We start from the raw sequence: 112161 nt of genomic DNA, 5'->3' as shown, positions 1-112161 counted from the left end.
TTATTATTATAACGATGATTTTTGGTAGAAGCACTAGGAATGTTTTAGTATAAGGTAAATTCAACGGGGTCGATTAAAAGATCAATCAATGAACAGTTCTGCGATTGGACTCATAAACTTGCTCATAGTAAGAAAACGTGAATGTTTGAAGGTATTGATAACCAAAAACAAATTTTGAGCGGGAAGAAGTTTGCCGGGTCAGCTAGTCATAGAAATAAAAATCCTGTAATTTGAGTCTTCAAATGCTAAAGCACGTCTTCATTTATTGAATAATTCAATCATTGGTTGCGGATATAAGCCTTACATACATGCTAAGCAAACATATCCTGAAACCTGTGAACGATAATACCGTTCTGAATCATATTTCGGACTCTTAAGGCATATGATGCAGAAAACAGATCTAAACTTTATGCACAGGTATTATTTGGTTGATATTTTTGATAAATTAGTTCAATATGCTTTAAAGCCTTCTACTTTGGTACCATTTCAGTTGAAAACATAAAAAAAACATCGAATAAAATGCTTTTCAAATGAAGCGAATTAGAATCAAACTTCGGACACTAAATCAAATTTCGGACAGATTGAATTTAAATTTCGGAAACTTTATTTTGTAATTTTTTTGGACGAAAATTACATTACTTTTGATTATATTTTATAGTCAACTGCGAAACACTTACCAAGCAATCACAGTAAACTGTTAACGATGATGAGAACTGATGAAACACGGGAGAAATTTAAATATTTATGAAGGGCTATTCTACGTGCTCACGCTAAGGAAACGTCAAACATAAACGATAATGAGTAGTGTTGTGAGAGTTCTGCCGATTATGTTATAATTCAAATGTAGTTCTCATGTGAAATGATAGTGAAACCAAGAGATTACTCTAAAGAAGCAATTGTGATATTAATTTTATAGTTATATCATCAGTGCATCTAGCATTTCAAGATATTAGAACGAAGTGTCCGAAATATGATTCAGAACGGCACATCAAACCAATTCTCTGCGTGCAATTGTTGAATTGGAACTGTAACAAAAAGCACTCAACTGCCATCCTTAAAACTCATCCGTTCTACCTTGGCCTTATGCTAGTGCAGTACCTTGTAGAGTAAACGTTAGCTGTTTAACAGGTTCACTTTCAAGTTCTGCGTTTTTTTTATTTGGGATTTTTTTTTCTGTCCATCCCTTGTGAAGTATCATAAATCTGGAAAGAAAAAGATCAGCCTTTACGCCCTTGTTACGCTTCAGGAAGAATGAGCAGTGTGGCAAGCTGGCGTAATCGGGTGTGGTGCCCTGAAGTGGATCGTCTGGTTGAATGGCTTTCAATATTTGCCTGCTTTCGGCCGTCGATTCTTTTTCGGTGTCTCTTTCAGGAGAAGATGCTCAAAAACTTGACTGGTCCTTATAATGAAACTCAATGGAGTGAGTAGCGCCTTTTTGTTCTTGTGTGTGATTTTTTTTGTGCACATAGTTTAATTAGCTTCTGCTTTTTATGAGATAGAATGTTGTAATATAAATTGTTTGTTCTTAGCAAAAATTATAAAATAAAATAACCTAAAATGTTTGTCTTGAAAATCAAGTTCAGCAGTTCTTATCCAAATACTGATGAAGAGTAACGTGATTTTTTGAGATATGAGTTTGATTTTCGTTTAACTTCTGCAACATTTTATTTTACCCCCTATCTAACATATAGAACATAAAGATTTTGGATTGATTAATCCAACTACAGCACATACGCATCTGCATCTGCATGAGCGTCTACTTTTAGTCTAGGGGAAATGAGGGGAAAGTGGTCACCCTAAGGAACATGCCCATTTTCTGTGTCCACATACCACTACAATTTCCCGTTTTCGAAGAATATTGTAGCTCAACTTATTGTTGTTCAAGATAGCAAGCGGTTTTTAATTCAACAATTGAAAATAGGATATTTTTCATTGTTAGCAAAAAAGTTGAAAAAATCGAACTATTTTTTTATTGAGGAGGTGAAGTGGTCACCTGTGGGGGGCAAAAAAGTCACTCGCACATATCATGCTAGAAAGGTTTAGGTTTATGCGTGTTCTCTTGTCTAAATTTGTTTATATCATTATTGAAATAGTAGGTACATGTATGAAATGAGCCAGAACTTTTCACCTAGAGTCGTAATTGAAATTTTCTCATACGTACAAAAACGTAGTAGGAAAGAAATGAAATTTTTCATAATGAGGCTTGGTTTTGGTTAGGGTGGCATATTTTTCCTGGGTCAAAACCATAAAAGGGAGCAGAGAGCAGAAGGTAATTATGTATATCAGCTTTTGAAAACAGAACATTGTCAGTAGTAAACTCCCACTGACCACTTTGCCCCCAAACAACAAAGTAATTTCTATGCGAAAAAATCGCTGAAATTGAGCAAAATACTTGTTCACCTCTCCTAGAATATATGAACAGTCGTCCAAACTGCTGATTTGTCGAAGATATCAGGTCAAATAAACTCAATTTCACTTGAAATTCCTTAAATTCGAAACGCACAAAACTACGGCCGAATGACTACCGAGTGAGCGATTTTTGATATTTTGACACGCGACAGATCCGCTGAAGTACAGGGTGACTCAAAAGTCATGAAATTCTTCAACGATAAGGTGACTATCAATACGATGTCAATAGTCAATAGTTATACTACCAAACAAGCAGGTGCCCACTTTACCCCACGTGACCACTACTCCTATATTATGACTAGGATTCGACTGTTGGGAATCGATGTTGCTATGCCAAAGGATAGAGAAAGTTAAATTTATTGCGCTTTCCCAGAGAATCGAATGTCTACAAACTTATTCATTGGATCGAACATGAAATAAATTACATACAATTTAAACTTTTGCACGTCTGCGCTGAATGATAAATTCAATATATCCCCCTTTGCGAGAGATGTTGTGGAGTTGTTTGATTTCCCTTCCGCTGAACTATTTACCTTTTGCGTTCATAATAAATATAATCAATGGGAATGCATAAAGCACATCTGGATAAGAATAATTCATTTTCGTTGAATTGTTTTTGGATACTTCAAAACAATTTATGGCAGTTTAGGGTGGATGACTTGGGGAACACATCTGAGCTCGCGGTTTCCTTCTAAAATGACAGAAAAATTGAAAAAAAAACAATACTTTTGCGAAGAAAAATAGATTTTTGTTTCGGTTTCTGATGTTTTTTTTAATGAAAGGCTAGTTCATTGCCTTCAATTTGATATGTCGATTATCTAAATCGGTTCAGTAGTTAAAAAGTTATGATTTTTTGAAAAAAGTCATTTTTTGGAAGAAGTGGAAAAAAAATATTTTTCGGACCACCCAAAAATGGAAATGGTCACCTTAACCCTCCTGTACTCGCGTGCAAAATCAATACACGTATACTCGCGCACGGTGTCACAGACCGAAAATTGAACTTCTCTGTAATGTTGACATTGTGTATTTTTCAGGCTTTATTGGCATTTATTTAAAGAAGAGGGTATGATTGAATGAAAAAACTCAAAAAAACATGTTTTCTTCGTCTTTATTAGGTATTAATAGTCATCTAATTCAGCCTCCTTAAAATAGAGTAATTTTTGATACTCCAACACAAATAACGAAACTCGAATTTTTCACTGATATTAATTAAAAGTAAGCAACTGAATTTAATTCATGAAAGTATAAAGGGCTATAATAAAATAACATAAAAACGTAATAATCGATTGTGGTTTCATTGGAGTAAGAATCAGAACATAGCATAACTGCATGCTCGAAAAAAACATATTTTTTACATTTCATGCAGTTGTTGCGTGTTTTCGGGTCTTTTATCGAAGAGAAGAATGTATAACGACCTTCTAGATAATTACCAGATGATAAAGGTTCTGGAATATAATGTTTGCATATTTCTAATATTCATTATCTCTGTTTTCTTGGTTAACTAAGAATTAATGCCTTTTTTTAGATGGGGCATAAAAGGATGATATAAAAGGATTTCTAGGAACTTCTTTTTCTTTTTATTATTTTCTTGTCGCTATTGTCCATTATAAAAAAAAAGCCAAAGAAGGGTTGTGTCCGAGACACGACTGCATAGTTGACGCAGGATTCCGTTAGGCTATCTGTTGATTTTGGATATGTTTGAAGAATTACATCGTCAAACTCTTTGATAAAGATTTGGTGACCTTGAAAAGGGCCGTTTTATTTGGTTGTTGTGTTTTGTTTGTTCACTCTACCAGTGTTTACCGAGTGATGATGACAGAATGATGGTAAACAGTCGTTGGATAGTGCGTATCAGATAAAAGATACCGAAGTGGAACGAGATATGATGAAAATAACACTCTCTGATCCTAGACGAGATGCCTCCTGTGTTATGTATGGATGAAATAAAGAAAAAAAAAGACTCACCAATGTAGTATAAGATAATTATCAATACCGAACACAATTATCAATTTTTCTCATCAGTAAAAACATGTTACTTCAATATAGAGAAAATATATTTGAAATGGAAAAGGTAGTTTTCTTTTATAATTTTTAATTTCAACCCAATGCGAATTTTAGTCGGACTAACAACATCTAATACTATATGTAGAGCATATGGGAAATCACTTCTTCTAATATTTCGTCACCTTTCCATTTTTTCTCGCCGTATAAGCTTTCCTTGAGTGAAAATGAACACAACAAAACAGACAGCTTAAACCAAATGACCCGTTCTCGAGTGAGAACACACTTTAGTTTTTATTTATGAAAATTGAAATAAATCGTTATCAAGTCATTTTAAACACAACACGATCGGTTATTGATATGAAATTTCACGAAGCAACAAACATTAAAGTTCCAAATTTAAATTTTATTTGCTAGGATTTATCGTATACCTGGAATATAAAAATGCTCCCGACTTGCATATTTTTGCAATGCCGATTTTCCCCGGGCCCCTTGTTTTTGATGTCTCTGTTAGGGAACACTTTTCAGTGGGAACAAAAGCTCCCCCTAGTTTTATGTATTTGCAATTCCGATTTCACCCAGGCAGCTTGGTTTTGATGTCTCTGTTAGAGACCCACCGCATGTGTTGTCAATTTCGACCAATCAGAAGTGGGTATTTCCGTTAGGATAGGGGTTGAGATTTTTCAATTGTTCGATAGTTAGTTTCATGACATATATTATTTTATTCAATATAAAAAATTGTTATGGAGTGCCGAAATCGATTGACGCAAAAATTTCATCAATCGATCATGAAATGACTGAACAATAAGCCTTTGAAATTGGACAATTTTCACGATGTGTTCGATTTTTAATTTTCAATTTGTATCCCAATATGTTCCCGAAAATAAATAAATTTTCAGAAAAAAATACTAAAAAAATATTTTTTTAAATTCTACACTAAAAAAATCGATTTCTATGCTGTCGATCACGACTGGTAATTTTCAAACAACTGCAGAGCTATTTTATTCATCCTTTAGGTATCTATACAATCCATTTATTATTATCATATCTACAGTGACATACAGTGACTCTTAATAGATACCTAAATCTACAACATCTATTCGATACCTGACCGACCGATCAAGAGATTTTTGGCAGATGGCTATTGTTTGAGAGCTGTCGTTGCTCTCTGAATTGAAACATATTGTATTTGACTACAAAGACAAGTTGAAAACTGTACTTCAGCATCCAAGGGACAGCATAAATCCATTTCTACCTGTTATTGATTTTTTCTATAACTGTACACTAGGGTGCCAATGAAAACTTCGACCGCTTTACGCCACTCTCCCTTAAATCCGATTGAGCTGAAATTTGGTATAGGGTGTTTTTTCGAGTTGGTAAACCTTTTTTTTATAGGGTAACTTTTTGAAATTTTAGGGTCGATTTTTCCCAAACATTCATTGGCACCCTACTGTACATCCAAAAAAAAAATTGAAGATTTTCGAGAAAAAAACTTGAAAAAGTTTTTGTTAGAAAAACTTTTGTACCTTAAATATGCACAAGTTGCGATGTATGGAAAAGTTGTAGGGTACGTATTTATCTACCATTTATCTGCCATTTCATCAAAATTCTCAGATGACCATTTTGAGAAAATCGACTTTTAGATTTTGAAATCGATTTTTTTCCAGTGTAGGATTTTAAAAAATTATTTTTTAGTATTTTTTTCTGAAAATGTAATTATTTTCCCAAAACTCTTTCATATATAACTTTTTGTAGGACTTACCATTTTTGAGTACAAAAATTAAAAAAAAAATGATCAAAAATATTTAGCCCTTTTAGCCCATATGTTAGTCTAGATAAATTTTCGGAAAACTAAATATGCCAAGTTGCTTAATTAGGTAAGGTCTTCACGCCCATAAAGTTTCATTGAGTTATGAGAGGGTCATGCCAATTCCATGGACGAGTTGGCGCGGAATCGGTCTAACATTAATTTTATTTCATAAAAACGTGACTTGTTTTCTGAATCGGCACTCTTGCGGAAAGATGTGGTCCTACGTCAGAAACAGCAAATGCAATATCTACTTGAAGGAGAAAGGAACAAACAAACACACGTATAGGGTGTGTTTGGGTGTGTTCACGCGACTAGTAAATGCAAATCGATTTTTCTTCATGAAAATCACATGTAATCATGGGTTTGTTGAGAAGACTCAAGTCTCTAGTTCAGTGGTTTTCAACCTTTTTTGCTCAATTCCCCCCATTTACGAAAATTAATCCAAGTGCTTATCCCCTATCAGTATTTTGTTAGAAAGTCTGTAGCATATCCGTAAAGTAATGTAAGAAAACAAACGGTTTTCAAGATATATTCGAAACAAATTTAATTCTATACTTGTATCTGATTTCAAAAAAGGGTAAGCTGGGCAAGTCAGTATGGCACCTGCGCCTGAACGATTTCCGCCAAAATCAGAGAATATGAAAAATCTTCTTTTTTTCCTTTGCGGTCGATGTGGTTGGCTGGTCGAGTTCAACATTTTTTTGTGCTCGGGATACAGCCATTCCGTGCCAAACCGATATAGTGGTATTTTATATTTGAAAAAAATACTATTTTTGCGATTTTCGTTTTTAAAATTATTGATTGAGTTAGTTTTTCATAGTTTTCTCGGTTAAAGATAGAGGGCGCTATATTTTTTTATATTTTTGAAGGAAAGCTGTTTTACATAACATATTTTTATATCAGAGATGCTACTTTTTTCGTTTTTGAGATATGATTTTTCAAATTTAACATGTTTTAAGTCTTCGATCAATATTACTATGTGACTAGACTAGGCCTTACCGATTAGAATCCAATTTTCCCGCAAATATGATATTTTTTCAAAGAATTTTAGTTCATTGGCTTCAATTTGATATGTCGTTCAACAGCATCGGCTCAGCAGTTCAAAAGTTATGATTTTTCGAAAGTCATTTTTGGATAAAAGGTGAAAAATAATTTTTCAGGCCACCGATTAACTTTGATTTTTCGGACCACCTTAAAATGGAAATGGACACCCTAACGAAAAAATAAAAAATACGGGTCTAATATTTTACGATAAAGAACAAAACTACGACTTTTCATAGAAATCTGAGAACCAATATATCGGTTTGGCATTGAATGGCTGTATATATATACATATATACATATATATATATATATATACAGTTTTTGATTTCTTTTCACTGTATATAATCGAATCCTGTATATAATCGAGTCAAGAAACATTTTTTTATATGTTTTTTTTCATACATTTATCGTTTTTTGAAGATAGAAGATGAATTTCATTTTTGATTCATCCCCTTAAAGTCAGAAAACACCTTTCTCACATGGGAAAAAAATATCCAGATTATATCAGGAAGTGATAGTCGATCATATTTGATGAAAAAATTCCTCCTACGCATATGTTCGAATTTCAACAATGACAGAGTTATACAACTTTTTTTGACGTGGGACTACGTCTAACCGGAATATATGGAGGGTAAAATGAAAACCTAAACACAGAACATGCAGGAAAAAATGAAAGATTTCGAATGCTTATAGCTCGAACATTTCGTACTGGATAGGAGAGATGTTTGCATCACTTGATAGGGAAAATTTCTACGCATCTATCGCAACTAACAAAATGTTGTTTTTCATTAGATAAACAATTGAATAACTGTAAAATATTAGGCGTTATCTAAACGCCCTAACTGCATCGTTTTGATTGGCCCGATTTACGGTTTCCCTAACACAGCCATCAAAACCAAGCAGCCTTGGGGAAATCGGCATTGCAAATACATGAAAGTAGGGGGACTTTTGTTCTCATCGAAAAATGTTCCCTAACACAGACTTTAAAACCAAGCAGCGAAATCGGCATTGCAAACACACGAAAGTAGGGGGAGCTTTTGTTCCCACCGAAATGTGTTCCCTAATAGAGATTTCTAAACCAAGGTGCCTGGAGAAATCGGTATTTCAAATTCATGCAAGTCGGGGGTATTTTTGTTCCGACTGGAATGTGTTTCCCTAATACAGACTTCAAATCCATGGAGCGTGGGGAAATCGGCATTGCGAATTCATACAAATCGGGGGTATTTTTGTTCCGATTGAAATGTGTTTCCCTAACACAGACTTCAAAACCGAGGTTTCTGGGGAAATCGGCTCTGCAAATAAATGCAAACTGCGAGTACTTTTGTCCTCGCTTGCCTTTGTGCAGAGTGGAATATGTCTATCCTAACATGATCTTCTAAACTTAGGAACCTGGGAAAATCGTGCAGAAACTAGAAGCGAATGAACTTCCCAGTTTCAAGCAAATTCGAGATTCGAGAAGTATGTACACTTTTGGGATGTAAACTTCAGAGGGAAATGTAAAATAAAATAATCGTTTGATAATTTTTTTTGTCTTTATTGGAAAGATTTTCAGCCTTAGGCTGGTTCATCAAACGTTTCATAATTCTTCCGTACATATATTTTGTTCTAGTCATCATACCAAACGTAAAAGGTCCGTCATTAAATTTACTTGTAACGAAGAACAATTAATCACAATAAATGAATTGACTTTACATGGCATTTGTTCATTTTTTTCACTCACAGAGCAAATATATTGAACTCAATTGAATTTGGAAACTGTTTCATTCAATCAAGAATTTAATCAATACAAACGAATGATTACTAAGCTAAGGTAGTTCCACGTCAACCTTGCGGTTATATCATAGATATAACCCACTCATTTTTTTTTTGTTTCGGATTTGTTGCCTCAAACTGGCTCTACATTAAAAAATACGCTACGGAAGTGAATTCTGATGCTTTCATTTGAAAGATGAGAAAATTAAGTACAGGATATAGTAGTGGAACAACTACATTAATGGATTTTAATAACCTTTTGGAAATGAAAAACTTTAAAGTTAATAATTTTTTCTTTGACGCCCAATTTCTATCTTTCTTAATTTGGCTGCAATATCGGTATAAACAATTCTTGGTGAAAATTCAAGCAAGATGTTCAAAAATCACGATTTTTACCTCACTGTACATGTAATAGCCACTTAAACTTCACCTTAACGTTGAAAGGTTACATTTCTTCATGAAATAAGCCATATTTGAAATATTAAAAAGAATATTTTTTTCCAAACTGTATATAATCGAGTCCAAAATTGTATATAATCGAATCACATATCATCGAGTCTGTATATAATCGAGTCCGACCTGTATATACACTTCTCATCCCCGGTCAAGATCCGATACAGAAATGAGTTTTTTGGTACCCGGCAAGCAAAATTTCGCAAATATTTTTCCGGGTTTCTTGTTGTCTGTCGATCAAATGTTGAACCCATCATTCAACCTTTAGGATCTTGCCCAAAGTTTTTGAACGTCGGGAAACGTTTGATTGGTCTACACTCTTGGAAATACCAGTGGAATAAACCAAGCGATATTTTGTGAGAAAGAAGGACACAATATCGACTGGCTGTTGTGGATCACGTTTTCTCGGGATGTTCGAAATTCATTTCGCATAAACAGATGGATCAACTTAGTTTACTCGTTTCATTCAATACCCTGAAAGTTTGGTGACAATCGGATGAAAGCCTGAATTTTGTCGTATAATTTTGTGTGAGGAAACTCAATCGTGGACCCATTTTAAATATTCCTTAACGTGATACTGCCAATAATGGCGGATAAGCGGGATAAAAAGGATTGTGATATTCTTGTCACAAAAAAATCATCAAGTGAATAATTAAAAACATATCAATTTATTTCAAACTTGTAAAAATGTTTCGGTAGTCGATAGTCCGGCATTTACTTCTTCATATCTAATGATGGTTATGTACCATGAATTCCGATAGTTTACTAACAACACTGTGAAAAATTTGTTCATATGATTGCAATTACATACAACTTTCGGTGCGATTCTCTCTGCTCGAGAGCAATTGTTAATTGTGGATAACCTTCTAATGGAACAGCCTATAAATTTTGACTTCTTTTGAACGCGCGGCCACCCAACTTGTGAGCCCTCTCCACCTTCACTCTCTTTCTTGAGCAGGTCCACCCGCTTATGTATGTCGGGGATCTTTAACGGTGAGATTGAACAGCTTCTGCGCGATAATGGAGTACTCAATGTCAATCGGTTTGGTATCGTCGTACAGCGAGGGTGCCTCGCACAGGATTGCAAATGTGCCGAATAATGACGCTAGTGTAAATAACCATAAAAATAAACGATCCAATACCATCGCCACAAATCCCCAATCTTGATCCTCCTGTGTTATTGTTATGGTTGTTTTATTTTTCCGTCCGCAGATGCCCGAGGTCGAAACAATTGTGATTTGGTTGGAGGGGAGGCCACGTGGAAGGCATGTATCAAATATGATAGAATAACTACAATCAGTGAATGTCCTTACAGCAGTACAATGTGTTTAATTGAGAAAAGTTTTGAGTTTTATAAATTGGCGGCTGTGAAGTCAATATATTAATGTCTGAGACCCCACAAAATTATAAATCTCATGTCGATTTCGAGGTTGTATTGACTGGTTTCAACCTCGCTTGGTTGCTCGTGATTGCAATTGTACGAACGGGACTTACCGAGCTCGATTTACTTACCGCATTAAACTCATCTTGACGTTGCATGTGATGCTGTATGAACATAACGTTGTGAATGGCTTTCTCTAGCTCGAATGGATATTTCTTCCTTGGTGCCATGTCACTCAGGGATTCGTCCAGTCCGGACATTACTGAAGGCAATCCGTTGTAACCTCCAAGACTACTCAAACCTCCTCCAAGGGCTCCCACAAGTCCACTGAATCTGTCGAGCAAACGAAATGAAATTTAAACACAAATAGTAATACTAAATAATAACAATATCAAAGCGGGGAAGAGTATTTACTGTGTGAAATTGGCTTGGGAGTGAGCAATTTTTCAAAGAACCACATCACTAACCTATTCGTTGCCGTCGTCGAGTGCAATCCGTTACATCCCCCAGGGCGACCTTGCATGTGCCTTATGGAATCCGGACTTGATCCGCCCGAGTTTTGCTGCATTTGCGAATGAGCTGCGAGTGCTGCGCCAAATTTGCTTTTGCTGATTTTGATTCCATAGTTTATTTTGTTTGCAGCCAATTCCTGCGATGGGGTAGAGGATTTCGTTTTTATTTTTTACTTCCACATACTAATATTTTATGATTCTGAATGAACTTTCCTATGTAGGTTAGAATGTCATTATAATTTTATTTCCAAATTTGGACAATTCTGAATTGTTGTCTCAAATTTATTTTTATTTTAATGCAACAAAAATTGATGAGTGTTTTTGAAAATGATAAAATTCAAAAATCAAACCTATTTCAAATGTCCAATGATTGTTTACTGATAGTATCAATTATCAATTCCATAAACTCAATTATTGAAAATGTGATTGTTTCGATATATCCGAAAGCATCATAGAAAATGACGCCCGCAAATGCGGGATTCATATTCAACACCCATGGATGCTCGTTAAGCACCGCATTGAGTTCGGCCAAGGATGCACCCAGGTCGTGTTCTGAATTAGCAATAGCGATAGAGAACAAAAAAAAGTCTACTCACCTTCAGCAAATCATTTGGCACCCGCATTAAAAGCAATTTCGGCAGACGTAGGATGAAGAACTTCCGGACCCAGGGTGCCATCTTGTGAGTGCTCGGTTTGCGATAATGTATGTTCAGGATGATAATGGTGATCACGACGCTCAGCCCGACCAGTATCATCGTAAACAGAAGGTACTTGCCGAGAAGGGGCAACGCCAGCGAGGTGGAAGGTATGATTTCCGATATCAGTAGGAAGAACATAGTTTGCGATAGCAGAATACTGATGCATAATGCAATTTTTTCGCCTGAATCAGCTGGCAAGTAGAACACGAGCACCGAGAGGTACGAAATGCCAACACACGGTATTATCAAATTGACGGTGTAGAACAGGGTCTTCCGGCGTAATGTGATGTTAAAGAATATGTCTGCAATGGAAGCGAAGATACATACAGAAGCTGTGCTATGCACCCTTCAGTTTTTTTTTCTATACAAAGTGCCGGAGAAGGAGAAAAAAGTACGTGCACTTGAAGAAAAAAATTAATTACATACCAGGATAAGGTTCCGCACAGCATGGATAGTACTTTTCGTGACGCTCCGCTGGCACACCCAGGATGTCCCACTCCACACTCGGATAGTATTCCCGTAGATCGATTCCAATTTTAACCATGTTGTCGGAGTTGTTCAGTTGATTTTTATGTTTCAAGTCGATCTGAGGGGAGAAAGGAAAATCGGGAAATAGACCTTTTTTTCAGAACAAAATTCAATTAGAGTTTCTCTTTTTGCAAGTAAATTTTTTTTCAAATGGTGCAGCAACGTGAAGCCTTATCGAATCGTGTTGAGAAAGAGGGAAATGCTTTTGTCAATGAAAAAATGCTTCTTTATCAAAAAATGCGTAAAAAAACTTATATTTTTTACAATTTTTTTTGTCAACGAATTTGTGGTAAATGTTTCTTCATGGCTTTCTATATTATTATCTTTGGGAGTGAGAATGAAGCCTTCTCCCTGATTGCAGAAAATGCGAATTTTATACGGAAAACTCATTCACAATTTTTAATAAATAAGATACAATACAGAATTACGTTGTTTTGTTCGGAATTGGTTATAATTTTGTGAATTTTGTTATTTTAAACACTATTTCCTTCTGTGTTTTATAGCAAAATTAAACTCGATGATGAAACGAACTAGAAAGATGATACAAATGATAAACAAATTTAGTAAACCTGTAGTAAGTTTGCATATTGGTAATCCATTGTTTCGAATTTAACTATTTTCCTTTAAAATTTTCTAATTCTTTCTACCGTTCTAATCTGAATGAAGACGATGTCAACGAAAGAAAAACAGCTCAAACTTGGTCATCTGTTCTCGTGATGAGTTTTATGTACGGACCGAACCTTTAATCTATATATGAGATTAGTATTATAAAGACTATAGGCAATGATGTCTAGGACTCATCTACATAATTGACGTTGGACTACGTTATTTATCTCATTAGAATTGGTTGTTCATCACTTTGGAAATAAATTTGGAGTGCATTCCTGAAAAGGGCCGGTAACAGTTGAAGATGGTTGATTCATACTTCATTCTTGACCTTGAAAGACCAATACAAAAACGATCTTTTCTTTTTGATCTTTCCGATCTTTTTGTTCGTAGATTTTTTGTAAATTGTTTCAGTGAACATTAATCTTACCCAAAGTTACCTGACAAATTTCGTAAAAATTGGACCCCTTTCAAAATTGTCAAATTAGAGGTCGAAAATTTAGGAGAAGCAGTTTTGTAAGTTTGGTCATTACAAAACAAGTGGTCACAAGTTATATTTACACTATCACATTTACTTGGCTGACAGTGAAGATTGTGTCGAAAATGGATTTCGATTAAATGCCAGACGTATGGCACGGTTGGATTTTTTGTGATTATTGCCAGCAGAGTTCTGGAAGAATATCAGTTGTTCAATTTGTAATGATAATTTCCAATTGATTTAATTAATTAAATAATTCCATGACGGAACAAGATGAAGTTTTGTTTGTGACCATCATGAATAAAAATAAAAAGCTTTTGATGCTTGGATTGAAATGTGAAATGCTTATTTCATGTTTGAAGAAAAGACTACACTTATATAGAATGATTAAATAAATTGGAAAAAATGCATTCGATTTTTCCAGGATCGATTCAGCAAATACCGATTCTCTGGTACCAATTTAATCAGTGAGTCGTTTGAGTCGATAATAGCGCAATTCTCAATGAAATCGAATTAAAAATGCAGATTTTAAAAACTTGTATTTTTGATTCGAACGAAAGTTTGTATTCCGTTTGAGTTGGAGGAAATATGAGTTTTCCACAGTATTTGTGATTTTTTTACTTTGAAAAGGGTGTATCGATTTTAGTAAGAGAAATCTTTGATAATTTATATCTCAAAAACTATGAGTCCTACCGAAATAGTATCTTAGAAAGCGTTATAGAGTATTGATGTCCAAACGTGAAAAAATATGCAATTTTTTTATTTACAAAACAAAACCTTTAATTTGCAATCTCTAAAATATATATTTTTTATTTCTTTTTTTCATATAGAAGTCATGTAGAAAATTTGAAAAACGGGTACAAGATGGTACAACTATTTTTGACGAACTTTGAGGAACTTTTTTGTATGATAACATTCATTTTTAGCCACAAATTATGAATCCTGATGTGATTTCAAACAAAAAAGCTCATTATAAATCTTCTAAATGCAACCATTCTCGAGATACTTGAAAAAACATTTCTAATTTATTGTATTTTCATAGTAAATAGGCTCTTTCAATATGTTTGTCGTGTTATACCGCCATGTTCATGAAATTTTATGAATTTGCCTATAATTTTTCACAAATTTTCCAAATATTTCCAAAATTTTCCAAAATCACATCAGGATTCATAATTTATGGCTAAAAATGATTGTTAACATACAAAAATCCGAAGTTTCGAAAATTCATAAAAATTCGATGTTCCATAAAGTTTATCGAAAAGAGTTGTACCCATTTTTTTAATTTTCTACATGACTATTTTATACGAAAAAATTAAAAAAAAATATATTTTAGATATTGATATTAAAGTTCTTTTTGTAAATAAGAAAAATATACTATTTTTTTCTCAGTGTATATTTTTTCACATTTGAACATCAATACTCTATAACTCTTTCTAAGGCGCTATTTCGGTAGGACTCATAGTTTTTGAAATATAAATTATCAAGGATTTCTCTTACTAAAATCGATACGCCCTTTTCAAAAGTTACATTTGAGACAAAAAATTTCCAAATGCTGTGGAAAACTCACATTTCCTCCAACCCAAACGGAATACGAACTTTCATTCGAATCAAAAATATTCATGTTTTGTCATTTGTCGATTTCATTTGGAATTGCTCAATACACAAACACTCTCCACTTGACGGTATATGAATCCGACACAATGCATTTTTTTTAACGAGGCTTTACCCCGAATTTGAATCAAAGTTTAGAAAAAGATCGAATCACGTAAAATCACGATATCTTCTATTCAAAACCCATTATCGACCTTCAGGAGTGAAAGGAGTGATTTAGCGACTTCAGTGTGTGGCTGCTCGCTGGCTGGATCTGGAATATAAAATGCCAAATAGATAATTTAGAACGTCCGTCCGGTTCAGATTTTGGGGGAGAGAGCGAAGCTCATGTTATTGTTATTTCACATCTCCCCAATCTCTACTGGACGAATTGTGTTTTGTGGTGTGTTGGTTAAGTGAGTTGCTTGTGTTTTCTACGACATTGAATTGAAGTTGTGCTGATTTTTGTCGTGAGACTACGTCTTTCATTTCTGTACTGGGTATAAGTCCAACATTTAGAAAACGAGAGCGTGGCGTGTGAGGCTCAAGGTTTTAAGTAATAATAACTTTGATGGCTGAGCGAAGTGGTATGACAAACCCACAATTCGGAAAATTAAAGTTTTACGAGTGACTTGTTTCAATAGCTTATAAAATGCTTTGCAGGCAAACTATTGAAGTCTCAAAAATCTATCAATACTGCCACCAGCTTGTAAATCCGTGTAAAGGTAAAACAAAAGTTGTGTTCCCCCTAGACAATCCCGTTTCTATTTTGCTAACGTGATAAAATTTTCCCTCAAAATATGCACGAAAGAAGCATTCATCCAAAGATTCTGTTTAGTTTGATTATGGTATGATGCGAATATTTTTCTTAGCTTCGTTGAACCGTTTCAGACTTGTTCGTGGATTCAAATCACGTAGATTGAGGTTTGCTTAGATTTATGAATTTGAAGATAATTTGATCTCAAAATTTCAGATTCAAAAAGTTGAGATTTGGATTTTTGGTTTTTGATTGTTGGTTTTTTGGTTTCCGTACCGTTTTTTTCTACCTGTTAAATTTTCTAACATTTTTTTACGTTAGTACGTAGAATTCAACAATAGAAGGATATGACATTATAAAAAATCCAAGTTGAGCCTTACTTTTCGAGATAAAAGGGGGAGGGGGAGCAAATCACCCCGTCTTACCCTATGTAATGAAATACATTCGTAACGTCGAGCAGCTGGTAATAAATCACAGAAAAGCACATAACAAATTTGTAGATAAATTGGAACGCTTTCAATGCGAACATTAAGGAAAAGTACCGAACGCGTGAGTAATGACTGGAACTAAATTTGTTTACATCACGATCCTAAATTTATGGACAAAAATGAAGTTAATTGAGAATTTGTCAATGTACCAAAAATAAAGAATTATAGGTGGTCATTTAAATAATAATTCAATATTAGACGAATTTCATGCCAACTCGACTGGCCGTTGGCAGCAACATTTCAGATAGCAGTGAAACGTTGTGAGTGTAAAGACATGGGTCATTTGAGTAACTTTGCATACTTGAAATATTCGAAAAATAATTAGACTACTTTTTGGAAAAAGCCAAATTTTTGTTTCTTAATTTTTTACAAAAAATTATAACACGAAAACTATGATACCTACAAAATTCATGTCAAAGGATGAAATGAAGGAAATTGTTTAAATTTTCACAAAAAAATACCAAAAACTTTTTGGAAGAAAATTTCGCTGACAAAAAAGTTATTTTAAAAATTAAAATTAATTTTTCTCTAAAACGTATTTTTTTAATTTTCAAAAATATATATATCATTAGCCCTTAAAATTTTCAACAAGTCGTCCATACATCGGAAGATGGGCACTTTTACAAAGTTTTTCGAACAACAACATTTTCATATTTTCTTTAAAAAAAACTAATCCTAATTTGTTTTAGAGTCAAGATAGCGATACAGTGCATTCGACAAAGTTTTAGATCTTACCAAAATATGGACGAAGACGCCAAAACTCGATCTGTTATAGTTTTCGGAATAGAAGTCATTTTTGTATGAAGACTCCTGAAAAAAATAATGATTTGCTTGTAACATTTTTGTGTGTAAATTCTCACGCTTGACATGTTTCTAAATAGGGAAAACTTAGCAGATCATGTAAATTGCGATGATTTATACATAAAAATGTAACGAATAGAACATCAATAGCATTTTTTTCAAAGAAAATCATGAAAAAGTTGTTGTTTGAAAATCTTTTTCCATGTAAATGTGCCCATCGTCCGATGTATGGAAAAATTGTTGGAAATTTTGAGGGTTATTTATATCTTTTTTTTTCATAATTTTAAAATCATATTTATTCGAGAAAAATGAATTTAAATTTTCAATTTTTTTCTACAATGAATTTTTTTCCAAAAAAATTCTTTGATAATTATAAATGAACACCTAAGTAATTTCCTACATTTCATTCTCTGACCACCTTTTTGTAGGTGGTTTTCATTAAAAATTCCCGTAGAATTTTTTGGAAAAAAAATTCATTGAAAAAAAATATTTTTCCTAAGACGGGTTGGCATGAAATTCGTCATTAACAACAATTCATTGATGAGAATGATTCATTATGCTGATTAACATATTAATGGAATCGAATCTTTCTTCTCTTCGTATATTTTTACGACCAAAACTAAAAATCACTGTATCTAACCTTACTCAAGGTACCCAAACAACAACCAGAAGAAAGTCACCAGCAGCGAAGCAGATTGAGGAAACTACAATCTCACAAAACAGGTCACTAACCGTATGAGTAACCAAGGTCTAGCAGATTACCAGAAGAAAGTAGGTCAACTCGATGAAGGCAAACAACAAAAGTAATCGCGGAACACTTGAATTGTTGTAACTGAAATGATAATAATAATCATAATGTCATTGGACTGATATGGACAGAAACTGTTTCAAGTTTTCTTATCTTTAAACCTTCACAAATTTTAGTTCATGCAAATATGACATCCAAACAATTTTAGACATAAAGGGTGTGTCACATCAAATTGTATCACGGAAAAAACGCTGTAAAAATTCGCCCAGTAGACCGATCCTTTTGAAAATTTTAGACAGTAAAATAAAAACTATTAAACAACTTTTGGCATTTTCTTTTTATTCATACTTCGAGCCCAAGCCCGTATGCTCGCACCTTCCTCTTTACCCCGTCCATAAGGTTCTGTACAACGTCAGGTTGTAGTTTTTTTGAACAGAAATCCATTTTCTGACCCATTTCTGCTGACCGTGGATTGGACGATTCCCAGCATCTTACCGATGTCCCGATGTGACAACTCCGGATTCTCGAAATGAGTACGCAGGATTAATTCACGACGCTCTTTTTCGTTCGACGACATTTTTCCAAATTTACGAAAAATTGACAGTGAAGCATGGCCAACGTGATCTATACACTCTTATCTGATTATAAGCGAAAGCTGAAGATATAATTCCTAAAAATTAAATTTCTACAGCGTTTTTTCCGTGATGCAATTTGATGAGACACACACTTTAAGCAAAATAGCACGCCGAGCTAGTTTCCTGTATGATTACATCGTTCGGATTAGTTTAGTTCCTTTTCGGCGGGATAGCACTTGTTTTTTTTGACATACATCATCGCAGCAAAAAAATACGGATCGCAGCAAATATTCAATTTAGTGAATGTCGTAAGTTTTTATGTGCCATTTTATCTTTCTTTTATATGTTCTGCAGCGTCGATTTGGAAATTTTGCGTTGCCTTTTCTATCGTTTCTCTTTCTCAACATAGGAGAAGGCGATGTCTGGTTGAGTTGTTCCTTCACTGCCATGATATCAGTACTTTCCCCGCATTGAAGATGTATTCAATGCTTTTGCTGTCTCCTTCCACCCGGTGATCCACGAACACTGAAATATGCGAGGCAATGCTTGTCGAGACGAGAGGAAACAACGCAAAAAATGCTGCATTTCGAAAAGGTCAGAATGATGTATCACTGGGAGGGAAGGATCTCTTCTATTGGCCCTTCCTACATTCTATTCAACAATGTGTTCGTTCGGGTTAGACATTTTTCAGAAGAAATTATTCTTCTCACGATTTTAGCATGAGATTTTCAACAAAGGAACACAGTAACGCAAATATGTTATACTCGTATGATTGGTTAGTGGAGATAAATTTTGCGAAAGGATAAGACATATTGAAATCGACACACCGGTGTGATTATTTAGTCGTTTGAATAATCATAAAATTAATTGCGTGGAGTGTCACTAAAATGATAGATAACATGTTTCTTGTAACTAAAATTTAAGGTGTTTTCAGCTACAATCTATCCCAATTGTAATTGGTAGCCACATCGTATAGAATAACGCTATTTCGAAAAACATACGATACATTTCCCTTAGATCGATTGCAATAGTTTCAACATAAAGTTGTGCCAATTTAGGATCGGTATGTGTGTTTGTCCTGTACAGTCCTCCCAGTGGTTAGTTCTGGAATCTATAACAGCAGTTTGTTTACAGTCTTTCTTTTTAAATCCCGTGTAAAAATCTTGAAAAAAATCTGATGTTTACTAAAATTTAATTAATTCTGCATGAAAAGTATGGAAACTCGACATGTACATGGTATAAGGACCGGAAAGGAGTTGAAAATGGCTAAAACCACTAGGTTCGTCGTAGAGTTGCGCCAGTTCGTGGTTCATCCACCATTCTCCGTATTCCTGTACAACAACATATATTGTTTAGAACACTCGGCGTTCGAAAACACCATGTGCTTGGGAGTCCTCTTCGAGCATCGTCCATGCGTCGTGCACATTGAGAACAACCGGTCGAGTCAGTGATTTGTACATGGTACACCTCGTACAGGGTCGGAGTTTGGTGGACCTTAAGGATTTGCGGAGCCCATAGTACACTGGTGAAAATATATATAACGCCACAATCATTTTCGATGTTAGCGTAGGTTTATTATTGTACGCACACTAGTATACACAGCCAAATAATGAGCTTTAACTATGTGTGAGCAAAGAGCACTTGTTTTGTGTATTACATATCAAGCGCCTCGCTGTTGAGTCTAAACTTTCATCAGCAGAAATAAAAGCTGAAATGAATATTCCAGTAACCAGTCGTCGTATCCGTCAAGTTCTAAGCTCCGACGCGAACCTTTCGTACAGGAAATCCGTACCTGTGCCGCGACTACTTCCTCGGCATAAGAAGGCACGACTGAATTTCGCCGAGAAATTCCAATTCTGGGATGAAGAGTTGTCTAGAGTAGTTTTCAGCGATGAGAAAAAGTTTAATTTGGATGTCCTGTTGGCAAGATAAACGGAAGAAAAAACCAACAAGAGAATATCGCAACTTCGGAGGAGGAACCGTAATGGTTTGGGCAGGCATCAGTGAGGCTGGGAAAGCTCCAATCTGCTTCATATCAACAAGAATGAATTCTGAGAAGTACTGCGATCTGCTGGAGGAGGTTTTGATTCCTTTTATGGAATGGTACTTATTTACTTATACTTATTTTCAAAGTGGTGTTATATTTATTTCCACCTCAAAATAACGAAATAAACCAACACTTTATGCATAGCCCTTTAATTCAATTGCTCAACCAGAACCAAATGATAGGTAATCGTTCTAAGATTCTAAAAATACAATAACAAAATATCTTTGATCGAGAACTTTGCAAAAAAGCACTATAACAGGGATGGCGTTATATATATTTCCACCAGTGTAGGCGTAACTTCCGTTGACTATAGGTCTTCGAAGTTCACGGCTGTTGTTATTGTTGTCAATTGTTATCAACGAGCCAAGGTAGACAAATTAACCTCGAGCTCGTCGCCGTCGATCGTAATACTACTGCCAGGAAGAATTTTGTTACAATCAGTCTGTCCTGTTAGCATGTATTTATTCTTATACGCATTGATCCCAAGCCTAATCAGCCCTGCTTCATGTTTCAGTCGGGTATACAAGTCCGATAGTCCGACAGATCGTCTGAGATCCGTACACTGCACCACACACCGGCTCTTGGCACTGTATTTCCCATTAATAGGTGCGACTTTGATTTCGTTGTTTCTATCATCGTTATTTTAGTGCGAAAAATCGGTCACGCTCTGGTCGGGCATTTGACGAAAAGGTCAGTGAATGAAAAAAATTCGTCGATGTGATCGTCCTGCATTGTTTTGACCGCTCATTAACATTGCACGGATAATCGTTTGAAACGAATTGAATAAGATTGGACACAGAAATTGATAGAATTTTCATCCATTTCTGAATCATGAATTTTCATCTGACTGATAAAAAGTGGATTATTAACGACAACGTCAAACGAAGCCGACACAAACGGTGACCAAATAGGATGGTCTGGAGGATTTTGGTGCCTGGGATTGGCAGGGAAAAATATCTATCATGAGCCTCTACGGTCTCCTATGGTGAACTCTCAATTTGTACCTGTAGTGTCAACAATTGAATCGTCTTAACCGTTCGATTCCGGGCGATGGCGCTCTTCTTGTTTTATGCTAACATTTTTGACTTTGCACCTTTTAACATAGGATTTTGTCTTCCGGGAACATATTGGAGGTACAAATTGAATAAATATAGATTTTATCGCTTATTGCTCATTTTTCGATGAATTTATAAGATTTTTGAAAAGCGTTTTAAAAACTATCAGGGCGAACTTTAAGGCGATGTGTAGAATGTCATAATAAAAAGGACGAAAAATTTTAAAGATCAAATATAATTGTTCAATTTGCAAAAATCGGACTTCACGCGCTTTGTGCAGCAAACCATAATTGTGAATAAAAATTTTCTCATTACTAAAAAAATATATTCATATAAACAAGTTTATGAACATTATTATTAATTTTATAAATACCACTTTTTATGTGTTTTTTTTACTTTAACACAGTTTTGGAGACCTAATCAGTTATCTACGTTTATTAATAGGAGTACCGGTAAGTTTTTTCGTTTTTTTTTCAAAAAATAATGCTTTATTCTGCAAAAAAGTTTACAAATTTAATATTCAAAGTTTTTCCCATCGCTAGTCACAACCTTTTCCCATCTTTTTGGCAATTCACGGATCCCTTTGCGGAAATAATCAGCCGGTTTGTCGGCTAACCAGTAATCGGTCCAATTTTTGACTTCACCAGGCCATGTTTCATCGATCGAAAAAGGTAGTAACCAGACGGAGCAATGTCTAAAGAATACGGCGAGTGGATAGGATCTCCCATTTCAGTGTTTCCAAGTACGTTTTGACCGGTTTCGCGACATGCGGCTGAGCATTGTCGTGCTGCAAAATAAGTTTATCGTGTCTTTGCTCGTATTGTGGCCGTTTTTCCTTCAGTGTACGGCTCAAACGCATCAATTGTCGGCGGTAGAGGTCCCCGTAATGGTTTCATTCGGTTTTAGCAGCTCTAGTACACCACACCCAGCTGATCCCACCAAAAAAACAGCATAACCTTCTGGCCGTAAATATTCCTCGCGGCCGTCGATGTTGATGCATGGCCGGGGTATCCATACGTTGCTCGACGTTTAGGATTGTCGTAATTGACCCACTTTTCATCGCTAGTAATGATTTGTTGTTGCAAAAAATCCTTTCTTTCATGCCGTTGGAGCAGTTGTTCGCACGTGAAAAAAAGGGCATTCGACGTCTCGTGGCCTTAATTCATACGGTACCCATTGCTTTTAAACGATCGGATATGGTTTGCTGAGCTACTCCAAGTGTATCTGCAAGTTCTTGTTGCGTTTGTGACGGATCTTGATCTTGGTGGTCCGGAACGTTCTTCCAAATCAAAATTATCACTTTTAAACCGTGCAAACCACGTCTGACACGTTCGCTCAGGTAGAGCATGGTCATCATAAACTTCCACTAAAATGCGATGACTTTCCGCAGCTTTTTTCTTCATATTGAAGTGATGAAGTAACACTCCTCGCAAAAACACTCTTGGTACGAAATTCTACATATTCGAAATGACAAGAAACTATGTTGTATACGCTTCAACTTTTTGACATATACTAAAAAGACGCGCAATGACAGTAGCTTTCTCACGATTGTCTGGAAATTTGATTCACTGGAATAATAATAATGTTACGGCTTCTGTTATAAAACTGAAGAAACCGATACACCTAATAGTAAGTAATAGTAATAATAATGGTAGTTTTTTTTTCAAATATACCGAAATTCTTCCAGATTTTTTGGCATATGCTCACAAAGTTTTCCTTGTACTCAAACGGTTAAGGAAGCAAATAGTTTTGGCTAATAAGGAAGGGATCATGTTTTATCAGAACAACGCCGGAACACATGCATCGATAGTGGCACGCCAACAGCTTCAGTAGGCTGCACCCAATACTGATTTTTAGCACATGTTTTGCTATCCGGATTAATTACATTAAAAGCCTGAAAATCCAGAAAATGTCATGACTACATGAAATAAAGGTATAGTATTTGTAGAATATATATGGTATAACAATATAAGATCAGTATGACGAATGAAACAAGAGGCACATTGAAAATAAGCACACATTAAAGCTTTTCGCATACTTTGCCACATAAACGGCCCAGACCGAGACAGATATAGATTAACGTTTATGCCCTTCTTTTTTCTTTTAGAAAACACTTTCCAACTTCGTTTTATAACGAGGTGTAGTGTTATCACGCATTTATAGAAAAGCACCAGTAGCTATGTGGATAGCGTGGTCGTGTAAAACAGCCTTGCATTCGTCGGCCTTGGTTCGATTCCCGTTGACATCGTTTGGACTTTCTTTTCAGGTATAATCCCAAAAGAGATGAACAAAGAAAAAAAGAAAGAGATGCCTGCTCCCATACATACAAATATGTTAAAGCTTTTGAAGCAGATGCTTTTATTTGCTCATTTCATTCTTCAGGACACGAAAAAGCATTTTTTCTGCCGAAGATGAAATGTTTTCTGCCAACGCTAGTTTGGGTGTGGTTGGGTTGTGCTTGAAATGGGTACCATGCGGTTACCACATGCTCATGTGTCACTGGTGAAAAATTCGCCTCAGGATTATCTTGTGAACATCGACGGTTAGTTTTTTTGCTCATAGGGATTTTGGTTTCTATGAGAGACGCATGATGGAATTAATGGCAACAAGTTAACAAACAGAACGGTCCATATCCGAACTCAATCGAAACAGTCCAACTATTCCAAATAAAGCCTTCAGTTTTATTGCAGAAAAATAATGGATTTCTTTTTGCTATATTCATGGCTCCAGATAACTTTTCACAAGCAGTCAAGCAAAATGTGAGCTTTTTTTGCATATACATTTCTTGCAATAACGGCAGCTCTCTGCTTTTTAAACGGTACGCAAAACGGGATTGTAATTTTGAGAAACAGTCTCAGAATGGCCTCCGACCACTAATATTTATATTGTACAGTTTTTTGGTTACTTTTTAAAAACTTATAATGCAAAAGTCGCATGTACTCATGACTTCCGGTATCCCTGCGTGTTATAAAACAAAACACATTCTCTCATGCAGTGTTATTTTTTGATTACCATTCCTTCTTCTTATCGACAGTAAATAACTTGACCTTGTCGTTGATATGCTTTCACATTTGGTGAAACAGAGACTGCTCATTTTGGTTTATATCATCAACATGGGATTCCATTTATGCCAAACGGACAAAATGAAATTAATGTTGTTCATACTTCCGATGGGAATACGTTTTGAAATGTATCAAATAAAGCTCAGATGCATTGAATTTGTATGTTTTGAATAGCCCAATCATATTATCATTATTTAGATAAATTTTGTTGAATGATTTTCCCACTGTTCGGTAGAATATTATTTCCGCCAGAAGGTTTTGGCACAGTTATGATACGTATTTCACAAAAATAAAACGGCTGCCCCAATCGTCCGTTGAGGTTTGTGAAGTCAAATTCATTATGATTCGCAGGCGAATTTCGTGTTTCTCGTTCGGTTTATTTCTTCTACTGAGCATAGTAAATCTCAGCGAATCTATCGTTGGTGGGAAACATGCGGCAACACCACCGGTTGATGATCCAGTTGTGTTTGTGAGATATGCCGGAAAGTCTGCCCGAGTGGAGGGAACTAGAAACCGCCAAACTGGTCTGTACTCATTCCGGGGGATATTTTACGCGGAGGCACCTACACGTGAACATCGATTCCAGAGGCCGAGATTTAGAAGACTTAGTGGATATATCAACGCGATCCGTAATGGTCCACCGTGTCCACAGCCAGAGCCAAACAATCCTTACAGAGTGATTGGAAAAGAAGATTGTTTGTTGCTCAATATCTACACTCCCCAAATGCCGGATGAAACCACCGGGCTACCAGTGGTGATATGGATTCACGGTGGCGGTTATCGGTATGGATCGGCAGCACAGTATGGAGCAGAGCCCTTGACACAGAATGGCGTAATATTCGTTCCTATACAGTATCGACTGGGATCGTTCGGTATTCTAGGAGATGGGAGTCGAGAATTTTCTGGTAATTTGGCGTTGCTGGATATGGCGACCGCCGTGCGCTGGGTGAAAGATTACATTTCTTGGTTCGGCGGTGATCCTACTCAAATCAAAGTGATTGGACAAGGTTCGGGAGCGACAGCGGCAATGGTGTTGTCCGCTGCAACGGTGGCTAGCAACTCGATTAGTGGGGTTGTGGCAATGTCGGGGTCGCCATTGCAGCCGAATTCATACGAGACAGAACCCATGATGTCGCTGCATGAGATTGTTACGAAACATGATTGTTCCTCCGGGAATGAGAACGAGATTGTGAAGTGTATGAGGGGAAGATCAGTTGAGGATATTATCAAAATCGATGGCGATCTACAAGTTAGTCGATTGAGTGGTCAAAATATTGTGAAATCTTTAACCGGATATGTTGGTGTTGCTCCGAATGTGGAACAGAAAAATGACGGTCGTGGACTGTTGGGTGTGCTTACTGATAAGCCAGAAATGTTTATCAAAGAAGGGAATGTTTTCTCAACTCCTTTGCTAGTTGGTGTTACAAAAGATGAAACCGCCAATGGTATAGACATCAAAGAGATTGAATCTTCTTTTGCATCGGTCACAAATTTTATGCAAAGTACAAGCAAAATCGTTGGATTGAATAGTTTTTTGAACGTGAATAAGTCCGTTAATCTATTGGATTCCTTTGGGAGTGTGTTAAGTTTACAGCAGTATTTAGAATTCCCAAAATCATTGGGCGTAACTCAAGTATTCAATAAGCTTGTGGAAACAACAACTGATGCCTTGTTCAATCTACCCGCGGTGGTAACTGCCCAACTCTGGAGCAAATCATCGAAGGCATATTTCTACAGCTTTGAGCACAGATCCGAAAATACCAGGGGTAGCGCTTTTTTTCCAGAACTTCCGCTGGTATCTAAAATAAGTTCGGAAAAACAGGAAGAGACCATCGCACACGGCGATGAACTTGGAATACTTTTCGATACGTACGACATTTATGGGAATTTAATTGAAGGAGCGAGCCTAAAATCCAAGCGAGATATCAAGGCAAGGCAATCATTTGCGACATTGATTGCAAAGTTTGTTCATATGAATGCTAGTAACCCTCGAGATGATAGTCTGTTCAAGCCTTTCTCTAGCAAGGGTTCGCCGTACATTAAAATCGGCGAAACGATTTCCACGGCGAACGATTTCAGGTTTGTATACCCAAAATTAACACAAAAATGTTTGTGTGCGTATTAAAATGTTTTATGTTGATTTGTTGCAGATTTTGTCAGTTATCACTCTGGGGAGCAAAGTTGGAGGCAGCAGAATCAGTGTCTTGTAGCTCGCTAGGGGACGGGCTTGGAAACTTAAATAAAGTTGTTGGCGGATTTACAAATATCATCGGTGGGACGCAACGTCCTCAATCCATGCCTTCCAAACTGTTCGGGATATTTTAGTTGAGTGTGGAGTACTGAAAAAGAAATTGGACAAATTATATTTTACCTTCTTCAAGTGATAATCTGAAACTCAAAATTTGTATGGATATGAAATAATAAATATAGCAAATAAAACAAGTTTCATTATGAAGCCGGGATCTTTATCGTTGCCGTTAACACAATTTGTCTAGCTAAAGTTTCCAGTATTTTAGTTCGTTTCTTGTACCCCGTCGCTTCTACCATCTCTTTTTCATACAAACGGCTGGAAGGATTTTTTCTTGTTTATGCATGTTGTTCTGAATGTTTATGCGAATTGTTCTGAAACACATGTCGTGCGTGTATCCTTAGTTTATTCATTTCACTTTTTGACGTAGGATTACGTCTTTCGTGAACATATTGGGGTACAAACTGGAAATCGAAAATCGAGCACATCGTGAAAATTGTCCATCAGTCATTTCATGATGGATTGATGAAATTTTTGCGTCAATCGATTTCGCTCCTCCAACACAAATTTTTTATATTGAAGAAAATAGTATGTGTCATGAAACTAACTATCGAACAATTGAAAAATCTCAACCCCTATCCTAACGGAAATACCCACTTCTGATTGGTCGAAATTGTCGACACATGCGGCGGGTCCCTAACAGAGACATCAAAACCAAGCTGCCGGGGGGAATCGGCATTGCAAATACATAAAAGTAGGGGGAACTTTTATTCCTACCGAAATGTGTTCTCTAACAGAGACATAAAATCAATAAAATTGAGAATTGTAAATTGCTAAACAATATCACACTTTGATTTGTTGAATTCTAATGATTACGCAGAAACAAAATTATGCTATTTTTTTCCGCCACTTTACGTTCGCTGCCGGTCGTGACTGGTAATTTTCAAACAACTGCAGAGCCATTTTATTCATCTTTTAGGTATCTATACAATGCATTTCCAATTATCATATCTACAGTGACTTACAGGTGATCCTCATAGATACCTAAATCTACAACTACTATTCGATACCTGACTGACCGATCCTGTACATCAGCACGCAATGGCCACTTTAAATCCATTTTTACCTGTTATTGATTTTTTCTATAACTGTACACTAGGGTGGCAGCGAAAATGGTCATGTCAAATTTAAAAAACCGACCATATACATTTTGTTCATTGGCCCAAAAAAATGACACGCACAAAGTTTCAGCTCATTCGGACATGGTTTAGGGGTGCCTCAAAGCGCTCAAAGTTTTGATTTTTTCATCCATGAAAATCTTCCAAGGAAATTTGAAAATCGATGCCAAATGACATAAAAATGCATAAAACGTCGAGATCTGGTGTCATCTCGAAAAAAAAATTTTGGCCGAAAATCGACTTTTTGGGACTTGCCTGAGAGACAATGAAGGAATGGAAAAAATATAATTATCGAATTCAAAGAACCGATCATTTACATTTTGTTTATTGGCCCCAAAAAATGACTTGTGCATGATTTCAACTCAATCGGACATGTTTTAGGGGTGCCTCAAAGCTCTCAAAGTTTGGATTTTTTGACCCACGAAAATCTTTCAAGGGGGGAGTAAAAGAAATTTAGAAAATCGAAAAAAAATTTTCGATGCCAAATGACTCAAAAATGTATAAAACGTCTAGATCTGGTGTTATCTCGAAAAAAAAATTTGGTAGAAAATCGACTTTTTGGCCTGAATATCCAAAAAATCAAAACTTTGTGCTTTGAGGCACCCCTAAATAATGTCCGATTGAGCTGAAATTTTGCACAGGTTATTTTTCCGGGTCAATAAAAAAAATGTACATGGTCGGTTTTTTAATTTCTTTTTTTCCATACCTTCATTACCTCTCAAGCTAAGTCCCATGCGTTTCATGCATTTTTAAGTCATTTAACATGGAAAAAAATCGGTTTGCCAAATTTCTTTTGGGCCCCCCTTGGAAGACTTTCGAGGATGAAAAAATCAAAACTTCGAGCGCTTTGAGGCACCCCTAAATCATGTCTGATTGAACTGAAACTTTGCACAGATCATTTTTTTGGGCCAATAAACGAAATGTACCTGCTCGGTCGGTTTTTGAAATTCGATTATTTAATTTTTTTCCATACATCCATTGCCACCCTACTGTACACAAAAAAAATTGAAAATTTCCGAGAAAAAATCTTGAAAAAGTTTTTGTTAGAAAAACTTTATTGCCTTAAATATGCACAAGTTGCGATGTATGGAAGAGTAGTAGGGCACATATTTATCTACAATTCATCCACCATTTGATAAAAATTTTAGATGCCCATTTTGAGAAAATCGACTTTTATTTTTTGGAATCGATTATTTTTAGTGTAGGATTACAAAAAATATTTTTCCAGTATTTTGACGTAGGACTACGTCTTTCATTTCTATACCGGGGTGTAAAATCAAAGTTTCGAAAACGAAAGCGTTACGCCGGAGACCGAGATTTTGAGCGTTAATAGCACTTAAACAACTGAACGAAATGGTATGATAAACACTTCATTCGAAAGATAAAATGTCCACGCGTTATATACTTGTTACTTTTTCATCCAAAAACTTGTTTCAATAGCCTTAAAATTGCTTTCAAAACAGGCTATTGAAATCACCAATCGGTATATAAGCGAGTGCCGCTCGTAAACCCACTCAGTTATAATTGAACAGCGATTGGAGCATGTTGTCGCTGTTGTGGTGAAGCTAACTTCGTTTATCTTGTAAGCGTTGATGAACGGTGTCACCAAGAGCCTGTTTGTGCACCTTAGGTCAGAAGGGAATCCATCAGGAGGAGAGTGATAGCACGGTTCCGCTTGAAACATCGGAGCAGCCGCCACACACACACACACACACGCGCGGAACCCTCGTTGTTATCATCGTTGCTGAAAACTAATCTACCAGTTCCCCAGGGAATTGAAAAATACATTCATGCGAAAGAGTTTATTTTATTGCTTTCTATCCATACAACACTGCAACCAAATACATTTGGTTTTGTGATTTCTCAATCAATCTCAATTAACAGGAAAGCTTCTGAATATTATTTTTCCCCATCAGTAGAAAATTTTCGTATCCAATATTGGATGCATAACATGAAAAACGGAAAATGTGTCACATCGCGAAAATCATGTAATTTTCGTGCGATTCGTGCTTCCTACTCATATAATGCTGCGACCAAATACATTTCGTGCTGGATTTTTCAATCAAGTGCGATCAACGTAAGACCACGTCTTTCGGCAATTTATTAGAGGTGTAATGAATCTTTAGGAATTCCCGCTCTACGCGCACTGGCAAACGATGTTTACTCAACAACTTCTCTTGTGAGAAAGGATTAGCGAACGCAAAAACGACAAACGGGAGAAAGAGATGTTTGGAGGTTGAAGGGAATTGGCAGAAAACATCTTCATTTTATCTTTCGAATAATGCGATTCATACCACTTCGTTTTGCCAGAAAGAGATTATTAATGCTCAAAGGGAGGAATCGACTCCTCCGAGGAAATTACACAGCGCAAATTAGAGTCTGTTTATCTGTTTATCGTTTATTGCGTTTTGCATGGATAGCACACAAATTGGTATCTTCGAATAGGCCTCCTGCAGCGTCATAACCGCGGAACTTTGGAAGCGCAAGTCGGTTTTGAAGTCCTGAGCAATTCCACGAACCAAATGCTGCAAAGGTAGCTTGCGGATCAGCAATTCAGTCGACTTCTGATAGCGACGAATTTCACGCAAAGTTCCCGGTCGATACCGATGTGGCCTCTTCACACTTCCTGTGGCTGGTGCGCTTATCCGAGCTGCTTTCGTGGTGCCTTACCACCGAAAGACTAACGAGCTGTCTGCTTAGTTCCGATGAAACGAGTCCTCACGGTGCGAGAGTAGAGTAAGAAATGAACGAAAGCAAAGGAAGCGTCATATTATAAACCATAAAAGTATAGAATGTAAACCACCCTTATTATATTCGTAGCTTACCCTGAGAGAGAAACGAATAACATCGAAGTAAGTATACAGCATTGTTTTTGAATCCGGACACTTTGCGTTACATTTAATATCATACCGCAGCCACAACATTTTGTGCATGTTGAATTAATGCGATTGATTAGTAACTATCAAGTAACTATCAGTTACTATATTAGTAATTATTAATCGCATAAATTCAACATGAAAAGAATGTTATGGCTGTGGTATGATATTGAATGTAATGCAGTGTCCGGATTAAAAAGCATTACTGTAAAAGAGAGTTAACTCGACTGAAAATTTTTCAGTTCGGCCTGCAAAAACGAAATTAATTGGAAGAGTACAGCATAATGCATAGACGTGAGTGTGAGTTTCCCCATCTCACATTCCAATAAGATTATTGGGCTACATACGGATACGAATGATTTCAATAACCTGTTTTCGAAGCTATCATTAAGCTATTGAAACAATTTTTCAAGTCAATAAATAGCAGTCATAAAACTCTTGGAGATTTTATCTTTTATATGAAATTATTATCATACTGTTCCGTTGATCCGAAGCAGAATGAATCACGCTTAAATAAGGAATGGATTTTTTCTTGGAATTTACTCAGCAAAAATAATGCCCTTTCCCAACAATTAAAAACGACAAACGGTAAACTGTTTCATCAAAGTGATTTCTTCGGTATGGGGATATATTCACTACACAGCAATTCCAAATGTCCTAAAAATGCAGATTTTAAAGACTTGTATTTTTGATTTCAATGAAAGTGTGTATTCCGTTTGGGTTGGAGGAAATATGAGTTCTTCACAGCAATTGGGAATTTTTTGAGTCAAGCGTAACTTTTGAAAAGGGCGTATCGATTTTAGTAAGAGAAATCTTTGATAATTTATATTTCAAAAGCTATGAGTCGTACCGAAATAGTGTCTTAGAAAGTCTTAGAAAGAGTTATAGAGCATTGATGGTTAAATATGAAGAAAATGTACACTGAGAAAAAAAAATTAGTACTCTTTTTTTATTTACAAAATAAAAATTCAATTTGCAATATCCAAAATACATTTTTTAATTTTTTTTAATTTTTTCATACAAAATATATATCATGCAGAAAATATAAAAAATGGGCCCAAGATGGTAAAACTATTTTTGACAAACTTTGTGGAACATCGAATTTTTAGGAATTTTCAAAACTTCGAATTTGTGTATGTTAACAATCATATTTAGCCACAAATTATGAATCCTGATGTGATTTAAAACAAAAAAGGTTATTATCAATCTCCTTCTAAACGTAGCCATTTTCGAAATATTTAAAAAAATGTTTCTAATTTATTGTCTTTTTTATAGTAAATAATCCCTTTTAATATGTTTGTTGTGTTATACCGTAATGTTCATGAAATTTTATGAATTTTCTTATAATTTCCAACAATATTTTTTTAAATATTTCGAGAATGGTTGCATTTAGAAGGAGATTGATAAGAACTTTTTTTGTTTTAAATCACATCAGAATTCAGAATTTGTGACTAAGAATGATTGCTAACATTCAAAAATTCGAAATTTCGAAAATTCCTAAAAATTCGATGTTCCACAAATTTCGTCAAAAATAGTTTTACCATCTTGGGTCCATTTTTTAAATTTTCTACGTGACTTCTATTTTATATGAAAAAATAAAAAAAATATAAAAAAAACATATTTTTTGATATCGCAAATTAAAATTTCATTTTGTAAATAAAAAAAAGAGTACTGATTTTCTTCTCAGTGTATTTTTTTTTCAAATTAAGCTAACAATACTCTATAACTCTTTCTAACACACTATTTCAGCACGACTCATATTTTTTGAGATATAAATTATCAAAGATTTCTCTTACTGAAATCGATACGCCCTTTTCAAAAGTTACGCTTGAGTCAAAAATTGAACCATGATGATATATTTGGAAAAGTTGTTGTAAATTATAAGCAAATTCATAAAATTTCATGAACATGGCGGTATAACACGACAAACATATTAAAAGGGATTATTTACTATAAAAAAGACAATAAATTAGAAATATTTTTTTAAATATTTCGAAAATAACTACATTTAGAAGGAGATTGATAATAACCTTTTTTGTTTTAAATCACATCAGGATTCATAATTTGTGGCTAAATATGATTGTTAACATACACAAATTCGAAGTTTCGAAAATTCCTAAAAATTCGATGTTCCACAAAGTTCGTCAAAAATAGTTTTACCATCTTGGGCCCATTTTTTAAATTTTCTGCATGACTTATATTTTGTATGAAAAAATTTAAAAATATGTATTTTGGATATTGCAAATTGAATTTTTATTTTGTAAATAAAAAAAAGAGTACTATTTTTTTTCTCAGTTTAATTTTTTTTCATATTCAACCATCAATACTCTATACATCTTTCTAAGACTCTATATCGGTACGACTCATAGTTTTTGAGATATAAATTATCAAATATTTCTCTTACTAAAATCGATACGCCCTTTTCAAAAGTTACGCTTGAGTCAAAAAATTCCCAATTGCTGTGGAAAACTCATATTTCCGCTAACCCAAACGGAATACACACTTTCATTCGAATCAAAAATACTCATGTTTTGTCATTTGTCGATTTCATTTGGAATTACTCTACATAATGTCATATATTTCATATTCTTCATTATGAAATCCACATCCATGGCACCTATCGGTATCGAATTATCATCGATACAACGATTTCCGCTAAATGCTCCTTTCAGTTCGGCCTGCAAAAAACGTTTCTGAACTCTAATCCATCAAATTTGGAGCCCTGAAAAGGGCCGTTGATTATTACTAAGCTAATATAGCACGCTCTCCTCGGATACGATGGGCCAGCTGGATGTGCTTGGGCATGATGTAACGCGTTTTGCATGGATAGCACACAAATTGTTATCTTCGAATAGGCCTCCTGCAGCGTCATAACCGCGGAACTTTGGAAGCGCAAATCGGTTTTGAAGTCCTGAGCAATTTCACGAACCAAATGCTGCAAAGGTAGCTTGCGGATCAGCAATTCGGTCGACTTCTGATAGCGACGAATTTCACGCAAAGTTCCCGGTAGATAGCGATGTGGCTTCTTCACACTTCCTGCGGCTGGTGCGCTTATCCGAGCTGCTTTTGTGGTGCCTTACCACCGAAAGACTAACGAGCTGTCTGCTTAGTCCCGATGAAACGAGTCCTCACGGTGCGAGAGTAGAGTAAGAAATGAACGAAAGCAAAGGAAGCGTCATATTACAAACCATAAAAGCATAAAATGTAAACCCCACCCTTATTATATTCGTAGCTTAGCCTGAGAGAGAAACGAATAACATCGGAGTAAGTGTACAGTAATGTATTTGGATCATGGACATTCAGCTGGCCCGTCGAATCCGAAGAGAGCGTGCTATATTAGCTTAGCATATAATCAACGGCCCTTTTCACGGCTCAAAATTTGATGGATTAGAGTTCAGAAAAGTTTTTTTGCTGGCCAAAATCTGCCAGTTTCTTGGCAGATGGACGAGCTGGACGGCGAGGGATCGAAGGATTCATTACCTGGCCTGACCTGACCTGAAATGCAATCAGTTTGTTTTAGCTGTGAGGGAGCGTAGAAAAGCCGCAATCAGAAGGAGAAGAGAAGGTGACCAAGAGAGTATTAGCATCGAAGAACGGTTCCCCGGGAAGACATCGAAGCAGCCGCCACACACATATACACGCGCGCAACTCTTTTCGTGTGCTGGTTATCGAGAAGAAACATGGAAAGAAGTGATCGTTGCTGAAAAATAATCTGCCAGTTCTTCTTGGAATTGAAAATTCAAGCGAGTTTATTTTAATATTTTCTATCCATATAATACTGTGACCACATACATTTGGTTTTGTGATTTGTCAATCAAGTGCAATTAGCAGGAAAGCTTCTGACGTTTATTCTTCAGAACAAGGTTTTTTGTATCCAATATTGGATGCATAAAACCTTGAGCCTCCAACGTAACGCTCTCGTTTTCGAAGTCTTCCAAATATTCATTTATTCATTCATTCAGAATGGATTTAGATTCAACTTCAAACAAATGATCTCTAAATCAACGATAGTCCTACGTCACCCTTGCGGTTATACCATAGATATAACCCACTTGATGATTATTTAAAAATGTTATTGAAAAGTTGTCCAAATAAAACATATGACATAAAGCATAAAGCATATATCATAAAGAAACAATGACCGACAAAAGTTTATATGTGTGTGAATTGTACGCGGAGTACGTTTATCTAAACACAAATTCAGCTTAGCTAGCATTCAGTGAAAGAAGCGTAGAACTCGTGAACTTTCGATAGCCCGAGCATAAATAATATCTTGCAACAGAATAAAACTCCAATTGGATTCGCTGGAGTGGGACCGCCGTGGTTGCCACCATACTAACCTACGGTGGTATTGTTCCTTGCTTCAGTATTCAATTATTTTTCAACCTACGGTTTTCTTCCGGACAACCGCCACGGGAGACACAGAGAATGTCCAAATCCTCGCAGAGGGGCGCGCTAAGCTCTGGTGAATGGACGAGGCTCAAGGAGGAGTTTCTAGGGATGAGCTGCCGCGGGATTGTCGTCTCAGACACAGTGACTGCTCATCAGCGAGCGTTGCTGGTTGCGGCTGGAAGATGCAAGGCTCAAGGACGAACATGGTATTGGATAACGAGACAAGATAACGACGTCCAAATTCTGCGGGAGGGGGTGCGTAGTAGCGGATGCCGTCGCCGCCGCAAGGAATGATGTAGGATAAATTATTTCCTCCCACTCAATCAGAAAATTGGATGAAAAGCTTTGTGCGGGCGATGTTTTGTATACGTATTTCGTTTTTCCACTGTCTTGATTTCGAGATAATTGACATTTTGGCGAGATAGTGTAAATATCATACTCATGAAATGCGATTGTGACCGTTGTTGAAAAATGTTCGTAAATTATTTCTAACTAATGAATTTTTATCCAAATTGGAACACAAAGTAATGATTTTCAGAATGCTTCTTCAGATGTCTGCCCTCTTTTTCCTTCTCATCGTCGTTCTAAAATTCTGTCACGGAAGTTTCTTGAAGGGTGAAGCAACCTTTGGTAATATGTCCTTGTGGTAGATGGAATTTCGACCAGAATTCTCATATTATTTTAACTACTTGTTGATCTTCATTTGCAGCACCACTTGATCTACCGAAGTGAATTACATTCGTCAAGTTGAATCCCATTTTTGTTTGTTCTCACAATGAAATAAAACCAAACGGCAGCGACCACTGGATAAATTCTCTTGATAAAACTTAACCCCATGCAGATCAACACTTCTGACGATGATTAGCTGTAATTACGTCCTTCGAGACGAGATTATCTTTTCTCGCCTACCTTTTATTCCGTTTTATTCTTCTGCAGGTACCTGTTGCTGTCTTTCAACTGTGACTTTTAATTAAATATTTGCACCACTATTCATCGTGAAATCAACCTGTCGAGAGTGTAGTCTATGGTCGTGCCGGGTGAGGCCTAATCGTTGTTGTCGGTGATTGACATTTAGGAGATAGTACATTCCGGGCCTGAGGTGGTGATTAGATATCCTAACTCCACGTATAGTGTAATATACCATGATAGGACTAAACATATATTTGAAGAGAAATTGATAAATTGTCCAGATGAAGGCTGTTATTTATAAACGCATTACTTCGATCGAACTTCAAACGTGCTGTTATCAATCCCAGGCGTGAAGTTTTGCCATGTTTTATTTTTGGATTTAAAGATGCGTTAAAAAATCATACCCGATTCGGGAGGAAGTTTTCACATTAACATAATCTCGCTTCAGTTCATTTCACATTGAGTGTATTCAGCGGTTACGATTTTGGTTAGATTTGTCGTGACACGATAGCCCAAACAACGAAGCGTAAATGAATACTTTTGGCGTAGGATTACGTCTTTCGGGAACATATTGGGGGTACAACATGAAAAATGATAATCGATCACATCGTGAAAAATGTCCAATATCAAACACTTATTGCTCAGTCGTTTCATAATGGATTGATGAGATTTTTGCATTAATCGAGTTCGGTACTCCATAACAATTTTTTACATTGAATAAAATAATACATGTCATGGAACTAAATATCGAAGAAATCGAAGATACAAAATTCCTCTTGTACTCTCAATTATCGCTCAGTGATTTTCTGATAGATTTACGAAAATTTGCATCAACCATTTGGGCACTCCTGAACAATTAATTACAGTGAAAATAAATAAAATTAGCTATTTCATGAAAATACAGACTTCAAAACCAAGGTGCCTGGAAAAACTGGCATTGTAAATACATGAAGCAGGAGGAGCTTTTGTTCCCACCGAAATGTGTTCCCTAACACAGATTTCAAAACCAAGTTGCCTGGGGGAAATCTACTTTTCAAATACATGAAAATATGAGCATTTTTATATTGTATGTAAAGTGAGTGGTACGATTATTTCTAGCAAATAAAATTTAAATTTGGAACTTGTGTTGGTTGTTTCGTGAAATGTTATATCAATGACCGATCATGCATTGTGAAATATTTAGCACAAGTGTTTGTTGGAAGATTTAATTTTTTTATTTTTTATTTTATTTTTTATTTTACAAAGACAACAGGCAACAGACAACAGTGTATGTGTATGAAACGATTTATTTAATTTTTATTAAAAAAAATCAATTTGTGTTCAATGTGTGCGAAAATGGATCGTCCGATCTAAGATGCAGGGTGGCAACTCAACCAGGCAAACCGGGAAAACCAGGAAATAGTCAGGATTTTTTTTCATCAGGAAAAACCAGGAAATAACCAGTAATTTTTATTCAAAACCAGTAAAAATCAGATGTATTTATTTTTAACTAGCTGACCCGACGAACTTCGTCCCGCCCAAGATAGATTTTTTGATTTGAATACTTTCAAACATCCACGTTTTCTTACTAAGTGAACGCTAGTGAGTCCAATCACTGAACTCGTCATTGATTGATTACCCTTTGACCCTTTATAATTTCCTTTCACTATAAATTGTCTAGTACTTCTACAAAGTTCGTCCTCATAATATAAAATTATTTTCAGACACAATTCTCGTCCAAGATTCTTCAAGCATTTGGAAATAACATGTTTCTCCGTTGCATGGAATACATGTTTGATACAGAGAATATTACAAAATAAAGACAGCTCAAATTGGACCATTCCTTCCTCGGGTTTAGGGCACACTAACACATTTGGCCTTCCATTTTGGTTTATATAGATAGAAGATATAGGAATGCGTTATTCCGTCTGAAAATCCTTTTCCACTTTCGAACAAAAATCAGTTTCGTTAGCGCCAACATCAAATTGACTAACAACGCTTAGCTAATTGTAGAACATATGAGAATTCAATTTTCCGAATTTTCCGATTTTTCTCTCCGTTATATTGATCTACGGGAAGAGACGAATACAACGAAATATAGGTGACTCAAATTGAACCATTCCTTCCTCGAGTTTTGCGCTTACCAACACATTTGGCCTTCCATTTTTATTTATAGATATAACATATGGAAATGCGTTATTTCGCCTGAAAATACATTTCCACTTACCAACAAAAATCAATTTCGATAGCGCAAATATCGAATGGACCAACAACGCTTATTATGATGTAATTTTCGAACATGTGGGAATTCAATTTTCTGAATTTTCCAACTTTCCTTCAGGATTTTCCAAAAATTTTCCGAGTTTTCTCTCCATTATATTGATCTACGGGAAGAGACGAATACAACAAAATACAGGAGGCTAAAATCGGACCATCCCTTCTTCGGGTTTTCCACTTACCAACAGATTTTGCCTTACATTTTTATTTATATAGAGGATAGATAGATATAAGATATGGTAATGCGTTATTCCGCCTGAAAATCTATTTCCACCTACGAACAAAGATCAATTTCGATAGCGCAAGCATCGAATGGACTAACAACGCTTATTATAATGTAACTTTCGAACATGTGGGAATTCAATTTTCTGAATTTTCCGACCTTCCTTCAGAGTTTTACGAAAATTATCCGGTTTTCCTCTCCACTATATTGATCTACGGGAAGAGACGAATACAACAAAATAAAGAAGGCTAAAATCGGACCATCCCTTCTTCGGGTTTTCCACTTACCAACAGATTTCGCCTTACATTTTTATTTATATAGATTATTCTTTAAATGTAGTGCACGTGCATGTTTTATATACATTGATCATCAATCACACGACCAACGGAGCTTTCGTCGACATTTCAGTCCCGTCTAACATCAGAGTCTCTAGTAGACACAAGTTTGAGTTTTCATCTTCCCACAAACTTAACCATAAAAAATTACACATGCGTCATCCGCCATGCACCAACCTACAAACGATCGTGGGTACAGTGAAAACAACTGTAATTTATCCATTTCCACTAAAACGCAGAATACAGAGACGAGCCAGGTTGTAAGGTCATTTGGGCAATCTTCCTCAGCAAGTGACCTGATCCCATGAAACGATACATTCTGTGAAAAAATGTGATAAAGGCAGAGCCAATATGGGTACTGGAAACTGTGTAATCACACAGTCTTGCCCACACCGGAAGCTCTAGTGCTAAGCTCTTTCCATATATGTTTCCAGACAATGAAATAGCATCAAAGATGCATTCAGCAGAACTATTGGGTTGGGGAATAAGTTTATAACGTTTTACCGAAGATTATTATTTGAACAAAAAAACAATAATTATATCAATAAGTTAATCAATTATGTATTCGCCGTTGCTGTTTACAATTTGTTCTTACCTCTTGACTAATTTGGTGATGCCGTTCCGCCAAAAATCGTTGTTGAGCCAGTTTCTAAGGACCTCCTTGTTATCGAAGGTAATGCCCTTCATATGATTTGACAGGGATCAGAAAAGATGGTAATCGATCGGTGCATGGTCTGGAGAATACGGCGGATGCTGAAGGACCTCCCATTCGAGCTCACGGAGTGCGGCTTTGACAACTTGTGCAACATGGGACCTAACTTTATCGCAAAGGAGTATGATTTGATCATGACGATCAGGTCTTTTCAGTCGAATAGCCTCATTCACGAATCGTTTTATGATCGCAGTTAATTTTTTACGACAATTCTTTACTGGTTTGGCGATTTTTCTCCTTCAAAAGGGATTTGAGACATTCTAGACATACGTCATTACCCCATACTTTTTGAATTGTACCCTGCGTTGACTCTAAAACTACAAGGATATCGTTATCTCATTCATCGAAACGTTCTATGAGTTTTTACAAAAGCAACAGCAGAAGAAAACAGTGAAATTCGAGGCAGCCAAGACAACGACCTCACGAATATAGCATAATGTGCACCGTCCATTCAAAGAAGAAATGAAAAAGACTGGTTGGAAAATTGATGAATTCCTTTAGTGCTTGTACTGCCTGTTTCACAACGTACCGTTAAGACGTGTGGAGTACTCTTCAACTACTTGATCGGTAAAGTTCCTCCTGATGTTTTGCGGATTGAGATGGATCGAAAACCAACTGGTGGCAGAAAGAGCCCTGGGCATGCTGTCGTACCTTAAAACCTACGTAATCGCAGTCGAAACAAAAAAGTTATTGTAAGTACAAAGATACACATCCAGATTTCCGTAGGAGCTTTGCTGCTGTTTTCACAGCCAGTCCCTTTAAAGTACTTGTAGAAGCTGTTGAGGATAAATTGCTGTTGTGGAGATTTTTTTTGATTTTTTGATAGAACTGTAAAAAGCATTTCTTCGAAAAATGAAGGAACGATAACCTTTGTCGTACCCCGTGACACGATATGTTTCTTGTATCGATTTAGTAGTTATTGAAATCTATCCTGATGTTGTAAAAAGCGCATGAATTTCGCTCTTGAACATTTTGTAGAAAAAGGTAGAATCAGGGGTATCGTGGCGGACAAAATTAAACAGGAATTCGTCGAGTTTTGTGATACTCTGGGTTCGCTAAAAAAAACTGGACATCTTGTGGGTGAAGAAACTAATCGGCGCAGCGGGAAAAGAATATACAAACTTGTTTGACTTTGTCAAAGGGATCCTCATTCTGTCGCATAGCTACATTGGATCGAGTTTTCTCCGTGATCAAAAAATTTTCAGTTGTGAACCAAAATGACCAGAGCTTGATAGCTTAGCGCATTGTTTACACTGTCATCTTAAATGCTGGTGGAGTTTTGAACGTTGATATATCAAAGCAAAGAGATTTTGCGAGCGTTACGTCAAAGCCCTCAAGAAGTTTAATCAGGAAAATGCAGATAAGAAGATCTGGTGGAACGGAAGCGCAAAGCGGCACAGGGAGCGGAGGAGTTAGAGGCTAGAAAGGTACGAATACTTGCTTCTGCTCAGAAAGAGTTATCATTAATTGACGAGCAGATGAAGTTGGTAAGGCAGTAATCAATGAACCAACAAATGAATGTTTTTCCAAGATAATTTTTGTATGTCAAGTTGTACGCTTGATGAAAATGTAAACATTCTCCCTGCACATATGAGTTTAATTTTATTAAATTTTTTTTTTGAATAATTCTGTCCCGTTTTTCTGTTGTTTGTTTTACTATATTTCATTTTCTCTGACAATCTTCAGCAAAGAAAAAAATGAATTCATCTTGTTTTGCAAACTAGTAGAGGATTTGCATGTATATTAAAAACCAGGAATTTTTCAAAAAATCTACCAGGAGAACCAGGAAAAAACCATGAATTTCAAAACACAGATTAAGTTCCCGCCCTGAAGCTACCCGTGTTGTTGTGTTCATCTTCACCCGAGGAAAGTTCATGCGGCGAGAAAAATTTGAAAATTGAAGGAATATTAAAAAAAGTGATTTCCCATATGCTCTACATATCGTATTAGGTGCTGTTAGACCAATAGAAATTCTTAATGAGGCATGTTATATGTTCCGTTGGGTTTGAAGCGTTAAATGGGTTGAATATAAAAAAAAGTAAAAGTAAAAATTATACAAGAAAATACCTTTTCCATTTCAAATATGTTTTCTATGTAATAAAGTAACATGTTTGTTGTGGTGAGAAAAATTGATAATTTTGTTCGATAATGCTAATTATCTTATATTACATAAGTGAGTTTTTTTTTCATTTCATCTATACAGAACATTGGAACCATCTCGTCCAGGGCCACAGATGGCAGCTTTCATCAAATCTCATTCCACTTTGGCATCTTCTATCGTGATACGTGATACGTGATACCATCCAACGACTAATCACCATCCTTCTGTTATCATCACTCGTAAACACTGGTGGAGTGAACAAACAATATCCAACAACCAAACACGGCCCTTTTCCGGGCAACCAACTCATTATCAAAGAGTTTAACGATGTAATTCTCCAAACATATCCAAAATTAGCATGCAATAGATAGCCTAACGGAATCCTACCTCAACTATGCGGTCGTAACTCGGACACAACCCTCCTGTGACTTTTTCTTGTGCGAAAAGAACTCTCGTCAACTTGGAACGCGCGACATTGGGACATTCCAATTTTCGTTCTTGTCTGCGATAGGATTATATATCTCATTGAGTGATGATGCTTTCCCGTGGGGAAGAATTGTACGAAATGATATATTTCTTTATAGATTCCCCCTCGATTCTCTGCATCAAATGGAATAAAGTATTATTTACGTTAATTGTGTAGCGAAATAACACAGAGGACAAAATGAAATGTAGGTGTTTGTATTTTCGAGACAGAATCTCAGAGCCTTTTTACATTGGAACTTTTTTTCAAAACTTTTCCTTTCGTGAGCAGCTATCGCTCGTATAACCTATATGAAACTGAATTGAAGTTTTGGTTCAAATTGTGATCGATAAAATAAGCAATGACTGGACCGGACTTGTTTACGCTTCCGCGTACGTCATGACCTCCACCGTCCGGAAAACAATGATGATGGCAAATAAACGCGCCTGAATACAACAGGATGATTAGTTGCTGTTTATTGTGTAAAAATTTTGCGATAGGAGTGCCAAAACATGTAATAAATTATAATGAAATGTGGCTGACGAGAGAGATAGGAGGGAGGAAATATTTATCCTAATCCGGCCAAAAGTTTACGTGTGTATTGAAGTAATAAACAAGAGCTGTATAACAATATTTCAAGCTAGTTTCAGTTGATATATTGATAGTGACGATAATAATTTTGGGAAATATTCCACGGTGACAATAAACTTTTGCAAGAAGGACGAAGAACGGTTATGGAATGGGAATGGAATGGACTATTTGGGAAAGAGTCAGTTATTTGAACTTTCGATGGTGATAGTGATATTGCTCGAATCATCTTAATCGTGTAATTTTCGAATGATACCGTAAAATGAATTTTTGAACGAAATCTGTACAGCTGAATATAAAATACGGAAAATAGGATTTTTAACACAGATTTTTAATACGCTGAGGAATGCGTCTGACGTACATCCGCAATAGTGTCATACATCGAGACTTAGGAATGGAGACTGTTCAAGAAGAACTTCATAAAACGAGGAGGAAATATGCGGAAAAGGTAAAGAATCATCCAAATCCACTAGCAATGCGACTCGGTCAACCTATGGTAACTCGTCTGAAGAAAAAAACCTTCATTATTTGAACGTGGCAAACGTTAGTGTTGTGCTCCAGCACAAATGTGAAATGTTAACTGTAAGAATTGATAACAAAATTAATATATTATTATGTTAGAACTAAATGCATAACCAAATATTGTTATTTCCACATCAGGAAGATTCAACAAATGTATGTATGAAAAACAAAAAAAAAACAACGAGTTAAAATAACGTTTTCCAGGTGTTTGTAATAGTTGCTTGAATTCACTTTGGTCGCTTTGAGGATAGAAAGGAAGTTTCCCATCATAAGATAATGGTTGAATAAATTGGTATTCATTTCATCGAAATCCGATCACAGCAAAAACAGTTGCATGCAAACCAGTTTATCTACGAGGGATAGGGGTCACAAAAAATCGCATAAAAATCGTACAACACTTCGCTAGTAGCTTCAAAAACAGTTTTCGGTACACAATCACTTTTTTTGCGGTGGTTTGGGACCGCAGAAAAAAAGGTTCCTTAACAATATATGTTGTACTTTTTTGGTCTTTATGCCGAACCTGGGATCAGCCCATCATGCCAAAAGATAACTGGAGGATGGATCGGCTGGAGATAAACATTGTCGCGAAGACCACCAACCTACCCAATATTCCCCAGCTGCGCTCGATAGAAAAATTTTGGGCTAATGGCCAAAATAGGGAGACAGACGACCACCAAAGCCACGAAAAGGTAAAATAACACGCCGATATACATCTTTCATCGGCCATGGTTCAGGTTCCGGCCAACTTTCGTAAGACCACCCAGCGCTTCATTTACGATACTTCATCAAACAACTCTGTCAGCTCGCGCAGTCCGAAGACATCGGTCGCAAACAATCGACCTCGTCCTCCCCATCAGTTGCTTCCTCTCCTCGTGTCAAGGTCTATCCAGAAGATGCACCTGAATCTGGCCCATGGGTTGTTTTCTTCCGGCCCAAACCCAATGGGAAATCGCTCAACGTCATTCAGATTATGAAAGATCTGACAGAAAATTATTCCTCCGTGGTCGAAATTAGTAAGGTTAGACCGAACAAACTGCGTGTTGTCGTGGCTGATCGGAAGCTAGCTAATGAGATTGTTGTCGACAATAGGTTCATACTAGAATATCGCACCTATGTGCCCTGCCATAACGTAGAAATTTTGGGGGTGATCACAGAAACGGGTCTGACGAGCGCATTAATAAAAGAGGGAGATGGCAGATTAAAAAAGCTCCCTTTGACGAAACTAAAAATTTTGGACTGTCAACAATTAGGAAAAGTGTCCCAGGAAGAGGGAAAAACAAAATTCACGCCGTCCGACTCGTTTCGAGTAACTTTTGCTGGTTCCGCCCTCCCTGACTACATTATGGTGGACAAATTGAGGCTTCCACTGCGTCTCTTTGTGCCAAAGCACATGACTTGCAACAAATGCAAGTCAGTTGGTCACACAGCAGATTACTGCGCCAACAAGGAGCGCTGTGCCACTTGCGGAGAGCAACATGTGGGCAAATCCTGCAGTGCGACTGAGCATAAGTGTCCATATTGCGGGGGGACCCCACATGAGCTCTCAGCTTGTGAAACTTACAAGAGTCGCTGGGAGAAACAGAAGCGCTCTTTAAAGGAACGCTCGAAACGCACTTTTGCGGAAATTTTAAAGGGCGCTTTTCCACTGGCCCAACAACAATAACATCCAATCTCCTCAAACAATATCTTTTCCACGTTGCCAGTTGACGAAATGGAAGCGGACACAGCTAACGGGGGCACACCGTTCATTTCCCAAGAGAATCCCCGGCACAAAAATGTGACCACTCCCAAAACTCAATCTCAAGTCCCTCCGGTGATACCCCCTGTTAGCTTGCCTAAAAAATCGAGTGCAGCGGACAAGCAAAATCAAGTTCCTCCTGGCTTCCGTGGGAATAGTTCATCTTCGAACGACCCAGCACTCGAGGGGACATCAAAAACCCCAACTGTCCCTATTTTTGCTTCCAGCTCAACTTCCCAATCGGGATTTATAAAGTTGACTGACCTTGTGGCTCAAATTTTCACATGCTTTAATGTTTTCGACTCCATCAGAACCATTGTCATCTCAATGCTTCCAGTATTAAGACAATTTTGCAACAATTGATGCAAACATGGCCCCTCCTTGCAATGATTATCTCTCTTGATGTCTAATTCAAATAGAGAGGTCGGAGATATCACTGTTTTACAGTGGAATTGTCGTAGTCTTATCCCTAAATTGGATACATTCAAATTTTTAATTCATAAATTCAATTGTGATGTTTTTGCTCTGTCCGAAACTTGGCTTTCTTCGCGAGATGATCTATCTTTCCACGATTTTAATATTAAACTCTTGGACCGTGATGACAGATACGGATTGGTGCTATTGGGGATCAATAAGTGCCACTCATTTTTTCGAATTGACCTTCCACCTATTGGAGGGATCGAAGCTGTTGCTTGTCATGCAAACATCAGAGGCAAAGACCTCTGTATTGTTAGCTTGTATTGGCCTCCGAGAGCTGCGGTTAGCCGCAATCAACTTGTTGACATGTGCTCACTCCTTCCTGAGCCACGATTGATCTTGGGAGACTTCAACTCTCACGGAACTGCCTGGGGGGAACAGTACGACGACAATTGTTCATCGTTGATATATGACCTTTGTAACAGCTTCAATATGACCGTTTTGAATACTGGGGAAACAACACGTGTACCTAAACCTCCTGCTAACCCAAGTGCTCTTGACCTCTCGCTTTGCTCGAATTCATTATAGCAAGTGGAATGTAATCCAGGACCCCAACGGTAGTGATCACTTGTCAATCAAAATTTCTATCACCATTGGGTCGAATTCTTCTGAATTTATAAACATGGCATATGACCTCACAAGACACATTGACTGGAAAAAATAATGCGGACGCAATTGCTCTATTCGTCAATTCCATAGATGGCTTATCTCCATTGGAGGAGTATAACTTCCTTTCTCGTTTGATCTATGACAGCGCTCAAACGAAACCCATCCCAGGTTCCACTATTCGTCGAAGGCCTCCCAATCCATGGTGGGATAGCCAATGTTCCAAGCTTTATGTAGAAAAATCAAATGCATTTAAAGCTTTTCGGAAACGTGGAACCCCTGAAAACTTTCAAACGTATTTATCCCTTGAGAATCAGTTCAAAAATTTGATCAAAGGGAAAAAACGTGCTTATTGGCGAAATTACGTGGGAGGTTTGTCACGAGAAACGTCAATGAGAAAATTCTGGAAAGTGGCTCGAAACATGAGAAATCGCTCTTCAATGAATGAAAGCGAAGAATATTCACATCGATGGATTTTTAATTTTGCACGGAAGGTTTGTCCGGATTCTGCTCCTGTGCAAAAAATAGTTCGAGATATACCACAAGATAGGTGCGATCTTGATTCCGAGTTTTCGATGGCAGAATTCTCTCTTGCTCTCCTTTCTTGTAACAATTCTGCCCCAGGATCGGATCGAATTAAGTTCAACTTGTTGAAAAACCTTCCTGATGTGGCGAAACATCGCTAATAGCAATGCTGTCTTGTATACGGAAATTGTTGGAGAAAATGATCTTGTTTCGCCTTGATCGATGGGTTGAAACGAATGGCCTACTCTCAGATACACAATATGGGTTCCGCAGGGGCAAGGGGATGAATGATTGTCTTGCGTTGCTTTCTTCAATAATTCGAATGGCTTACGCCGAAAGAAAACAAATGGCTTCAGTATTCGTGGACATAAAGGGGGCCTTTGATTCTGTTTCAATAGAGGTTTTGTCAGACAAATCACACTCTCGGGGTCTGCCGCCTCTATTGAATAATATGTTATATAACTTGCTTTGTGAGAAACATTAGAACTTTTCTCACGGAGATTCGACAGTAAGTCGGTTCTCTTACATAGGCCTCCCCCAGAGCTCATGTTTAAGCCCCCTTTTGTACAACTTCTATGTAAGCGACATCGACAATTGCCTTAAAGGGTGTGTCACATCAAATTGCATCACGGAAAAAACGCTGTAGAAATTTAATTTTTAGGAATTATATCTTCAGCTTTCGCTTATAATCAGATAAGAGTGTATAGATCACGTTGGCCATGCTTCACTGTCAATTTTTCGTAAATTTGGAAAAATGTCGTCGAACGAAAAAGAGCGTCGTGAATTAATCCTGTGCACTCATTTCGAGAATCCGGAGTTGTCACATCGGGACATCGGTAAGATGCTGGGAATCGTCCAATCCACGGTCAGCAGAGTACTAAAACGATACTTCGAGAACCTAACCATCGACCGGAAGGTGAAGAACGGCAAAAATGGATGCTCCGTCAGTGAAAAAGATCACAAGCGCGTAGTTGAGCAGTTTAGACGTGATTCGAGAAGTTTGGTCCGGGATGCCGCCAATAAACTGAATTTATCAAGTTCATTCGTCCAGCGGACCAAGCAGCGGGAGGGCCTGCGTACATACAAGGTTCAGAAGGCTCCTAACCGCGACGAAAGGCAAAACATGGTGGGGAAGACGCGAGCCCGGAAGCCGTACACCGAAATGCTGACGAAGCCGCATTGCCTGGTAATGGACGACGAAACCTACGTCAAAGTGGATTTTCGTCAGCTGCCGGGCCTGTTGTTCTTCTCCGCAGAGGACAAATTCAGCGTTCCGGAGGAGATTCGCAAGCAGAAACTATCCAAGTTTGCCAAAAAGTACATGGTGTGGCAAGCGATCTGCTCTTGCGGGAAAGCGGAGCGCCCCCTTCGTGATGACCGGCACGGTAAACGGGCAGGTTTACCTTAAGGAGTGCCTACAGAAGCGCTTACTACCACTATTGAAGCAGCACGAGGGCCCGACCATCTTCTGGCCGGATCTCGCTTCGTGCCACTATTCAAAGGACGTGTTGGAGTGGTACGAAGCCAACGGGGTCACCTTCGTGCCAAAGGAAATGAACCCGCCCAACGCGCCGGAGCTTCGCCCAATAGAGAAATATTGGGCGATTATGAAGCAGACCCTCCGGAAGAACCCAAAAGTTGTCAAATCGGAGGCGGACTTCAAGAGAAAATGGATTTCTGTTAAAAAAAACTACAACTTGACGTTGTACAGAACCTTATGGACGGGGTAAAGAGGAAGGTGCGAGCATACGGGCCTGGGCCATTGGGCTAGGGATCGAATTCTCCACGGAGAAAACAGAGATGGTGGTTTTTTCTAGAAAGCATAGACCAGCAAAACCAAAGCTTCAACTTTTGGGTAAACCGATCACTCATGCTATGTCATTCAAGTATCTTGGGATCTGGTGCGACTCCAGATGTACTTGGGGGCCTATATTAGGTATCTGAATAAAAAATGTAAACAAAGAATAAAATTTCTCCATACAATTACCGCCATCTGGTGGGGAGCCCATTCCGAAGATCTTATAATGTTGTATCGAACAACTATTCTCTCAGTGATGGAGTATGGCAGTTTCTGTTTTCAATCAGAAACGCATACCATGAGCCTCGAGGTTTTGGCAGGCGTACTCCCACTAAAAGATCGCTTCAATTTATTATCTCTTCGGTTCCTCATCCGCTGTAAGGTTATGAACCCATTGGTGATCGGAAATTTTGGGCAGCTTATCGAGCTAAATTTTCTGGATTCATGAGCTCATATCATGAATTCATCTCCATGCAGGTTGATCCTTCTTCGTATACTCCCAACCGTGTTTGTTTTCCTGACTACATCAATTCCTCTGTACATTTTGATCTGTTCATGAAGGAGAAAATCCATGGAATTCCAGATTATCATCAATCGGGGATCGTTCCTACGATCTTCAATGCAAAGTATGGGCGTATCAATTGTGATAATATGTACTTTACTGATGGGTCCTGTATGAATGAGTCCACAGGATTTGGAGTGTTCAACGTTTTTTTTAGCACCTCCCACAGTCTTCAGAATACTTGCTCAGTGTATATTGCTGAATTGGCAGCAATACACTGGGCGCTGGACAGTGTCGCCTCACGACCTGTTGAACACTATTACATTGTAACGGATAGTCTTAACTCTGTCGAAGCTATCCGTTCAGTGAGGCCGGAAAAGCACTCGCCGTACTTCCTTGAGAGAATACGAGAAATTTTGAGTGCTTTATCCAGACGCTGTTATGTCATCACTATTGTCTGGGTCCCTTCACATTGCTCGATTCCGGGTAATGAGAGGGCTGACTCATTAGCAAAGGTGGGTGCGATTGAAGGCGACATTTATCAGCGTCAAATCGCCTTCAATGAATTTTATTCTTTAGTCCGTAAAAATACCATCGCTAACTGGCAACGCAGATGGAACGAAGATGAATTGGGCCGGTGGTTTCACTCAATTATCCCTAAGGTTAGCCTCAAACCATGGTTCAAAAGTCTGGACTTCAATCGGGACTTTATTCGCACCTTCTCCCGACTCATGTCTAATCACTGTTCGTTAGACGCGCTACTTTTTCATTTTAATCTTGCCAACAGCAATCTCTGCGTTTGTGGCCACGGTTACCACGACATCGAACACGTTGTTTGGCCGTGCGAGTTATATCTTATCGCCAGATCGAATTTAGGAAACTCCCTTCGGGCTCGAGGAAAGCAGCTCAATGTGCCGGTGAGAGATATGTTGGCTCGGTTAGACCTTGATTACATGTCCCAAATATATGTTTTCCTTAAAGCTATCGATCTTCGAGTGTGAGTGTTCATACATCCTTTTCCCCTTCTTTTTGTCCTTCACGAGCTATCGGTTCCCATCCTACTAACATTAGAATAAGTTAAATTGTAAATACATATTAGATGTAAGGATAGTTTTAAGAATTGAGTGTGAAGTGTCAGTGTGAATGAGAATGTGAATGTGAGTGTGAGTGTGAGTGTTAACACATCTCCTTACATCCCATCCTTTTCCTAATGAAAATGTGTCACCCTTCTAAACTCGAGTCGACCGCGAGTAATCGGTTTCCTATTTTATTAAATCAAACAACTCGGCCTCTTCCTGTCGAGTATACACTAGTTCTTCCGGCTTATTTCAAACGTTAATCCCTGACCGAACTAGGGGACTAAAGATGAACTTTTCGTCTGACTCACGTTGGTGCCTGCGGATCAATAGGGAACTTTTATAAAAATCATTTTCCAATTTTGTTGCTGTCGATTCCAGTTGACACTCTCTACACAAAAAGCCCAATGTCGGTGCGATGAAACCAGCTCAACGTATTAATCTTTGGATGCATTAGAAGCGCTCTTGAACAGTCTGCCAAATAAAAGTTTTTTTGAGATTCATCCATTTAAGAAAATCAACATGATCAAATTGTGATATTGAAATATATTGATATCGCGGGACGTTTTCGTTTTTTTTTGCCAAATGTGGGACGTTTCGCGGGACGGAATCTAACGCGGGATATTTTTCGTTTCGTGGGACATTTTTGTTGAAATGCGGGACTGTCTTGCGTAACACGTTTGGTCAGTTTATATTTGATGAAAGCGTGAAATGTTTCCGGAATTTAAATGAAGAAAGACCTACGTCAAAAAAAAAAACGATTTTCACTTGACGTGATGTAGAAGCAAATGTTCGTAACAATCTAATTTATAGTGAACAACAATTTGCAACACTGACTGACTTCTGACTGAATCAGAATGCCAAACAATTCTATTCCACATTGCTAGAGACAAATTATTATATTATATTATATATATATATATATATATATATATATATATATATATATATATATATATATATATATATATATATATATCAGATTTGTATATGCGCATGCTGTATGTATGTGTATTAGGGTGCCAATGAAAATGGTCATCTCGAATTTCAAAAAGTTACCCCATAAAAAATGTTCACCACCTCGAAAAAACATCCTATGCAAAATACCAGCTCAATCGAACTTAAGGGAGAGTGGTGCAAAGCGGTCAAAGTTTGAGTTTTTTGAAAATCGGGGGAGTAAAGGAAATCGGGGGTTTCGAAAATTTTTTTTTGATGCCAAATGTCTTGAAATTGCAGATTTTTGACAAAAAATTTGTTCGAGATGACACTAGATCTCGACGTTTCATGCAATTTCAAGATATTTGGCATCAAAAATCTTTTTTCGAAAACCCCGATTTTCTTCATTTCCCCTTGAATGATTTTTCGATTTTCAAAAAACTCAAACTTTGACCGCTTTGCGCCACTCTCCCTTAAGTCCGATTGAGCTAATATTTTGCATATAGTATTTTTTCCCCCCTTGAATGATTTTTCGATTTTCAAAAAACTCAAACTTTGACCGCTTTGCGCCACTCTCCCTTAAGTCCGATTGAGCTAATATTTTGCATATAGTATTTTTTCGAGGTGGTGAACATTTTTTATGAGGTAAGTTTTTGAAATTAGAGATGACCATTTTCATTGGCATCCTAGTGTATACGTATGTATGCAAGTTAGACAATTTGAATTATCGAGAGGGCTGGGATGTACAGATTTCGCTGTGTCTAATCGAACACTAGCAAGAGGCTCTTTCAGTCAGAATAAACACATAATTAGAGTAATTTTTATATAAAAAATATAATTCAAAGTACAGTTTATTCAATACGAGTTCCTATCCCTTGAAAATTTTTGGATTAAATGTAAGAAGAACTGTTTGTTAGTATTTGTATGCACCGTTTATTTCACTACAGCTACACTACAGCTACACTACAGCTCCTAGTGGTCGAATCTGGAATGTTTTGACAGCAGTTTGTTTTGAAATGTTTCCTCTTCCAGTACCGAGAAGTTCGCTACGAATCATTCTGTTTAATAGAAGTTCTACATGATGGAAGCCGCGAATCGGAATCTAATTTTGAACAATTTGATCATCCGACGTAGTCTGGTTCAGAAATCGAAGTCGTTGAAATTGAATTAATCGACCATGTGCTGCGTTTGCAAACATTTCCGCGAGCGAAATACTATCGATCGGCAGGATCATACCAAGCGTCGTAGTGGAACAAAGGATCGAAAACTGCATTTGGAATAACATGAATTATGGGTTCTGAATTAAATTTAAAGTTGAGTAATTGGAAATCGATCGTGAAATTCTTTGGCAGAGTTTTGGTTGGCGTGTTCTGCGAAGTTGTGCACAGTTTATTTGTCGATGAATCCAGATATGTCGATGAATCCAAGTCTTCCTTCTTTGTGTGGTAACGTCACTCTCTCCAGTGCGGATTGAAGATAATGCATTTCGGCATTTTTAAACGCTTTCCTCACCCTTCTCTCAAGGTCTTCTAGGTCAGTTCTGCCGCACTTGACTACTCCAAAATTGATGGTCAACGTACCTTGTTTCCCGCGTTCAGGAAAGTCTTCAAGATACGGTTCATTCGACTCAAGAACTTATCTTTCAGTTCCGTTTTGATGTCAGAGTGGCGAATCCCGGTGAGCTATCGGAATCCGAGATATTTATAAGATTCGTCACAAACCATGACTCTTATCAACTCCCCGTCATAGACTCCGTAGCCCGCGGATTCGGAGAGTTGTCCTTTCAGTAGATGGCACTTGTCGAGGCCGAACTACATGCAGATGTTCCTGCTTATTTCTTTGAAACCCTGTATACACCAAGGCGCTCACGGGTATCAGCATAGACGTCCATGTAAAAGGTATGGGTCACTTCTTCGTGGACGTCGTCGCCATACCTTATTTTATAGCCATGACCGTTTCTTTTGAGGGTACCACTGAGGGGGTTCAGGAAAAGAAGGCCCAGAAGTTCGTTCAACCAAATGCAGCGGAAGAACGTGTTCGTTCGTGAGTCTTTCTAAACATGTCAGCTTGCGAGATTGCTGCAACTTCTGGATTCTGGAGCGCGACAGAGGGTTCGTGTCGCGAAACTGTGAGATCGACGCTCTTTGAACACATAGTATTTTGGTATTGTTCTATGATACATATTACTATCTATCAGAGAGATAACTTTGTACAAGATCAATGGCTTTTCCTCGAATACCATGAATATTTAGTTTTTTAATCATATTTTGTGATCAATTGTATCAAGCTTTCTTGAGATCTTGACATAGTGCGCCAACATTCATTTTACGATCGATTCATTCAATTATTTTATCCACTGAACTTGTGGCGGTTGTAGTGTTGCACCCACTCCTGAATCCGTATAACACAAGCAAATTCTCAATTTCTTTGCTCTATAAACGTGAATAAAACACGTCGTTTTGGAAGCATATCGTGACGGGTAATGAACAGCGAATCAATTATAACAATGTCGAGTGGAAAAAATCGGAGAAAAAAAAATGGTCTTATCCCGGATACGCTCATTTTTTTTTTATTAATCCGATTATTTTTACAGGCTCAGTTACATAAGTTTAATGGAGCCAAACTCTTAACTATATTTCAACTAGCATATATCAACATGTTGTTTCCTTAATTCTATGGTTAATGAAATAGGAAACCGATTACTCGCGGTCGACTCGAGTTTAGAAGGGTGACACATTTTCATTAGGAAAAGGATGGGATGTAAGGAGATGTGTGTTTACACTCGCACTCACATTCACATTCACATTCACATTCACATTCTCATTCACACTGACACTTCACACTCAATTCTTAAAACTATCCTTACATTTAATATGTGTTTACAATTTAACTTATTCTAATGCTAGTAGGAAGGGAACCGATAGCTCGCGAAGGACGAAAAGGAGGGGAAAAGAATGTATGAACAATCACACTCGAAGATCGATAGCTTTAAGGAAAACATATATTTGGGACATGTAATCAAGGTCTAACCGAGCCAACACATCTCTCACCGGCACATTGGACTGCTTTCCTCCAGCCCGAAGGGAGTTTTCTAAATTCGATCTGGCGACAAGATACAACTCGCACGACCAAACAACGTGTTCGATGTCGTGGTAACCATGGCCACAACCGCAGAGATTGCTGTCGGCAAGATTAAAACGAAAAAGCAGCGCGTCTAACGAACAGTGATTGGACATGAGTCGGGAGAAGGTGCGAATAAAGTCCCGACTCAAGTCCAGACTTTTGAACCACGGATTGAGGCTAACCTTAGGGATAATTGAGTGGAGCAACCGGCCCAATTCATCTTCGTTCCATTTGCGTTGCCAGTTAACGATGGTATTTTTACGAACTAAAGAATAAAATTCATTGAAGGCGATTTGACGCTGATAAATTTCGCCTTCAATTGCACCTACCTTTGCTAATGAGTCAGCCCTCTCATTACCCGGAATTGAGCAATGTGAAGGGACCCAGACAAAGGTAATGACATAACAACGTCTGGATAAAGCACTCAAAATTTCTCGTATTCTCTCAAGGAAGTACGGCGAGTGCTTTTCCGGCCTCACTGAACGGATAGCTTCGACAGAGCTCAGACTATCCGTTACAATGTAATAGTGTTCAACAGGTCGTGAGGCGACGCTGTCCAGCGCCCAGTGTATTGCTGCCAATTCAGCAATATACACTGAGCAAGGATACTGAAGACTGTGTGAGGTGCTAAAAAAATTGTTGAACACTCCAAATCCTGTGGACTCATTCATAGAGGACCCATCAGTAAAGTACATATTATCACAATTGACACGCCCATACTTTGCTTCGAAAATCGTAGGAACGATCCCCGATCGATGATAATCTGGAATTCCATGGATATCCTGCTTCATGGACAGATCAAAATACACAGAGGAATTGATGTAGTCAGGAAAACAAACACGGTTGGGAATATACGAAGAAGGATCAACCTGCATGGAGACGAATTCATGATATGAGCTCATGAATCCAGAATGAAAATTTAGCTCGATCAGCTGCTCAAAATTTCCGATCACCAATGGGTTCATAACCTTACACCGGATGAGGAACCGAAGAGATAATAAATTGAAGCGATCTTTTAGTGGGAGTACGCCTGCCAAAACCTCGAGGCTCATGGTATGCGTTGAGGGCATACATCCCAACGCAATACTGAGACAAAGATACTGAATTCGCTCGAGTTTAATGAGGTGTGTTTTGGCAGCTGATTGAAAACAGAAACTGCCATACTCCATCACTGAGAGAATAGTTGTTCGATACAACATTATAAGATCTTCGGGGTGGGCTCCCCACCAGGTGCCGGTAATTGTACGGAGAAAGTTTATTCTTTGTTGACATTTTTTACTCAGATACCTAATATGGGCCCCCCAAGTACATTTGGAGTCGAACCAGACCCCAAGATATTTGAATGACATAGCATGAGTGATCGGTTTACCCAAAAGTTGAAGCTTTGGTTTTGCTGGTCTATGCTTCCTAGAAAAAACCACCATCTCTGTTTTCTCCGTGGAGAGATACGCTCATTGTCTGGTGGGATTTTAATAGAATTCTCATTTTGAACTCCTATCAAGCAACAAGTCAATCAATTCAAACAAGTACTGCTCGCATTAAATTAAAGGCATCGATTCAGGACACACTTCGAGAATTAATCAATAGTAAAGATGCCGTGTTCCCCAGAACAATGCTATTTTTTTTGAGTTTCTTGAGTAAAATCAACTGGTAGGTACTTGCAAAATTCTCTTGAAGATACGAAATTTAACATAGAAATTAAGCTTTTCAGTTTTCGAACTCTTCAGAATCTTTCCTGATGATGTACTTATTGCATAGTAAAAAATTAGTTTACATCGAAATTTCATGTTCATAAAAATCATAACCAATGGGAAGAAAATGTTAGACTCAATCTTAGAATACTTTTTAATAAGTTAATCTAATTTATCAATTGTTTATACCTTGAAAAAAATTTTAAGCGCTGCGGATGTTCTGAATAAGACTAATAAAATTCACTAGAATCAACGAGAGGAAAATAATCGGTTTGATGAGTCATTTTAAAGCTCTAGGAAACAAAAAATCAAGATCTTCCACTTACCTGATTGCCGTCGTATGTCCATGATCCAAACTTCATGAAACAAGTCTGCTGGTCGAACGGAAAGTAGCGCACGTCAATCTCGCAGGATGATTTGAAAATTGCCGGTGGCGTCCAGATCACTTTCCCGGTGTAATGCAGAATCGCTTTGGTCAGTGTTGTCACCACATACTCGCCATCGGCACTGAAACGAGGGGAAAGGATGGAGGAAAAGTGTGGACAAAAATTAAGAGTGAGAGTCAGTGAAATGTTCGTTATCAAAATCACGTTACTGCTTGTTTTCCCCATCAATAATCCATTTAGTGGGCGGTAATCTTTGTTCCGCATCGCAATTCCGCCTGTCGGACGACGACATACGAACACGATGTGAAAAACATGTGCCATAAAAATCGGTCGGAAGAGTTCATAGGGCCTTTTCCACGCATAATGAAGCCGAGCCGCGAGGCAGCGTTGAGGATAACAGTTGCAAGCCGGGATGAAATTGCCGTGTGAATGTTCACACATACTGGAAAACACGTGGAACGATTGTTGCTGGGCGTTGCAGTGGGTCATAAATAAAATAGAAGTTCAATGTGAACGATTGTCGAAAAGGCACCGGAAGTAATAATCAGCGATCAGCAGCGAGTTGGCTATTGTGTGCACATGATGGAGAAATTTATGTCTCTAAAATGGCGAGCTGTGTTCTGAAGAAAGAGATTATTGTTTTAATCAGCTCCGTGCTGAATTCAAACTTTGTTATTGGTTTTGAAACATTCGTTCACTGTAGTATTTTTTTGACGTTGAACTACGTCTTTCAGGAAAGGTACCAAATCAGAAATCAGTTTACGTTTTTGGGAAATAATGTTAACGTTAATAAAAATTTTTTTCAGCGAACGAATTCTGATGGCTTGCATACCAATGGAATTCGGAAATTTTCTAAGTTTTGTTTGATATGCTATATGTTATAATTCCCTGATTCCTAAACGGTTTAAATTAATGAAAACTGGAAGTATTCCCATTTTCTTATACATTTGTTCTGTCGATTTGTGTGTTTACCTTCCCGTACCGTCATTAATGAGCAACTAATACATACGTCTCTGCCCGTTTTACTTATTTGGTATAAATAAGCCATCCGCGATTTGAAACCACATTTTCATTTATTCTTCGTGAGGACACCGACTGGACAACACCGTTGCTGGGCGAGCTGGACGGCGATGGATCGAGTGCCTTTCTCAAGGCAGTGGAGGTGAACGAGTAGGAAAGTTTCCCAAGGGTCTTTTTAAAGACTACTCTGAGAGAAATAATTAGTATATATTACAAATTGTCTTGTGAATAATACCGATTCGTTAGTCATTTTCGATCGTAATAATTATTCGTATATTTTGCGCGAGTAAATTGATAAATACAAGTGTCAAAACATGTACTCGAATATCGCCTCAACCTCGATCCTGCTTTCGGGATTTCGGGCCTACGCACAATTTATGGAAATCGGGTTGCATTTGTATTATTATTGTATTTTCAGTTTTTGAAATAATTACGACGTAAAAGGTTATGTTTTGTTAATTTATTTCCATCAAATACATCTTCAACATACAAAATGTAATTGTTTCGGAATTGGGCACTTGTTTGGGCTCTGGTTTATGTTGGATTTTCCTGCTGGATGATTGGCAAATTGCAAATTGGCTTAGAATGAAAGGGGTGTAAGTGATTTGATCGATTTCTCTACATCGACTCTCTCTTTTGGTCATAGCTTAGCCTCAAATACATTCCCAGCTGTATTTGACAATGTGGAAGATAGGTCAGAACCTCACCTATCAGATTCTATAGCAAACTTAAATTGGAACGTTTTTGCAATTAAGTTATTAACTAAAGAAAAAGTTGATGAAGAGAAATCGATCAAGTCACTTACACCCCTTGCATTCTAAGCCCCTCAATTGATATCTGCGCTGGCATTTTGTTGCCGATGCCGTCTGGAGTTTTCTTAGAATAAGAATTGTTCGTAAAGTTCGCTGGCATTAAATTTGTGCAATTAACGGAATGGACCGGTTGAAAACTTACTGAAGAAGTTCACATAACCGGCTCCCGGAAACTCTTTAAGTTAACCAAGAAAGAAAAAAAAGGCAGACTTGGTTTCGTGTCGTTCCTTTTGAGGGCTGTATGAGGTGTAACCCTGCATGTTTTCCAGCAACAATAGCTTCGCGACATAAAAGAAATATACAAGTATAATTGAGGGGCTTAGAATGAAAGGGGTGTAAGTGATCTGATCGATTTCTTTACATCGACTCTCTTTTTGGGTCATAACTTAGCTGCAAATACATTCCCAGCTGTATTTACCAATGTGGAAAATAGGTCGGAACCTCATCTATCGGATTCTATAGCAAACTTAAATTGGAAAGTTTTTGCAGTTGAGTTATTAACTAAATAAAAAGTTGATGAAGAGAAATCGATCAAGTCACTTACACCTCTTGCATTATGAGCCCCTCAATTATAATTGAGGGGCTTAGAATGAAAGGGGTTTAAGTGATTTGATTGATTTCTCTACATCGACTCTCTCTTTTGCTCATAACTTAGCTGCAAATACATTCCGTACTGTATTTGACAATGTGGAAGATAGGTCAGAACCTCATCTATCGGACTCTGTAGCAAACATAAATTGGAACGTTTTTGCAGTTGAGTTATTAACTAAAGAAAAGCTTCATGAAGAGAAATCAATCAAGTCACTTACACACCTTGCATTCTAAGCCCCTTAAATTAAAATAAAACAAACTGCTCACCTTCGAAGTGGATCGCTTCCACAAGAGATATGGCGAATGCAAACACACAGTTGCTAAGCATGAAAATACTCAAGGTTACTCATGGTATGAAGTAAAATATACGAATCGTTGGTAGGGATGTACATTTCATTTGACATTAGTTTTACAAGGATTTGGTAATATGTACAAAAAATGTGTACATTTTACCAATGTTTCGGTTACTAAAGATTTGGTAGCTGCGTTTACTAATGTTTTTCTCCAGTGTAGAGATGAATGAACTGAAGAGTTCGAGAAAGAAACTTCAATTTGTTGTCACCGAAGCAACATCGGCAAGCGTCGAGCGGGAGTGGATTTCTTCCTTAAGGCAGGTAAAGAAGGAGTATGGAGCAGAGTGTTTCTCCACCAGAGGCCCTACTCAGGGCTAGAGGCAAATGAACTGAAGCAGTTCAAACCCTCTTAAAAGCAGAAATGAAGTGGAATGTAATCATAGAGGCGAATGAACTGCAAAGTTCAAAGCCTCTTGAAAACAAAGAAAGAAGAAGAATGTAATCACAGTTGCTAGCGAGCTGGCAAGCACAACACATCGAGCGGACATCATTCATGCCATCAGTTTTACACACATATAATTACAGCTCGAATACAAGCATATACAAGAATGGAACAAATGGAAGATATTACGAAACACATTCACTACACACCCTCGAAGACGAGGAAATCCTCTGTATCAAAGTTTGCTACGACAAAGAAGGTGCCAGCAGTATTCGGGATTTTTTGTGTTAGGTCATGGTCATGGAAGAGTAGGGGAAGTGCGGGCATATTGGTCACCCTAAGGAATATGTCCATCTCGCTTCAATTCCCGGGCTTCGAAGAATATTGTAGTTCAACTCATTGTTGTTCAAGATAGTGAACGATTTTCACTATAAAAATTCAAAACAGTACATTTTTCATCATTAGAAAAAAAAAGTGAAAAATCCAACTTTTTTTTGCTTGGAGGTAAAGTGGTCACTCGCACACATCAAGCTAAATGGGATAGATTTAAGCGTCGTGTTCGTCCAAATTTGCTCAAATCACATTTGATATGGTAGGTACATGTATGATATAAGCTTGGTCTATTTACCTAGAGTCTCAATTTAAATTTTCTCATGCATACAAAAACTAGTAAGAAACACCTAATGTTCCGCATGATGAGGCTTGGTTTAGTTGGAGTGGCATATTTTTCCAGAGTCAAAGTCACAAAAGGAACCTTTTCAAGAGCAGAGTGTGATGAGGTATATCAGTGTTCTGTTTAGTAAACAGAACATTGTATGTCGTTATTCACCTATGACCACTTTGCCCCCAAACATCAAAGTGATTTCTATGCTAATTAATCGCTGAGATCAAACGGAATATCTTTTCAGTCGCTCAAACTGATGACTTGTCCAACATATCAGATTGAATAAACTAATTTTTACGAGAAATTCCTTAGATACCATGCGCACAGAACGAATGGCTATCGAGAGAGCCATTTCTGTTTTGACATAGGATTACGTCTTTCAGGAACATATTGGGGTATAAATTGGAAATTGAAAATCGTGCACATCGTGAAAATTATCCAATTTCAAACGCTTACCGCTTAGACATTTCATGATGGATTGATGAAATTTTTGCGTCAATCGATATTTGTGTTCCATAACAATTTTTTTATATTGAAAACAATAGTATATGTCATGAAACTAACTATCGAACAATTGAAAAATCTCAACCCCTATCTTAACAGAAAAAACCACTTCTGATTGGTCGAAATTGACGACACATCGGGTCCCTAACAGAGACATCAAAACCAAGCTGCCTGGGGGAATCGACATTGCCAATACATAAAAGTAGGGGGAACTTTCATTCCTACCGAAATGTGTTCTCTAACAGAGACATCAAATCAAGCTGCCTGGAGGAAATCGGCTTCAGGAGGAAATGGTTTCATAAATAAAAACCAAGGTGTGTTCCCGCTCGAGAACGGGTCGTTTGGTTTAAGCTGTCTTTTGTTATGAAGAAAATTACCTTTCCCATTTCAAATATGTTTTCTGTATATTAAAGTAACATGTTCTTACTGATGATTATCTTATATTAAATTGAAGATTTTTTTTTTCTTTATTTCATCCATTCATAACACAGGAGGCATCTCGTCGTGTTCATCATATCTCGTTCCACTTCGGAATCTTTTATCTGATACGCACCATCCAACGACTGTTTACCATCCCTCTGTCATCATTAATCGGTAAACACTGAGGTGAACAAACGATACCCATCAATCAAACAAAACGGCCCTTTATAGAGCCACCAAATGGTTATCAAAGAGTTTAACGATGTAATTCTTCAAACATATCCAAAATCAACATATAGCCTACCGGAATCTTACGTCAACTATGCGGATACAACCCTCCTGTGACATTTTATTTATATTTTGAAATGCGACAGCTGAAGTACAGGGTGACTCAAAAGTCAATAAATTCTTCAAACATAAGGTGATTATCAATACGGCATCTATAGTTAAAAGTTATACTACCAAACAAGCCAACTTTGCTCCCCATGACCAATTTGCCCCCACTACCCCTATCTAGAATTTTGGAACATGGACATACAATACATTTATTTAGATAGCGATTCTCCGAGACTTAGTGGCTTTTTTTCGGAATAGGAGACAAAACGTATGGTTTAGGATGGCAATGGAATTAATTATCTCGATTTTTCATACGGAACTTGCTGCGAAATGTTGATTTACACGATAATATACCCTATGTAAAATATTAGCTCCTCCGTACCTCATTTACTAGTGTCGCAGATGTCAGTTTTTCAAAACCGAAAAATCATAAAAACTTTTTTTTTCGAGAAGACAGTAGATCTTGATGAAGCATACAATTTGAAAACATTTGGCATAAAAATATTTTTTTTTGAAAACTCCAATTTCAAGTGTGCGTCAACTGCGAAATGGTCTGCCTAGATAGCTTTTAAACATATGAGAGAAACGAAGAACGTTTGCGATAGACACTCAAGGCAGTGCGTGTGTTTTGTCCTCGTTAGGGCAAAAAGTAATCTTTAATCACTCATTTAAGTGAGTTATTTCTTAACATCAAGGAGTTATCCAATGATCCAACGATTGAACGATTTAGAAGAAGAAGAAGAAGAAGAAGAAGAAGAAGAAGAAGAAGAAGAAGAAGAAGAAGAAGAAGAAGAAGAAGAAGAAGAAGAAGAAGAAGAAGAAGAAGAAGAAGAAGAAGAAGAAGAAGAAGAAGAAGAAGAAGAAGAAGAAGAAGAAGAAGAAGAAGAAGAAGAAGAAGAAGACGGGATAAAACATGCGGGTAGTGCTTCAAAGCTCTTGGAAATGTGCGAAAATAGCCCGATGATTATTTTGGCTCTAAACCAGATACAGGACGGACTCAATTATCCGGAGTATTGATTTTTTTTTCACTCCGGATAATCGAATCCTCCGGATAATCGTGTCAAAATTTTTTTTTCTTTATTTGTTTTTTTTGCATGTACTATTCGTTTTTTGAAAATGAAAGAGGAATTCAGAAATTCAGAAAACACCTTTCTCACATGAAAAAAATAATTTATCCAGATGCTCTCAGAAGGTGATAGACGATCATATTTGATGAAAAAAAATCCTTCTACGCATGTATTTGAATTTCCACATTGACAGAGTTACAAAACTTGTTTTTCCGGATTCTGTTGCTTCAAACTGACTCTACATCAAAAAGTACGCTACGGAAGACGATTTCGATGCTTTTATTTGAAAGATGAGAAAATTTAGTACAGGATATAGTAATGGAACAACTAAATTAGTGAATTTTAATAACATTTTGGAAGTGAAACACTTAAAAGTTAATAATTTTTAATGTGTTATTATTAATTTTATCCTCAAAATTTATATTAAACTAGATAGTTCCTATCAATTAAAATTAACCTTCTTTAAAGTTCTTTAACCGCTCCACAATTTGTTCTTTAACGCACAACTTCTATCTTTCTTAATTTGGCTGCAATATCGATATAAACAATTCGAGGTGTCGTTGTAAGCGCGTAGTTCTAGTTGTATTCATTGTATCGAGTCATACTATAGCTTGTTGGAAAGGTATTTTTGCGCGCTATAATATAGTCCTTGACAGTGTTTTGTTTGGTTAAGTCATTTGTGAGTTATAGTGTCGCAAATATGGAGCAAAATAAAGAGAAAATTCGACATATTTTACAGTACTACTATGACAAAGGCAAAAATGCATCTCAAGCTGCCAATAAAATTTGTGCAGTTTATGGACCCGATATAGTTTCCATTTCCAAAGCACAACGATGGTTTCAACGTTTTCGTTCGGGTGTAGAGGTCGTCGAAGATGCGCCATGCTCCGGAAGGCCTGTCGTCGAAAATTACGACAAAATCGCTGAATTAGCCGAAAGACCGGCATAGTAGCAGCCGTAGCATCGGCCAAGAGCTGGGGATAAGTCATCAAACCCACTGCCCACTGAAGCGACTCAGACGGTGGCCAAGCCCTCATTAACGGCCAGGAAGGTTCTGCTGTGTGTTTGGTGGGATTGTCAAGGAATAATCTATTATGAGCTGCTTCCCTATGGCCAAACGCTCAATTCGGACCTGTACTGCCAACAACTGGACCGCTTGAAGGTAGCACTCATGAAGAAGAGGCCATCTTTGATAAACAGAGGCCGCATTGTCTTCCATCAGGACAACGCCAGGCCACAAACTTCTTTGGTGAAGCGCCAGAAGCTTCGGGAGCTCTGATGGGAGGTTCTTTTGCATCCGCCGTATAGTCCGGACCTTGCACCAAGTAGTCACCACATGTTTTTGTCCATGGCGAACGAGCTGGGTAGTCAGAAGTTAGCCACAAAAGAGGCCTGTGAAAATTGGCTCTCCGAGTTTTTTTGCCAATAAGGAAGCGAGCTTCTATAACAGGGGTATTATGAAGTTGGCATCTCGTTGGGAACAAGTCATCGAACAAAACGGCGCATATTTGACTTAAAACAGATGATTGTAACTAATTTTATGAACAAATGAAAATTCAAAAAAAAAAATACCGCAGAACTTTTTGACAGCCTAATATAAATAAAAATCCAAACTGATTTTAATCGAGTCCAAAATTGTACAGGGTGCGGCAGCATAACTTCCTTTTTTCAAAACTCAATAAAAACTATTGTATGCATCGGAAAATATTTATTTATTTTTTATAATGTAGGTACATGTCTAAAGTTTTTATTTACATTGTTTTGAAGATCAAATCTGTTAGGTGACGTCCCCCATTCTCCATACATTGCGTAAACCGATTTCTGGCGTTTGTCATGACTCTTGTTAGCATAGCAGGTGTTATGTTGGCAATCTCTTCTTGGATGTTGGTCTTCAAATTTTGTAGGGTTCTTGGACGGTTCACATAAACACGGGATTTCAAATAACCCCATAGAAAAAAATCACAAAGGGGCAGATCGGGAGAGCGTGCCGGCCATTCCAAATCGGCTCTAATTGAGATAAGGCGCTCTGGAAAGTGTTTCCTCAAAACAGCTATCGATGCTCTTGAAGTGTGTGCTGTTGCACCGTCTTGTTGGAACCAAGTATCCTCCAAATCCAAATTTTCTAGCCGTGGGAAAAAAAATTGTGGCATGTTTACATACCGGTCCAAATTCACTGTCACTGTAACCTTATTTTCCTCAAAAAACCACGGACCAATAATTCCAGCTGAGGAAATTGCACACCACACTGTGACTTTGGGTGAATGCAAAGGCTTTTGATGCAATTCTCGAGGGTTGGTGTCAGCCCAGTAGCGCATGTTTTGTTTGAAACAAACCGACCACCCACACCGACCCACATAAATGAAAATGGGCTTCATCGCTAAAAAAAACAATAGCACCCTCGGGAACGACATCAAGAAGAAGCTCACACGCGTTCATTCGAGAATTGAAGTCACGTTCTGGAAGTTCCAGCACTATCGCCATCTTATAGGGATGAAAATGAAGTACATCACGAAGAATTTTTCTCACAGAACGATCGGACAGTCCAAGGGCAGATGCGTGTTTGCGCGCAGAACGCCGTGGCGATCGCAACATTGACGCTCTCTCCCTTCAATTTTCTCAGGTGATCTAACGGGCCGAGGGACTCCAGTTCTTCCTTTTGTCGTACTTGCAGTTTGTCTGAATGTAGTGACCCATGTAACAATTGATTTGCGACCTGGGACGGGAGCCAACGGGGTTAAATTAAAGCGATTCCGAAATGCACGCTGTGTTGCAATAACCGAAAATCCGCTTGAAAAGTAAACTTCAACGGCAAAGGCACGCATTTCACTATTACAACGCATGATGGCGACAAAACTTTACAGTATCCCCTCTTGAACGAGACCACAAGCGCTCCGCTATGACATCAACTAACTGAGTGGCGCGCATTTTAAAAAAGAAAGTTATTTTGCCGCACCCTGTATATAATCGAATCATATATAATCGAGTCCGACCTGTATTGTATTCTATTAGTCAAAGCATTTCATTTGATACCAATATTGAGGGGATTGCAAAAAATACATCGACCATTTTGTGGCGGCGACCTTTTCGAACTTATGTTGTTCATAGTGTAGTGTATTCTCCAAATCAAGCCATTCAGCCACAATACGCAGTTTTATAATGACAGTAGAATTAAATGTATGTTCAAAATTTCAGATCAATCATTCAACAGACCGGGGTCAATTTTCTAGTAATATGGGACAACCCGACAAACATTGAAACATACCTAGAAACAGGTCAAGCTGAATGAAACCATTCAAAAAGTAATTAGTTGTTTGGGGACTGCGGCCATCTTGAAATTGGACTATTCATTATCTGCTATGTTCTACTGGTCGAGAACTTTCTTTTGATACATTTGTGGGCATTTTTCATAAATAACTGTGTTCTACTGTTCAAGCCTTTTCATTTGATACCCATATTGATGGGGTTCTGAGAAAATAGGTAATCCGCCATTTTGTAGTGGCCGCCATCTTAGATTTACATTTTTGGTAAATAACTGCATTCTACTAGTCAAGCCCTTTCATTTGATACCTATAGAACTTATGTTGTTCATAGTGTAGTGTATTCTCCAAATCAAGCCATTCAGCCACAATACGCAGTTTTATAAGGACAGTAGAATTAAATGTATGTTCAAAATTTCAGATCAATCATTCAACAGACCGGGGTCAATTTTCTAGTAATATGGGACAACCCGACAAACATTGAAACATACCTAGAAACAGGTCAAGCTGAATGAAACCATTCAAAAAGTAATTAGTTGTTTGGGGACTGCGGCCATCTTGAAATTGGACTATTCATTATCTGCTATGTTCTACTGGTCGAGAACTTTCTTTTGATACATTTGTGGGCATTTTTCATAAATAACTGTGTTCTACTGTTCAAGCCTTTTCATTTGATACCCATATTGATGGGGTTCTGAGAAAATTGGTAATCCGCCATTTTGTAGTGGCCGCCATCTTAGATTTACATTTTTGGTAAATAACTGCATTCTACTAGTCAAGCCCTTTCATTTGATACCTATATTGATGGGGTTGTGAAAAAAATATATATGGCTCCATTTTGTGGTGATGGCCATTTTAGATTTGAATTTTTCATAAATAACTGTATTCTACTAGTCAAGCCCTTTCATTTGATACCCACATTGATGGGGTTGTGAAAAAAATATATATGGCGCCATCTTGCGGTCGCGGCCATTTTGGATTTGAATTTTTCATAAATAACTGTGTTCTACTAGTCAAGCCCTTTCATTTGATACCCATTATGATGGGGCTCTGAGAAAATATGAAATCCGCCATTTTGTAGTGGCCGCCATCTTAGATTTGCATTTTTCGTAAATAACTGTGTTCTACTAGTCGAGTCCTTTCATTTGATACCCATATTGATGGAGTTCTGAGAAAATATGCAATCCACCATTTTGTAGTGGCCGTCATCTTGGATTTGCATTTTCCATAAATAACTGTGTTTTACTAGTCCAGCCCTTTGTTTGATACCCATATTGATGGGGTTCTGAGAAAATATGTAATCCGCCATTTTGTAGTAGCCGCCATCTTGGATTTGCATTTTTCATAAATAACTGCATTCTACTAATCAAGCCCTTTCTTTTGATACCCATATGAGCTATTCAATATAGAATTATTATACAAATTATTCAAAATTTCCGAAAATCTAAAATAAAATACTCCGGATAATCGTGTCTAAAATTCCGGATAATCGAATCCCGGATAATCGAGTCTCCGGATAATCGAGTCCGACATATGTGTGTGTGGTTTCTTATGACGATTACTTTTATTTTAACTTTCCTGTACTCGCGCGCAACAAAAAAGAAAATCCGTTTACTCAATGACTATACGTGTCTCTGTGATCGATTGCTATTGTGTATTTCTAGGCTTTATTAGTATTTATTTACATTCAGCCACCTCATTAATTCTCGGTCTGTCAGCTCGTATGCGCGAGTATTGAAGGGTTAAAGTAAATATTTCGAACCATTCGAGAACAATAAATGTGTACCTTTAACCCTTTCACGTACAACATCGAGTCTCGCTCGATGTGGAATGATTGTGCCAAAACGTACAACATCCAGTCTCTCTCGTGGTGCGCTTGCATAGCACTGAAATGCTCTGCAGAGTAGTGAAATTACTCGATGCGTGCGCCATCGAAGCGTTTGCATTTGGGTCGCTCTTTTGCAAATAAAATCGTACGCGAAGGGGGGAATGAGAAAATGCCGGTTTAATATTTTGACGTGGGACTACGTCTAACCGGAATATATGGAGGGTAAAATGAAAACCTAAACACAGAACATGCAGGAAAAAATGAAAGATTTCGAATGCTTATAGCTCGAAAATTTCGTACTGGATAGGAGAGATGTTTGCATCAATTGATAGGGAATATTTCTACGCATCTATCGCAACTAACAAAATGTTGTTTTACATTAGATAAACAATTGAATAACTGTAAAATATTAGGCGTTATCTAAACGCCCTAACTGCATCGCTTTGATTGGCCCGATTTACGGTTTCCCTAACACAGCCATCAAAACCAAGCAGCCTTGGGGAAATCGGCATTGCAAATACATGAAAGTAGGGGGACTTTTGTTCTCATCGAAAAATGTTCCCTAACACAGATTTTAAAACCAAGCAGCGAAATCGGCATTGCAAACACACGAAAGTAGGGGGAGCTTTTGTTCCCACCGAAATGTGTTCCCTAATAGAGATTTCTAAACCAAGGTGCCTGGAGAAATCGGTATTTCAAATTCATGCAAGTCGGGGGTATTTTTGTTCCGACTGGAATGTGTTTCCCTAACACAGACTTCAAATCCATGGAGCGTGGGGAAATCGGCATTGCGAATTCATACAAATCGGGGGTATTTTTGTTCCGATTGAAATGTGTTTTCCTAACACAGACTTCAAAACCGAGGTTTCTGGGGAAATCGGCTCTGCAAATAAATGCAAACTGCGAGTACTTTTGTCCTCGCTTGCCTTTGTGCAGAGTGGAATATGTCTGTCCTAACATGATCTTCTAAACTTAGGAACCTGGGAAAATCGTGCAGACACTAGAAGCGAATGAACTTCCCAGTTTCAAGCAAATTCGAGATTCGAGAAGTATGTACACTTTTGGGATGTAAACTTCAGAGGGAAATGTAAAATAAAATAATCGTTTGATATTTTTTTTTGGTCTTTATTGGAAAGATTTCCAGCCTTAGGCTGGTTCATCAAACGTTTGATAATTCTTCCGTACATATATTTTGTTCTAGTCATCATACCAAACGTAAAAGGTCCGTCATTAAATTTACTTGTAACGAAGAACAATCAATCACAATAAATGAATTGACTTTACATGGCATTTGTTCATTTTTTTCACTCACAGAGCAAATATATTGAACTCAATTGAATTTGGAAACTGTTTCATTCAATCAAGAATTTAGTCAATACAAACGAATGATTGCTAAGCTAAGGTAGTTCCACGTCAACCTTGCGGTTATATCATAGATATAACCCACCCATTTTTTTTTGTATGACCATTCTCCTCTACCGTTTGTTGTTCTTCAACGAGTTAATTTTTCGTGTGAAAAGAAATATTTTTGGTTTGTAAGAATCGCGTAGTGTGACGAAGATATGTTTGTCATTATGTCTGGTGGGTGCAATTGATGCAATCGACTAGACAAGATGCCATTAAAGTAGTGCGATTGGGAAGAGAAATGATGCATAATGTCAATGGATAAATTTGCGTATGGTGCGAAATTTAGTAGAATTCCAAAAAAACAATAAATAATTTCGCATTTCTATCATACGGGGCAAAATTTTGGTGTGTGGTACAATGAATATTCATAAAGTTATCGGAACATTTTCCGCACTATCTTAAATAGTGGATGCAATCAACTGTACCTTTCAAACCCCTCGACCCCATAGCTGTCGATGTCGATAATCAATAAATGTTTGATTGAGAGTCACCCGAGTCGTATGTGCCAAATTCAATTGGTTTGTTTCGTTGTATAGCGACACTGATTAAAATACAAACCATTGCAGTTTAGTGAAACTGTGGCTGGTCTTAAATAGGATTTAATTTAACAATGAATTTCACACGAAATATATCATGATTATATTGTGCGAAAACTGATTTCATTAGTATTGTTACTGGTTGGGTTTAGGTGCTATGTAAGCAAAAATCACAACTTAAATGTTGTCTGTGCTCACGTGGAATGCTCTCGATGCAATGAAAGTGTATGTGAAGTTCTGTTCTTCGCATAAAGATATCGCATTTAATATCGAATCACAAATCCCGTTGTTGAGAATCGTATTTGGGGTCTTTCCAAAATTCTTAACATTTCATTCGAATTATGAACGATTCGTTCATAAAAGCTATTTTTGTTTTTTCATTCCAGACTTCACGGAATAAATGTAACTAAAAACTCAAAAATTCAAAATAAAAACAAAAGTTAACTTATCTGAAATGAGTTTTTTTAAAGAAGTTCAAATAACTGATTAACTCTTCATTAGAAAAGTGAAGGCAGAAGAGCAAGTTTGATGTGAATCATCTCTGTCCTTAATTGCAGCATTCTTTTTTTCGAAATAAATTTGGTTTAGACTAATTCTATGCAGAATTCGAAAGTCTAAGAATGATAATAATTATCACAGATTCGTATTGAAAGGAAAGTTTGATTGATTCTTATTTCATCGTTTCCCGCATGAATGTATTACGATTAATTAATTAACTGTCAAGAAATGGATGTGTTTATCCACAGTGGTGTGTTGCTATAACGAAATGTTGAGGAATCAAACAGATGTTATGCAGATATTACCAGAGTCCGGGGTGTGTTTGGTGTGGACTTCGTTATTCACCCATTGATAAATTTAATCCTCTCATACTATAGAATGAAACAACTTTAATACTGGGAAACACACAATCTGAACATGTGCACCGAATTCGGCACCAATGACATCGATATGCGATGTACGAGCCTGCATTGAATTCGCCGAAATTAACACATCGAGTGCCGCGATTTTTAGTTTGATAGACTTAATGCATTGGTTAGGTGGAAATTTTAATTGAATTTTCTCGAACTTTGGTTGGAAATATAAATTTTCTGTCGAATCTGACAGAGTCTGAGAGTGGGAGTTAATTAAATTTCAACTTTTTCCCTATCGACTGGATACCATTCACTGCAATTTGCTTTGTTATACCTGTGGTTTTCGATCTCTCCGTTTCGGGATATTTTTGCTTCCATGGAAAATTTTACGATTGATTGACGTTGTAAATGCAACGTTAAAACTGCTTCCAAACTTTTCCACCAACAGTAAACTATTGGAAAAGCTTGAATTCTGAAGTTGAAGGTGATATTTGGTCTTGTGCTTAGATGAACTTGATTCTATTTCAAGTGCAATTGGTTCTTGGAAGTGTTCTATCAGGATGATAAATGAGTAATTTTGGTTTTTTTTTGCATAAACCTATCTTGTTAATTATTCAAGGATTCGCTTATGAAAATATCATCAAGAAACCTCAACTTCATCTTCAATGGCACTAACGTTCCTAGAGGAACTTTGCCGTCTCAACGTAGTATTACCTGCGTCATTTTTTATCAGCACTTAGTTGAGATTTCTATGCCAAATAACACGCCTTGAATGCATTCTGAGTGGCTAGCTCTAGAATACGCGTGATCACAGTGTAAGTCGGAGGAAATTTCTTTGACGAAAAATTCCCCCGACCAGAACGGGAATCGAACCCGAACACCCGGCATGTTAGTTATGAAGCTAACCACTCGGCCAAGGGAGCACAACCTCAACTTCATGCTATATTAAAAAAAAACAGGATTATAACATAACATACTCCATAACAGATTGAAATTGCCATTTTCTGGGATAAAAGTATGATTCTATGAAAACATCCTTCTATCCACGAGATTTACCGTCAAATTTTAACTGTACATTTTTCTGCTGTTGCCTTAGAGACGTTGTCTTGACATAATTTCATGCTTCAATTTTATGGCGATTTTTTACTTTAGACAATCCTTTTTAGTGAACAGCTGAACGTAATGAATCCCAAGAAAAAGTAAAATTTGTTTGGCTATGTGACTCACAGTGAGCAGGTACGTGTGATAGATCCAAAGATACATCTGACCCAATTTAATAGAATGGCAGATTTGTTTTAATCATTCATGTTTACAGTTAAGTCACGAAAGAAGTCACACTCCTGCCTCGATGGTCAAACCGAAACAAAAAAATGTCCGTTCATGGAACAGTGACAACCACCGCGAACTGCGATGGCAGAGATAACCGGGAAAATAAAAAAAAAGTTTCCCATAAAGGTTGCCTAATTAAATTACAATAAGAGGAGCCTTTCATTTCAGCTTCCTTTTCAATTGCCTTGCCGAAGTTTGGCTCCGTTAACAGTGAGAATGAAGCAGCTATTGAAAATGAGGAAATAAATTTTATTCCTCGCTATTTTCTTGCATACTACACTTTTCTCATTGAATACAGAAAAAGTAGGAACAGTAAAGTTTTTTTTTTTGCTTTTATTTACTCTATTTCTTAAAAACGGGGATTGTAGTAAAAGGGGGCTTTTTTCATTAAGCTCTATTTATGTTCTGATTTTGTTCCAATGTATTTCAGTGTCCTGTTTCTGTATTAAATGACAGCCCACCGAAACATGAATCAATATAAAGGTCGACTTTCAGTTTTTTTGTGAACTTCAAGTTTGCTCTGAAAGAAGTGGACGCCTTTCATTGACCGACCATGTTTTGATTAAGTCAGCCTCTTTTGTACACCTTTTTCTATCATAACTCCATCGTGTACTGTTTGTATTCAATCATAACAGTAAGAAGGAAGAAGTAATTAAAACACGAAAGTTTTTATCTCGAATAATTGGGAGCTGTATACGCGTTACGTAATGTCTAAAATACGCTTTGGTTTTAGGTAATTAAAAAAAGACATCTTCGCCAGTGCAGACAGCAATCGATTTTTGTGAAATAGAAAATAAATCTGAACCTTTATTTAGAGAATGATGGTAGATTAACATATCACACAATACTCACTTATTGTAAAGCACAATATCCGGCAGCCAGATATGTTCGGACGGTACGTACAGCTCTGTCACACCACCGTATTCCGTTGGATCCCATTTGAATTTATGGTCTTGCCATTCCTGCAAAAAAGACCGCCGCAAAGACGCAGAGGACAGGGAAAATATTTAATACCGTGGGCCACTCTTCTCGGTGTGATGTGCATAGCCCGTCAGCAGGAAGGGGAACGTTAAACGTTACGAATTGTTCGCATACACACGAAAACAAACACACACACATCCATATATATATATATATATATATACACACCCTCCCACACGTACGTATACAGTTTGCTGGTCATCTGTTAATTTCTACGAGGACCAACTGGGAACAGAGTGAGATAAAAGGTGTGGTCTATACAAAGAAATAATTTTGCGGGGGGATGAATATAAAATGAAAATGAATGCCACGAGCAAGAATTTAATGGCAAACATGGTTAGTCTCTTGCACTTGCTATTTTCAGACAAATATGCTTTGTGTTATATTAACCTAACTATGGAAGTGTACAATGTGTGTACAATACTACCATATAAATGAAACACAAATTTCTGCATTACTCGAGAATGAAACCAAATGGAAAAAGATTTTAATGTGATGAAACACACTCCTACATCTTTATATAGAAATCTATATAAAAAAAAAGGATCGCCGGATGTGTTGATAAGAGCAGAACTCGAGGAATGAATTTAACCATTTAAGGCTGTCTTTATTCTATCATATTTTCTGTATAAAACATTTATTCCATGTAACGGAGAAACATGTTATTTGCAAGTGGTTGAAAAATCTTGAACGAGAATTGTGTCTCAAAATAATCTGATATTATAATGATTAGTTTTGTTAGAAATACTAGAAATTTTATAGTAAAAGTTAAATTCAACGGGGTCGATTAGAAGAACAATCAATGAACAGTACTGCGATTGGACCCATGAACTTGCTCATAGCAAGAAAACGTGCAGGATGGGCAGGATGAAGTTTGCCGGGTCAGCTAGTAAATAAATAAATGGGATAAAAAAATATGATGTTTATTATCGATAATTGCTCTCTGACTGGGCTGCGACCCAGTTAACGTGCGCCTAGTGTGCGCCTGTGTATAGATTCACTCATACTCACATGTTCAAGCCAGATGTTAGTTGTTAATATTTGATCTTTCAGATTCTGGAAAAAAGAAAATCATGAGTTATTTGCGTCTGCTTTGAGAATAAATTTTTGTAGCCTTATGTTTAGGCCAACAGTAATTTTATATTTTATATTTATTTTCGTGTTAACGGGGTGTTTATTCGAAGTTCGTTTTTCAAAGGTTTTTTCTGCTAAAGTGGGATCCGTGACAAGTGGTAAATCGAAAAGAAAAAATAGTTCAGTTTACATGGCCGTTTTATAAGGGAAACATCGAATAGCGTTTGCAAATCATTGATTTTTGTTATATTAAAAACCCTGCTTTGTCATTTAAAGTGTAGCAGCGGTCAGTATTTCCATGAAATTATCCCCAAAAAAGTAACAAAAAAGTTAAAACTGTCCACGATTTTTTTAAATTTTGGCGTGTTTCATTTTGAAATGCTACTGCTACTGATATGCTACCGTGTTGTGTGTGATAAATACTGCTACAAAATAGTAGATTTGTCTTTTTTTTTGTACTGTAACTGTATCGTCGAACCCATCTCGATAATTTTGATGTCTAAAATGTCGTATGATTTGGTCGACTTATTGTCGAAAATGTCGATCACATAACGGAAATCGTCGTCATGTAAACCCTGCTTCGATTGCCTAGGAGATAAACATCGCACAAAATATCGTTTGGCATCATTTGGAGAGGAATACATAAAAAATAGGAGGGCGATGTCAAAGGCACGACCGAACTGTTGATGTAAGACTATGAATTCATTGCATTCAATTCGATTATAACTTTCGATATTATTTCAGAGAGGAACGGAATTTTATAATTAACTCTTTGTAGAATTTTTGGTGACCATATACGTGATTTTGTTGTAACTTTACTGTAGTCTTCAAAAACATATATATATTTTTTTATATTATGAAAAAAAGAAGACCGTAAATTTAAATAAACTATACTTCTCGCTTGGTGCAATGTTACATGCATTTTCTCTTCTGTTTACTTCATAGAGGTTTTGAACTTCAGTAAGCAACGCGTATAAACTGAACCGAGCAACAAACGCAGGTCCGCCAAAGCTGGGTTATAATCTGGAGAGATAGTGTCACATTTACCCGAAACCCACTCACCCGAAAGACATTCACCCGAATGTAACATCTACCCGAATGCGACACTTATACGAAAGAATAATCTTCTTCTTGAATAGCGTTAACGTTCCCTGTGGAACTTTTGCCGTCTCAACATATGCATTAACTAGCGTCATTCATTAATACTTAGTTGAGATCTCTTAAGCCAAATAACACGCCTTGAATGTATTCCGAGGGGCAAGCTCTAGAATACGCGTGACCACAGTGCAAGTCGGAGGAAATTTCTTTGACGAAAAATCCTCCGGCCAGAACGGGAATCGAACCCGAACACCCGGCATGATAATGTGAGACGCTAACCAATCGGCCACGGGTGCACGAAAGAATAATAATATAATCGAATAATACGCATTTGTATATTTATTTCTGATCAGTGTTATATAAAGATCATATTTGTCCCATACGTTCATTTCCATTCAAAAAGTATTATTTCGAAATAGTGGCGTTGAATAAAATCCTTTTCGAAATAATGAAAAGAGAAAGAATGCAGTTTTATAATGTATTATGAAGTTTCATTCATTCATATGGATGACGCAGCCAGTTTACTTAAAAAAACAAATTTACTTAAAAATGACAATTTTTGTAAATACGTATTATGGCACTGAAGTGCAATTTTGATTATGAATTTATTTTTTCGCAATAAAATTCATTCTGAGTTTACTGTAACGGGGGCGAAACCAGATCTGACGAGGATAAGGAACCGACATGACGTACATGAGATGCATAATCAACCGGGCAAACGTTATGCACCAGGTAAACGTATACCTCTGTTTCAAACAAACCGGGCAATCGGTGGAACACAGGTTTGCTTGCGAGAGGCCGCCGCTTCTGATAGCGGGTCGGTGCTTCCTCGGTTCCTTATCCTCGTTGAATGGGGACTGCGCCCCATTACATTGATCCCAGAAGAAATTTCATCACGAAATAATAAATTCAGGTTAAAAACCGCGCTGCGGTGGTAAATACGTAAGTACCATTTTTTCTTATCTATTTTTTTCACACTTTCATTTAAATTTTTCCGTTAAAGTTATCTGCTTAATTTTCGGAATATTTCATAACCCCTCCTCATTTCTGAATGATCTCTTAGCCTTCAAGAGCAATTCGGAAAAGAAAGAAGACGGCATCTCTAAAAATGATTTCTAAAAATGACACAGCGAAGTCTTCAACATCTGTTTTCGTATTTCCTCATTACAATTTCTCATCTTACTTCGTAACAGGAGACTTGACAAAACTCATAATCTGATTTGTCGGAATTTTTGCTTTTTCATTCGGGTAAACATTCCATTGTGGTGAATGTTCATTCGGGTATTTGTCGCATTCGGGTGAATGTCATTCGGGTATGTGTTATATTCGGGTAAATGTCGGGGAAACATGTTTCGGGTGAATGGTATTTGGATGAATGGGACACAACCGCCTGGAGAAACATCCATCTTCAAAAATGCCACATTTCCTTGTTTTGACCAAAATAACAGTTGATAAAGAATGGCTCTCAACCTGTTTTTTTCTAACTTTTTCTTTACTCACTTATATTTCATTGACAAAACAAAACAAGGCTCATTTTCCTCTAGTGCAGCCCCCATATCTGTTATTTTTTGCTGGACTATCAGCATACCAAAGTTGTTCGAGCCCGACATACGATGATAGGTCAAAGCCAAACAGTCATGTTAATTCGAGAGAATCGTAAGGAACCAATTTGATTACGCTTCTGAAAGAAACTGACCCATCTGAGAAAATTCTATTCAATTATCGGAGACGAAAGAATCGAAAGATTTAAATTCACAAACAAAGACAAACAAGGAAGAAGATGAAACTAATACTTCAGACATAATAAATTAGTCATCCAGCTAATGACGAGTCGACAGCGGCAGCGAGGCTCCAGAATAACTTTCCTCAAGGCCGATAGTTAAGTTTAAGTTTTCCGAATTGACACGCGTACAAACGCGTTCCTCATAGTAGAACCGTTATTCTATTTAACAGACGCATAATTTATTTCATCGAATGATTGCACTGAGATAGGCGAGCGATCGGCAAAGTAGCAATATTTCCAAATTAACTAACATAATATGGGTGGAGGAAGGAAGGATTTTCAATTAAAGAGACTTCAAACTTTTTCAGTTCATTCGTCTCTAGCTTTGAGAAAGGCCCTTGGTGAAAACTCTACATTTCCGTTACTCTTCTACACTCGCGCCTTGAGAAAGGCATTCAATTCTTCGCCGAGACTCATCTAGTCATCGATGTTTACCAGTCGAATGTTCCAAGACGAATGAACAGAATATGTCGCAGTCACATATTTTCTATCTTCGTTCGATGCATCGTGACATGTTGCATTATAATCGCTACATTATTTGCTCACTGTAAATCATAACCCACAATCCAATCGACGAAAAAAACATCGACCTAACAACGACCGTAACGCTGTTACATATTCACGATGACGACGATTAGGTATCGACATCTGGATACGGCATTAGTTTGTATGAGGCAAACTATTCTCTATCATATTAGTCGGCCCGAATCAGTTTATATTTGCTAAAATTTGTATGAAATTTTTTTCTTGGCATAATTTTTTCAACTTAAAGTACGTTGTCATGACCCTAATTTGAATTATTTTCTATAGACGTTCAGATATTCTCAAAAAAACTTGGCATTATAATATAAAATTATCTCAAAACATATTTTTTATGACGTTTTTTCACCACTTGCAGGCAATGGTGATTTTCACTTACATAGAGTACTAATTTGATTAAGGAAAAATCATGTTCATTCATAATTTTCATTTTAAAAGTGTATTGATTCCTTCTGCAAATCCATACTGTCATGCCTATTCCCCAATATCTTCAACGCGGATAGTTCGTTAGTCGAAAATACTGAATAATTAAACAAACCAAATGGCATCACTGGTGGTTCTTTTTTCCACTCCGCTAAACTGTCATCTCAAACAAAAACAAATGGATCATACAACTGGTGAGTATGAAATATATTTCGACTTTTTAATTATTAATTATTTTATCTTGTCTTATCAGCAGTGTTTGCCAAATGATCCACTCATTGAAAAAATCGCTTTCGTTCGTTCAAATATGATCTTTCAGGAAACATTTCCCCCAGCGGTATTCTATTATTGTTATGTGCTGCAAATCACGACACAAAAGAGAACGAGACAACTCTGCATCGGCTCGCACTTCATTGCACACCAGCATGCAAGCAAAGCTATCACGCTTTCAGTGCAGAAAGCTTATTTTCTTCTTTGCCTCTAACATATGCATACCGACCTCTCCATGCATCATGAAACAGCAGGATCGTACGGACAACGCAAAGCGAAAGATTCATATTCAGCTAATGTAGCAGATCCTGATTTTTAAGTCTCAGAGAGTGCAAACTATATGATTATTTAGCTCGATAGAGGCTAAGGGAAGGGTAGTCAGATTATATTTTCCATTTTTAACGCCGCTATCCCTTGAAATGTGTATATTTATATAGACCGCATAGTTTTACTAGCAACACCGCTCCAGTGAGAAGCAAAAACTCTCGCGTTTTATCTCTTTTCCCATTCGCTGCTCTCCGCAAATGGTGACGTAATGATGACGTAATTTTTCTTGTATCATTTATTGCTTTACACTTGTCTGTGCAGTGGGTTTCGCTATAGTAAAATGAGACGATATATGCGGTTCAAACTTGTATGCAGGCTTCGAAAATAGTGTGCCATGTTTGATACAACTCGAATATGCAAACAACAGTCTTCGTTCCTCTCTTAGTTTAATCACTAAATGTTACAAAAGTGATTGCTGACATTCATACAAGTATCTGAATGATCCTCTCATATTTGGTTATATGTTCGTGAGAGTTTACTTGCATGACACATTGTGTATCATTTGATTTTGATCGAAATCCAAACACTGCTTATCAGCTATGAATACATTCGACTCGTTTGCTTCCATCAATCGGTAAGTGAGAAAGATGATTTCTCCCATCACCACAGTGCGGATTTCCACTTCTATCACAGCAGCCAACATCCGTTTTCCTGCAGCAGTAACCTCCAACCCCTGTTGGCAATGCCGGGGGACAGCATTAACAGCAGCAGCAGCAGAATTTGACCATGGTATGGTATTGCGAAGAACTTTCCCCATTAGAGGTTCCGTGCTTCGCGCACATTCAAAAATCCTCTCCAGACACGAAAACTCAACGACAAGGAGGTATTTATCAACTTGCTCAGCTGAATTACCACCCTGAGGAACCCGAATGCATTGATTCCGTTGTATAGTAGAATGAAAATAGGCGAGGTAAGCGAACGTAATCGCATGATATTTTAATGTTCGCATTTTTATCCGGATCATATAACTGGTGAGTAGGGAATTCATTTCTGCTATTCACTTACTAATCATTTTATTTTGTTTCAGCTATGAATCCTTCCGACTCAATCAATCGGCGAGTGAGAAAGATGATTTCCCTCATCACCACATTGCTTATTTCCACTTCTGTCACGCCAGCCAACAGCATCAGCTTTCCCGCAGCAGTATCCTTTAAGTCCAGGGTGCTATTCCGGGGAACAGCATCAACAGTAACAGCAGCAGGACCTGGCCATTGATAGTATTTCGAGCAATTTTCCCCATCGGAGATCCCGTGCTTCACGCACATTGAAGAATCCTCCTCAGCCACATATCTGTGTCATCAAGGGCAAGGAGGTATTCATCAATGTACTCAGTCGGATTTGAATCGTCAATCCAGACAACCCGGATGCACCGATTCCATTATATACCTTATTTTTATTATACATGGATTTTTATTATTTTTTTTCAATAAAATGATTAAAATCGATCAATGTATTTCCTTTTCATTTTCAATAACAAACCAATACAAACAAGCAGCAAGCAGCGCTGCAAGCAGGTCGACGCCTTGCACATGTTGGTGAAAAAGTGGTATCAAGTTGTTCGATGAATGCATATGAAAGGTCGATAACTCGATTGCAAGGTGGCAGCATTTGAGGTCGATTGTTGACATTTCATCGACCCGATCTTGGCAGGCAAAACGGAATGTGGGAAGTGAGAGAGCATTTGCTGTTGCCTGTGTTACGAACAGGGGTTAGACATCAATTGAATATAGGCTACCCAAAATCAAAATCAATATGGCGTCATTTGTTTATCAACATATCATTTACGAGCTTTATTCTAACTGCATGAGCGATATTCATTTTTCGGTTTCACGTGGAGGTGTTCACATTTAACATGGAGTTTAAAGTTAGCCACTATTCGACTATATAACCGCACCGAGTTGTACACAACAGTAATTGATTGAACCAAAATGTCAGTAAACCGCAGCAATATTGGGTACACTGGCAATATGAGGGATTTGACGTTTTAGTCGTACCCCTGGTTACGAATGGACTAATGGCATGACCATTCATAACGTGGGATCACGGGTATGTCAGTGTCTTTCAGAGAACAACTGAAATCAATTGCAAATGATTGAGAACAGGGATAACATTGCGTATTTCGAAACGAGCAACTCGTTTCGAGATCATTCAAACTCGAATCGAATCTATTTTAGTATTATGTATCTTTTTCGAGTTATTATTCTCAGTGTACTAGATTTCGAGTTAAATTTGTCTCGAAAAGAAATGTCAAATTTTTGGGTTTGTAAACAAAGCAAACTTCATGGTTATTGCAAATATCAATGCCGAAAAACAAATTTAATTTGAAATTATATTAGAATTGTGATTAAAAAGAAAAGATCGCCAAAACGCTCGTGATAGTGAAGAAGAAAGTACGCTTATTCCACAGAGGTGAGAGTTGGGGGATAAAAGTGGCTCTTTCGCTAAGTGAAAATGAGTGAATTTGTCTTATATACGTTTCCGATGTAAATGATTCTATTGTTTTGTTTCAAGGTTTCGGCAGTATAACCGTGTTCCAAACAACTTTCACTACTACTCCTGCAGCTTTAAAATTAGCGGCCGTTTTGAATCTTCTGACTTCTGGCCGTACCAAATTAATATAATGAAGGAGAAAACTTTTTACTTGGTATGGCTCAACCAAAAGTTCCATCAGTGTTCAATGAAATGATGCCACTTCTAGAAAGCAGTTAATGCTAAAAATGGATCGAATTGGATACAACATCGTTTGATGAAACAAAGCAATATTTCTTCGACAAATTCAAGATACCCGGTGTATTGATGGTACTCATATACCCATTCTAAGGCCTACGGAAAATGAACAAATGGATTGTGATTCCATAGTGCTCAAATAAAAGTATTGTATTTATACTCACATACTTGTACAAATAGACATCAAGACCAAAGGAAATGCAATTGCAATTTTTTTTTGATGTAAGGTTTAGCATTAAAATCAGCATTTCACTAGCATTTTCCCATACGACGATCAACCATTTCTTGTCGAGACATTTGTTCTCGTTTCGAGTTGAAAATTGCTCGAACACAATGTTACGTAATGTCAAACTTTGCTCGAAACTCTACTACTGCCTTATTCACTTCGCTCGCTTCGAGATTCATAATGGCAAAAGTGGTCGAAACGAACAAAAATCACTCGTTTCGAAATGCGAAATGCCACCCCAGATAATTCAATATTCTCACATAAAATAACGCTCACTTGTTGGGATTCAACGCACCGTAATTCCGAACATAATCGTTTCGAGCAAAAAATTTATGAATGCATTCATTATCAAAACTTCGCTTCATTCCAATGTATACCCAAAATTAATTTTTAACGTATGTTTTGGCATCTCGATTTATTACATTAAAATAACAGAAAATGTGCTACTCCCCAATATTTAACGGAATATATTGCCGGTCCGTTTGATTTTGGATGGCTTTTCTCGGTAGCCTTCTCGGTTTCCCACGGATGGAGGAATCCAATCGCGATGGCGTGGAGATGTCTGAAATGACCGGGAGAGCTCCTCTGGGACCAATCGAAACGGCGAAAAAGCATACGCGCAGTTCATAATGGAATATATCGTCAGGGCGATTGTTTCTAGAGGTATTTTCTCGATGACCTTGTCAGGTTTCCCAAAAATAACACTCCGTCGTCGCGATTAAAGTTCAATACAGAATAGGCGTGACTAGTAATGCTTAAATCTCCACCGGAGTGATTGAATTTCGATAAAAAGTAGGTACGATGAACATTAGAATAAAAGCCGGTTCAATCTATTTTACAGGTTTTCCTTCTCAGGATACCATAATCTCTGCAGCGTATTGTAACACTTGCGGTTTTCGGATTTTCGTTTCGTCGAGTGGTCGATAGTTCGCCTTCACATGATCACATCACTTACCTCAGTGAATCCTGATTTTTACCTCTCCCCACTAACAGCTATCCCTCCTATGATAAACGATAGGGAACCACGCTATAGAGGCGACCCTTCTGGCCTTCGGGCGGCGAATATGATACTAACATTCCTTCCCTTCCCCTGATGACTGTAAGGACGTGGCCGGCGTCGTTATTGTCCATTTAAAGCTCGAATTACCGAAAATTGCACAACGAGAATTATTTGCTAGACCAAAGTTTTCATATAGTTTGCCAAATACACGGCCAGACCGAGATGGATATAGATCTCCTTTGTGCGTGGTCGTGTTAAACAGTCTTGTATTCCATCTGGCCTTCGGGTTCAATCCCCGTTGTCATTGTATGGCCTTTTTTGGTACAATCCCAAAAGAGATGACAAAAGGAAAAAGAAAGAGATGTCTGCTCCAATACATACAAACATTTTAAAGCTTATTTGCTTATTTGACACTTAAGGACACGAAAAGGCATTGTTTCTGCCGAGGATGAAAAGTTTTCTGGCAACGCTAGTTTGGGTGTAGTGATCGACATGAAAATGCGTAAGAAAATAATGTAATCTTCAACACCACCGTACCGGAACGCATTGACCGCAAGTCACATCCCGGCAGCGATTTTTACACCTGGGCAAATTATTTTACGTTTATTCCGTTATATGATTTTTTTTGCTCCTAAATCAAATAAATTACTTCCATAAGTGTGAGAAATGATAACTAAGAATCGTTCGGTGGTAAGTGATTGTGTATGATTGAATCGAACGTAAGCATTTTTTATTTTACGCCATGTCAAGGGTAAATAATAATACATGATGGCGGTGGTGGAATAATGACTATATGGGCTGAAAAGTCCCGAGATTTTTCAACAGATAGCGCCACTAAAATGATCAAAATTCGTTTCGAGAGGTTCATCTGTCATTAGCTTATGTGTGAAGTTTCACGACATTTCGTTTATATTCTTTGTCGTTAAACACTTTGATTCTTTTCATTCTTGTTTAGCGCTGTATGTGTATATGTTAGGCATATCAGCCACTCGCTAGCTGGATTGAAACTTTTTCGTATTGCTTGTAAGCTGCTTCTACTATTCGTACGATAGGCAGCTTCACAGCTATTCATGTCCTGGTATTGCCAAGGTTCAACATTTTTAGTTTGAGTTCATTTTTCAACTCGGTTTCACAGTGTTTGCCAAATGATCCACTCATTGAAAAAATCGCTTTCGTTCGTTCAAATATGATCTTTCAGGAAACATTTCCCCCAGCGGTATTCTTTTGTTGTTATGTGTTGCAAATCACGACACAAAAGAGAACGAGACAACTCTGCATCGGCTCGCACTTTATTGCACACCAGCATGCAAGCAAAGCTATCATATACGCTTTTGGTCAGAAAGCTTATTTTCTTCTTTGCCTCTAACATATGCATATCGACCTCTCCATGCATCATGAAACAGCAGAATCTTACGGACCACGCAAAGCGAATGATTCATATTCAGCTAATGTAGCAGATCCTGATTTTTAAGTCTCAGAAAGTGCAAACTATATGATTATTTTGCTCGATAGAGGCTAAGGGAGGGTAGTCAGATTATATTTTCCATTTTTAACGCTGCTATCCCTTGAAATATGTATATTAATATAGACCGCATAGTTTTACTAGCAACACCGCTACAGTGAGAAGCAAAAACTCTCGCGTTTTATCTCTTTTCCCATTCGCTGCTCTCCGTAAATGGTGACTGAATGATGACGTAATTTTTCTTGTATCATTTATTGCTTTGCACTTTTCTGTGCAGTGGGTTTCGCTATAGTAAAATGGGACGATATATGCGGTTCAAACTTGTATGCAGGCTTCGAAAATGGTATGCGATGATGATACAGATCGGATATGCAATCAACAGTCTTCGTTCCTCTCTTAGTTTAATCACTAAATATTACACAAGTGATTACTGACATTCATACAAGTATCTGAATGATCCTCTCATATTTGGTTATATGTTCGTGAGAGTTTACTTGCATGACACATTGTGTATCATTCGATTTTGATCGAAATCCAACACTGCGGTTTCACCAAAAAACCCGAAGGGGGGTAGGGGCAAAGGGGCAAAGTTAAACATTTTCAGTTTTTATCGTGTTTGGTATCAAAATGCATGTTTTCGGATACGCAGAGTTCATTTTTCAACTCGGTTTCACAAAAAAAACAAAAAAAAGAGGAAAAAATTGATTTTTCGAACCATCGGTGAACTTTGAAAAATCATGACTCCAAAACGAAAAAACACCTCTATCGTTTCGACATATGTTATGTGAAAAATCCTCAGCTTTTCTGAAAAAATATGAAAAATAGAGCCCCCTTTGTCCCGAGACTATGAAAACAATAAAAAATGAATACAATCAATAATAACGAGAACAGATTTTGAATTTTCTGCAGGTGTAGTATTTTTTCAAAATAGACCAGGTGATTGGCTTTAATTGGATATGTCGGAAGAATTGGAAAATTTGGAAAAAAGAAGAAAAAAGTTGATTTTTCGGACAACCCTAAAATGGAAATGGTCACCCTACTGAAAAAATAAAGAAAATACGGGTCTAATGTTTTGCGATAAAGAATAAAACTACCACTTTTTACGAAAATCTGAGAACCACTATATCGGTCTGGCATGGAATGGCTGATTTCGGGTTAATATTGAGAAAAATCTAAAAGGGGGGGTTTCGGGTGAAAAACTCAAGTGCTGAGTGACAAAAGTCACTTTGAGTCACTTTGAGCCCTTCTGGTTATCTGAAACAAAAAAATCGAACAGATTCTGAGTCAGTAAAGAAGCCGCTATCGCATGAACCTCGGACAAGTCAAAAACATCTTTTTTGACAAAATGGCGGCCGTTTGAAAAACAAAATGCGGTTTAAAACGTTTTTTCCTACGTTTTCCATTTTTTTTAAATAGTAAAATTTAAAAAGCACCATTTTTAGAGGTTCATGCGATAGAGAGATGCCTGCAGATTTTATCCATATAAATTCGACATGAATCGGTTCTGTAGAACTTGAGATATCGTGTACGCCAGTTTAAAAAAACTTGTTTCAAGAAAAACGTGTTTGAAGTTCATTGTTATGATCGTACAGCGCGGACTCGATTATATATAGTTTAGTTTTTGATTTCTTTCACTGTATATAATCGAATCCTGTATATAATCGACTCAAAAACAATTTTTTTATTTGTTTTTTTTTGCATGTATTTTTAGAATTTTGAAAATAAAAGAGAAATTTGATTTTTGATTCATCCCCTTAAAGTCAGAAAACACCTTTCTCAAATGAAAAAACGATCATATTTGATGAAAAAAAAATCCATCTACGCATATGTTTGAATTTCAACAATGACAGTTTTTTTTTAAATTCTTTTATTTTTATAGACTAAGTTACATGAGTTTAAAGGAGCCAAATTCTTAAATATGTTTTTAAAACTATATATTACGCTGTCAAAAAAGTCCTGCGGTATTTTTTTTGAATTTTCATTTGTTCATAAAATTAGTTACAATCATCTGTTTTAAGTCAAATATGCGCCGTTTTGTTCGATGACTTGTTCCCAACGAGATGCCAACTTCATAATACCCCTGTTATAGAAGCTCGCTTCCTTATTGGCAAAAAAACTCGGATAGACAATTTTCACAGGCCTCTTTTGTGGCTAACTTCTGACTACCTAGCTCGTTCGCCATGGACAAAAACAGGTGGTAGTCACTTGGTGCAAGGTCCGGACTACACGGCGGATGCAAAAGAACCTCCCATCCGAGCTCCCGGAGCTTCTGGCGCGTCACCAAAGAAGTGTGTGGTCTGGCGTTGTCCTGATGGAAGACAATGCGGCCTCTGTTTATCAAAGATGGCCTCTTCTTCATGAGTGCTACCTTCAAGCCAGTTGTTGGCAGTACAGGTCCGAATTGAGCGTTTGGCCATAGGGAAGCAGCTCATAATAGATTATTCCTTGACAATCCCACCAAACACACAGCAGAACCTTCCTGGCCGTTAATGAGGGCTTGGCCACCGTCTGAGCCGCTTCAGCAGGCTTCGACCACGACCGTTTGCGCTTCACGTTGTCGTAAGTGACCCACTTTTCATCGGCAGTCACCATCCGCTTCAGAAACGGGTCGATTTTGTTGCGATTCAGCAGCGATTCACATGCGTCGATACGGTCAAAGATGTTTTTTTGCGTCAACGTGTATGGCACCCATATATCGAGTTTCTTTGTGAATCCAAGCTTCTTCAAATGGTTAATAACGGTTTGATGACTTATCCCCAGCTCTTGGCCGATGCTACGGCTGCTACTATGCCGGTCTTTCTCGGCTAATTCAGCGATTTTGTCGCAATTTTCGACGACAGGCCTTCCGGAGCGTGGCGCATCTTCGACGACCTCTACACCAGAACGAAAACGTTGAAACCATCGTTGTGCGGTGGAAATGGAAACTATATCGGGTCCATAAACTGCACAAATTTTATTGGCAGCTTGAGATGCATTTTTGCCTTTGTCATAGTAGTACTGTAAAATATGTCGGATTTTCTGGATTTTCTCTTTATTTTGCTCCATATTTGCGACACTATAACTCACGAACGACTTAACCAAACAAAACACTGTCAAGGACTATATTATAGCGCGCAAAAATACCTTTCCAACAAGCTATAGTATGATACAATGAATACAACTAGAACTACGCGCTTACAACGACACCTCGCGGAAATATCGCAGGACTTTTATATATATACTAATATATACAAAAAAATTCTTAAATCGATGGTTAGTAATGTGGGAAACCGATTACTCGCGGTGGACTCGAGTTTGGAAGGGTAACATAATTTTTCAGGAAAAGGATGGGATATAAGGAAATTATTACAATGTTGATAATCACACACACTCAATTCTTAAATCTATTCGTATATCTATTGTGAATTTACATTTCAACTTGTTCTCCTGATTATAGCAAGGGTACCAATTGCTCGTAAAGGAATAAAAGCAGGATATAAGGATATAAGGATAATCACACACGAACATCGATAACTTTGAGGAAAACATATATTTGGGACATGTAATCAAGGTCTAACCGAGCCAACACATCTCTCACCGGAACATTGGGCTGCCTTCCTCTAGCCCGAAGGGAGTTTTCTAAATTCGATCTGGCAACAAGATACACCTCACACGACCAAACAACGTGTTCGATGTCGTGGTAACCTCGGCCACAAATGCAGAGATTGCTACCGGCCAGATTGAAACGAAAGAGTAACGCGTCTAACGAACAGTGGTTGGACATGAGTCGGGAGAAGGTGCGAATAAAGTCCCGACTCAAGTCCAGACTTTTGAACCATGGTTTGAGGCTAACCTTAGGGATAATCGAGTGAAACCACCGGCCCAATTCATCTTCGTTCCACTTACTTTGCCAGTTTGTATGACAGAGTTATAGAACTTTATTTTTGTTTCGGACTCTGTTGCCTCAAACTGGCTCTACATTAAAAAGTACGCTACGGAAGACGATTCTGATGCTTTCATTATAAAGATGAGAAAATTTAGTACAGGATATAGTAGTGGAAAAACTAAATTAGTGGATTTTAATTACATTTTGGAAATGAAAAACATAAATGTTAATAATTTTTAATGTGTTATTATTAATTTTATCCTAAAAATTTATATTAAACTAGATTGTTTCTATCATCAAATTGAAGTTCTTTAACCGCTCTACAATTTGTTCTTTGACGCCCAACTTCTATCTTTCTTAATTTGGCTGCAATATCGATATACACAATTCCTGGCAAAATCTTCAAAAATCACGATTTTACCCCACTGTACATGAAATAGCCACTTAAACTTCATCCTAACGCTGAAGGTTACATTTCTTCTTGAAATAAGCCATATTTGAAATATAAATCAAAATATTTTCTTCCAAACTGTATATAATCGAGTCCAAAATTGTATATAATCGAATCACATAGAATCGAGTCTGTATATAATCGAGTCCGACTTGTACCAGATTAAATACCGCATCACTGAAATGGCTCTAACTCGGTAAATAGTAGGATTTTCGATAAGTCTTTTCTAGGGTACATTCTTTAATGCCTAAACTACAGAAATATGAAGGAATTTTTTTAAATTTTTTTTCAAATTTCTAGACTAGAATGCTGCCTAAACCAAACAAACGCATTTTTTTCTTCCCAATTTTGATCGTTCCACTTTTTAGTTAGTTCTTCAGTGATAGTGAATAAAATCAAATCGTCACTAAAATCTAATCTAGATTAGCTATAGATTAAGTGCAATTATATTTTTTTACAGTGGAGAAGTTTCATGCAATCTAACGCTTGGAATCAATGCGCTCTAGTTCTACAGGTATTCGAGTTCAACTCACCGATTGCTGTTCGCAGCCACGATTTGATTTTGTATACCGTTTGGAAACAGCCGAATATGACACTACGTTCCCCAGAAATTCACTTCTCGACAGTATCGTCAGTTAAAAAATTATTCACTAATTTTTATTGGCACTACGAATAAAGCTGTTAGAAATCGTAAAACAATTATCATACAACATATGTCTTGTGTTCAGCTACCTCACAAAACGCGCTTTGATGTTAAATTTTCCATGCATGATCCCATCAATTGGACAAATTACATTACCCGCTTCTTATCGAATCTAACTACGTGATATCAAGTACGGCTTGAAACGGATGCTTACCACGAAACAGTGTGGCTTATACTGTCGTGCAACCAGCGAGACAATTTTAAATTAAATTTAAATCTGCTTTGCGTTCCCCATTACCGGATCACGGATTTTAAATAACGATAATATCGTCTTTCCATTTGCTCGAAGGCTCCGGGTTGGAGGATTTTCTCGTGCATCCATGAGAGAGATGGGGCTCCTAGCAGCATCCAACGATATGTTACTCTTTGGAGTACCATGATATTGCATCTACGAATGTTCCGTCAAGCATGGCATAAAATGTAGGATAACACTTTGAAAAAGAGGAAAAACTAATGCTGGATTCTCCTACACTCTGGATTCATCCATCTACGGATGCATTTTTGTGCCGGATGTGAAGTGGAATCATCTGTCTCTGGTATTCCGGTATACACATCCACAGTAAGCATAGATATTCGGAATCGATTGTGCAAAGAACAGGCATGATTCCGCTTGGGTGGGAACCGAGCAAATGGATTTTCATTTGCACAAAACTATGATATACTTAATCTGCTTGAAAGCGAAGAGATGAAATCAAGGCTTAACGGTCTTTTTTTTCTTTTCTCGTTTCATATGAATGATCATCAAGCCGTGCAAATAAAATACTCCATGAGATGTGGCCCATGATGAGGAGCGGACGGAGGGCGGAGGTTTGAGATAGCAAAAAAGTGTTTTCCTTCTCATTGTTATCTTTACCGGATTTCCGGATGACACTTACACGCTTGCTTCAAAGGAACAACGTTGCACTTATTATCGAATTTCTTCCACTTTTCAGGATACTTCATTTGTATCATTACTCTTTTTTCCGAGTAGCGAGAATGGAGAGAATTTTCAGAGTGGAAAGTATATAAGGAGTACACACATCCATATTTCAACTCGAGCGGTTTGGATCATTGTTAATTTGCATTTTTCTCGAATGAGGACTCGAGATTTTTCTACAATGGACGGTTGTCAACGCGTGTTTCTCTGTAGAATGCTTCAGAAGGTTCTTGCTGGAACGTTAATATTTTCCGAAAATGCGTAGTTCATTTCACTGTGGACGCATACACTAGGAAGCACTTTTTAATGAACTCTGCGCGGTGAACAATCGATTTTGCAATTGATTATTGATTTTTTTTTTATTTTATTAATCCGTTTATTTTTACAGGCTCAGTTACATAAGTTTAAAGGAGCCAAACTCTTAACTATATTTCAACTAGCATATATCAACATGTTGTTTCCTTAATTCTATGGTTAATGAAATAGGAAACCGATTACTCGCGGTCGACTCGAGTTTAGAACGGTGACACATTTTCATTAGGAAAAGGATGGGATGTAAGGAGATGTGTGTTTACACTCGCACTCACATTCACATTCACATTCTCATTCACACTGACACTTCACACTCAATTCTTAAAACTATCCTTACATCTAATATGTATTTACAATTTAACTTATTCTAATGTTAGTAGGAAGGGAACCGATAGCTCGCGAAGGACGGAAAGGAGGGGAAAAGGATGTATAAACAATCACACTCGAAGATCGATAGCTTTAAGGAAAACATATATTTGGGACATGTAATCAAGGTCTAACCGAGCCAACACATCTCTCACCGGCACATTGGACTGCTTTCCTCCAGCCCGAAGGGAGTTTTCTAAATTCGATCTGGCGACAAGATACAACTCGCACGACCAAACAACGTGTTCGATATCGTGGTAACCATGGCCACAACCGCAGAGATTGCTGTCGGCAAGATTAAAACGAAAAAGCAGCGCGTCTAACGAACAGTGATTGGACATGAGTCGGGAGAAGGTGCGAATAAAGTCCCGACTCAATTCCAGACTTTTGAACCACGGATTGAGGCTAACCTTAGGGATAATTGAGTGGAGCCACCGGCCCAATTCATCTTCGTTCCATTTGCGTTGCCAGTTAACGATGGTATTTTTACGAACTAAAGAATAAAATTCATTAAAGGCGATTTGACGCTGATAAATTTCGCCTTCAATTGCACCCACCTTTGCTAATGAGTCAGCACTCTCATTACCCGGAATTGAGCAATGTGAAGGGACCCAGACAAAGGTAATGACATAACAGCGTCTGGATAAAGCACTCAAAATTTCTCGTATTCTCTCAAGGAAGTACGGCGAGTGCTTTTCCGGCCTCACTGAACGGATAGCTTCGACAGAGCTAAGACTATCCGTTACAATGTGATAGTGTTCAACAGGTCGTGAGGCGACACTGTCCAGCGCCCAGTGTATTGCTGCCAATTCAGCAATATACACTGAGCAAGGATACTGAAGACTGTGTGAGGTGCTAAAAAATTTGTTGAACACTCCAAATCCTGTGGACTCATTCATAGAGGACCCATCAGTAAAGTACATATTATCACAATTGACACGCCCATACTTTGCTTCGAAAATCGTAGGAACGATCCCCGATCGATGATAATCTGGAATTCCATGGATATCCTGCATCATGGACAGATCAAAATGCACAGAGGAATTGATGTAGTCAGGAAAACAAACACGGTTGGGAATATACGAAGAAGGATCAACCTGCATGGAGACGAATTCATGATATGAGCTCATGAATCCAGAATGAAAATTTAGCTCGATCAGCTGCTCGAAATTTCCGATCACCAATGGGTTCATAACCTTACACCGAATGAAGAACCGAAGAGATAATAAATTGAAGCGATCTTTTAGTGGGAGTACGCCTGCCAAAACCTCGAGACTCATGGTATGCGTTGAGGGCATACATCCCAACGCAATACGGAGACAAAGATACTGAATTCGCTCGAGTTTAATGAGGTGTGTTTTGGCAGCTGATTGAAAACAGAAACTGCCATACTCCATCACTGAGAGAATAGTTGTTCGATACAACATTAGAAGATCTTCGGGATGGGCTCCCCACCAGGTGCCGGTAATTGTACGGAGAAAGTTTATTCTTTGTTGGCATTTTTTACTCAGATACCTAATATGGGCCCCCCAAGTACATTTGGAGTCGAACCAGACCCCAAGATACTTGAAAGACATAGCATGAGTGATCGGTTTACCCAAAAGTTGAAGCTTTGGTTTTGCTGGTCTATGCTTCCTAGAAAAAATCACCATCTCTGTTTTCTCCGTGGAGAATTCGATCCCTAGCCCAATGGCCCAGGTTGAAAAATTGTTCAAAGTATCTTGTAAGGGTCCTTGCAGTTCGGATTCGTTTGATCCTACGACAGACACCACTCCATCATCTGCAAGTTGTCTTAGGTTGCAATTTTGTGTAAGGCAATTGTCGATGTCGCTTACATAGAAGTTGTACAAAAGGGGGCTTAAACATGAGCCCTGGGGGAGTCCCATGTAGGAGACCCGACTTACTGTCGAATCCCCGTGAGAAAAATTCAAATGTTTCTCACAAAGCAAGTTATATAACATATTATTCAATAGAGGCGGCAGACCCTGAGAGTGTAATTTGTCTGACAGGACCTCTATTGAAACAGAATCAAAGGCCCCCTTTATGTCCAAGAATACTGAAGCCATTTGTTTTTTTTTCGGCGTAAGCCAATTGAATTTCTGAAGAAAGCAACGCAAGACAATCATTCGTCCCCTTGCCCCTGCGGAACCCATATTGTGTATCTGAGAGTAGGCCATTCGTTTCAACCCATCGATCAAGGCGAAACAAGATCATTTTCTCCAACAATTTCCGTATACAAGACAGCATTGCTATTGGGCGGTACGAATTGAAGTCGGACGCGGGTTTTCCGGGTTTTTGAATAGCTATAACTCGTACTTGTCTCCAATCATCTGGAACAATATTATGCTCCAGAAACCGATTGAATAAGTTCAACAAGCGATGTTTCGCCACATCAGGGAGGTTTTTCAGCAAGTTGAACTTAATCCTATCCGATCCCGGAGCAGAATTGTTACATGAAAGGAGAGCAAGAGAGAATTCTACCATCGAAAACTCGGAATCAAGATCGCACCTATCTTGTGGTATATCTCGAACAAATTTTTGCACAGGAGCTGAATCAGGACAAACCTTTCGTGCAAAATTAAAGATCCATCGATGTGAATATTCCTCGCTTTCATTGGATGAAGAGCGATTTCTCATGTTTCGAGCCACTTTCCATAATTTTTTCATTGACGTTTCTCGTGACAAACCTCCCACAAAATTTCGCCAATAAGCACGTTTTTTCCCTTTGATCAAATTTTTGAACTGATTCTCAAGGGCTAAATACGTTTGAAAATTTTCAGGAGTACCACGTTTCCGAAAAGCTTTAAATGCATTCGATTTTTCTACATAAAGCTTGGAACATTGGCTATCCCACCATAGATTGGGAGGCCTTCGGAAAATGGTGGAACCTGGATTGGGTTTCGTTTGAGCGCGAACTGCGCTGTCATAGATCAAACGAGAAAGGAAGTTATACTCCTCCAATGGAGGTAAACCATCTCTGGAATTGATGGCTAGAGTAATCGCGTCCGCATATTTTTTCCAGTCAATGTGTCTTGTGAGGTCATATGCCATGTTTATAGATTCAGAAGAATTCGACCCAATGGTGATGGAAATTTTGATTGGCAAGTGATCACTACCGTTGGGGTCCTGGATTACATCCCACTTGCAATCTAACGATAGTGAATTCGAGCAAAGCGAGAGGTCAAGAGCACTTGGGTTAGCAGGAGGTTTAGGTACACGTGTTGTTTCCCCAGTGTTCAAAATGGTCATATTGAAGCTGTTACAAAGGTCATATATCAACAATGAACGATTGTCGTCGTACTGTTCCCCCCAGGCAGTTCCGTGAGAGTTGAAGTCTCCCAAGATCAATCGTGGCTCAGGAAGGAGTGAGCACATGTCAACAAGTTGCTTGCGGCTAACCGCAGCTCTCGGAGGCCAATACAAGCTGACAATACAGAGGTCTTTGCCTCTGATGTTTGCATGACAAGCAACAGCTTCAATCCCTCCAATAGGTGGAAGGTCAATTCGAAAAAATGAGTGGCACTTATTGATCCCCAATAGCACCCCTCCGTATCTGTCATCACGGTCCAAGCGTACAATATTGAAATCATGGAAAGAGAGATCATCTCGCGAAGAAAGCCAAGTTTCGGACAGAGCAAAAACATCACAATTGAACTTATGAATTAAAAATTTGAATGTATCCAATTTAGGGATAAGACTACGACAATTCCACTGTAAAACAGTGATATCTCCGACCTCTCTATTTGAATTAGACATCAAGAGAGATAATCATTGCAAGGAGGGGCCATGTTTGCATCAATTGTTGCAAAATTGTCTTTAATACTGGAAGCATTGAAATGACAATGGTTCTGATGGAGTCGGAAACGTTAAAACACTTGAAGATTTGATCCAAAAGGTCAGACAACTTTATAAATCCCGATTGGGAAGTTGAGCTGGACGGAAAAATAGGGACAGTTGGGGTTTTTGATGTCCCCTCGAGTGCTGGGTCGTTCGAAGGTGAACTATTCCCACGGAAGCCAGGAGGAACCTGATTTTGCTTGTCCGCTGCACTCGTTTTTTTAGGCAAGCTAACAGGGGATATCACCGGAGGGACTTGTGATTGAATTTTGGGAGTGGTCACATTTTTGCGCCGGGGATTCCCTTGGGAAATAAACGGTGTACCCCCGTGAGCTGTGTCCGCTTCCATTTCGTCAACTGGCAACGTGGAAAAGATATTGTGTGAGGAGATTGGATGTTGTTGTTGTTGGGCCTGTGGAGAAGCGCCCTTCAAAATTTCCGCAAAAGTGCGTTTCGAGCGTTCCTTTAAAGAGCGCTTCTGTTTCTCCCAGCGACTCTTGTAATTTTCACAAGCTGAGAGCTCATGTGGGGTCCCCCCGCAATATGGACACTTATGCTCAGTCGCACTGCAGGATTTGCCCACATGTTGCTCTCCGCAAGTGGCACAGCGCTCCTTGTTGGCGCAGTAGTCTGCTGTGTGACCAACTGACTTGCATTTGTTGCAAGTCATGGGCTTTGGCACGAAGAGACGCAGCGGAAGCCTCAATTTGTCCACCATAACGTAGTCAGGGAGGGCGGAACCAGCAAAAGTTACTCGAAACGAGTCGGACGGCGTGAATTTTGTTTTTCCCTCTTCCTGGGACACTTTTCCTAATTGATGGCAGTCCAAAAATTTAACTTTCGTCAAAGGGAGCTTTTTAAATCTGCCATCTCCCTCTTTTATTAATGCGCTCGTCAGACCCGTTTCTGTGATCACCCCCGAAATTTCTACGTTATGGCAGGGCACATAGACGCGATATTCTAGTACGAACCTATTGTCGACAACAATCTCGTTAGCTTGCTTCCGATCAGCCACGACAACACGCAGTTTGTTCGGTCGAACCTTTCTAATTTCGACCACGGAGGAATAATTTTTTGTCAGATCTTTCATGATCTGAATGACGTTGAGCGATTTCCCGTTGGGTTTTGGCCGGAAGAAAACAACCCATGGGCCAGATCCAGATGCATCTTCTGGATAGACCTTGACACGCGGAGAGGGGACAATTGCGGGGGAGGACGAGGTCGATTGTTGAGCGGGAGCGGGAACAGTTGGGCTGGGAGGCAAGTTCGGGAGATAATCGGAAGCGGGAGCGGGAGATTGAGGGGGCGAAGTGGAAAAGTTTGCCAATTTTCTTGAAGGGGGCTTGTTGAGGTTGATTAACTCTTCCTCTGAAAAGACATCGTCTGAGGGGGGAACGCGTTTAAGCGACTTCCCAGTAGTTAGTGAGGAGGAAACATCAGATTCAATGTCCATATCAAGAGGATCGCACTCTGCCATTATGGCAGATATACAATTATACTTTTTCTTTTTTTTTTTTTTAAATCCTTAACCTAATATATATATAAACTAAAATACTTGAAGCGCACGGTGCGGATGATTTGTAACGGTGCTCCAATCGAACCACGTGATGATCGCTTGGCACAACAGCAATGGTGTATCGCACCACAATACGATGACGAGGAACGGCACACGCTCACAGCGCCCGCAGTGGAGGACTTCTCCCTCCCGCTGGTTGTGATTACTTATCACTTCACTCTCGCAATAAAGAAAACACCGTTAGAGCGACACAATCACTTCAGCAAAACCGATAACGGTATTGTTCCAACACAATAACGGACACGAACAACTTTGCGTCCGGCGGCTTCGGACTGCGCGAGCTGACTGGTGATTATTGATGTTTTGGACCATATTCAGATTGGATTAAGATGTATGATAGTTTTCGATTTACGACATAATACTTTTGTAATATACAGAGTGGTCCATAGTAATTTCAAATTACTTTTTACCGTAAACGATAGGACGAAGAAGAACGAAAATATCATCAGCTGTATGTACTCGCGTTTCTTTTTTTTATACTTTATTTTCAGATTTTCAGTTGATTCGTCTTTTTGACGTAGGACTACGTCTTTCATTTCTATACCGGGGTGTAAAATCAAGGAAATTCGGTCGACTTCTGATAGCGACGAATTTCACGCAAAGTTCCCGGTCGATAGCGATGTGGCTTCTTCACGCTTCCTGCGGCTGGTGCGCTTATCCGAGCTGCTTTCGTGGTGCCTTACCACTGAAAGACTAACGAGCTGTCTGCTTGGTCCCAAACAAACGAGTTTTCACGTTGCGTAGAGTAAGAAATGAACGAAAGCAAAGGAAGCGTCATTTTATAAACCATAATAGTATAGAATGTAAACCCCACCCTTATTATATTCGTTGCTTACCCTGAGAGAGAAACGAATAACATCGAAGTAAGTATACAGTAAGCTTATATAATGAAGAGGGTGGGGTTTATATTCTATACTTTTATGGTTTATAAAATGACGCTTCCTTTGCTTTCGTTCATTTCTTACTCTACTCTCGCACCGAGAGTAGAGTAAGGGACTAAGCAGACAGGTCGTTAATCTTTCGGTGGTAAGTCACCACGAAAGCAGCTCGGATAAGCGCACAAGTCGCAGGAAGTGTGAAGAAGCCACATCGCTATCGACCGGGAACTTTGCGTGAAATTCGTCGCTATCAGAAGTCGACTGAATTGCTGATCCGCAAGCTACCTTTGCAGCATTTGGTTCGTGGAATTGCTCAGGACTTCAAAACCGACTTGCGCTTCCAAAGTTCCGCGGTTATGACGCTGCAGGAGGCCTATTCGAAGATACCAATTTGTGTGCTATCCACGCAAAACGCGTCACATCATGCCCAAGGACATTCAGTTGGCCCGTCGAATCTGAAGAGAGCGTGCTATATTAGCTTAGCATATAATCAACGGCCTTTTCAGGGCTCCAAATTAGAGTTTAGAGTTCCAAATTAGAGATTAGAGTTCAGAAAAGTTTTTTGCAGGCCAAACTGAAAGGAGTATTTTCGTTTGGATGCCATTCAGCATCTAGAAAATTCCGGAAAGATCTAATCGTTGTTGAAAAATAACCTGCCAGTTCCCTTGGTAATTAAAAAATACATTCATGCGAAAGAGTTTATTTTAATGCTTTCTAACCATATAACACAGCGACCAAAGATTTGATGATTTTGTAATTTTTCAATAAAGTGTAATTAGCTGGAAAGCTTCTGAAGATTGTTCTTCCCCATCAGTAGAATATTTTCGTATCCAATATTGTATGCATACGCAACGGAAAATGTTCCGTATCGCGAAAATTATATAATTTTCAATCGATTATTGCTCAGTCGCCGAAATTTTCATACTCAGAGAGTTCATTCCCCTCTAGTTTGCCTTCCAAATTGCCATCGTAAACCACACCTTCTCTCGATTCAATCGCGCACGAAAAGCATACTTAAGCGATATTCTGGTGGTGAAACCCATTCATTTTTCGTGAGGACATTCATTACCTGGCCTGACCTGACCTGAAATGCAATCAGTTTGTTTTAACTGTGAGGGAGCGCAGAAAAGCCGATCGATCAGAAGGAGAAGAGAAGGTGACCAAGAGAGTATCAGCATCGAAATACGGTTCCTCGGGAAGACATCGAAGCAGCCGCCACATACACACACACTCACACACATACACGCGAACAACTCTTTTCGTTTGCTGGTTATCGAGAAGAAACCTGGAAAGAAATGATCGTTGCTGAAAAATAATCTGCCAGTTCCCCTTGGAATTGAAAATTTCATTCAAGCGAGTTTATTTTAATGTTTTCTATCCATATAATACAGCGACTACATACATTTGGTTTTGTGATTTGTCAATCAAGTGCAGTTAGCAGGAAAGCTTCTGAAGATTATTCTTCAGAACAAGGTTTTTTGTATCCAATATTGGATGCATAAAACCTTGAGCCTCCAACGTAACGCTCTCGTTTTTGAAGTCCCCCAAATATTCATTTATTCATTCATTCAGAATGGATTTAGATTCAACTTCAAACAAATGATCTCTAAATCAACGATAGTCCTACGTCACCCTTGCGGTTATACCATAGATATAACCCACTTCCTGTTTTGTTTGTGGAACCAATTGCTCGGTAGCATGCTACTTTTTCCAAGAAGAAGCGGAATGGACGCCGCTGATTCGTTTCGATGGCACCATGGCATGTGGGTGCGAATTTATCCAGCAAGGTTTGAAACCCTAATATCGTAAATTCTAGGCCGTAAGTGAGGCGGGAGTTCACTCTGGCACCGCAAATATTCAGCCCTGCTTCTCGATTGGTGTCTGCGTGCCGGCCAGCAAGATATCAAGATATTCGAAAGATACTTTCTGATCGATGGTAATCCCGAAGATCCTTATCGATACTGTTTTCTTTGGATGTTAGAATCATTGAGTGTCGATGATCTTGTGGTTGAAATTACACATATGAGTATATTCGCTCTTGGAGGGACACAGTTGGAAACCTACTAAATAAGCCCACTTTGCCACCCACTAGACGGCTTGGGCGAGTTTTCGCCTGATAAGCTTAACGGAGGCCCCATCACCATTGGAATGCCTCTTGGTAGGTTCTCGACCATACCATTCATCTTCACAAGAAAAAGCGTCACGGCTAGCACGGAGCCCTGGGGAATCTCAGTTTCTTCTGTGAAAATACTTGTTTTTTGGTTTCCGATGATATCTTGAAAAGAATGGAGGTTCAGGAAGCCCTTCATGAAGTGTGACATGTTACCAGCGATCCCCCAGCGGTTCAGCTGTTACAAGACAGCTGGCATTGATGATCTGTTATACGCTTTGGCAATGTCCAGTGCAGCTAGTTCAATGTGGAAGTTTTACGTCCTTGCCTAGCTATGTGTTGGTCCCGCAACCTGGACGAACCACCTGTTGCTGAAAGTCCAGCAATCGGTTGTCTGATAGTCAGCTGGGTCAGTCGTTGGTTGAGCATCCTCTCCATCATCCTAGAGGCACAACAGGTAGGTGATACGGGGCCGTAGTCTTACGGAGAGCGTCCGGTTTTGTCTGGTTTCTCGATCTGAACAACCAGATTATGAGACCATTCCGGATGAAATTTGCATTTGGTCCATATTCGTTTGGTTGTAGATTTCCGACAACTTTGCCTCGCCTGCTAAGGTAAGTTTGTCTAAGAGCGGGTAACCAACCTCGTCAGGTCCAGCTGAATTACCCTTGGCGATGGTCAGTGCCAGAGCGAGTTCGCGAGGTTGGAATGGCTCATTGAGATGCGGGTCATGATCTAGAATTTTCAAATTGGATATCGAAGTTGTGGCGATAGTTTTTTTTCTGACGAAGTCCTTGGAATAACCATTAATCGCCGATAGCGAATGAAAATAGTCCCCAAGGGCATCTGCAACTTTAGGGGGGATCGATTACGGTCCCGTTCGCCATGGGCAGAGTAATGCCTTGGCATTTCCTGAGAGAGCATTGCCCATCCGCCAAAGCTCGACCGAGGTATTATCGCTTTAAACACCGTCGATGAACTTCTCCCAGCTGTTTACTTCTGCCTTGCGGATTATTTTCCTACACTAGTTTCGAGCCTGGCGGTAGGATTCAGGTGTTGCCCATTGGATAATCACTTGGTCATCCGTAGATCCTCCGTCCTCGACTTTACTGCAGCTCTCACTTAAGGGGACCACAAAAAGACTGCCGGGGACAGAGCTGCTCCTTGCTATTGATGTAGGTGCTGCTTTGAGCAACCCTTTTTCAAGAATTGCTCTATGTTTTTTTTTGTACGGAGTTTCTGCCATGGTACAGAAATGCGTTGACATCGGTTTGATAGGCTGCCCAGTCTGCTTGATCGTACCTCCATCGTGGTCGCCTAGTGAGTGCCGAAGGTTTATCGTCGGCCCGGATGATGATGGGGTAGCGGTCGCTCCCCATCGGATCGGTATGCATTCACCACAGTAGGCGGGGTAGCAGATTAGAACTTTTGAAACTCTAATCTATCGTTGTTTTAGTACTACCACGCACGAAAGAAGGAGATCCATCGTTCAACACCACCATCTGTCCGCATGTCGCAAGTCGAGTGTCGAGTGTCAAGTGTCGAGTGTCAAGTGTTGCATGCAGGATGTGGTCTTCGAATATTCTCAATTTGCTCAGAGAATAATCCTTGCGTGCGGAAAAATGTCGTACAGACATGTACAGACAATGTGCAGAAGTGCCAACTCGTGGAATGCATTGAATGGGTATGACACAATTGCAATAATGACGGAACTCCAACGAAGATGGAGAAGCAAAAAAGCACAGCGCAATGAGTGCATAACAAAGTCTTCTCCCCGGAGTAATACTAAACGGTGGTTCCGGAGGTCAAGTCATATGAGTTCAGTGAGTAAAAATCTCACACTCCCCTAGTCAACATGGCGACTGGCATTCCATTCGAAAGTCACACTATTCACATTATCAACCGAAGAGAATGCTGGATGGCAACAAGGAGCAACGGAATGATGCCTAAAGCCAGAGTTTCTTTTATTTGACTTGGTGCATGCTACAAGTCAACGATTGTTGCTTATTGGAGGACATAATTTTTCTACATAATCGATCTGGTTGAGCAATGTTTTTCATGTAATGAGTCGTATCAGGTACTCCATGCCTAACCGATATAGTGTTCCTCAAAGGGCCTGGCCGGGTAAGGGAGTAAAAAGTGCCCCCAAACCAAATCACTAGCTGTATGGCAAATATTGTAAAGGATATTAAATAAGAAATTTTGGCGGTTTATTTGAACCCCTATGTGGTTTGACGTAGGATCTATAGTGAGAAACGTACTTTTTCGTTTATTTCACGCCATCCTCAATAGCTCCGAGATAAAAATTTGAAAAAAATACTGAATGTGCATCTTACCACGATGTATCAAGAAATAACATAAAAAAAAATTTCATCCAAAATTTTAGTACTAAAAAAATATTGAAATTCTGAAAAAAATTTTTTGGGATTTTAAAATTCAGTACTACTCTAATTCATATTTAAATGTGCTCTTACGGCTTTTCTAGATTGATAAATATCTTCAAGCTGTTTTTTTTTTCAAATATCTAATAATAAAAATAAAATAATAAAAAAAATACACATTACAAAAAAATGTTATAGATTTTCTGGCATTTCGAAATTATGGAAAAAAAATATAACTTTCAGACCACAAATCCGATTTGTTTTTTTTAAATTTTAATCTTACAATTGAAAACCACGAATACAATAAAATAATCGATTTCAAGAAAATAAAAATAATAATGCAGACGATGAAGAAAATTATTTTTGTGTCACACAATGCTCTTAAAAATTCAGGAAAAATTACGCCACATGTAGAAAAAAGACACATACGAACGCATTTAAATAAAAACTTGAGCAGAAGTGGGTCTCAAAGTTATATTTTCTTTTCAAAATTTCGAAATGCCAGAAAATCTTTAACATTTTTTTGTAATGTGTATTTTTTTTATTATTTTATTTTTATTATTAGATATTTGAAAAAAAGCAGCTTGAAGATATTTATCAATCTAGAAAAGCCGTAAGAGCACATTTAAATATGAATTAGAGTAGTACTGAATCTCTAAATCCCAAAAAATTTTTTTTTCAGAATTTAAATATTTTTTTAGTACTAAAATTTTTGATGAATTTTCTTTGATAATTTTTCTTGATACACCGTGGTAAGATGCACATTCAGTATTTTTTCAAATTTTTATCTCGGATCTATTGAGAATGGCGTGAAATAAACGAAAAAGTACGTTTTTCACTATAGATCCTACGTCAAACCACATAGGGGTTCGAATAAACCGCCAAAATTTCTTATTTAATATCTTTCACAATATTTGCCATACAGCTAGTGATTTGGTTTAGGGGCATTTTTTACTCCCTTACCTAACCACTCTTTGGAAATATAAAAAAAATATTTTTTGATACCGCGCAACACTAAAAAAATTTGAACAAAATCACACATATCTAGAAAAGTCGTAGAAACACATTTAAATATGAACTAGAGTAGTACTGAATCTGTAAATCCCAAAAATTTTTTTTTCAAAATTTGAGTATTTTTTTAGTACTAAAATTTTTGATGAAATTTTTTTTTGATAATTTTTCTTGATACACCGTAGTAAGATGTACATTCAGTTTTTTTTTTTTTTTAATTTTTATCTCGGATCTTTTGAGGATGGCGTGAAATAAACGAAAAAGTACGTTTTTCACTATAGATCCTACGTCAAACCACATAGGGGTTCAAATAAATCGCCAAAATTTCTTATTTAATATCCTTTACAATATTTGCCATACAGCTAGTGATTTGGTTTGGGGCACTTTTTACTCCCTTACCCGGCCAGGCCCTTTCCGTGAAAATTGGGGAGTTTGCTTCTTATCGCAAAATATTTACCCACTTGCCCATTTCCATTTTATTATTTGAAACTTCGGATCAATTGGACCGATTCGGATGAAAGACATATCAAATTAAAGCCGATTGTCTAGGCTTTTCTAAAAAAATATTATGTTTGTAAAAAAATTTGTTTTCGAAATTATTGATTGTATTCATTTTTATAGTTTACAGGGTCTCGGGACCAAGAGCGCTATATTCATTTTTATATTTATTTTTGAAAGTTGAGTTTTTTTACATAACATATGCATAAATCAGAGAGACTTTTTTTTCGTTTTTGAATTAACATTTTTCAAAATTAACAAATTTAATATTTTTCGCTGCAATTTCATACCGCTGCCCCTTTTCCGGTTGTAAGAATGCAGGCACGAATATAAATATTAGCATTTTTTTCTGTAGGAGTATCCATTTTTTCGTGATGAGAGCATATTATACCCTTCCTTCTTAAAGTTACTATGATTAATCGTATTTATAATCTTATCGTTCTAAAGGTTTTCGGTGGATTGAACTATATGAATTCTGCAAGCGAATATTCTGAAATCAGAATTACAATTTTATCGATTTTCACGTTTATAACAATGCTAGTTCATAGTTTACCTTTTAACCCATAAAGACAATATCTCTCCTTATGTTGATTGAAACATTGTAAATAAGATCTATCGATAATAATTATCTGTGTGAAACATTGTTTATTACGTCGATGTTACAAACTATATAACAAATATAAATAACCAATTCTAATATGGTCTAATAAATAACAAAAACATGATACAGTTCAAAATAATAATTTTGAATACCTTTCAATAATTGATTCGAACTATAACTTACCAAATCAATCAGCTGTGATAATCGCAGCCCTAACTTCACCAGCACTGTATCGGTGTTGTTGCTGACAGGCCTTATCAAGCGATTGTAATTACTGAGTAAATCATCATACAGTCTCTTTGCATCGGGATTCGCAACACATGATGCCAACAAGGTGCACATTACACAGAACGAAAAAAGTGGTTTCATGTTTGTCACTATTGTGGAGTTCATGTTTTTTTTATGTAACGCTCAGCTTTACTCGATTATTTGTCAATATTCAACACACATCCGCAGCATGCCGAGCTGTCACTTTTGATCGCGTCCTATCCGATGGTGAAATATGTCTGCGCTGATTCACATCGCATCTGAAGCACAAAATTTACTTAATTTTCCGCATTCTTACTCCGTCAACCATTTCATTCTAATTAAATCAACGTCATTGTCACTTGGATTTAGCTCTAGCACTTTTATTTTCTCGTGAATTTGATAAAACTAGCGATATTTCACGACACACCACTCGACAGCATCTCGCCATGCAACGATTCATCAGCGAAACTTCAGCATCCCGTCAGGGGCGCTAGTTTTTTCGAAGAAGGAGAAAAAAAAGGAGCTTTGTTGAGGTTGAGCAAAAATGACGTATACTTTCTTTTCTATATCGAGCACGGGGTTGACACACACTCTCGGATGCTGCTTGGATGCTGCCTGATAAGGGATCGAAGAGCATCATGTTTCAACACCGATGAGCTATTGCGCATGTGTTGCACATGTTGGGAGTGATACCCGAGCCGGGCTCGAAGCTTTTCATACGGGAGAGGCCAGCAGCTCAGCAACTCTCCCGAGAGATATCCTGAGCCACGCCAAGCATTTTTGACGTTAAATAGGGGGATGTTGTGACGTGCGATTGAATATTTTGGTATCGATATGAGGGCGAAGTGGACGATGTTTTGGTCCATGGACATGCTCCATATAATGCTGCTGGGTGTTGCACACATGGTGGAAGACACTAATATTCGTTTGGGTGAAAGATGAGAAAAACAAAAGCTTACCTTATAAATGAAAATCGTTGTAAGTTGTTTTTATCCTTTGTTTTTTTTTTATGATAATGTATATTGTAAATATCTTTTGGAAAATATGGATTGTTTCAAAAATTTTTGACAGATCCAATCGATAGAAATGAGGCGTAAATCTACTCAATCACGATGTTATTGTATTTGATTGTGAATTCATAATACTTTGATAGTACTAACATTAAGTTTTCTTCTTCATTTATTACAGCCATAGAGCCTCAAATTTTTCTCGTTCATTCATTAGATTGTTGCCAGCCAAAGCAAACATTGTAGAAATTAAAGAACGTTTTTTAATACAAATATATGGAAGCGCTAGCAAGTACTAGCACTAGATGAATGAACGCTTGAACTGGACAGCACCCTTCGCAGAACGGCAACAGAAAATCCGAACCAAATGTGTGGTGGGGGCGGCAGGACAACCACAGCTGCGGAATCAATTTTCACCTTCAGTTTTCCACCGGAGAACACAGCTCTCACCACTTCTCCCCATTTGGCTCGAAATGAGCTGCATTTTGGCACCACTTTCACTCCGATATAATGGTTAAATTCACGAAAGGGCCTGGCCGGGCAAGGGAGTAAAAAATGTCCCCAAACCAAATCACCAGCTGTTTGGCAAATATTGTATAGGATATTAAATAAGAAATTTTGGCGGTTTATTTGAACCCCTATGTGGCTTGACGTAGGATCTATAGTGAAAAACGTACTTTTTCGTTTATTTCACGCCATCCTCAAAAGCTTCGAGATAAAAATTTGAAAATAATACTGATTGTGCATCTTACTACGGTGTATCAAGAAAAAATATCAAAAAAATGTTATCAAAAATTGAAGTACTAAAAAAATATTGAATTTTTTTTTGGGATTTAGAGATTCAGCACTACTCTAATTTTTATTTTAATGTGTTCCTACGGCTTTTCTAGATATTTGTGCTTTTTTCAGATTTTTTTCAGTGTTGCGCGGTACAAAAAAATATTTTTTTTATATTTTCAAAGGGTCTGGCTGGGTAAGGGAGTAAAAAGTGCCCCAAACCAAATCATCAACTGTATGGAAAATATTGTATAGAGTACTAAATAAAACATTTTGGCAGTAGTACCATATATTTGATATTATATAATATGGTACACCATAGGATCTATGGTGAAAAATGCACCTTTTCGTTTTTTTTTCACACCATTCTCAATAGACAAAAATATGAAAAAAAAAAATACTGAAAGTACATTTTACTAAGGTGTATCGATCAATATTTTCAAACAATTTTTCATAAAAAATCAAATACTAAAAAAAATTTAAATTAATTTTTTATTTTGATTCTAAATTAAATTTATTTTTTTTTATTTTGAGATTCAGTACTACTCTAGTTTGTATTCAAATTTCTTCCTACGTCTATTTTAGGTATATGTGATTTTTTTTCAAAATTTTTAGAGTGTTTTTCGCGGTACAAAAAATATATATATTTTCAGGCATTTCGAAATTTTGAAAAAAAATATTGCTTTGAGAACCACTTTCGCTCTAATTTTATTTAAATGCATTCGTATGTGTTGTTTTTTCCACATGTAGCGTAATTTTTTCTTGTAGTTTTAAGAGGATTGCGCGAAAAAAAAGTTTTTTGGCCTTTGGGCATTTTTAGTTTATTTTGAATTTAGAGACCCAGTACTGCTCTGATATTTACTTAAATTTTATTTTTTATACACCTTAATTTTGTCGGTATATTTAGAGCATTACACTGTACAAAGATTTTTTTCTCATATCTTTGAATACATGAGATTATCTTTACATCGGATTTAGATGGTTTACCAAATTCATAGGAGTCAGCAGTACGATAGAGCTCTGTGAGAAAAAATAAAGTCATTGTGGAAAGTTCATTAGAATTAATAAGAAAAACATTTAAAAAATTCCAAATTATTATTATTATTTTTTATTTTAATCTTATGATTGAAAACCACGAACACAATAAAATAATCGATTTCAAGAAAATAAAAATAATAATGCAGACGATGAAGAAAATTATGTTTGTGTCTCGCAGTGCTCTTAAACATTCAGGAAAAAAATGCACCAAATGTAGAAAGAAAGACACATACGAAGGCATTTAAATAAAAATCAGAACAGAAGCGGATCTCAAAGTTATGTTTTTTCAAAATTTCGAAATGCCAGAAAACATTAAATTTTTTTAGCATTTTTTGATCAAAAAATTGTTTGAAGATATTTATCGATACACCTTAGTAAGATGTACTTTCAGTATTTTTTCCATATTTTTGTCTCAAAGCTATTGAGAATGGCGTGTAAAAAACGAAAAAAGAATAGAACCTATGGTGTACCATATTATATAATATCAAATATATAGTACTACTGCCAAAATGTTTTATTTAGTACTCTATATAATATTTTCCATACAGTTGGTGATTTGGTTTGGGGCACTTTTTACTCCCTCACCCAGCCAGACCCTTTGGAAATATAAAAAAATATATATTTTTGTACCGCGCTGAAAAAAATCTGAATAAATCACACATATCTTGAAATGACGTAGGAACACATTTAAGTATGAACTAGAGTAGTACTGAGTCTCTAAATAAAAAAAAAATTCAAAATTTCAATATTTTTTTAGTACTTCAATTTTTGAGATTTTTTTTTTATAAGTTTTCTTGATACACCGTAGTAAGATGCACATTCAGTATTTTTTCAAATTTTTATCGCAAAGCTTTTAAGGATGGCGTGAAATAAACGAAAAAGTACGTTTTTCACTATAGATCCTACGTCAAACCACATAGGGGTTCAAATAAACCGCCAAAATTTTTTATTTAATATCCTATACAATATTTGCCATGGTGATTTGGTTTGGGGGCACTTTTTACTCCCTTACTCAGCCAGACCCTTTGAATAATCGATTGAAATACATCAACAAGTCCGAATATCTCTTATTTTCAATTCGATAGGTATGGTATCATCACAATTTTTTTCGTAACAACAATAGTTGTTAACGTTAACTATATTTCCGTAGCTGACCCGACGAACTTTGTCCCGCTTAAAATTGATTTTCACGATTTCATGACTTCTTACTAAGCTAACGTTCATGGGTCCAATCGCAGAACCCTTCACAATTCCCTTCTACTATGAATTTCCTAGTACTTCTACCATAATTCGTCATTATACAACACAAATAAATAAATAGAAATAGAAAATTCTTCATTATAATATAACATTATTTTCAGACACAATTCTCTTTCAAGATTCTTCAATCACTCGCAAATAATATGTTTCTCCGTTGCAGGGAACAAATGTTTAATACAGAGAATATTATAATAAAAGACGGCAGTTTGATGGTTTGAGGAACACATTTTCAAAAAGGCCTGGTTCAGATAACTTTTCATCAACATGAATGCACAGTCAGAAGTGCAATTAAATACTCCAAAATCATCATCAAATCATCAAAAATACCGTGATAATTGGGTAATTTGGCGTCAATTCATAAAATTCGGAAAGTCATGGCACGGCTTCAGATTCTGGACTTGTCAGCTTGTTTACCAGATCAAAACCCAATCAAGAACTTATGAGGAGTGATCGTACGAATAGTAGATGCAGCTTACAAGCAGGTATGAGTGATCTGACGAGCTTAAACGAGCAGTATCCTCTGTGTAGAACGATATACACGCTACAACAAAACTACCCCGAATGGTTTATTTGAACTGATTAAGAACTAAAGATGAACTACCAATTAGAAGCTTATTGTAATTCATGTGAAATTGACGTTCTATTCAATTCCATCTGGTTCTATAGTTATGAAATACTGGAATTTTAGTTTTTTGAATGTTTCGCGTCTGAACACAACAATAAAGTTCAAATGGCTAGTCTTACAAATGAGGACAGTTATTATATCCTACACTATATACTTCAATTCAACTGACCTCTTACATAACTCTGAAACTCGAAAAATGAGTTGTTCTATAGTTTTGAAACACAGTGTAGAAAGTTTGTTGACTAAATCTTCCAGACAGTGAGGTTTTACGGTGGAGGATTTTAAAGGCTTCATGGCTGAAGATGGAACAGAATGAATGTGAGGAGTCACAGATATTTATGTATCTACTGTTGATTCCGTAGAGTCATCGAATTTGGTTTATTTCAGTAGGGAAAGATCTATTTAAGTGGAAGATTTGTCCTTTAATCTACTTTTGGTTCTGGATTAGGTTGCTATAGAGTATAGGTGGAAGGTAGAAGTTAGCCGAGGAGTGTAGTTAGGGGGAATCTTCATGAGGCAGAGCCAACGCACTACTTTAGTTATGAAGACTCAGGAAGCAGTTCTGAAGGGTGATGTATAATTGACACAGCTTCATTTTAACTTTTACAAACGCTCTGTAATGTGGTGCTCAGAGCTATGCGTTCGGTCAAGGCCAACCCTGACAACGGATTGAAGACTTCTCCAGGCTACAAAATCGTATCGATAAAGGTGTTTGGTATTTGCCGATTATGAACATGAATCTTCCGTCGTCGAGGAAGCTATGTGCGTAACGATCTATGCGGCCTTTGATTCCCCATTTCCCGAAAGATTATAAGATTGAAAAACGCCAACCATGGGCCTTTTTACAAATCTTATGCCAACTCGTCTTATGAGTAGCATTGCTGTACGATTCTTTAAACCTCCTATACTCGCGCACACAATCGTAACTGGTACCTTTAAACCTTTAAACCTTTTGGAATAGGATCGCTATCCTGAATTGAATTTTGAATGATTTATTCGAAAAGTTGTCAAAATGGCGCCCATTTTTGTTAAAAATGAGTTATTTTTCATGAAAAAGTATCCAGAAGCTCATAAAAGGTCGAAAATATGTGATATTGAAAAACGACTATGTGACGCTTTTGATAATTCATATTTACATGCTGACAAAAAATATAATTATTATATCGATACCATCAGCTGAAAAAACATGGTTTCGAGAAAACGCGCTTAAAAGATCGTACATCAATAGTATATCCCATGAGGTAACCTCATATTTTTGGCTGTAACTTTCCAATGAAATTGAATATTGACTTATTGGTTATTCTATGTGCTATACATATATTTTTTTGGAGAATTTGAAATTTTATTTTCCAACATTTCATTTGTTGATCTTATAGTTTTTGGGCCAGAAATTTTTGTAAAATGTGACAAAAACAAGGTGCTATCAATGGTCAGTCGGGTCGAGGCATGAAATTTGTCGTATGCTTTTGACAGATCCAGATAATAAATGACCCTTGTTGGAAAGTAAGAATCAGCCGCAGATCCTCTGGTTCGGTGAGATAATCGTCGGCTAGAGTATGCTTTAACCGATTAGAGGAAGATATTTAAGAAGATGATAGCCATAAGGACCGGCGGGTGAACCATGAATCGCGTGAAGAGTCTCCTCAAATGCAAAACCCTTATTAAGCTCAGCGTACAGACTTCTTCACCACTTAGGTTGTTTTAGAAGTTGCCATTTCATAATGACCCAGTATTTTTCTATTGTGCGCACTTTCGAAGGGTTCGGGGGCGTTCAGATCTTCCAGCACGAAATTGACATCATTCGCCATATAGCACTCTAGCACGTCCTCCGTGTAGTGGCATGATGCCTAATCCGACCAGAAGATCGTCGGACCATCGTGAAACTTCAGGAGAGGGATAAGCCGCTTTTTGAGACACTCTTCCAAATACACCTGTCTATCCATGGTGCTTGCGATAACGAAAGGAGTACTCTGTTTTCCGCAAGTATAAATCGCTTGCCAAATTAAGAACTTCTTGGCGAGTTTCGACAACTTCCTGTAATCTGGTGGAAGTCCGCCTTCACATATGACTCGTCATCTATTACGCTGCATTATGGTACAACTTCCGGGCACGGCTTTTTGCGACCGTATTCTGTTTCTCGTCACGGTTCGGGGACTTCTGAACATTAAACGTATCCACGTAACCGTAATCCAGCTCGAGTTTTGATATTCTGCACGAAAGTCTTGCCCACATGCAGCTTTTTAGGCACATCTCGAACTGAGGCGTTTGGTTTCCGTTTAAAGGTCCCAACCACGCGTTTGTGACCGTTTTCGTTGACCTGGCGGCTTTTTCTCCGGATTTTCTCTTCCGATCAACAGTCCGACATTTTTCAAACCATTTTATGATACCAGACACCGTGGAATTTACGATTCCCAACTTTTTCCCGATGCCACGAACGGACAGATCCTTATTCTCGTAGTATTCGTCCGAAACTTTTTCGCGCACACACTGTTCTTCTGTCGCCATTTTGAAAACTTTTGCGCACCTGATGAAATCAACTCACAGAGTGTAAACAAGACACATTAAACTATGTGTACGCAAAATTTCAAATAACTTCACTCAACGGATCAAAAGTTAGAGCAATTTCAGTGTGTGTGGATTTTAAATGGTTTTGTCTCCATCCGAAGAAAAATATGTTTGTGGTTGGTGGGCTTGGAAAAGAATTCTGGATATGAGCTTCTAACAAACAACTAAGCAATGAATTCCTACAAGTACTACTCGCAGCTGGATGAATGAAGGGAGCGATCCATGACAAATGTCCAGAGTTTTTTAATAGAAAAGGCGTCTTGTAACATCAGGACAATGCCAGACCTCATTTCTCTTTGACGACCCGAATTTTTTTTTGGAATTTGGCTGAAATGTGTCATCGGATCCAGTACATTGCTCGTTATTTCCAAGCTTTTTGAAAAGCTAAATTTACAGGAACGTACGTTCATATGTTGTTAAAGAAAATTAAGTTCGTTTATACGTTAGTTCAATAGCGGATGTGTTAACTGATGTATTACAATAGCAAGTTTGGCAGCTCATGGCTGCAACATTTTTTTTATCTAGAAAATATTCACTACTAAATCACGAATACAGAAAGTATAGTATTTTACTCTACTTGTGAGATCCGAAAACAAATTGGCCCACTTCGAGTTTGCAATTTCAACTATAATAATTTGAGGTATAGTCTTCCGTCTTTTATGCCACCGCACGTTGTCAGACTCAGTGCTTGATTGTGCCATATTTTGTCTTCTAGGTAAATCCATTTCAGCCCCTCACCTCATGTACGTTCGTTAAGCGCTTGTTGCGGTTGTATCTGTAGTCAATTTGTTTCTATTGCTCTCCAAACATAATCCGAATGTATCACGATAAAATGAACAGTACACACAGCTTCACAAAGCTGATCTTAAGTGAACCTAATAGATTAAACGCGTCAATAATTCCAATTTTTGGCATCCTAACTATAAATCCTTCGTTTTGCGCACTAAAATTGGAAACCCCATAATGAAACGGTTACCCCCGCAGTAGTATTTCCGTTGATGCAATTGCCGCGATTTGGCCAGTTTTGTTTGTTACCCCGGCAAACTTGATTTACAACACCACAGATTAAAAGTTAATCCAATAGCAAAAGTTAGATTGTTCTATTGTTTTCTCGTACCCGGCTTTTAAATTATTCAGCTGCAGAAATTGCAATGAACTTTTCTTTTTTTTGTGGGATTTCGTGAATGTGTACCCTAATGTGTACGAGACATATGCCGGGAACGATAAAGACAAACTGAGGTGGTGAGACGTATGCGGAGGAAAGATAACTGCTACGACTCAGCTAATTGTGATGTCTAGGGAAAAGTTTATTCAAGAAAGTGTTTCCTCCTGGGGCTGTAATTTTGGTAGCGCAATAAACCTCTCGGAAGGCAGAAACATGCTTAGAAAATGGTCCAACGTCAGTGGAGTT

General features: G+C 37.7%; 2 protein-coding genes and 1 long non-coding RNA gene across 3 annotated transcripts; 2 read left to right on the top strand and 1 right to left on the bottom strand.

Moving 5' to 3' along the window:
• Positions 1 to 10153: 10153 nt before the first annotated feature.
• LOC129775292 (acetylcholine receptor subunit alpha-like 2) lies at positions 10154 to 104084 on the bottom strand. Its single transcript, XM_055779856.1, has 9 exons — positions 103413 to 104084; positions 73806 to 73850; positions 72666 to 72775; positions 56397 to 56577; positions 12487 to 12646; positions 11959 to 12362; positions 11318 to 11499; positions 10982 to 11183; positions 10154 to 10641 (listed from the first exon to the last, which is right to left on the bottom strand). Exons 1-9 carry the CDS (start codon positions 103620 to 103622, stop codon positions 10438 to 10440), a joined length of 1698 nt encoding a protein of 565 aa, XP_055635831.1. The 5' UTR covers positions 103623 to 104084; the 3' UTR covers positions 10154 to 10437.
• On the top strand, positions 25057 to 27216 carry LOC129775291 (carboxylesterase 1E-like). Its single transcript, XM_055779854.1, has 2 exons — positions 25057 to 26874; positions 26946 to 27216. Exons 1-2 carry the CDS (start codon positions 25136 to 25138, stop codon positions 27118 to 27120), a joined length of 1914 nt encoding a protein of 637 aa, XP_055635829.1. The 5' UTR covers positions 25057 to 25135; the 3' UTR covers positions 27121 to 27216.
• On the top strand, positions 78846 to 79754 carry LOC129775293 (uncharacterized). Its single transcript, XR_008742915.1, has 2 exons — positions 78846 to 79280; positions 79337 to 79754. It is a non-coding gene; the product is annotated as an uncharacterized LOC129775293 (long non-coding RNA).
• Positions 104085 to 112161: the final 8077 nt, after the last annotated feature.

This window comes from Toxorhynchites rutilus, chromosome 3 (assembly GCF_029784135.1).
Source record: "Toxorhynchites rutilus septentrionalis strain SRP chromosome 3, ASM2978413v1, whole genome shotgun sequence".
In the NCBI taxonomy this organism is placed as follows: domain Eukaryota; kingdom Metazoa; phylum Arthropoda; class Insecta; order Diptera; family Culicidae; genus Toxorhynchites; species Toxorhynchites rutilus.
This window is presented reverse-complemented; position numbering and strand designations above follow the sequence as displayed.

What these genes read in the sequence shown, in the direction of transcription:
- LOC129775292 (XM_055779856.1), bottom strand. Translation starts at nt 103,622, where the DNA reads ATGAACTCCACAATAGTGACAAACATGAAACCACTTTTTTCGTTCTGT. An exon ending in CTGTGCGGAACCTTATCCTG is followed by an intron (nt 12,363 to 12,486) that starts GTATGTAATTAA and finishes CTTCCATTGCAG; the next exon opens with ACATATTCTTTAACATCACA. An exon ending in GTCAAGATGAGTTTAATGCG is followed by an intron (nt 10,642 to 10,981) that starts GTAAGTAAATCG and finishes ACAATAACACAG; the next exon opens with GAGGATCAAGATTGGGGATT.
- LOC129775291 (XM_055779854.1), top strand. Translation starts at nt 25,136, where the DNA reads ATGATTCGCAGGCGAATTTCGTGTTTCTCGTTCGGTTTATTTCTTCTA. An exon ending in TCCACGGCGAACGATTTCAG is followed by an intron (nt 26,875 to 26,945) that starts GTTTGTATACCC and finishes GATTTGTTGCAG; the next exon opens with ATTTTGTCAGTTATCACTCT.